The following is a 144,179-nucleotide window of genomic DNA, read 5'->3' on the forward strand; positions in this document are numbered from 1 at the left end:
TAATGATAAATCTGAAAATGTCAGAATTCTTTTTGATAATGGCTCAATGAGATCTTTCATAACTAAAGATGTATCTACTAAAATGGAACTTCCGATTATTAGAAAAGAATCACTTTCTGTTTATTCCTTTGGTGATAAAAGTGCGTTAGAAAAAACCTTTAATGTTGTTAGAGCAAAACTAGAAAATGTAAACGATCCTAATCTTAATATATATATTGAGCTTCTTGAAACTGAAAATATATCTAATACTCTTATCTCTCCTCCAGATTTGAACTTTCCTAAGAAAAATAAAATTTTACAAAATTTACAATTAGCAGATTGTTGTAGAAAAAGTGACAAAATTGATATTCTCATAGGGGTAGATTTCTACTATTCTATAATTACTGGTAAAATTAAAAGAATTTCAAGAAATGTAGTAGCCACTGAATCTTTATTTGGGTGGTGTTTGCAGGGTAAAGTAAATAATGATCATAGTGAATTATTAACTATGAAAGTAATTGTAAATGAAAACTTGATATCAGATCAGTTACAACAGTTTTGGAAGCTAGAAAACTTGGGTTTGGAAAGTGATACTCAAAACGACAAAACTGTTGATTTAGAAATTATGAAATTTTTCGAATCTGATATCAGGTATAAGAACTGCAGATACCAAGTAAAATTACCTTGGAAACCGAATTCAAAACATTTAATGGAAGATAATAGGGTTATAGCACTTGAAAGATTTAAGAAATTGAGTAACAAATTTAAAATTGATAACTCTTTGTTTGTTCAATACACAGAGGTTTTAAAGGATTATGAGTTAAAACATATTATTGAACCAGTTCAAGAAGACAATCAAAATGATAAAACCCTATTTTATTTACCTCATAGAGCAGTCATCAGAAATGATAGAGCAACAAGCAAACTAAGAATAGTTTATGATACTTCAGCCCATAAACCAAAAACACTCTCTCTAAATGACTGTTTATATACTGGTCCGAACCTATATCCTGATATTTTTGATTTATTGATAAAATTTAGACAAAATTCGATAGCCTTTACAGCGGACATTACACAAGCATTCTTACAGATAGAGTTAAATGAAGAAGACAGGGACGTTACACGATTCTTTTGGAAAGATGATCCTAATGATAACAATGAGAGTTTGAAAACCTTTTGATTTACAAGAGTTTTGTTTGGAGTAAAATCTAGTCCCTTTCTCCTAGCTGCTACTATTAAGCATCTCCTTAAAAAATATTCAGAAATATATCCTGAAACAAATAGAACTCCATAGCTTTTCTGATGCTAGTTTGAAAGCTTATGAATGCGTGGTATATCTGAGAATAGTTTTGAACAATGGAACTTTCAGTTTTTGTTGCTTCCAAGAGTAGAGTTGCACCTCTGAAATCCCTTACACTTCCTAGATTGGAGCTTTTGGGTGCGCTTTTATCCGCTAGATTGAGTGATAAAATAGCAAAATCTTTAAAATACGAAGTAATCCCCTTCCACTGGACTGATTCTCAAATAACGTATTTTTGGATTCAGGGATCTCCCGAAAGATTTAAATCTTTCATCAAAAACAGAGTTTATGAAATTCAGAAACTAACTGAAAGCAATAATTGGCATTATTGCCTTGGGAAAGATAACCCCTCCGACCTCATATCACGAGGAACTACTGTTGCTAATTTAAGAAATTGTTCACTTTGGTGGTTTGGACCAGAATGGTTACAAAACAAACGTATGGACTGGCCAGTCCAACCGAAGTTTGACGTGGGAAACGATAAAAAACTAGAACTCCGTAGTAAAATATCTGTTTATGACATTGTTGTGAAAAGAGATGATCAACTATTGGATATAACAAAATTCAGTAATGTGCTGAAATATCTCAGAATTATGGCATGGGTTAGACGTTTCGTTGCTAAGGCAAGAAAACTGCCTGCTAATAGTGGAACACTAAGAGCTTTTGAAATTAAGGACACTGAAATTTTTTGTGTTCGTAAATCCCAGATGGATTTCTTCACACCTGAAATTAAGGCTCTTCAATCTAACAAGTCAATTTCTCCAAGCTCTGATATATTCAGCTTGGCACCGTTTCTTGATGAAAATAAAATTCTTCGAATTAAGGGAAGATTAGAAGAAACCGAATATACAGTTGACGAGAAGCATCCAGTTATTCTTCCTAAAGATTCCAAATTTACTGAATTAATTGTAAAAAGGGAACATAATAACGTTCTGCATGCGGGAGTTGCAGCAACTTTAGCCAAACTAAGACAGAAATTTTGGATTCCTAAAGGCCGTCAGTTGGTAAAGAAAGTCTTAGGGAACTGTTTAATTTGTCGGAAATACGCAGTAAAACCAGCGAAACAAATGACAGCTCAGTTACCTAAAGATCGAATTGTTGAAACTCCACCTTTCTACGTTACAGGCGTGGATTTCACAGGTCCAGTTTACATCAGGTCTGGAAACGACATTCAGAAATCATACATCGTATTGTTTACGTGCGCTGTTACACGAGCGTTACATCTAGAACTCATTTCCAATATGTCTGCAAACAAATTTATTTTGGCTCTCAGACGTTTCATTTCGAGAAGAGGAAACTGTCGCACCTTTTATTCAGATAACGCGAAAACTTTCAAATATGCTGCCAAAGATTTACAGTATTTTTACAGCATAATTAAAGGTACAGACTTTCAAAATTTTCTAGCAAATGAAGGCTTGACTTGGAAATTTATCGTCGAGCTTGCTCCATGGTGGGGAGCTTTTTATGAACGCCTTATGAAAACCATAAAGGAACCGTTGAAAAAGATAATAGGCAGAGCTCAACTGAATTTTGAAGAATTTATGACTGTGTTGACAGAGGTCGAAAATATTGTGAATAGACGTCCTTTGACCTACGTTTACAATGATTTACATGAACCTGAACCGCTTGCACCGGCTGATTTTCTATTGATCGACATAAGGATGAATATCCATACAACTTTGCTGAGATCCTGAATAACTCTCCAACAAGAAAGAGTCTAATAAAACGAAAAGAATATCAGACAACACTTATAAAACTGTTCTGGAAAAAATGGAAAAATCAGTATCTTCTTGAGTTGAGAAATGCTCACTTCTTCGGTACGCCAGAAGCCAAGAAAAATCTTAAAATTGGTGATATAGTTTTACTTGAAGGAACAACTAAATCTAAGTTCCTCTGGGATTTAGGTCGAGTAATTCAAGTCTTCAAAGGACGTGATGGTCTTCTACGATCATGTGTGGTAAAAACTAAAAAGGGGAACCTTAAGAGACCTGTGCAATTGATATACCCCCTTGAACTATCAGACTGAAAATGAACTAAATTTGTAACCTTTCAATTTTACTTCTTATATTTCATATTCACTAACATTAATTTTAGATAATTAGTTTAGTTATTACTAATAATTTACTGTTTGTAATTTGAATTAATATTTACGTATTGAGTAACATTTGAGTTGATGCAGTTAACTATATTTGTTTATTTTATAGAATTTCCTTTTGCAGTTTATATTTACATCAGTTGAATGTATTTGATATGTAAGTTGCTTTCTTATATTTTATTATTTGTATGCTGAAATAGTGATAATTTTTGCAAAACTTATCAGGTGGGGAGTGTGGAAAAACCCTCCAAATGATTTATATATCGCCGTTAGAGGGCGCTTCGCTTCTGAAAAAGAATGTTAGTTTTTAGTTTGCGACGTAGTTAGTTAGCAGTGAACCTTCGATGCAATCCAGGTTGCTTTGTAAATAAAATGATTATTTTTGTAGATTGTTGAAGTATTTGACTTCATTTAGAATTAGATCAACCTTCCGCAATAGACCATCAATAAGTCTCAGGGCCAAACGCTTGAGCGTGTTGGCAATTTTTTTACCTGAGTCTGCATTTGGACACGGTAAACTTTATGTTGCCTGTTCAAGAGCTTGTGAAAGAACGGACGTAAAATTAAAAATAATTGATGGTCCTCTGCAAGACGAGTTTAAAAATGATGGAAAGATCTACACAAGAAATGTTGTGCACAAAGAGATCTTTGACATGTGAATTAACATTTTATTTTTAATCACCTTTATTTATTGAGCTAGCGGTGGCTCTTAAAAAATGTACAACCAGTGGTTTTCTTCATTGCACTCTCTACTTTAAGCAATTAAGCAAGTAGAAGGGGGAAACCCCGTGGGGCAGTAAGCAAAGGGGCGTCGTCGCGCCTGCCCTGGGTAATTCAGTTTGAATTAGATAATAGCACTAAACAACTTATTTTGCTAGAAACATTATGTTTAATGTGAATAAAAATAAACAACTCAGTACCTTCGGCTTCTTTTTATATTAAAATGTTCACGTACATGCCAGTTATTGCTTTGCTGACATATAAAAAAACGTTAAGTAAATGCGCTGTAATAGGATGTTGAAAACTTTGAATTTTTTATACTTATCAAAATCTTGCGTCTTATTCGATAAGATTTTATATGGTTTCAATTCAGACATCGAAATTTCTTTGGTTCATATTTTTTCTCAAACATGAAATTTTGAAATTCTGCATTTATTTAGGATCAACCTAAAATTTAAAAAATGTAAATTGCTTCCCTTTGATATCCTTCATTTCATAATCAAGTATAACTTGTATGGCTTCTCGAAAAATCGAATGTCTTATTTCTTGTATCTATACTAAGAACATCCGTTACAGGTAAATAATCTGGGTTTTAAGAAAAAACGGCACTTCGTACTTTTATGCTTTTGATAATATATCCATTTGATATATTATAATGTACATATTTGGATTTCTGGTAAATATGTATTCAGTTCTCTGCGCGTGATTTTCAATAGCAAGCATATTAAGTTTTTAAATCTCTTCCAATTTAATTATGCTGAAATAAAATATCCCAATTTAACATGAATATTCTGTTTTTTTTTTTTTTTTTTCTTTCAGTTAAACTTGTCTAATTTTCACGTACCTATGTATTTTTCATACTATAACGACTATCTTAATTCCTATAAAACATAACAAACAATTTAATCACATATAAACAATTTAATAAAATTAATTTGTTTTGAACCATTAAATATTCTTCCTCTTTGAATTGCAGTTTTCTGTTTTAATTTTTCTTATTCGCTTCTTCTTACGTCATCCATGCAATTTTTAGAGCATCATTTTAGCAATAAAGCCATTTACGACTTGATGACGTTGTTTTCTTTAACCAGGTATGGACTTCCCTTGATGACGCCATAAATTTCCGTAATGCCTCCACTTTAGCTTTATTATCTCATAATTCAAGCGGTGGTGTTGTCACTTGTTATTTTTATTTGCAGCAGAATTGTTGTTTAATTTCGGTATTCGCGTCCAATTCTTAACTTGGATACTTTTATAAATTACATTACTTTTACGCTTTAGAAACAAATCGGTATGCTTGGATTTGATTCTAAGAAAAAAATGCATGTTGTTAGTTTTCCTACTTTCTTTCTGTATATAAATTAAAATATAAATAAATTAATGTAAGAAAATTTCCTAAATTTTAACAAGAAAACAAATGAAAGGAAAGAAATCTTAGAACAAGGCTATTTCAACTCTATTTTAAAATGAAATAAGCCACTAAATGCGGGAAAGAAAGAAAACGAAAAACAGGTACTTTCACTTCTTATCCCAAAAGTAATAAGAAAAATCAAATTTGCCACAAACTGAGAAAAATTTGTTCATGGAAAAGGTTTACTTTGGCAATAAAAATAATAGAGATGAAAACAGAAAATATTGTTTGTTCCTAGAATATAATAGTGTTACGAAATGTACAGGAGCGGTAAGATGGCTTCCCCGCAAAGCAATTTTAGGGTTGCCATAAAATGGCACGGGAAGGCAGGGTTGCCACATTTGACGACAAATCGCCCATTTGGCGGTATTTGGCGGCAAAATTAGCGATATACCATGGACGAATGGAGAACTTTCTGGAACGAATTCTTACCGGTTTAGACCAGAATGTTTTGTTTTGTTAGGGCGTAGCCCGATCCACCTTGCAAAACAAAGTTTGCTTTATGACCCAGGCCAGAATGATCTCGAACACCAGTCAAAAGCTATATAAACCCTGCTGGTACGCGGAGAGTCAGTATCGAGTGTGCCTCGTCTAGCGAGTCGTGCGGAATCGATCAAGATCACAGCCGGGCAGTGAGTGCCGAGTGGGTCGTCGAATGCACCGAAGGAGTCTCTTAGTGTATCGCGATTAGTGCATTGTCGAGAGAGCATGTTGAACTCCGGGAACGACTGAACCGAAGAGTCGGGAGCTGTGCTCTGTGTATCGTCCAGTGCATCGCGAGTTGTAGCCTGGAGAGTCTCGAGAGTACGTGGAGTTCCAAGAACGACCGAACAGAGTCGGGAGCTGTACTCTGCCGCTTAGCCGTGAAGCTGTCTCCACCGTGATAGCTTGATAACCTGAAAGCTGTGTCGCTGATTGTGTTAGCGTGTTTATAGTAGATCCTTCGTCGACTGTAAAATGTGGCTTTGGAGCTGTCCTGATTAATATTGTCTAAATGAAGTGTGTTTCGATGTTTCATCAAGTATCGTTGTCATTCACTTCTAATCCACACAAACCCCGTACGAACGTGAAGGAAGAAAATAACGTAACAACTGGTGTCAGAAGAAAAACGCAACACTATCAATAGTTCATTCCTGACGATTTTCTGATCATTTTAAATAATGCTTTGAGCTTCGTTGCAAGTAAATATACGAGAAGCAATGTATATGAAATATATGAAAAATTATATAAGTAAATGTGTAAAGTAAATATATGAGATAACCCCACTTATGCATTTATTCATCATGAAACAGAGCTTGCTAATTTTCCGTAATCAATTGGTTTTATTTATTTTCAGTCTTACTCCGGTAATTAAGATACTTCACGAAATACGAAAATTTTAGAATATAATATTATTTTGCTAACAGACTGGACTTCTGTTTCATGAATTTATACTTCTCACCGGATGATTTTTCCCGCTATCCTATTTACATATCATTTCTTCCTTGAGTGCTTTAATTCAATCGCTAAAATTCAATCGCAGAGGTATGTATAGGCAATTCTGTTTTCGGAGCATAACGCATGCCCTCACCGAGATTCGAACTGTTTAATTTTCTATCTCTGCGAGCAACGAAACCACGAAATTTTACCATCACGAAATTTTTAACAATAGATATAGAAACTATGTCTTGCTGACTAGACGAGTTGATTACTTACTCTCCGACAGTAGGCACAGGAAAAAGCGACAACATTTTATACATAAAGATAGTTTGAAGGCAAACTTCTTTTCTTAGCCCTGTTAAAACTGAAAAAATTCCATTCAATCAGTCTGTTATTTCTCGATCCCAGAAGGAGATATGACTATTTCCCTAGACGAGAGATATAGAAACTTTCGCCTTTGAATCCATATTTCCCCAAAAACCTATTTAAGCCAACAGGAGTCTTTCAAAGCAACTAAATATATAACAGACATATTCTTGTAACTCTAGATTTAAACAACCTTTTTTTGCCAGATTACTATGAACCAAAATATCTCCATACGTTCAATGGCGAGGTATTGTAAAAATCATAATAAATAGAAAATAACTAAGACTATGGATAATACAGCGATTGAAGATTTCGTTAATTTGCGAAAAAGCAAATACACAACTTGTCTAAAACAGTTAAGAATTCGCAATTCTAATTTCTCAATCAATTCAGTACCTAGAAGCTTTCTATGTCTAAATGTAGTTATTCCTCTTATATGTCAACTGTGCCCTTAATGTTACTGTTAGTAGTGACTCAGCGCCCGAAAATAACAGGCCCTGCGTTATTATTAACAGACGTGTAGGACAATCCCAACAATGCTTAGAATTTTGTGAAAAGCGGGATAAACCATGTTAAGATACAGCACCATTTAAAATTAAGAAGTACATCATTTAATATTTTCTGAGGCTATTCAGATTTTCGTAAACGATTATGGAAAAATTACTGAGCTAGAAACAAAGAAGAAACAGGAAAGTATAAATACAATATTTGACAGTTAAGAAATTAATGAGATAAGTTAGATATTCTGTGCAAATGCTGGTCATACCTTAAATGTTTTTACCAGTCTAGTAATTGCATGAAATATTTTAATATCTCCTTTTTTCCCTTTCAGACCTAAATGATGTATTTGTGTAGTGCTCTTCAATCTGCTTTGCGAGGAGTTTCTGTTTTCGATATTTCCTACTATAAATAGTCGTTTTTCCCTATAGTCGATGATAAAAATGAAGCATTCAAATCACACCTGTCTTGTCTCACACTCTTAAGATCGTTCTTGTATGCAGCCGTCTAAATGGCAACTTTTTGCTTTATGACCAGCGTTATCTTAGCTACTGACTTAATTTGAATTGAAAAAAAAATATGTATTACTTTTCCCTCAACCGTATAAGCAGACACTGTCAAACAGCGGCTGGCGAGCGTATGCGACTCGCATGCAACAAACAGACTTTTTTTAATTGTGCACCGTGCTGTAATTTACACACTAAATAACAAAATGCCAAATAATTTGGTTTCTGTTAATTATTAACATGGCCATGTTATTTTTATAGAGTTAGGTATGTTTTCGCAGCATGAATTCACGAGCTCTAGAATTACCGTACAGAAATTACCCTCATATCTTTTACTGTAGGCAGACAAAGTCAAAAGAATTGTGTAAAAAGCGCTTTTATTTGATCACAAAATATTTAACAGTTGACCCCACTTACGTTTATATAAGCAGACACTTATGGTTTAACTTATGCAAGAAATGTTGAATGTCATTTCAACAAGTAATGTTGAATGTAAATAAAATGTAATTTAGACTAACCTAAAGACTCACAGGATAAAGTAAACGCGCAGGAAAGCTCTGGCTCGTAGAAGTCGGCGATTCAAGCCTAATGGCTAGAAGCACTCAACGCCATAAAATCAAATCGCTATTTAGTCGTGGCAACAACGTGGTCTCAAGCAGGGCCGGACCATAGTATAGAGAGACAATTAAGACAAATGTCTAGGGCACAGTCAAACCGGCCACTTTAAAAAATAACGTAAAAGTAAAATAAAATTTCCTTTCATTTCACAAAATAAATACTATTTTGTCCATATACTCATTTAGAATTTAATCTAACTATAGAAGTTTCTCTTTTATTAAGATGTGCTGATATAAATGGTCCACTGTACATGAACAACATTTCGTTGTCTAGCTGATGTGGTAGTTGCGGTGTGACACATGACATTGGGAGAGTGTTGCATAGTGCGCAGAAGTCTAGTAAAAACATTAAACATAGCAAGAGTAGAGACAAAGAATATGTAGATAATCTTTGGTAAATAGACGACTTTTGGCTCTTAATTTTAAATTTCTGGAAGTGGTTAGTTAATGGAAGTGTTGAAGTAGCTTTTTATATAACTTGCATAAATATTTTATATAAAATGAATTATTCGCCAAGCCTCCGGTGCCAAAAAAGAAACATAAGAAGAAAATGCAGAAATAAACAAATAAATAAAAACACGCTCTGTTTAATTATGTTGTTAATACAAAAACAGGTAATATTGATGAGAAAATTTAGTCTGTAGCAAAGATTATAGGAAAAGAAGTTGGGAATATTCTGGAAACTAGAAAATACATGCAGAAATGATGGAAAGCAATGAAACTGGAATCGAAGTAATATAAATTAAAAACATAGAAGGAATGCCAGATATTGTGGAGAAAAATCCAAATATAAGTGATGAAGTAGAAATTCAGAATATAGAATATGCAACTAACGCCGTTAATGATACTTTAGTTTTGGAAAATTTGGACATTTGTTTGTGGCCTTTAAATTTAACAACAGACATGCAATATTAATTTGCTTAAAAATAAACCATCAACAAATATTTCATTTATATATACCGCTAAGCATGTAGTAACAGAAGATGGAAAACGTTTATATTTTTTAGAAAAAGTATATCTATTCGCAATAAAGCAAATGGTTAAAACGCTGAACAAGAATGTTTAATGTACAGTCCAAAAATTAAAGCAATTTACTGCTATGTTTTCAAGATATTTTCGTGCAAACGAACATTTACAGAAGGATACTCGGACTGAAAAAATGCAAATGTAAGAGTGCAAGAAAATTCTAGAGATCATAGACTTTGTATTCAAATTTTAGTAACAAGAAATTTAGATGAGGAACGTATAGATATTATCGTTAAAAATAGTATTTAGAATAAAAAAAAATATTCGAGAAGAGTATTGCTACGGGTAGTAGCAACAATAAAGTTTTTGGCTAAAAATTATGTTGCATTTCGTGGTTGTAATGAACTCTTTGGTGTTTCCCGTAGTTAAAATTGCATAGGCGCTCTAGAATATTTAAGAGAATTTAATGAGTTTTTAGCTTCGCATGGTAAACAAATTCGGATCAGCCGGAAGAGGCAATGTGAGTAATCTTTCGTCAATTATTTGCGATGAATTTATTGAAATATTGAATAAAAAATTTTAGAAACATTCTTGTCAGATGTTAAAGCCGACACATATTTTTCAATTATAATTGTCTCTGATATGACACACGTAGACCAGTTCACTTTTATATTACGTTATCTTTCAGAATAGGGAATCCCAATAGCGGAATTGTTTTGGATTTTTACCAATTTATTCACACACAGGAGAATCATTAGAAAATAAAGTTTTAAAGAACTTTGAAATATTAGGTCCGACAATGCGATAAACATGTTTGGAAAATGCAGTGGTCTCCAAAACCGCATTAAAATGTATAGTCAAACATCCCATGTTCCTTGTGCTTCACATTCCTTAAATCTGATAGTAAGTAATGTTAGTGAATAATGTTTGCAAGCAATAACATACTTTAATTTACCGGAGAATGTTTATACGGGCTTCACATTCCTTAAATCGGATAGTAAGTCATGTTAGTGAATCATGCTTGCAAGCAGTAATATACTTTAATTTATCGGAGAACGTTTACACATTGTTTTCGGCGTCTACTCATTGGTAGAACACTTTAGAAAAAAGTTCTGCAGCAAATAATAAACGTTTTACAATATAGATCCTCTTGCAGAGCTAATGCAGTAAAAACAATTCGCTCTGGGTTCAACGAAATAAAATATGCTCTTCTTGATATATCTCTATATCAATCTCAGATATATTTTGTAAAGATGGAATCCCGAGAAACAGCAAACAAAATTAAGCAGCTATTTGGGATAAAATTCTTTCTAGAATGAATGCAAGCAGTGTATCCTTACAAGAACTTACTATGCCAGTCTAGTTTTCGGCAAGTAGTTTTGACAATTTATTTAATTATGTTAGCAGTTTAAGAAATTTATTTCCGGAAATAGAAGCGGTGGCATTCAACGATTCAGAAATAAAAGCTTATTCCGATACTAATAAATTGTCGCGAAAACAGAAATTTTTGACACAGTTCACCACGGTGAGAATGACAGAAGTTCATATAATCATGGCCAAGAAGCTTTTAAACGAATTTGCTTTTACTTAATGTGTGATAAAATATCCTTTAAACTAAAACTGTGTAATAAGGGTGTAGGGTTTATGTTTATTTTAACTAATATTTATTTTAAGTTTAAACTATCTTTCCTGTCAAGCCTTACTTTCCCCTGGAACTGCCAATGCCAGAGTATGTAAATTTTAGTAGAACGCGCAAGGATTCAAATTATCAGCGGAAGTATTCTGAGTTAAATAGAAAGGAAACGAGTTCGAAAGGGTGCTTTCTTGCTTCACGAGTGTGGAGGTGGCTAGTTAGAAATTGAAGACCTCGCGTTTCGGCCTGTGTGCTTGCCTCGGCAAATTGTTAATCTTTCAACGTAATATTCAGAGTTTGCTGAATTATCAGCGGTATTTTAGAACGCGGTGAGGTTAGTTACGTTTAGAGAGCCTCGTAGTTAGTCACTTGTTATTATCTCTTTTCAGTTTCTTATTTTTATTTTACCGCCGGGTCAGCGTAGTTTGTGAGCGTCAAGAGCACAAATTTGCAATTTCTAAAGTTGAATAAAAAGGGACTTAAACTCTTCTGAAGACTCTGTCTAATTTCCAGTTTTCAGCAGTCACCACTTTGTTGCGTGCAGGTTGGAAGCGCGCAACTTTACATTGGCGCCTGAACACTTGTCGAACTGAAATGGCCGAAAATTGGATGGAAGCTGCGGAACAACAACAAGAAATGGCAAGCCAATTGGAAGGATTTGGATACCTGGTCCAGACGAGGTTGAGAGCGTCAATCAAGCCAAACGTCAATTTCGACGGAAAACATTCGGTGGCGATATTTCTAGAATGCCTAGACAGTCACTTCCAGCTGTACCCTGTGCCTGAAAGATAAAAAGTTGCCATCGCCACATCTGCACTAAGAGGACAGGCCGCGCTATGGTGGAAGAATATAGGCAAATTTTTATTGGGGGAATTCGGAGGCCAGACATATACATTTGAAAATTTCAAAAAATCGTTATTAAAGGCCTTCTCCATAGTGAAAGATCGAGCAAGGCTAGAAGACGAACTATATAGTTTCTATCAACGGGATATAGAAGAGTTGACGGACTTTATTCTGCGAAAAATTAAGCTGACGGATATGCTGTATGGGAAGAAACCCGAAGCGGAGATTATTGAAATAATCTTACCAAGATTACTACCTGCTGTTCAAGATTACTTTGAAATTAGAAACCCAAGCACATTGCAGGAGCTCTTCGAATTGGCGGTCAAGTTTCAAAATCGCAGAATAGCGGAAAAAGCTAGAGGGGCATCGTATTCTCAAAGTTTCCGAAGGCAATCTTCAAATGAGCAGACCAGAAATGTAAACCGTTCTTATGGGGGAAAGAGCTATCAAGCTAACTCATCGAACCTCGAAGGTCTAGGCCCAAAAAGGAAATTTGAAAACAAACGTCCGCGTATCCAGAAAGCAGAAGTTGAAATGAAAGCTTTAAACCAGTAGAGGGGCTTGTGAAAGCGAGGGTCCAGACCGCGGAAGTTTTAAAAAAAACCCTCAAAAAGACACTTAAATACGGTCATCGTAAAGAACTCACATCTACCAATTATACAAGTCCTGGTTGGCGATGTACCAGTAGAAGCCCTCATCGATACAGGAGCAGAAGGTAATTTTATGAGTGATACATTTTTTAAGAAGAATTTTTATAGGTTACGATTATTTAAAAATAGAAACACAGAAATTATAGCGGCCAAGGAAAAACCTGTCAATGCATCGGTAAGTTATCATTAAACATACAGGTAAAAGATGAAAGCTTCAAAGTATTAATTTTTGTAGTAAAAAATTTGCAAAATTTTCTTATTTTAGGTATTTCTTATTTTCTTATTTTAGGTTTTTAAGGGCCGCGAGGGTCAAATTGAATTTTCAGGACTATTCTATTGTGCTGGAGATGGTCCAGAGAGTGGTGGAACCAGTGGAACAACCGCAAGTTAGCCTTAGCCATTTGAATGACCATGAAAGTCAAGCCATCCAGCAAGGGGTGAGTACTTTTTCAAACTTGTTTTCAGACCGGCCTGGTAGCTGTCAAATAGTTACGCATCAGATACAGTTAACTGCCGACAAACCCTGTAGGACTAAACCTTATCGCTATGATAAACAGAAAGACCTAATTATAAAAGAACATATTCAGGAAATGTTAAAGAACAAAATAATAACCCCCATAAATAGTGAGTACGCAAGTTCAGTCGTACTATGTAGGAAAGAGAACGAGTTTCCTCCTTCGGATAAAAGGGCTTGGAGGTTTTCTATCGATTACAGAAAACTGAATAGTATTACTAAATTCCCAGTTTACCCTTTGCCGGTTATAGAGGAAATCATTAGACAGATCAAATCGACAAGATACATGACTACTTTGGACTTAACGTCTAGCTACTATCAAATAGCTATGAGACCCGAAGACATACATAAAACCGCGTTTATAACAAAATCGGTCACTTATGCATTTTTACGCATGGCCTTTGGGTTGTGTGGGGCCCCATCAACATTCCAGAGAGCGATGGACATAGTTCTAAAGCCTGTCCTAGGAAAATCGACTTTAATCTATCTAGATGATATAATTATAACGAGTAGTACGTTGGAGCAACATATTAAAGATCTAGAAGAAGTTTTTAAATTATTAAAAGAGGCCGGTCTTACAATTAACGCCTCAAAATGCAAGTTCGCAACTAAAGAACTTAAATATCTGGGTTATAAATTTTCGCAAAAGGGTATAGAAACTCAAGGTTCAAAAATAAAAGCAATCAAGAATTTCCCACCTCCCAACACCGCCAAGAAACTTTCTTCTTTCCTTGGGTTATGTACTTACTATCGGTCATTCATAAAAGATTTCGCTAATATTGTTGAACCCTTGTTAGTAATTAAAAGAAAGAAAAGTAAATTCACGTGGACAGCGGAAGCAAAAACCGCATTTGAAAGATTAAAAGAAGCGCTCATCAATGCCCCTGTTTTGAAATTCCCGGAGGGGGACGAAAACGTGGAAATTGCAGCAGATGCGTCGGACTATGCTGTGGGTGGGGTTCTTATGCAAAATAGCCATCCTTTGGCATTTTAGTAAAACGTTGAATCATACACAAAGGAATTATTCAGCTACAGAGAGAGAAACATTAGCCGTATTAATGGCTGTACACAAATTTCGAGTTTATTTCGGCAAAGCGCCAGTAACAGTGTTTTCGGATCATGCGGCTGTTGGTAGACTTTACTCGGGGAAAAACCTAACGCCCAGGTTAATAAGATGGGCTTTAAAACTCCAAGAATATAATCTAATAATAAAATATAAACCGGGTAAAGAAAACAATGTAGCTGACGCACTTTCTCGTATAAAACTGGACGATGAAGGAAATGAACTTAAATGCGCTGTGTTGACTTCAAAAATTTTAGATTCTAGAGATACAATTATCGCTGAACTGAAAGCTGATCCTAAATTCTGAAATATCTATGCATATTTGAAAGACCCCGAAAGCTTTGAGCACACAGATATCGATGCGATAAGAAATAGAGCAGAAAACTATGAAATAATAGATAATTTATTATTTTATACGAAAACAACAAACGAAAATCTCGAGTACAAACCAGTCATCCCAACCTCGCTTCGATTAAGCATTTTGAAGGAATTACACGACGCGAAAACAGCGGGTCATTTAGGGGTCAGAAAAACTATAAAAAGGGTACGCGAGGCGGTATATTTCCCGCAATTATACAAAATAGTAACGGCGTATGTCAGGTCCTGCAATCAATGTCAGTTAATAAATGATATTAATTACAGCCCGGCCGGGTACTTAAATAGCATTCGCGCTACATTTCCGAATGAAATTTTAGGCATAGATCTCCTTGGTCCCTTCCCCCAGAGCGAGTTAAATAAAAATCGTTTTCTTTTAGTAATAGTAGATCATTTTTCAAAATGGATAGAAATTGTTCCACTTAAACGCGCGTCAGCCAAAACAGTCGCAGATGCATTCTTACACAGATACATTTTAAAATACGGTGCACCGATAAAAGTCATTAGCGATAACGGAAAACAATTTATTAGTCAAATATTTGAAAACATATGCAATGGACTTGGCATACGCCATATCAAAATGGTTCCGTATAGACCACAGGCTAACATAGCAGAAAGAGTTAATAAAAACATAGTAAAAATAATTCGCAGTTACGTGAGCACACATCACAAGCGCTGGGATGGCTACATAAATGAATTAGCTTATGCTTTAAGAACGGCAAAGCACGATACTACGGGAAAAACCCCAGCAGAATTATTTTTAGGCCGAAAGTTAATTACGCCTTTAGATAAATTCTTCTTTGTGCAACAAAGAGAGCAAGAATTTAAACAGAAAGACGTGCAAACGCTTATTGACCAGGCGATTAAAAGCTCGGATACGGCAAGAGATAGGCAAAAAGTATATTATGATAGAAAACGCCGTGAAGCAGATTTTAAAGTTGGAGATAAAGTGTTGAAGCGGAAATTTCCTTTATCAAGTGCCCCAGACAATTTTACGGCAAAGTTAGCTCCAAAATTTGAAGGCCCCTATGTAATTCAGGAAATCAAAGGAGTCGTATTGTACCTTAAAAACGAGAGAGGGGAGATCTGTGAAGCAAGTCCCGACCAGGTGAAAAAATACTATAATCAAAATGATTTTGAAATCCTTAAAAGTTTCTTGCAGGACTCAAGCGTAAATGAAGTAGAAGGTCCAGAAGTAACATCACCCGTTCCACCACCCAAGAAGCAGAGAACTGAAGAGAAACCTAGCCCTTCTACAACCCATGCGACGGTACCGAAAAGAAGAAACGAAAACTTTTAGACTCCAGCATTTAAGAAAAACAAGAAAGCAAAGCCGCCGGGTAAAGAAACCTTGGTAAAGAGGAAAACACCACTTACAACGTATCGCAGTGGAAATTCTACATCAAGGAGAACGCTCCTAGGGCCAGAGAGTCAGACGCTAACAAGGCCGCCGTTTCCGAAAATGAAAAGACAGCAGGAGGAACGAAAAGACCACCACCAACAGAAGAAATTCAAGAATGACTCCAGACCGGAGGACGCCAAGGCCAGCCGTCCAGGGGAAAAACGAAAAAGACAGCAACCCGACGACTGCCACTCCAAGAGGCCAGCATGCCGAGGACGAAAAAGAAAAATTAACGTGGACGACACTCGGAGGTCATTAAGGAGAAGACTGACGTCCATGAAATCTATAACGTGGGAGCAGTTCTGCCAGAAAAGAATGACGGAGTTCCAATCATCGAAAACTCAAAGATAAGTTAAAATCTTCTTTAAAATTTTTTTCTTTTGTTCCGAAATGTTATGCGTAAATACGAAGTTCTATGTTTTGACGGATGTCAATGTGTCTCGGTTGAGACTTAGTTTTGTTTTACTTTATTTAGCTAAGGCAAAAGTATTATTTTCTTTAAGTATAAAATCTAAGAACAAGCAGTTTCTGTTGGTCGAAAGACTAATTTTGTTATGTTAAAGCCAAAATTTGGCCGAAGATAAAAATAACTTCGTATTCTTGTATTAATAAGAATTTTAGTTTCAGTGCCGCCAGCTTGGCGAAGAATGAGTAAAGTAAAAATTTATTTTTCTCTTATTCATTTTATGGTAAATTGTAAAAATCATATGTATTATAATTTTGTAAATATACGTAAATACTTCAAAGTTATGTAAAAGTAGAATTTAGTCTAGAAGCATAAAATTTTAGATGCTAAAAGTAAATGCTCAAAAGCAATGAATTCAAATTTAAGTATTAAACTGTAGATAAAATCATGCTTTAGAGCGAAAGCCTGCATGTCTAAAGATGAATGAGGGAGAAGTTAGAATGAATGTGTTTTGTAGGGTTCTCCACCTACACTTGAATTTTAAGAATGTTAAAGTAGCTCATCGAGTTGTAGAATGTCGAGTAAGGTGTGTCTATTTGGTCGTTGAATTCTAACAAATCACTGTGGTTAGGGGAAGTGTTGCAATACTAAAACACGAATATTCCCGTTTGACACCACACATGGTGGAGAGCCAGGGTAAAGTTAAATTCATGTTTGAATACTTGAATGAATGTGAATTAAGCAGTAACTAAGGAAAACGAATCGTTTAAAAACAAAAACTTATTCAGTGTGAAGAAAGTGTAAATTATAATGTATTTAGTAAATTATAATGATACTTATTCCTTCCAGATGCTGGAAGGAAGAGAACAAGTTTGATTGCTGAAGTCCAGGAAAAATTGCTGTAAGAAGAGAGAATTAAATAAGTATACTCAGAAATTTATTATACCTTTTGTGACATAAGATTTTTTTGTGTAAACGAGGCTCTTAAAATTTAGTTCAGAATTGTAGAAACTTTTCAACAGGTCGTTTGTAGGACCTGCTTCCAAGTTTTCCAAATTCTGGCAGCGGCAAATGTAGGGTTTATGTTTATTTTAACTAACATTTATTTTAAGTTTAAATTATCTTTCCTGTCAAGCCTTACTTTCCCCTGCAATTGCCAATGCCAGAGTATGTAAATTTTAATAGAACGCGCAAGGATTCAAATTATCAGCGGAAGTATTCTGAGTTAAATAGAAAGGAAACGAGTTCGAAAGGGTGCTTTCTTGCTTCACGAGTGTGGAGGTGGCTAGTTAGAAATTGAAGAACCTCGCGTTTCGGCCTGTGTGCTTGCCTCGGCAAATTGTTAATCTTTCAACGTAATATTCAGAGTTTGCTGAATTATCAGCGGTATTTTAGAACGCGGTGAGGTTAGTTACGTTTAGAGAGCCTCGTAGTTAGTCACTTGTTATTATCTCTTTTCAGTTTCTTATTTTTATTTTACCGCCGGGTCGGCGTAGTTTGTGAGCGTCAAGAGCACGCATTTGTAATTTCTAAAGTTGAATAAAAAGGGACTTAAACCCTTCTGAAGACTCTGTCTAATTTCCAGTTTTCAGCAGTCACCACTTTGTTGCGTGCAGGTTGGAAGCGCGCAACTTTACAAGGGTTACAAAAACATTAATGGGATTTTTAAAATATTTCATACAAACTCAAATTACAATGTATCAACTAATCTGGAGATATCAGTGAAGACACTGATACAAAAGAATTGGATGAGGAATGGTTGAAATTTCATCTACTTTGTAAAAGCCAAAATTTAATTTTGCCTTTTGACATGCCACGATTTATAATGACTACTAAATTTAATTAAGTAAAGACATTTATTAAACTAAAAACATTTGGAAATATGGAAATCACATTACGTATATTTTTAACCCTGCTTGTATCGAATATATCTGATGAAAGATGGTTTCCAGTGTTAAAATGCGTAAAAAACCTATTTAAGACACTCACTAAGTCAAACCAAATGAACTTCTCTAGCTGTACTATACATAGAACGAAATGCACTAAACAATATTAATTACGCAGGAATAATTGATACATTTGGAGAACTGAAAGCCAGTTGAAAGAATTTTTAAATTAATTTCATTATCATTTTTTAAAAACTATGGTTTTGACTTTTAACAGAATACATTTCGTTTTCTTAATTTATGATATACACACATAAAGTTCGAATTCTATAGATTATATTGATATACAATCAAACGCATGCTTAAAACTATACTAGCAAAGGAAGCTGTATTAAAGATTTTTAAAAAGCTGACTATATTTGTTAATTATTATTATATACCTATCATTTATTGCTTGGTTAGAAATTTTTCGTAAACATTACATAATACCTCGGGCGTAGGAGCACTGCAGTAAAAAATATCGCGGTTATAGGTTATTAATTCGTAATTAATCTATTTTAGGTTAATTTTTCTCTGCTTCAATGTAATATATATTTTCATGAATGCTGAACTCGTGTAGATTTTATATTGATTGTAGTAAACCTTCCCTCGTGTAATTTATCAGCAGATCTGTCACAACTTTCTGACTTACGGATGTTCATTAGCATTCAAAATTAAGTGCCGATTTTTAAAGTAGTCAAGCCATTTTGTGCAGTTTGTTTTGCACAATTTTCGCAAACATTTACAGTAATATACTGCAGTTACATTTTTTTCGTATAGAATTATTTATTTTGTGATTAGTAATTGATAATCATAAGCCGAGATCATCATTTACTTCATCTAAAATTGTGCATTTAAGACTTCACCTAAGACTTTGAGGCTGCAAGGAGGATGCTCTTCATCAAATAAATGAATAATGAATTACAACTTGATTCAAAGTCTGTAATCTGCGACTTTAATGCTTCTTTAATCTAAAAGTTGATGAACAATTCAGGCACAAACAAACTTTTCTTTTCTATGAAGGTTCTGTGAAAATACGCAAGTAGATAAAATCGTTATACTTGTGGCATTTCCTAGTATGTTGATAGATGATGTTCTTCATTTATAGACAGCACCAAATGTTACCTTTCAATGTCTGTTGATGCTTTTTGTTTTCCTCTGCAACAGACATATTGAACATTTGTCGCGTCCATTATGAAAACTGATAGCCCCATTAAAATACTGTTTTGCAATCTAGCCTTTGATTACCACATACTTCATGAAATGTCCTGCATATTTCTGATGTACGTTTTGTCCAGTAAACGTCCATTTTTAAAGTAGGAAATTTGATTTTCTGCTGTTACAATGCACCAGATGTTTGTAAATACAATTTCAGACAATAGTCATCTCAAAATGCCTTGATCCAGAGAAATTAACAGAACACTTGCTTTTGTGTTAGAACTTCAGCGTTAAACAAGATGGAATGAGAGGAGAAAAGGATGAGGAAAACACTATTAGTTTTCATATTTGGAATTTGAAAACGTTTCTGAAAATATGCGGGATCTGAATATTCTGATGTCCCATCTTTAAAAAAAAACATAAAGTTTAAGCAATAACTGAGCTCATATCTAGTGAATTAATTCAATTATTTAGAGTAGATTTTATGTTAGAGTGTTGATCGTCTCTTAAATGTAGAGAACTCAGTTTTTATTCTTTATTCAAAATCCCATAAAATTTGACATGTTATTGAAAGCCATTAGTTCTTTTTAGGAGAAACAACAGTGGAAAACCAACTGTATTCTCGTCGCAATCCGAACCACAAATCTTCCAATTTATAACTAATTGTACTAACAGTTTATACACAAAACGATAAACAGAAAATTGTGAAAATATCTTACATTCTTCCCAATTTAAAAGAGAACTGGGAAAAGAGAAGTTTACAAAATCTACGGCATGTTCATGTAATGTTTATTTCACGTAAAGACATCGAGTCGCAGCCACAACTTTAAACCATGAAGATGGATTTCATAGAGAATCGAGCCACGTATCTTTTAGATGAAAGCTGCGTGTGTTATTCCTTTACACCATATTAACATAAACGTGATAACTCCTTACAAGATTATTTTTAAATAATTGCCTGTTATCGAGCTGCACATTTCGGCAACATGCGTTATTTTACGCTACTTATTTCATTCTTTTTAGAGGAACACGTATAAGTTAAAAGCAAAGAAAAATCACTAGCTATACTTTTTAAATTATTAGTTACTCCTCTCTTTTATTATAAAATGAAGAATATGAATGTGTGTAAGAGTATGGGAGTTTGTCGCATCGTTTTGATGAAACCCAGTGGGATCTAAGTGCCACCACATTTCGAAACATGTCATCCTGTTACTGAACATGTGCACATTGAAGCTTCAATTTAGAATTTAGAATTAGTTCTTTTAATTTATTTTATGTGTGAATTGTGGTAAATTTTCGGCATTTTTCTACACATATAGATAACTTTTTATCGAGGTGCACTGCAAATTTTCTATTATCTACGATTTCTAAGACAAAGGTCACAAAAGCAAAATGGTAAAGTAACTGTCAAAAATGATAAACTTGCAGCATCAATCAACATTGTAGAGCGCACCTGAAGTGTGCAGCTGGTAGAATATACAAGGTCAGGTGCAGTGAGCAACAAGCATTTACAACCGCGCTGATGGCATGGATACACGACATTTGAATAAAAGATGCCTTAAAGACTTCACTGCTTACAAAAAATTATCAGACTTTGAGAGATGTTGCATCATAGGGCCAAAGAGGCCTGTTGGTCAAGCAGCTGGATCAGCAGGCATATTGTTTTAAGCGATATGGTCGTTCGTTGTTGAACTCAATGGCTCAGCGAAGGTATACTCAGCCGTCGTAGTGGTTCACAACGCCTCCGCGCTTCTAATATGCGAGATGATCGCGTAATTAGAAGACAGTTGCGCCACGGCCGACTCTATCATGGCCTTGAAGCGAAATCAGTTTCGGAAGGTCACGTGATCAGAATACGTAGTCGATCTTTTTCTCTTCACTGTAATCGCGAAGTTTAGCTTGCCTAAAATAATAGTTTTATCTTAAAATAAATATAAGTAAAATTAATAAAACATGGATATCACAATTTTGTCAAAACAGGGAAATGAATTAAAAATTCCTTAAATGCTAGAAAATTTGTGTATGAAGATAAACTTACATGCATGTTGTGCTATAAATAAATCTTTCGAGAAAATTTCGAAAAATTAAATGCTAATTACATTCATAAAAAGGAGAGCCTTCTATTTGTACCAGCTCCAATTTATGTTGTATCACTTTTTTTTAAACCACCTAAGTGATTAGGCTCGTTTTTTTTTTAAGTGGTAATCCCAAATTACAGGCTTATTCCACTATCAAAAATAGATTCATAAAACTTGGAGCTGTAGCATATACACATATCCTACATATTATGCATAATTTATGCAGAAGCCTACATAAAAATAAATAGTTGTGACTTATTAACTGAAATTAATTGGTACATTTGTTTAACTTTTTTATATGAACATTTTATATTAATTTTGTCATTTTTATATTTTGTATAATTATTTAACAAGTTTTTACAATTTATCAAACAGATATTTTCTAACCGAGTTTGCAAAGTCATTCCACAAGTGCAAGAATCTGTTAATTCGACCTAACTGTATGCAAGATAACTTATATAAAATACCCAAGTGCCTTCCTGATGTAAGGAATGTATGTTCCATGGTTTTAAGAATTTCAACAAATAAGAAATGTACAATTGAAGATGTTAGTAAAGCAATTTCAGATGGTAAAGTTAATTTTCCCCTATCTAATTCTTTAAAAAAACTAAATATATCATCTGCTATATCTACCGAATGAACACTTTGCAACCAATCCTGGCAAATACTGCATTTTACCACCCTTAATTCTTTCATGGAAGCATAACCTGAAACATAAACTAGTATTGGTCAAATATCAGAATGAATATTTTCTGTAGAAAAATCATTAATTAGTAAATTTGAATAATCATCAATATTCATAACGTCAATAAGGTAAAGATTATATATTTTTTATTGTAATCTGGTAAAAGAGACGTTAAAGGGGCATTCGTATTTGATGATGAAATTATAATATTGCTTTTAAAAAAGCTTCTTCTCACTTTCTAACAATCATCTGTGATTCATCAAAATGATTTATACAAATTACGGGGTTTTTTTAATTTACTTAAATTTCGCGGAATTTTCCTTAACCATTCAGCTCTTCTTTTAGGTGATTTAGGTAAAGAATAAGTAGTGACATTCTCGTTTTGTCGTAATTGGATTTGCAACCAAATACACTGCAGTGTCGAGGCATTTTGTATTCAAATATGTTATTAGAAAGACGTAATCAAAGAATTCCTAACCTATACCAAACAATACTACGCAAAATGTTAAAACTAGAGTAAACGTATTCGATGCTAAAACGAAACACTTGGATAGGCTTGAGAACAGCTACAAATTTGCCCGGAAAATGTAAAAATTAAAAAAAATATAAACCATTGCATAAGGCTTAATTTATTAAAATCAATTAGAATAGCAAAATACACTTCACTTTTGGCATAATATATATCCAAAACTTTCACGCCCACGGGTTCGCAATCACACGCAACTACAAAAACACATCCACCATCTGGATCACGTGATTTTTGCGCTTCAAGGCCATTATAGAGTTGGCTGTGCAGTTACGCTATCATCAATTCAACGCCGTTTGCCAATTCGCACGCATCATGGGATATCCAGGAATATGATTCGCACTAGAAGCACATAGAACTAGGTGATGCAGAATTCAGATCTCGAAGTCCATGTAGACCTTGACATTGGCACTCAACTATAAGTCTCGTCATGCATGGTTCGCTCTCTCTCAAGCTGGACAGGGTCTGATTGAAGAAATGAGATCTTCAGCGATGAATCACACTTTTCTATCAATGCAGATGGCCGCTGATACGTGTCCTGGAGACGGAGAGGTAAGAGTTCTAATATACCATTTGTTACAGGGCGGTATACAGTAAGAACACAATGAGGCGTGCTCGCAGGTGCCTTAACGAAGTTTTGCAACCGATTCTACTGCCTATGCGTCTAAGTTCTGTTTTCCATCGGCCACATACAACACAACTTTCCCAACAATTTCTTCGACGTTGCCTATCAAACGCGTTTGAGACTTCAATACAGTAAGATATGTTTGAGATACATTTGAGACTTCGATACTTGGGCAGGTAGATTCAGCCATGTACATATACGTCCCAACACTCTCCCAGTTACTTCACTTGTGGCATAATCTAGAGCAGTGGGACGCTGGCTTAATAAAATGCATATCCACCAGACTATCGGCTTGCCAGTGGTGGCTATACCACCTACTGATTTTTACTTTTTTTTATTACTACTCATAAATAAAATGCTTTTTTCGCTCCAGTGTTTGAGCATTAGTTTATTATTCGAAAAACCATACTACTGCCGAATTTCGTAGTTGTGGCTCGATGCTTTCTAAGTGCAAAAATTTGTTTGTAGTAGACTATATATATATATATATGAATCAATACAAAGTAGTTCAAAATCTCAGTCAGTTGCGAGCTGAAAGTATCAGCAAGTGTAATGGTAATAACTCAGATTAAGTTAATGTAATATAATGCATTTAGAATTCTTTCCATTTTCAAGTCAGATTAAATCATAAGCTCAGTGGCAAACTGCAAGAAAAAGGATGAAAACAACTATTAAAACCAAAAAGAAAATAAGTTTACAATCTTTCATTGCATCGTCATCAAAGTACAGATGCATCGAAAGAAGTAAATAAATCAGTTGTACCAATAATGCCCGAAAACTGAAGTTTAAAATTTAAAATATTAATCTCAGAGAAACATTCAAAGTGATCTGTGTCTTTATTAGTCTAAATCTTGCAGTCCGAACTAAATAGATTGAAAATTAATTAAAGAGAGAAAAATTTAGCAAATAAATAGAGAACTAAATAGAGCAAAGTTTTAACATAACAAATTTACCATAATGAATTTTAATAAACATAAATATATTATTTTGAGCAGGTTGAGCCGAAAAACAAAACATGCAGTTGCATGTACAACCCAATTCATGAAAAATAAAAACATAAGTATATTTTGAGCCATTCAGACTGGGGTAATTTTTTTAAAATATAGCATCTAAATCAAAAACAAGCCAAAGCTTAAAAATAAAACAGTTTTTATTTTAACTGAACCGAGTCCAAAAAACAAGTAAAACACAAGCAATTCAACATATGCGAAGAAATATCTGAAAGGCCTCAGATTTTAACGGTCAACTAACAAGGAGGGTTTGTTAAAGTTTTTTTAGGTTGTCACTGAGCTCGTCGTCCATGCTGTTTCACTCACTCCTGCTAACCTTTATTTTTTTTTTACCTTTATTATTAAGCATCGTTTTCTTGCTATTTACACGACATACAACTCAATAGAAAAACCTCAACTTTAAAATCAACGTAGCAGCATATGATTAGATTTCTAAATGCACTGTTAAGTGTTGGCATACACTTTTCCTATTTATTTCAGTCTTTTGTCAGTCCATCATATCAATGCTTAGTTTCCTTAGTAAAACGACTTACAAAACGTTTTTTCTCCTTCTACTATTGACGTTTTGAATGTTAAAATTATTAAATTATTTTTCACACTTGTAAATCATAATTCATAAAATCGAATTCAATAGCAAAATCACAAAATATTTAAAACACAGTCTGTTTTTACAATGTACAGGCTTGTGAGCTGGAGATAAAAATGTTTTATTCCGTAAAGTGCTGGTAGTGTTCGCTTTCAGAATGTTGAGTTTGTTAACCAAAAAATCCTTACAGTTTTGGAAAATATGAAATAATTATTATAAAATATATAGCGTCCTCCTGAGAAAATACTTCATATTTTTTAATTAGGTAGAACATGAATATATTGTATTCTTATTATTTTAATGAACCGGAATCAAAGGTAAGACGCGAATATTCGTCAAAACCTGCATCAGTTGCTTTCAAATAGCTTAGTTTAATAATTCCTAACAGCCAAATTCAATTTGTAAGAGAAATATCTCACATTTTTCCGAATGGCAAAATACTCGAAGAAAAGTGAAACAACGCATTTATAGTGATTCGATGCAAATCCCATTTCGAGACTTTTCGGCTAATATTTGCGATTGATTTCGTGGAGAATTGCTATTTGATTCTAGTCATTTGATTCTGTGGCGTTGAGTGCTTATACCAATTAGGGTTGTTTCCGCCGGTGGCTACGAGCCAGAGCCTTTCTGCGCGTTAAGAATTCGGTGAACCGTTAGTCTAGTTTTACTGCATTTTATTTGAAGTTCAACATTACTTGTTTGAGTTAAGCCAGAAGTGAAAAACCGATGCAAATGCCGTTTAGAGACTAATCACCCATCTGGGTGTACTGGTTCTTTCGGTCTAATAAAAAATAAAAATAAAAAGAGTGGTTAGTTTTTAATATTTGTAACAGTACAGCAACAAAGGTTTTGAAATGAAAAATATAGATTCATCCTTTTTAGTAACTGAGAAACTTAAAATGTGCTAAGCTATGAATTAAGATAAAACAAGAATTTTAAAGTTATTGATATTAATAAAAAATAAGAATAAACTTTTATCGTAATACTAAATACTGTGTAATAAAAGTGAATAATTTGTAAAAGCAGAAAACATGGTTTTACTTGGGTTGTATATTATAAAAGAAATCCAAAATAACCGCCAAAAATTTTCATTTGGAATTTAATCAAATTCAAGCAATAAATGAATTGAAAATTCAATTAAAAAATAATGATTAAAATAATAAATTAATATAAAATAATAAATCAAATCAATAACTAATTCCAAAAATCTTCAAGTGAAAGGGTTAATTCTTTTCAGTTCAACGAATGGAATAAGTCGTATTAGTAAGTTCAAAGTTGTTGTGTCTAATAACAAAACGATTATTTTTTTTAAATCAGAAAGTTGAAGTGAAATTTTTTTTTTTGGAAAAGTAAAAACACTTTGAACAATAAATAAATAAATTTGAAAAAGCTAAATAATTGTGCTGAACTTAGGGCAGTGTCAAGTAAATTGAGAGCAAAGTTGAGAGCAGACTTAGAAGATGGCGATGCAGTGAAGGATAGAAATTTCCTTTTTTCATTTTGGGTTATGCATGTTCTCCCCTCCTTTTTTTCGCAATTTGCTACTGTTTGTGGTTTTTGCATTTGGTTTATTCGGAATTGAATATGGAATGAATTTAAAAGCATGATTAACTTTAATTTATTCCGCATTATATTTATCTATGTCTATATCTATCTGTCTGTCTCTCTCTATATATATATGACGCGTCAGGAAATGAAACACAGAATTGTGACCTAAAGTTTTGTCTAAGTTATTTTTTCAGTTAAATATTCAAAAAGTGTCGTGTGCAGTTTCAATTTTCTGTTTTGACGAAACGCGATATGGAATTACCTGGATTCGAAAATCATTATGTATTTCCCCTGAAGAGTCAATAATGAGATTCGAATTGGGCTAATTTACCATTTATCGCTTTTTTGTTTTTTTGCTCATGTCTTATATCACAACTGTATTTTTATTCAAATGTTTAAAGCTTGTCTTAACTTTAATCAACATATTACTTCCAATTAGATTTGAGTTTTAAATACGCTTTTTATTTGTAAGTATTCTAGTGATAATTTCGTTTATTTTGTATTTACACTTTCCATTGCACTTTATTTTACTTATGTTACTTTTTTTTTCAACGGAATTACAATATCACAGCCACGTTTAAGCGGAAGCATTAAGAATTTTCTTTTTACCTTTTTTCCTAATTTTTTCAGCTCAATGCGCAAAAATTCTTGACCACAAAGGTCTTTTTTAGTTTGTTCTCCTTTCTTTAATTATACATTTATATATATTATTTCTATCTCTGACAAACTTTGTTTTATCTTTGTAATTAAAAACTGAATATTTTATTGTTTCTTTTAACGAGTTAAGCATACCAGACCAAAGGCGGCCGAACAGACGACTACTTATTCACATGAAAATTTACTTATGTTATATCGTACAAGTAAAGATCATTCCGTTTTCTTATGATTTCACTTTTCTTGTGCTAAAATCTGTCAGCAGTTACAAACATGAAGAGAAGAGAAAAAATCACTCTGAAAAGAAAAGAATTTCTTGTGCAATGTGCATTACTTTCAGATTGGCATATCGTATGAACGTACGTTCCTGAATGTAGAACACAAGAGATATGAATTATGTATTTATGCTTACATGTAATATATGTAACCGTATTAACTATATCATATCTAATCATGCAAATTCTTCCTATTCAAAACTTATATAGCTATTTTTTAAATAATGTAAATGCGTATTTATAGTTCTTAAACTTTCTTAAATTTTAAATCGCAGCTCCTAGTGTAAACAAATTTGACTATCCACGGCTTATAGTAATTTGCATTTACTAGTGTATAAAAGCATTACATTTATTTCAGATGTGTAGTCGGATTTCTGACTGACACTGTGCACCGCAATAAGCGTACGTAAAGAAAATTATATTATCAGAAATTGCATTTAAAATAACAGTCAAAGAAATTGTATTTGAACTAAAATGGTGTAATTTCGTGCACATCAAAAATTCAAATGATTTTAGTGAAGACGTTTTTAAATCACAAAGTTCCACATCCTGTTGTAGTCAGTTATACTTTCAAAGAACTGAAAAAAAAAATCCTAGTTTAGAAAAAAATATATGTTACGTCAATATATTTCAGAGGGATTACATGATAAATAAAGATAACTTTTAAAGCTTTCTGTTCTCTATAAATGCCACCTGAGATCTTGTTTTATAAAAATAGCGATTGTACTTGTATAGCATTAGCTTTTGGAAGAATGCCGATGAATAATATTTTTATTTTTTTCAGGCGAAAACATGAGTGTGCTGAATTTTTTAATGTTAAATATAAAAGCTAAAAAGAACTGTATTTTCTATGAAACTGTACTTTTATACTTCTACTAAAATATTTTCTACCGTTTCTACCGTTCTAACTTCTATTAAATGCCATCTGAAATTCAAACAGCTGTACCTGAGTTGACCTTTATTGTACCTATTTATTTAATTTGCATCTAGAATTTCTGGAAACAATTTTTGTTCATTAATTTCTTTTCTCTTAACTTCCCTAATTTTTATAAATGCTTTCAATATTTTATTCCTAATTTTGATGTGTACATTTTACATTTCATGCATATTTTCATTTTTAAATGTGTGTTTTATATATCCATTAATTTGACCTAACTACCTTCTCAGTTTTTATGTTAGTAATCTTAATTGGAGATGAGTATCTAAATTTACGCAGTTTCTTAAAAAAAAAAAAAAAAAAAAAAAAAAAAAAAAAAAAAAGTTATTCGTTTTGAATTAGATACACGAACGATTTTTTTTTTGGGGGGGGGGATGAAGCATAAGTAGTCACAGACACATAATACAAAGAAAATAGGTTCAAATCCTGATATTTCTCGATGTGGGGATATTATTTTCGATAGTAATATTTAAAACCAATTATGCCCCTTCTCTACTCTCAAGCTCTTAATCACGACAAGAGAGATTTTTTTAAAATGGTACAGGTGACAGAGTACGAGGACCTGAGGACAAGAACGGTGATGGAGGACCTCGTGTCTAATAAAGGTAAGCAGGTATGTGTCCCACACCCTCCACTATCTTGAACCGGCAGCTGCCTCGAGTCCCAGGAGGCCTACCTCGGAAATGCATTTCTCTTCGAAGTTGCATGAACAAACAAAGACGTGGGTGATATTACATGAATGCGTTAGCTACATTAATACATAAGCATTAGCTGTTAAAATGCATTGGCGATACTCTTGGGTGTACGCTGCCATAATTTTTAAATACATAAAATACTACTAATAATAATACTGATAATTCTTAAATACATTAAATACTAATAATAATACTAATAATTCTTAAACACATCAAATACTACTACTAATAATAATAATTCTTAAATACTTGAAATACTGTATTAAATATGATCCGCCAATTAAATACATTAATACATTGGATGCATAATTGAGTTTTAGTACATGAATACATTAGTTATGTAGTGGAGAGCTTGAATACAGTAAGACACTTGAATATATTAAACCTGTTTACATTCATTATTTGGGAACTTGTGTTATTTGAGTACTTACATGTGTTGATATAATAGATACATGATTATGTTATATGAATACTGTTTATAAATTTGAATACTTGTCATATACTTGAATACTTGATTGCAATCTAACTTATATACATTAATAATATAAATATTTGAGTACGGTTGTTTACACTTATATATATATATATGCAATATATTCAGGAGCAGGAATTTTGATGGCGTAGAAGTGTTCATCCATATTGACTAGGAAATTGGAGGCGAATGCAGATTAAATCTTCAGTTTTATTTTCAGCAATATGTTGCGGCTACACACAAGTCGGCACATGAAATGTCGGCACTGTTCTTTCTATTTAGTTTTTGGTTTGACGAGAATCTCATAACTTTAAAACAGTATCACTTAAAGGTTGTCTACATTTGCTTTAAATTAAAATTATAGCCTGCTTTAGATTTTAATAACTGTCATAACTGAAATCAATAAATCAGTAAAATACAGAAGATAATGTTTTTTTAATGCTCCACTTCTTTATTTAAGATACAAGTTTCAGTTTTAATTTTGAAAGCTATATTTAACTTGAAAGCTAGTCCCAACCGCCAGGCATGAAATCTGCTGTATAAGTGCATTTAATGACCGCTCACCCTTGCCTTTCTAAATAAATATGATATGTGAATCCCCCTAATGAAACTTTGGGTCAAACATTTAGATTACCATTATGAAAACAGCACTCTGGATAATATTCCGTAGTTCGTATTCTGACACAAGCTTTGTCTAGATCGATTTACATTGCATCTCATATGCAGAGAGAAATCATAGTTCATCCATCAAGAAAATGTGACTCGCTTATAGATTCCCTGAGCATCTTTATTAAATGCATAAGCCTAGGTACGTACTTATCCACTATACTTAGTTAACATTACTCACAAAAAATCCTTATTAACAAAAAGAAATTTAAGATAAAATCGAACGATAAGAAATATCTGGTGTTTTCATGGCATGATAATTTATTGAGATGATATCTGACTAAAAATGTCCTCAATTTTGTGTCAAATACAAATTCTTTTTCGAATTTGAAATAACCGTTTTTAAATCGCCTTTAACACTGTTACGTACTACTTTAGTTTTAGTCGTGCCGACTCCTTTATCGTTGAAGTTTGGTTCCGAATTCCGAAGAAAGCATGAATGTTTCGGAACTGATGTGATATACATACTTGGATGGCGAAGAGTTCTCGCCAAAAATTTTTCGCGAGAAAACCGACTTTTCACAGAAGTGATAGCCTTAAAGTCCGAAATATAAAAAACAGAAAATGTAAATAATTAATATAACAATAATAAATTTTAAATAATTAAAAGATAAATAATTTAAATAATAAGAAAAAGAACAACAAATTAAAAAATGGTAAAATAATTAAAATAAGTACACTTACCTTTCAAAAAGTTTGTAAAATTTCAAAATATTCATTTTTGACAAAAAACACAGCAGAAATTAAAATAACTTAAAAAAAAGTAATACAATTTTATTCAACGTTCTTAATACAAATTTTAAACTCCTTCCAGTAAATTTTTCTGACTATTTACACAAATTTAAGTGGGTCTCCTGTTTCTGCACACTGATGGTAAAAAGTATATACTGCTAAATGAACTTGAAGCCAATTTGACGATTACACGAAAACAAAGGATTTTTCATATGTGTCTAAGTGTTTTCTATAGTAGTATCGCATCCAGAATCACTGTCAACAAAACTAATACTGTGATTTACATACAAATTTGCATACAATCCTTCTGTTCCTATGTTTTTGTATGATTTCCAGCCATCAGAATGTATTGTTGTTCCTAGCTCAATCCAATCTTTTATACAGTCCATAAGTATTTCTTTACTTCTACTTTCTACAGCCACTAAAAGCAATCTTCCAAAGCCTTGCAGCAGCAGCGCCAAACAGGCGATACGGACTTAAAAACTGTACAGAAAAGCGCCAATTGGCGAAACAGTAAACCCGTTTGGCAAACCTACAGGCTGACGGGGAGAGAAGAATTTTCCCCGGCAGTCAAGTGGAACTACTTCAACAAATGTGTGCGTCTCTGCTTCGCCGAGATATGTGAACTTGTGTACTCGCATCTGTACTGTGCTCTGAATTTCTTAAGCCGTTATAATGTACCCGGCAACTGTTACTTTTCCTTATTAAATTTGATTATTAATTGTAACATGTCTATCTTAACTAAGATTTCGGCTTTCCTAGTTAATGTTAGGGATATTTTCGTATGCACGTGTTACTCACACGTACATCATTGGTGACCCTGTCCCTCGCTCCTTCTGTTTCGATCCCTAATGACTATCTGTCTCAATCTTTGTTAAAAAACTAAAAATATGCCTTATTTTGATGCCAATGCTCTTCCTTATGACTGATAAAGGCTCCACCCTATTTATTTCCTCCTCATTTTATCGTACGGATTACACGTGGTTTATCACACTTAAGGAGGATTTACAGGTATGTGGTCAAATTTTTTTTAATTATCTGTGATTGGTCTTAATTATGTTTTTGTGATATGTTTTGCTCTAAAATTATAGTTTTAATTTAATTATTGATTGTTTAAAATTGATCTTTGGGTAATATTTGTGCTCACACTTTTATTGAGATATTGAATGTCTTCATTATTTTATTCTAAATTGATACTGTTTTGATAAGGTATAATGCAAAACATTAAGTTTACGATTTACGATATATTTATAACTGGCAACCATGCCAGGATCGGAAGGCCAAACCAACGAGGAATCGAATATGACGGTTCAGGAGCCACAAATCTCACACGTGGCAGTTAAAATTCCCCCTTTATGGAAAAAAAGTTTTAAACTTTGGTTTATTCAAGTTGAAAGTAACTTTGCTTTAGCGAAGATTAGTAGCAATAGTACAAAATACAACCACGTGGTTTCTTCGATAGACCCTGAAACTCTTTCCGCAGTATCAGATATTTTATTTAATCCCCCAGCGACGGCTAAATATGATGCCCTTAAAGCTAGGTTAATAGTAGAATTCTCAGATTCGGAAAGCGAGCAAATACGCAGACTTATTTCCGAATTGCATTTAGGGGACGACAAACCATCTCATTTATTGAGAAAAATGAGAGAATTAGGTTTAAACTGTATAACTGACGAATTTTTAAAATCATTATGGCTGCAAAGGTTACCTTCCGAGGTGCATGCCATTTTATCAATAAGTTCGGAATCCTTAGACAATTTAGCAAAAATGGCTGATAAGATAGCTGAAGTGCGCACGCCAACGAACAACAGCGTGTTCGCGGTCCAGGCAGCTTCGGCGAGTTCTCCCAGAAACCCTAACGATTCTGGTGCCCCTCTCGAGGAGCTTAAGGCCTTAAGGAGTGAAATCTCTGCCCTAAGTAAACAAGTCGAGCGACTTGTTTACTTAGGGCAGTTTACTTAGAGTAAACAAGTCGCGGAAAAATGAGGAATAATTTCCCCCGGGATCAACATAACACAGCACGTAGTTTTTCGCGTGGGCATTCCCGAGAGCGTGTGAACAATTATTGTTATTTTCATTCGCGATTCGTTAATAATGCACGAAAATGTCGAGCACCTTGTTCCTTTTCTCAGAACACTATGGCCCAGGAAAACTAGTAGTAGCGGTTGTCGATCGAAATTCATCGGCAGTCGCGCATTCATGTCGTTTACATGTTTACGATAACAGATTAAATTTAAACTTTTTGATTGATTCGGGCTCGGATGTTTCATGTGTGACACCGACTTCTAAGTTTAAGAAAATGCATCCTGATTCGCTTCAATTATTTGCCGCGAATAATTCCAGAATTTCTACGTATGGAACAAAATTGTTAATTGTGAATTTAGGACTTAGACGAAACTTTTCTTGGAAGTTTTTAATCGCCGATGTACCAGTGCCTATAATAGGAGCCGACTTTTTAAGGCATTTTGATCTTTTAATCGATTTAAAACGAGGTAGGCTTATCGATAATACTACGAAATTAACTCATATTGGTTCTCTTTCCGATTCTAAAAATTATTTTTCGGTAAAGTTAATATCTGGTGATTCACCATATCACAGAATCTTGAAAGACTTTCCGGAAGTACTGAAGTTAAAATACGATTCGGGTAGAGTAAAGCATAGTACGGTTCATTACATCGAAACAAACGGTCCTCCTGTGCACAGTAAACCGCGTAGGTTAAGCCCTAAGTTATACGAAGCAGTAAAAAAAGAATTTCAATTTATGATAGATCAAGGTATTTGTAGACCATCAAAATCAGCATGGTCATCACCTCTTCATGTAGTTTCTAAAAGTTCGGGCGACATGCGGCCAGTAGGAGACTACCGAAAACTAAACGCGTGCACCGAACCCGACAGATACCCTATCGCGCATTTACAAGACTTTAATAATACGCTTAGCGGAAAGACAATTTTTTCAAAAATTGATATCGTTCGGGCATATCATCATATACCAGTCCATCCAGATCATAATAATAATAATAACATTAAAACTGCAATAATAATAACATTAAAACTGCAGTTTGCACCCCATTTGGTCTTTTCGAATTCCCGTTTTTAAATTTCGGACTGTGCGGAGCAGCTCAAACCTTTCAAAGGTTTATGAACGAAATTCTTGGAGATCTAAAATTCGCTTACGTCTACTTAGATGATATTTTGATATTTAGTGATACGGAAGATGAGCATAAATCTCACCTACGTACTGTTTTTGAAAGATTAACTTCATATGGATTGACAATTAACGCTTCGAAATGTGTTTTCGGCGTTCCGGAAATATCTTTTTTAGGCCATATAATCAATAAAGATGGTACCAAGCCTCTGACGAACAAAGTGGAACCGATACTTAACTACCCACTTCCTAAAACGGTAAAAGATTTGCAGAGATTTTTAGGATTTTTAAATTTTTACCGTCGATTTTTACCCAACGTAGCCCAGAATCAAATACATTTAACTTCGTATTTAAAAGGAGCTAAGAAAAATGATAAGACAATCCTGAATTTGTCTGAGGAAGCGCGGAGTGAATTTCAAAAGTGCAAACAGCTAATCGCTAATGCTGTTCTTTTGGCACACCCGAAGAAAGATGCCCAGTTGGTTTTACAGGTTGATGCGTCAGACTTCGCGATCGGTGGAACGCTATCACAAATAGTTGATAGAAATTTACAGCCTCTCGCATTTTTCTCACGAAAGCTTTCGCAGGCGGAAAGGAACTATAGTGCGTATGATCGAGAGCTATTGACAGCTTATGCTGCTATTAGGCATTTTAAGCATATGTTGGAAGCACGGAACTTTTCTTTAATCACCGATCACAAACCGCTCACGTATGCATTCCGACAGCGTTTGGATAAGTGTTCACCTCGTCAGCCTAGGCAGTTAGACTTTATCTCACAATTCACCAATGAAATTCGCCATATAAAAGGTTCGGAGAATATCGCTGCCGACGTACTTTCGCGTATAGAAGCAATAAGCATGCCTAACCCTATCGACTATGAGGAAATCGCTAAAATGCAAGAAATCGACCCAGAATTACAAACATTGCTTAAAGAGTCAAAAGTTCTACATCTCAAAAAAGTTACCTTACCGAATTGTTGCTTACCGATATATTGCGATGTGTCAACAGGTAACGCCCGTCCTTACATTCCTCCGGCATTCCGTGAGAAAGTTTTTGCCACCTTGCACAATTTGTCTCACCCCGGCATTCGCGCATCAACAAAGTTAGTATGTTCACGGTTTGTTTGGTCTTCCATCGCAAAGATTGCGCGAAATGGGCACGGCAGTGCATTCCGTGCCAGAAAGCAAAAGTAAGCAGGCATACTAGAACCCCGTTAATGAAGTTTCCAGACCAATCACAGAGGTTTGATCACGTCCACCTTGACCTTGTTGGTCCCCTACCTCCTTCTCAAAATAATTATTACTGTCTAACTATGATAGATAGATTTACTAGATGGCCCGAAGCAGTACCCATACCAGACATAACAGCACGCACAGTAGCACAGGCTTTCTATGACCACTGGATTACTCGATTTGGTTGTCCGACTGTTATTACTACCGACCAAGGGCGACAGTTTGAAAGCGGCTTATTTCGAGCCCTTTCCCAATTATTGGGAATCAAGAGGATCAGGACGTCTCCGTACCACCCACAGGCGAATGGACTGATCGAGGAATTCCACCGTCCTTTGAAAGCTGCCTTAAAAGCGCACGATACCAGTGACTGGGTGGCTGCCCTTCCAACGCTGCTGATGGGTTTCCGCGCCGCTCTCAAAGAGGACATAGGAGCAACCACTTCTGAACTGGTGTATGGAAAGACTATCCGTCTCCCAGGAGAATTTTTCAATCCGACACCTCCGGATGCGTCCCCCAAACAGTTTGTGGAGGATTTAAAATCTCACTTTGCCAGTGTCCGCCCGACCACGACTTCTAGCCACGGCCAGCGAACATGTTTCATTCATCCACGCCTTCACAAGTCCACATATGTGTTTGTTCGACACGACGGAGTTAGAAAACCACTTCAAACTCCTTATGATGGACCATTTAAGGTGCTAGAAAGACGAGATAAAACGTTTGATCTCGAAATAAAAGGGACTAAGCAAACGATCTCCATAGATAGACTGAAACCCGCTTTTGTAACCATGGACTCTTCTCAAGTTGCTTCCAAGAGTGTGAAAAAAACTTCGGACATTTGTATCACCCGTTCTGGACGATTAATCCGACCCCCGCATCGGTATGTCACATTTCGTTGACACTGCAGAGGGAGTATGCAGCAGCAGCGCCAAACAGGCGATATGGACTTAAAAACTGTACAGAAAAGCGCCAATTGGCGAAACAGTAAACCCGTTTGGCAAACCTACAGGCTGACGGGGAGAGAAGAATTTTCCCCGGCAGTCAAGTGGAACTACTTCAACAAATGTGTGCGTCTCTGCTTCGCCGAGATATGTGAACTTGTGTACTCGCATCTGTACTGTGCTCTGAATTTCTTAAGCCGTTATAATGTACCCGGCAACTGTTACTTTTCCTTATTAAATTTGATTATTAATTGTAACATGTCTATCTTAACTAAGATTTCGGCTTTCCTAGTTAATGTTAGGGATATTTTCGTATGCACGTGTTACTCACACGTACATCAGCCTCTTTCCACACTTCTAAATATCTACTGTCCCTGAACACGATGGCCTAAGTTATACTCTCTCCTTTCGAACTTAAACATATCAATTCCCACCACTTTATACTTACCCTCTATTTTCTCAGAACCATCACACATGTAATCCAAAATAGTTCCTTTAATAAACTGATGAAAATCGCACAAAGTACTATGTGATCTAAACTGGCATGACTTTGCTATTTCGGACGTCTTTCTATGATTTAAGATTTTAAACGTCAGAATAAAAATCTCCTCTATAGTTAGCTTGCTAACAAGAAAACCAAGATCCAAACTTCAGACTACCACACTCATAATAATAACAGCCCACCAGCGGCCGAGCGGTAAAGTCGCTGAACACTGGTAGTTCGGTCCGAGGTTCGAATCCCGCGAACGGGCTGGCTGCATGGGCGTTTTCGTGGTTTTCCCCATGTGTAACGTGTATACGAGCCAGTTTCCCTTAGAAAGTCCTCCACGAAAGGCATTCCTCCCCTTAGGCAGATAGCCCTCGTGTGCTTTGCCATAATTAAATACACACACACACATAATAATAACATTCATAAATTTTCTTCATAGCCATCCGAAACATTATTTTTCTTCTTTAGCTTCATTTACTATTCGCATTTCTCGCATCTTAAGTTTGACTTCGAAAAATCCTCATGTACAAAACCATGCGCAAAATGCATCGTTCATAACTCTAACAGCATATCTGTCTTCACAAAATCGAGACTTAATATATTCCAAAATGCGTGGTTGATATCTTTCATTAACTTCCTTTACTGAAATTCCAGCCATGATAAATCACGCAACAAGCAACAAAATGTTTCAAATAAATTACAATAACATTCACGTACATTACAAGAAATTCGCGAATGGGTTGCCATACGAAACAAAATTCTCCACAAGATCTCATTCTTACTATGCAAGACAAAATATCGCTGAATTTGGCGGCCAAGTGCGTACATAACATAACCTCCAATATTTCTATTTGCATGGTATCTTTTATGATCGAGGAACTTAAAGTACTATCAAGCTGAGAACCACCTTGAGACATTAGTGGTACGGGAAGTCGAATAAAGGACCATTCCATCCCAGGGGTGTTTCTCTGGTACATTTCAGCATACACTGTACGTTCGGCTGGTAATAGGATGTTACTTTGTAAGGAGAGTAAAAAGAGGTATTACTCATTAAAATAGGGAAGGATCTACGTAAACATCCAATGACATCTTATAATGTATCTAAAACTTAACACAGTCAAGCACATCACCTTCTGTTTTAGTCGTATCGTCAACATGGTTTTGATCATGATCAGAATAATTAAACTCAACAGCAAATCACCTATTTAAAAAGCTAAAGATATGTCTTTTTCCTCTTTAAAAGGCAAACTTTAATCCACGATACTTGAACGGACTAACTACTGATTTTCAGAGACTAGCGGAAAACCATCTCATGAAATGAACAGGTTCGTTGCGTCTGAGATTCAAGTATGTATCTGATTAATTAATTGGCTGTAACGTGTAATTACATCCAAATACTTTTTATATCCATTTTTATTATTTTATCTTATTTATAATACGACGTATTTGCAACTCTCACTTTCCAAGATATGGACCAGCAATACCCATGTGGCTAAAGCAGAGAAATGGGTTTTTTCTGGTAACCAAAAGGTACTCAAAAGTAAGAAGAAGTGGTATTCAAACGCAGAGAAATAGTGGTCGTTTGCTCAAGGTTTTACTTCCAATCATTGAAGAGGCTGGCTGCATGAGGTTTTCATAATTTTCATATGCTTAACTAGAATATGCACTAGATTTCCATATAAAGCTTAGCATGAAGACACTGTTCTTGACGTAGACAACCATTTGCTGTTTAGCCATAATTAAACGCACGCAAGAATCCGAGCAGTCAGTTCTGAAAGCAATTTAGTTTAGTGGTGCTTAATATATATTGTTAATCTTTGCGTAATGATACCAAGTTATATCACCTTTTAAATACTTAGGTGTTTCGTGGACTGTTAAGAAATTACAATAGCTGCTAAAATTCATTTTACAATTATTGAATGTCTAAATATTTTCTTCAACGAAATAGATGATAAATCAGGACAACTTTTGCATTTGCACTGAAGTCAAAACTCAGAACTATTTGCTTGCTAATTTTTACTCATACCCATGACACAATATAGTGAATATTGATTCATATCCATAATAAAGCATAGAGAAAGCAGGTTCATGGTGTCTTCCAAGAAATCGAAGACGAAAATGTCCCGTAGAAAACAATGTAGGATAAAAACATCGTAATACGAAACATCGTTCGCGGACACTTAGCAGACAGCAGTTAGTTGACAGGACAATTAAACCACACGTACGTTTAGCCGCCACGAAACTTTGCCGACAAAGACTTTTAGCCGACAGAATACTTAGCCTACAGAGCATTCAACCGATACGAACATTTAGCTGATAAAACTCATAAGATGTTTAGCCGACATGACATTTAACCAAAAAGACATTTAGACGAGCTGACAACGGGAAGAAAAAGGGCTGCTTCTACGGTACCTATATTGAAAAGCTTTCTGAACAAGTCCCGTATTTTTGACCTAATTCAATATTAGAAAGTATGACAATGAGCTTTCGGTTATATGTCCCTGTTACCTAAGTGTCCTGTCAGTTAAATGCCCTGTCGGCTAATTGTCCTTGTCAGCTAAATGTCCGTGTTGGTCAAATGTCCTATCGACTGAGTGTCTCTGTCGGATAAGGCTGCTATCATACATCCGTGTGTTTCAAAAGAACAACTGTTTGGAACATTTTTTCTGCTTTGTCATATGAGCCAATCACCACAGATAACATTGAGGTTAATATGTAAAGGGGAAACTGGTTCTCCACTATAAACAAGCTGATAGCTCATTGGTTGAAAAAGAACAACTTCCAATTTTTTTCGAAAGGAAGAAAAAAATCGCACTTCTGCAGATTTCGAAAAATGAAAATGAGTAACTCGTGTTACCTATATTAAAATTATTTAACTAAGTGAAACAAAATAAGATTTAATTTTGGTAAAAGAGTATCAGAGTGAAATAAAATAATTTGGTAATTAATTAAACAACTGTAATACAGGTAACTTAATGCTTGGATACTTACGTGTTTTATACAGGCATTCTACTGCATTAGGCAGTACTTTCCTGTTCTATCAATTTTGTCCACAATGAGCCTTGTGATAAATATTCCTTAGTAAAGCGCTCGAAACGCGAACGGGCCCACCAGTGGCCGAGCGATAAAGTCGCTGAACATTGGTAGTTCGGTCTGAGGTTCGAATCCCGCGAACGGGCTGGCTGCATGGGTGTTTTCGTGGTTTTCCCCATGTGTAACGTGTATACGAGCCAGTTTCCCTTAGAAAGTCCTCCACGAAGGCATCCCTCCCCATAGGCAGATAGCCCTAGTGTGCTTTGCCGTAATTAAATACACCACCACACCGAAATGCGAACGTGTATGCGAAAAATTTGAGACACTTTGTCTCAGTAAGAATTCAATGTCCAGACCAATCATGAAGTAAACCGCAGGTGTGTCGCCATCTGCCGGTCAGGGTAACTTAATGCAGTTACTGATCTTCCCTTTTATAATCTTTTTTAGAGTGTATTTTGTGTGTAAAACTACCAGTATCCCTTTAAAGAAAAGGTTAACTAATAATAACTTTTAGTAGTTAAGTACATAAATTTAAAATTATGTTAACTGCCACGTGTAGCATTAAATTTCTACTCATTTTTAGTTTTTAATTGTTTATATTTCTTTTTTGCATTTTTATCAAAAAATATTAATCAATCCAAAAATATGAAATATAGAGTTAAAAACATTCCATTTCTTATTGCTCTCGGGGAACTACTGCTATTGAACATAACGCCAAAATGATCTTCATTACGTTGAAAAATTACAAAATGTCCCATACATTTTAAAATAAAATTCATAAAGATAGCAGTAATTAATATTTTCTTGAATCCAGACGCATAATTAATAAGGAGTTCTATATGTTACTCAATGCTTCTATTAGCTGCCAAAACAAGCAGCTTATGTTTTGTAGTTGCTTTTTTAATTTGGCTGATAATATTAAATTTTGATAATGCAAAATCATATAATTACTAAATTCTTTCTCGAAAATCTCTACGAATTTCTCTTATAAGGATATGCAATAAACTAATTGGCCTTTTTTCATCTATACTGACAATCTAGAAGGTTTTTATTGTTCCATAAAACTATTTTTATCGTATTTTAAATATTGGGGTATGTGATACTCCACGCGCCCACTCTAGTAACTTTTCTTAGTGCGACTTCCACCGGGTTAAATGTACGAAAGCCAAATGTTTTTAGCTAATAGCCTAATGAGTTTAAAAGAAAGCTGTTGAATGGCAACAGGGAATAAAACAGATAAGGTACGTATACATTTCTTCATTTACTTAGCTTAAAAACACAAGAAGTTTTCATATAGTTTTTCCCTGAATATTCATATAGTTTTCACAGAGTTATCTGTTCAGTTTTGAGACATTTTGTAATAAAAGTGAAGGAATAAATCAGAACTTTACTTTTTTATCCTTATCACGTTCTCAGTTCATCCGCTCAGTGTACATCCATTCTAGTTTTCTTAACAAGATGTAGCTCAAACTTTTTCTCCTTTAAGTTAATCTACTGAACAAAAAAATATAGCTACAAACACTCTTATAAAAAAACAAGTTATTTCGCTATATTGACTTTTCTCTCTCAGTAGTCCTTTCAGTTTCTGCTTCAAAAATCGTCCCCCTATCCCTATCTCTGCCAGTGATTACTTGTCTTCATGGGAAACTCGCTTCCTGACCTCTCTAGGTATTTGCTGTACCCTTTCCAAGGACAATATAAGGCGACTACAAATATAAAACTAAACAAAACCCATAGCCACCTTTTCAAATATGCTGTACATTTATGATCGAGATTTCAAATATTCAATTTCAAAATTGCATTTTATATCCTTAATTTGAGTTTAATTAATTAATTGGCATTATTAAAAGAGACAGATATTAATTAGATAATTAACAGCTTTAATATTAATACAATTCAATTTAATGATCTTTAACTGTTATTATTTAATTACTCTCATTTGTTTTACAAAGAATTTCTCCCGCCTTCGTGGTATAGTGGTCAGCACACTCAGCGCGTATCGAGAGGTCCGTAGTTCGTGTCCCGGCGAGGGCATTGCTCCTTTTTCATCTCTTCTGCTTTCAAAATAATCTAATAATTCTACAGTGGCGCCCGCACTGGAAAAGGTGGTGAATGATGATTCACCACCACCAGGATTTAGCCACTGTGTCTCCTAATACACAGTCGCTCTTTTAAAAGGGAGAGTATATATAAGGTATTTCTCCCGCCTTCTTAGCGTGGCTTCGTGGTGTAGTCACTCTGCGCATATTCAAGAGGTACGGGGTTCGAGTCCTGGCAAGGGCATTGTTTATTTTTCATCATTCCTGCTTTCGAAATAACCTAATGTCTCTACATACTGAGTTCTTTGCCAGCATTGTTTTCATTGTGATATATGAGCAATTTATGGACAACCACAATTTTATGTTTTACCTATTGTAATAGTTTTACATGTACTTGCATACACACGTTATATTAATAGGAGTTTTTCTAATTGATTCTGCAAATTCTTTCCAATGGGTGGACATAACAAGATCCACAAGAAAGACAGGTATTCACCTGGTGATGGAAAAGTAGATTTCCTCTTTCAATTTAAATTGAAATGTTTATATTTGACAAAAGCCGATCAACTGAAAATATTATTGCATGATGATACATAACTTATATATTCATTTTCATGAAAATTTCCTTTTAGATGTAATATTTTTATGATTTTCAGAATATTTTAACATTCTCAAAATTAAATAAAGAAGAGAAACTAAGAATTCAGTCCATAAATTACATTTCTTACTTTCTCTTACTTTTAATCTCACATTTCTTCCTCGAAATTTGAATTATGTCTTTAACTATCTGACTGAGAATAAATGAATACTTAAAAAGCTTCTCAGATATTTATTATGCTGTTATCTGCGTTTATGTTTGGATATCACTTTTATAACATTGTGTTGTTAAACGGTTTAGCAAAGCTAATAAATTATATCAGGCAACTTAACTGCACTTTTTTCTAGTAAGCTTTAAAAATCTTTTACCTCTTTTCTGACTTTTATTTTTTTACATCTTACTACTGGCCTTCTGGGAGAGATTTCAAGTGATTTACGAAGGAGTTTGAATTAACTTTTCAAGCAAATGAAGTCATTTTCAAAGAAACGAGTTTTGCATTCTGTTCTTCGTTAAATGAATACAGCGTCTAGGGTTACAAAATATCTGGAGTTTTATAAGATTTTACAGCTTTATTTCAGATAAATTTTCTTGTGTTTTTAAGCTACGTAAATGAAGAAATGTATACGTACCTTATCTGTTTTATTCCCTGTTACCATTCAACAGCTTACTTTTAAACTCATTAGGCTACTAGCTAAAAACATTTGGCTTTCGTACATTTAACCTGGCGGAAGTCGCACTAAGAAAAGTAACTAGAGTGGGCGCGTGGGGTATCACATACCCCAATATTTAAAATACGATAAAAATAGTTTTATTTAGTTTTAAAGCTGTGTTTCGTGTTCTCGTGTATTATAAATGCGTGAATAATAATTGGGTTTCAAAAATTTAATTTCCAAAATAATCTTAAAGTTAAAATTAAGATAAATGAAAATAATAAAAAAATAAACATCATGCCTCTAAGTTTCATTGCATCTTTAATACACAATGCTTATTTTATTTTTTTACACTTTGAACAAAATACATTCATGTGTTCTTGTCACAGAATGTTTTCACATTTTAAACATTGCATTCACATTCTTCTGTCCTTGGCGCGAGGGCAATTTATGACATCTTTCATACTTAGTTGTTTCGAATTTCATGTATTCGTTTTAATTCTTCGTCGAAACTTCTGATTTTGTTTTGCATGCCGTACGTCAGTTTCTTGGTAAAGTATTAATCTCTGATCTTTGTTCAATACTTTTTTTCATCAATTTTAATGCTAAGTCCTTCAAAAACAGACTTTTGTTTCTGGTTGGTGGATTAACAGTTGAATGTAATATAATTCAAGCATTCATTACAGCAACATCCAGTGCAGGAAAGAAAATTACCATTGGCAACCTCTTTGTTATTCTGGTAATTGAATAATTGGCTAACATTTCATCCCCCATATCCACTGCTCCTTTAGCCATATTATGAAAAGATATAATACCTGACGTTGTATTTTCTCCAATAGTATCATCTATAGTATGATCGTTATATAATGTTGAAAGCATAAGAACAGTTTTTCCTTTTTTAGGAACATCAGGAATTAATGTTTTATCTTTTTCGAAACCAAAACAGTGTAGAAAATATTCCTAGTTTCATCTTCAGTTTCCGAAATCCAATCTTCATCGCTTTCAAATAATTCTAATAAATCTCACAGGCGTTGCATCTCCAACTCATAGGGAGTTATTCTTTTTACCATAATGCGGTTAGAAATTTTTAAGAATTTAATGTCAAGTACTTTAAAATCACTTGCGAGTAGAAATATTTACTGTTACACTCTAGAAATAAATTTCTGAACTAAATATTCAGTCAGAAAAACACTTACGCGGACAGGCGCGTGGGGTGTGTCATACCCCAGTTCCAACGAAATACCGATAAATCTTTTTATGAAACACACAGGCAAAGAAAAAGCGGTTCTGAAAGTCAACCACAACTAGAAACTCAGCTAATGAATGCAGCACAGAATTTCAGTTTCACAAGTTAGGAATATTCCACTTTTATGTAGGGGTGGGGTATGATACACCCCACGTGCTTTCCCGCGGGTTAATTATTTTGTATTTGTAAAACAGCTTTATTTCAGTTTCTTCGCCAAATGTACTTTATCAATCATAGAGATGTTGTTAACAATATATTTAAAGTAAAGATGATCGCAGTACATCTTTGAATACATTTTCAGTATATAGTAACTGTTTCTTCTTTTATTAATATGGAAAATAAACGAAAGTCAATTCATAAACATAAATTCAATATCAAATGCAGTAGCACTTAAAACAAGAACTCTTCCTGGCGTCATCAAAATGTAATACAGCAACAAAAGAGTTTCAACTTACGTATTGGATAAATAAAGATCATTTTAGAGAAATTAGGATTTCAGGAGGCAGAAATTGTGAGAAAGAAACTGTGCACATATCCCCAGCACATCTGTGTCGGCATTTTTGGCACGCCAAACCAATATGCTAATCATTGCACCGCAAAATCACAATTATTGAATGCATAATTCCTGTTGGTCTCTTCTGAAGGTTTATACCCTATATTTTCCCGTGATAAATGAATAAAAACTATAAAGTCAGTGTGTAATGGGACAGATGCCCAACATAACTATTTCACCATCTTTATTATGATTAAAGAAAATATATAAAAATGGGGACATATCTATTAAGGTTAAATTTTTAACTTGAGTCAACATTTAACTTGAATAAATTTTAACTTGGCAATTACAGCCTGAACTTCATTACGGTGTGTGCACCTTGATTTGTCCGTTTATGTATCGGTTTAGATTCGTGATCTTTTTACTAGATGATTCTCGGCAAGATCATTGAACACTACAGTCTGTTACTTTGAAATGGAAACATTAAGTTTATTTTCTGCCTCTCTACTTGGATCGTAACTATGGGAATAACAGCTACGAAAAAAATCACTATACTACCCCCACACACGCTTCAATTCAAACAATTTAGTATGTTTCGAACTAAACAAAAATTATCCAGTAGAATGCTGAATTAATCGGGCAACTAAAACTAGTTAAAGATCAAATTAAAAATGAATTCAAGAAGAATTATTTAAATTTCAATTCAAGAAGAATAATTAAGCCTTGTTTTATACAAATCAGATTTCAGATGCACGCGGAAAATCCAACAATACGCATGATGAAAGCTAACTTGAACTATAACCTCAAATGACATGGAGAAACTAAATGCTGTATGCTGATGACGGCCGTAATTACGATCACAAACGTGGGGTTGACAACGACATTTAAGTGCTTATTTTGAAGCAAGAGACTATAGTAAGTTTGACGTGTTTTCAAACCGGTTTAGCCCAGAATGTTCTCGAACACAAGCCGAAAGCTATATAAACCCTGCTGGCCCGCAGTCAGTTAGTATGTGCCTCGTCTAGCGAGCTGATAGTCAGACATTGAGCGAGTGTCTCGAAGCCTAGCACCGAGTTGGTCGTCAAGTGCACCGGAGAGTCTCTTAGTGTATCGCGGTTAATGCATCGTCGAGAAAGTGTGTTAAGCTTCGGGTACGACTGAACCAAAGAGTCGAAAGCTGTGCTCTGTGTACTGTCTAGTGCATCGCGAGTTGTAGCGTGGAGAGTCTCGAGAGTACGTGGAGTTCGAGTGAATAATGGCAACACTACTTGACAGAATATCGAAACACACTTTATTTACCAATATTAATCAGGACAGCTCTAAAACACTTTTACAGTCGTCGAAGATCTACTATAAGAAGTAGATGTTTCGAAAGAAAACCGGGCTGAACCCAAGAACGAAGCTGAAGATTTCAAGGGTTCCCCAGTGTACTCTCATACGGTGATCGAGCCAAGCACATACGATAGAAAATCATCATGGAGTGTATATAAGACACAGTTTTCCATCGTGGGGAAAATAACAAGTGGGACTCCCACATGAGGGCTCCGCAGTTGGCTGCTTCACTCCAAGGAGATACTGCAGACAAATTAAGTTGGCTGTTTCAATTAAATTTTGCATATAAACATTTGTTACTTTTGTTGCCGCAAAATACTATTCAACTCGTTTTGATCTATGACTGCAATAATAATGTGGTGCTTGAGATTATGAAGGTTTGTCAGCTAAAGAGGTAAAAACACATCATTTTTTAAAATATATAAGAAAAAGGCTTCAGGTGCAGATATGTAGATCTAAACGTTTCGTTTGGAAATTGAACATAATCGCCTTTAATGTGATTGACTCATTGCTAGCAAAATCCTTTACCATCGATTCAATGACAAAAGAACCCTTTATCAAAGATATTTGACTTGAAGGTTTTGAGAAAGTAATAAAACTCAAGGATTTCATTTGTTCTTTAAAATAAACGAGCTTTATGTGAGGCTAATAGGCAAGAAATTACGTCTCTATGAAATGAAAGTTTTCATTTTGAATAGCCTCATATTGCGCTTACGTTCAACACCCAGGTATTTTAAAGTCTTTTGATTTTTCCAACGCTTATAAGCTTTTCTGGTAAAAATGACTTTGTGATTTTACTGAAGTTAGGTACGTAGATGAGTAATTCAAAGCGTAATGCTGACAAAAATTCGGAATTTAAAATAAAATAATGTTTTTAATAATGTTTTATTTCTGTTAAATCCTGCAACTCTAAAAAATAAGAGCATCCCTTTAGTTTTCTCTGTAAAGTATACCAGCTTTTATTCTTGCGAAAGATCACATATAAGTCTTTAAAAAAGCGCAAAGGGATCTACACCGCACTTCATATTATGGTTTAGCGTCTCTAGTAGTATATAGATCATTTATTCCTCTCACAGTTTACATTTTTATTTATTTTTTCATGCACCAGAAAACAGTGAAAAAGAAATGGAAAGGATTGTTTGGAAAAGAAAAAAAACTTAAGCATCGGATAAAGCGTTAGCCCAGTAAACCGAAGGGGACTTTGGCTAATCAGGCGCAAAAAACCGCTGAAACTGCGACCAAGTTCTAAGACTCGTGACGTATGCCGGCCTCATTCCCGACGAAAGAAACTAGTAATCGTAAAAAGAGAGAGGAGGAGAAAAAAGGCAAAAAATACCAGGAGATTGCTCACAGTTCAAGACAAAAGGCGACCAGCGGAATGCCTCGCCAACCGATATTCTTCGTTCTCTGCTTATCGCCGCTGGAGAAGAAAAGAGAAGAAAAAGGAAAGAAAAAAAGAAGAAGAAGAAGAAGAAGAAAGAGCATGATTTCTCTTCTGCTCGCCAGAGTTTTCGTAAGGTTTTTGATTCTGACTTTTTCTCGGCATTGTCTTCAGTTTTGCTGGCGGAAAGAAGATATTATGATTTATTGACGAATAAAAAATGCAAAAGTAAGCTCCTAAGAAAGACAATAAAAATCAAATAAAGCGTTTATTTATACCAAATGGAAATAGCATCAAAGATGCAACTTTTTGTGATATAAATTGCCATTAAATTACGTTACAAAATAAATAAAAATATTCCAAGAAATACTGAACAAATTATCTCGTTTTTCAACATTTCCGCTATAAGTATAAAGAGCTAGAAAGCATCTGATGTGTGATAATTATTCAGTGACACTAGATATTTTATCAACTCTGAAGTCTTTTTTTCCTTCTTTAATTGGGTTTGCCTATACAAGAAAAAAATTCTTTTTCAACCACGAGCAAAATGAAAATCCCGAAAATGGTTCAATAACTTTATAAAGATTAAACGAATTGGAAAAAGCACTCAGAAAGAACTACGGAAGGAGTTCAAATTATGCAATAGGTTTTGTCACTTTCAGCGCAGAGCGAACATTTTAGTTCTATCGCATGAATTGATATTATCAACTCTACTTATACTAGTGGGGATATCTTTTAATACATCCATACTTTTCAAATTCAACTCTTAACTCGAATGTTAGCTTTAACTACTTTTGTACGAACGAGATTGCAGCTTCTATTAACAAATGATTATACTTTCCAAATTTCTAGATGGAAAAACATTGGATCATCTTCCCCTTTACAACATTGTTTCCTTTTTGCCAGAGTTATTAACCGGTGAAATGAAATATCCGTAGAGATGTAATTCTAATCTAGAGATCTTCACATTGGTAGAACTCGGCCATCATTTTGCAACTCCCATATTGTGGCCATTGCCTAGTCGTTCATCGTTATGAGAATTGGGTTTTGAGTAAAACTTGAAATCAGACCTTGTATTTTAATTGGGCATGGTATTATTGTAAGGACTGGTAACCTGAAATCCTGAAATCCGCTGAGTTGGCTTCCGTCCCAGAGTATTACATAATACATACAGAATTGGTTACCAACTCAGCAGTTTAAGGTCCTTAAAGATATTAAAGCACTGTGTTTCTTATAATCCGAAATCCGAATCTCTGATGCATCGTACATAATGCATGCATAGTTACGAATACATAATACAAATATAAAATATAGATTCAAATATGTGGAGCAATTACATAATACAAATACACAGAACATTCTTGAATAAATGTTAATACATTCTTAAATAAGCACTAAAACATAACTGAGTTAAAAACATTATACAAAAATTTACTACATCTTATGATACTACTGTTATGCTTCCAGTACCTTTACACTTTATAATTGCACTTTATACCTATACACTATACATGTACTAATATTTGATTGACCAATATCTTGTACCATATTATTACAAAAATGCATTATACAGCACATAGAAGTACAATATATTATAAATCTACTTATTCACAAGTATTCTTACATTGAAATGCATTATACAGCAGGTAGAAGTACAGTGTTTTATCAATCTACTTCTTAACAAATATTTTTTTTTTGCATTCTTATTTAAATACTAAAACCTGTTTCAAGTACTGATACATTACGCATATGCAAATTTACCTTACAGTATGTAATACTTTATCCACTCTCCTATACTTTATAATATTACTGAGCATAATACAAAGCAAAAACAAAAACAAACTTTCAAGTATATCTATAATACAGTACATTATACAAATACGTTGTACCTGTACATTACATAATTACCAATATTTAATACAATTGCAAGTATATTACAACTGGTACATTTGCGGATAAATGACAGAAGTACATAATTACAAATACAGTTATGATATTTATTAATCACTTATTGATGAAATACTCATACATTACTAGATAAATGCATCTTACAATATATAGTATATATTATAATCGCTGTTACATTATACAATTACTATGCACACTATTTCATCAGCTTATAACTTAAATGGATACGATCTTGATTACATACTAATATTTTGTTCAGTTATCACTTTTTTTGGCATAAACTGAAACACAAATTCATATTCCATCTTACAAAATTCAGTACATTATACAATTATAACAAGTCCAGTACATTATGCAATTATACAATTGCTAATACTTAAACAAATATTGTACCTTATAACGCGACCTCGGACTAATGCAAAAAACTACTAAATAATTACTTATACAATAGATAAAATGTTAAAATAACCTTACAAATGCCAATACTAATGTGCAATTTCCAAAATAGTATAATTACCAATATATAATACAATTACTGATATATTATAAGGTACGTTCAATTGCAAATACATTATGCAGTGTATTGTACCAGAGCACAGTACACATCTACTGCCATAGACGTGGAGCATTCTAATTTTCTGTAATCTTCGTACAATTATAAATGGGCTATCCTTCATATTCATTTACAGTATTTCCTTAATGAACTGATTATGCTAAGATTGCTTGCCTATGTTAAAAGTATTTATCTGCAGACCAGTCAATAATGTTTTTGAGCCGGGTGGTTGCATACTTATTAAATTGGAGGCACTTGTATTATCTGTCGGCTGCGTGAGTTTCTGATCTCTAAGTAGATTGCAGCTGAATACAAAATGGTCCGGGCTGCCTTCGTCACCCACATTCACAAGATGCATTATCTCTAATCTTAAAGCGGTAGAGATAAGACGGAAAGGGGCCGTGGCCTGTCTAAAAGTGAGTGGTATAGTAAGGCGGAATATGTCTGTCCAGGGAGACCCTAGAGATGCACTTATATACTCTTCGTTCTGTGACGCTTCTATTCCATTCGTTTTGCATTTTAATCATAAGTTGAGACATAGTTTGTTGTTTGAGAAAAGAGACCGTTTTGAGAGTCGTATTTCTGGGAGTATGGTAGAACATGCCGCTTCTTTGGCAATTTGGTCAGCCATTTCATTGCCATATATGCCAACATGTGCAGATGAGGCCTATTGTCTGAATGGAAGATGTCTAATATTATTCACTAATGGACTGCGTGAAGCAGTCCTTGCTATTGCAGTTAAACTTGAAGCTGAGTCCGTACAGATGTGATTAGATGCCAGACGGGCTTCCGACAAATAATTATGGCTGCTTTAATCGCTAGCAACTCTGTTGCTCAACAAAAAATTATCTGTTGTACGAATAATTATACATATACGTATAATTATACATTCTTTAATTAAGAATTTATCATGAAAATCAGTATGCCTAATTACCAGCGAGTCATTTATTCCTTTTTCCTAATGTAAATTCCATGGCATTGGTCCATAGATTTAAAACACTGTCTCCTCTGTTAATTTTGTAATTACATAATATATTTGTAATTACATAATACAAATACACAGAACATTCTTGAATAAATGTTAATACATTCTTAAATAAGCACTAAAACATAACTGAGTTAAAAACATTGTACAAAAATTACTATATATCCCTGCAAACTGATTTTTTATGGTTTATCTGAATTGACGAATTCTTGTTCCCATAGATTAACTGTGATTCAAAGTCGGGAAACATTCACTATCGTAGCTTTTCGCTCTGTGACTAAGTCAAGAAAAGGCGTTCCCGATATTACTTGCAGTGCCGCCGTCGGAGATGTAGCATATGCCATGCAGACCATAAGGAGTTGCTGTCGCTGGATAAAATTAAGCATACGTCTCATGTGTGATGTGTACCCCAGATCGCCGCTCCATATAAGATGATCCTTTAGGCCACAGTCGTGTACCAGATTTTAAGAAACTTGCCTGGGATTCTCCATCGTAGTGAGGTTGTCATTTTCATGCTATTAGTCAATGCAGTAATTCGTTGTTTTACGCGTTTTAGATGCGGTAACCTACGACAGCTTGGAATCGATGATCACTCCTAGATATTTTAACTCTTTTACGCATTTGATAGACGACCCTTCAAGTCTAAGGCATGGGTTCCTTCGTAGCGATTTTTTTCTTCCAATAATTAAGGCATTTGTTTTATTTGCAGAAATTTGAAGCTTGTGCTTCTTTGCCCATTCTGCAAAGATGTTAATGTTCTCTTGGGTTCTCCGTTCCAAATCACTTCGTCCTGACACAATGAGGAGAAAGTCATCCGCATATGCCAGTAAGCAAACTCCTTCTTTGCCGTCATAGAGTTGGAATACAGAATTAGCAAAAAGATTCCATAATGTCGGGCCCAGACACGATCCCTGTGGGCAGCCTCTTTTAAGGGGTTTCATAGCCATTCATCCATCTAAGGTGTCTTGATCTGAGATAAAACCTAAATTCAGGATTCTATTTATTGATTGCCAGAATTATAAAGGGTGTTTTAATTGAAGCTAAAAATAGGAACATTGTTAAATGTTACTGCTAAGTAATTAATAATGGCGTAAATAAGGAGCAGCAGGTTTACATAATTTCGAAATAATATTCTAATGTAGTTAGCCTACATTCGCTGAAGATCATATAGCTCAGCCCTCTCATGTATCATCTTAATTAATCTAATAGCCTCTGTGCATTTACATTATTTAAACGACGAAAAATTAAACCTACATAATTAAATTTATAAAAAATTTAATTTTGCATGACCTATCATTTTATATCTAATTAGAGTTTCATATTCAACAATATCTAATACGACGATTATCAGTTAATACTACTCTTGACCAGTTTATACTCATCATTGATAATATCTATTTTGTATAAAAACTCTCTGGTATTTGCGTATTAGCGCAACCCCATGTTTTCAGTTTGGTGAATTTTCTGGAAGAAAAAGACTGATAACTTATAATTACAAAAAATTATTTGATGTACGAATAATTATACATATACGTATAATTATACATTCTGTAATTAAGAATTTATCAAGAAAATCAGTATGCCTAATTACCAGCGAGTCATTTATTCCTTTTTCCTAATGTAAATTCCATGGCATTGATCCATAGATTTAAAACACCGTCTCCTCTGTTAATTTTGTGGCAAATTACTATATATCCCTGCAAAAACTTTTTTATGGTTTATCCTGTTACAGAAATATTTTAAAAGTGAATTTTCTGGAAGAAAAAGACTGATAACTTATAATTACCAAAAATTATCTGTTGTACACATAACGTATAATTATACATTCTTTAATTAAGAATTTATCATGAAAATCAGTATGCCTAATTACCAGCGAGTCATTTATTCCTTTTTCCTAATGTAAATTCCATGGCATTGGTCCATAGATTTAAAACACCGTCTCCTCTGTTAATTTTGTGGCAAATTACTATATATCCCTGCAAACTGATTTTTTATGGTTTATCCTGTTACAGAAATATTTTACAAGCGCATATTTTAAAATTACATTCAAGACAAAAAATGTCGCGATCTTTCTAAAAGAATTCTTGGAACAACAAAACAGAGCGCTTACAAAAATGAGGGCGTTGTTTGTTAAAAAATAAAGAGTTTTTCATGGCTAGCAGAACTTAATGCTTTCTTAAAATTTGACGATTTTTTTATGATGATTGCAATAATAAGAAAGTAACGTCCCTTTTAATAAATTATTTAACATTTATATTCTGAATAATGAAAAATGTGTTCATAAACTGGCACTCAACGTTTTCAACTCGAGAAATCAAATATGTATTTCCTTGTTACCAAAGCTAACAGACTAAAAATACAAAAAAGTATTCTAGCAAATCAGTGTAACATTTTGCTGTTACCTCGGACTGGAAAAAAACCTTTATAAAATTATGTGGGTTGATAACGGTAGATGTTTTAGCTAACAGGTATCAGTTCCGTTTCATTGCTCCTATGTACTCTGTCTAGAAAATACAATATAGTAGAACATGCCAATAAAAAGTAGATCTAAAGTTATAATTACGCCCCCCTCCCAAATGCTTGCGGAAGCTCTTCAATAACATCGTGCCCAGTACGCTGAACAATCAAAGTTGAATGCTGTCTTTAGGCTGTTGATATTAAACTTAGATGAAGTTAAAATTTTTGCTGGTGAGTTTATAAATTAGGTCATTGAGAATTATTGGAAGGAAGCATGATTTGTGTTAATTATAAAATTTAAATCTTTTTTTTGTAATATTTTAGATAATTTTATTTAACTTTCATATCTCAGTACACCTTTCAATTTTGTCTTCTGATTAATTTATATTGATGATGTAGATGTAATTTAAACTGACTTCGCAGATGTTTTAAAACATTACGACTTCATTTTAAATCTGACTTCTTGTTTTTACCAGAAGTGAGAGATTCTCGGTGTAGGCCAATCTTCATCAATTAACTCGCTATTATATGGGTTGTATGTAAGCTGTTAGTATTCTCTAGTGATTAGCAAATACGATGTACCAAAACTGGTATTTATGTATTAAAATTATATGCATCTGATGTCAGCATAGAATGGAATAACAGGTAGAGTGAAATTGCAGCTGGTTGTTTCTAGAAATCTAAAATTTCTTCTTAAAGTTTGAACTCAAAGTTGAAATGGCAACTCGAATTACATGCAGTTTTCTGATTATATTACGTTTTTCAGACAAATGTTTTTGCTTTTAACGATTTAACAATTTTGCTCGTGAAAGGGGACTTTCTTGTGCACCGTTTGGTCAGTATATTTTCCTACATTCAGCTGATTTGCTCGGCGTTTTTCGCTTTTTTTTTTGCTTTGGACTGGTTTCCAATAAATGTCTGTAGTAGTGCATTGTAAAACCAGTTCAAGCACAGGTTTTTAGTGCTTTTCGTTTAGACTTTGTGTGTTGCTCCATAGAGAATGGTAGTAGAAAACGTGTCAGAAAAGATATTGTCTCGAGTGCTATATTGGACTCTGCTTTTCTCTATGTTTTAAAATATATTGTATACATATATATATATAATATGTAACCAAATATATAACCAAAGTTGAGTTTTAAAAAGAAATAAAAAGGTAAAGTATTTGAAAAATATATGATTTTTGCTAACATTTTTATGTAAAGTGTTCTTTCCTGTTCCACAAGTCGTCAGAAAAAAGCCAACTTTAAGTAAAAATGCCTTATTTTCGCCTTAATGAAAAATTAGCTTAAATTAATTAATACTTGAAAACGTTTTGACTGCTAATTTCAATTCATGTAATCGATTTGCACGAAATATTGGTTGTATAAAATATACTTATTTTTGGTCCCAATATGGCAGAAAAATGAAACTGGTAAATGGTTAATGTGCGATTGTCGCAATTCACGTTAATGTTGATTACGGTCCCTCTTTTAGAGTTCTTATATTCTACTGCTAAAAGATATTTTTAGTAATTAGTAGCAAAAGTTGCAGATAAAATATATGCCTATGTAGGTACATTTAATCACCGTAGTTGTTACATTTGAAGTTATTAATTTTTCAGGAGTATTGTACATGGTCTATAGTTATAATTTTATTTCATTTATATTGTTATTTACTGGTTACAAAACAAATTACTATTTTAAATGCTAACAAATTCATATAGCTTACAAAATCTTTCCGCAAGTGTATCGGGAGTAATCGCATCTCAGTCTGATTGTGATGAAGGGTTAAATGTAACATTTAGAACATCGGAATGTGAGCAGTTAGATATGTAACTCACATCCCTAATATTGCCTTAGGAATATTATAGTTATTCGGATAACAGGAATTTATATTAATAGAATATTATCGAAATCATTGCAATTATTTGATTGATTTATCTGGGAAATACTCTAAAATGTCATGAATTAATTCCACCTGAATATGGTAATGCTGAGAATGTGGAAATGCTCTGTAGAGGTGACAGCGTTGAAAGTGCTGATTATTGCACCTTCAAACAATTAATGGATGATTTTCTGTCCACAGGATAGCTCAAGTCTTTTTGGATAAATTCGTACACTGCTTTTCTCTATATACAGGCAAAACTTGCAGAGGTTAGTAACACATTTCTTTAAATTACATTTGAAAAAATAACATAAACTACTGTCGATAGCAGTGTTCTTAATTGATTGGTATGTGAAAAGAAGACATAAACTAATGTCAGTAACAAACTGCTTTAAATTACATTTAGAAAGAAGTTAAAATTCATCCTATATATCTGTTCTGGATAAAGGGCAATAAAACTTTCGAATAATACTGATGTTTGATTTCACATTCTTAATAAAGCTCATAAGGTATTTTCTGTGTTTTCCATATTACATTTTAGTGATGTTTGATTTCACATTTTTATTAAAGCTTATAAGGTATTTTCGCCTTCTTTTCCGCATGCCTTCATGGTGTAAATTGGAACCACACTCGACGCACATTAGGAAGGTCCAGAGTTCATATCCCGGGAACAGCACTGAACATTTTTCACCTCTCTTCCTTCAAAAAAAAACCCTAATGCCTCTACAAGCTCTAATTTTAATTCCCTGTATAAGAACTTTTATTAGCATATGATGACGTCTCCGTTTATACCAATTAAATTAATTGGTCATAGTCAAATTATATTAATTTTGTTATTAATGGGAAATTAATTTGAAATATAAAAATAAAGTTGGAAGAGAAACAAGATAATATAAAACTTAAAATTAGACAAAATAGCGACAAAATCTTTTCAATGATTTTCAATGAAACTCTATGGATTTTTAGGGCGATTAGAATTATATCCGTGTTTTCAGTTCCGAAAAGCATATTTTCTTCTGCAGAAGAAGGAATCTGTGTCTGCTCACCCTCAAATTCATCGTAATCGAATTTACGCTAAAATAAGTATGCTCTTTTACCTAATTTTAAAAGACAAAATTGTTTGAGTATTATCGTTAAGCAGAAATTGCAAATATCTGTTGTTACTGCAGCAATTTACCGTAAAGGCGAAATATATTTTGTCCTCGAAAGAGAATAGAAACCGTTTATTTATTTCTATAGACATAATGGCCCACCAGAGACCAAGCGGCTATGTCCTTGAACACTGATAGTTCCGACATGGTTTCGATTCCAGGCAAAGGGGCTGGCTACATGAACGTTTCGGTGGTTTTCCCCAAGTGCAACGTGTATACAAGCCAGTTTGGCTTAGAACGCCCTCCACGAAAGCATTCTTTCCCTTACGCAGATAGCCCTTGCTCGTTTTGCCACAATTAAATAAACCAAACCTATAGATGTAGGATAATTATACAACTGCAGATCAAAATTAGACTATTTCAGTAATTTATAATTGGGAACATTTTAAGCGCTTGAAACAATGGAGATAGATCTGCAGTAATTAATAATTTCCTCATTTATACATAAAAATGACAGTATTGAGGTTTTAAAAGTAGTTGGTGACAAATTACTTCCAAGAAATTTGTCTTCCGCATTGATGACAAATTATTTCTAAAATTATCTTTTAAGGCTTCTAAAAATTTTAGACATAGGGTTACTTAGAGAATTTCTGAATCTTTAAAATGCAGAAATTCGAATGTTGACAAGTTGCTCGAATAACGAAATAGTGAAACAGAATAATAAATAAAAAGATAAAAAGTGAACGAGGTACATATTTTAGCTATAAGTACTACATAGCATCTCAATTTCCATACAGAGTAAATGTATGGAAACTGTAATGTATAGAACTGATGGAACGGGTTCGAATTATCTTACAGTAAAAGACGTCTTATTATGTTATTACTTCAGTACTTTATATGTAGTACACATTTAGATAATAATAAATGTTGAGCGCGAATTGAATGTTCAGCACCGACGAGAAGCAGTAAATAATGTAGAGAAGTGAATCGAATTACAACTTATTTTCTGAGTGTTATTTTAATATCCGGTTGAATAAACTCGGTTAATTTCAAATATCTGTCAGCATAATTTTGAAATAACATTCAGACCGCATAGCGTGTATTTATATCTTCAAATAAAAGTACAGTTTAGAATTTAAAGTCCATTTAAAAGTTTCTTTAATTTTTAGACTTTATCAATCGTCTTGAATGCTAGTTAAAATGAAATCATCAGCAGCTTATGAAAATAGAATTATGTGCGATTTCGTAGTGATGAAATCCATGTGTGACATGGGTAAAAGCCCCTTTCCCTTAGAAAGCGCTCCAAGAATGTATCCCCTTAAGCAGCTCTTGTGCTTTGCTGTAAACAAATAAACGAAACGAAAGAAAAGAAATTTTAGGATGCACTGAGTTTTGATGAGTCTTGAGAGAAATTTTATCTTTAGTGACGAAAAACTATTTCATTTTAGCTATTAATTTTAGTTTAGCAGTTTTTTGAAACTGCACTATCTACAGCTTTTTCTACCAGTTTGTACTTCCAGTAAACAATACTGACAATTCTTTTTTTTTTTTTTTTTTTTTTTTGTACATTTGAATGAATGTTTTTAATAAAACATTGAAATTACCGGAAACAAAGCAGTACACAGAGCAAAAACATAAATACTTTTACCCATATTTTAAAGTGCTTAATGTAAAAAAAAATTAATTGATACATCAAAGTAAATACGAAATTGAAAAGATACAAATCGAAGTGCATTGAGAAGTGCAACATTATGCTGGAGATTTTATGAATTTAAAAATGATGCGAAATTTCCTCAGAAAATTAGGGACTGGTAATAAAAAGCCATATTTAATAAATATTTCGTTCCACCTGAAAGTATTAGCAGCTAATTCTAATCAATTTCTGCATGAATTGATTTATATACGTACATGCTAATAATTCAAGAATAAAAAAAGAATTTTACTTTTACTGCTACTTTATAAATTAAGAATTCAAGTTTAAGAGACCATTTTATTAGTAATGAAATTTCATCTCTTACGCTTCTCTAAAAATAGATATTGACATTATTGGAAAATAAAATCATTACGAATATTTTTCAGAATTTCAGAATACTTTCTCAGTCTATGATGCAGCAAAAAATTTAATTCCCTATACTTTTAAATTCCCGTCATTTGTGCTCAAGTTTATATTTTAAAAATAGAAAGAGAGATTTGAATATTATTTCTTGCAATTTTGTTGCAGATAAAGCTATCTAAAAGGTGAAAAGCTATTATAAGCTTATGAATAGCAGATAAAGCTATTCATAAGGTGAAGCTTCTGTAAAAACGTTGATATGACGCATTTTAGTGATTCATTTCACTTTGCATATGTTTTCGTCAATAAGTTATTTTTCCTTATATTTTAATAATAATGCCTCAATATAGAAAAACTACAACGGGCTGTGCAACATTGTTGTTAGATATTTCTTGCAGTTTCAAAAAATATTAAAATGCAGGAAGCTGTATAAGGATAAATTAAAATCTCAGCTATTTATAGCAAAATTCTCTCACTTTATCAACGAGACAACACTGCTATTTTATGAAACCTGTTATTATTGTTACGTTCGTACGGGTTTGTAATGGATTTAAGACACAAGTACCAATGAAAGCTTGTCGAAATTTTATTTTCAGAAACCACGTCACAGATCTGAAACGTTTCAAACAAATGTATTCGTACAGCTCCTCTCAGCATGCCAGAGCACAATCAGTTACCACCACTTCAGTCGACAAATACCGTTGAACATGAGGCAGTGCAAACCGCAACAGAAGCGAAACTCGTACGGTGTCATTTCAATAATCTGAACTCTCAATATTCTGAGCTAAATTGAAAAACGATGCTCTCTCCGATCTCATACAGAGTTCCCCCGCTGCCAGAGAAATCTCTTAGAATTATATGCGGCAGGATACAGTTACGGAGATCTGACCCAATAAATCGTCAAATAATCATGAAGCTTTGCCAATTTGTGTTATTTCTCGCCAAATTTGGCAAGACAGCCATTCACTTCAAAGTGAAAGGACTTAACCCTGTACTCCTATTTTTTAAGCGATGCTTCGCATTCTGATGCCTTACTTCTTATATTATGCAACATATATTACAATTCACATATAACGTTATTAAAACTATTTTACATGTACACAGAATTCGCAACATTAAGCTATGAAGATGCTGATTTCCAAAATGAGTATGTAAGTAACAGGGGTTGCATGTGCTGTGGCCATCTCGCAACGAGGAAGATTACCTGTTAGCATGAAAAATAATGATGTCAGTATATTAATTTTGTCAGTATATTAATTTGTCAGTATATTAATTTTGTCAGTATATTAATTTATCAGTATATTAATTTATCAGTATATTAATTGTCAGTACATTAATTTGTCAGTATATTAATTTTGCATTTAAATGAAAAAAAAAAAATATAAACTCACTAAGTAAACCACTAACCTAATAACAACACAAAAGTTTGAGAATCAGGAAGGACAGAAACAGCTTACATCCTTCGGAAAGTTATCAGCTTGGAGTTCTTAGTTGGGGATGAGGTATTAATTTTTTTAGAGAGAATCTCAAAATCCAGATATCAAACGAAAATAGTCTTGGCACTAAACTTAGCATGATAATATATCATGGAATGCTTCGTTTGTTTGGACGGAATCGAAAACATGTGGTGTGGTTGAAAGCATCTTTGATACCAAGGAACCAAGGAACACTATATTTCGTACAAATTTCTCTTCACCTTATCCCACCGTATCCTTCAGGTATAGAAGAGTATCTTCACACCTCTTATGAGGAGTAAAACAAAAGATTTTTTAACAGATTTTATTATGTAGGGACTAGGTAATTCTAATGACAATCAGTTATTTTAGGCATTTTCCTAAATTGGGAAGAAGACTAATATGTCTCAAAATATTTAAATGTGGAAAGCGAAGATTACCTTTCTTAGGGATTAAAACGACAGTAGCGAAGAAATGAACCATGCTTCAGACAAGTATTGACGATTGTAGAAACGATTTTAGAAAACACATTTGGAAATATTCTATGAACTCGCTTCAGAATTTCATTTAATATAGAATCAAGACCACGAACTTTATAGGATTTAATGTTTTCAATAACACTAGCGGAAGAAGGATCCTGATTGGTTACCTCATTGTAAAAACCACAATCCGAATTATACTATGAAGCGACTTGATCGTGCTGAAAGGGTTAGTGGAAAAATTTCTGTTAAGAAACTCGTTTACTGTTTGTTCTAGCAACTTTATCCTGTTACTAAATGGGAGACAAATTCCAATGATTTAAAATTTTATCATAAAATTTTGATTTATACTATTCGTATATATTTTGTTCCAAACATTCCTTTTACTAATATCCATTAGAAAACTTCTTCAAGGGTTAAGATTTGCATCCTAGAATTTAAGTCTTTGTCTCTTAAGCACTTGTCATAGTTTTCAAGATTGAACCGAATTAAAATGCATAAAATAATTTAATATACTATACTTTACATGTAAAATAAATTCTAAAGAAATTAAATATGTTAGGTATAGGTGCATGATCATAATTTGTTTACGTTATAATGCATGTTGTGAAAAATCCTTATGCGGCTTTTATTTTCCCATCAATTGGTCGTAGACATATATTTCGAAATACAAAAAAATGTTCATGTTTCGTCACTTTTAAATTTTAAAAAATAATTTTGTAAAATTCACAAAATTTAATATTTTATACGATTGAATGTTACCCATAGTTATATTTAACATAATATTTTATTTATTCTAAAAATAAAACGCAACATTTTTAATTCCCATATGGCGAAAAATTGACAGATATTTAATTTTAAATTTAGAGATCATGTTTATAGGCCACACACAGATTGAAGAGCAAAATGTTTGCATTTGGGTGCAAATAAAAATGGCATAACCATAAAAGGTTTCTGAATTTCCGAAAATTTATTCTGCATGTTAATAGATTAAAAGACACTCATCTATACAGACTGTCTTGAATAAATGGATGAATACCAGTTTCTCAAAAAGATGTTTTATTTATGTACTCTTAAAGAATTCGTGTTCCAAAAAATAGCAGCAGGCACCAATATTGATTCATAACCAAATCGTAATATTATTTGCATGAACTGAAAATAAAAAGTAATCCTAGTTTAATGATAATTTTGTTAGAATATTAGACTATGTTATATTAGACTATATTGCATGTTTAGCGTTTGAGAACATATAAATAGCTTATTAGAAATTTTTTGGCATACCTTATGTAACAATATTATAAACTAAAGAATAAAGAATATTACACGGTAGTAAATCACAAAAGAATATTGAACGACATTTAAAGAGAAAACTATCATCCTGGAAATAGCCTAATTTATTCTTTTAATGGACCACTCTCAACAGAAGCCAAAAGATTACATCCCAAATTTTGTAATTAAATACCGTCGTCAATTTTTTGTCATGCACATAGAAACGCTTTCGTGTTTTATCTTCTATGATATAAATAAACTCTTTCTAAATACAACTATAAGAAAAGAGCGATTGCGTAAAAATTAGGCTTGGAAATTTTCAAAAAATTTGCTTACAATTTAAAATATATAAACACGAATATTTGTATAATTTTAAACATTTTTATAAATAGAAATACACGTTTAAGGCAAATGGTTATGATAAAAATGCCAAGTAAGAAACTCAAAAGGTTTTGTAGAATAGTGTGTAATAAGAGCATCCATGAATATTTTTAATTACTATAAATAAATGAATGCTAAAAAATTTTGCGTTGAACTGCATTTTATTTTACAGTATTCTTTTTACATGTTTTAAATAAATGCAATGTGCTAGTGAGAAAAAATTTATTTTCTGATCTACGTATACACTGATACTCAATACCGTAGCTATAATATTACGGTTGGCATTTTATGCACGGCTTTACCTGATTTTATGAGACTTGATTATAAGCAAATTGGAGCTAAGTTTGATTAAGAGCTAAATTTTTCTAAACACAATTGCACTTCTATGAGCAATAGGAAACAATTAAAATGTTTTCGGTAACTAAATCTAACTTAACTGAGAACAAATATTTCTTTTTCTAAAGAGAAAATCAACTTCAGAAACGGGAAAACTTGCTCAATGCAGTTGATAACTACAAAATTTAGAATGCTATTTTTCATTTACAGTGAAAAGCAAACCCTTTCTTTCTTCATATTTCATATTTTATTAATTTCATTACTTCGTTTAGTTACTTCCTTTTCTTCACATTTCCTCAGTTATATTTTATTTATTTTATATTTCGCTTTCATAAGAATTTCATATAACACAGCTATTAAATTTCCTTTTCTTTTATTCCCTCATTTTAGAATTATGTAATGTATTTGCTCTGGAGCTTTTTACGGCTACACTTCTGATGTAAGAATAAAACTGTGGGAAAAATAAAAATTGTAACTCTTAGGTTCGCTTTCTTTTGAAAGAATACTAACTTCTGAAAAGAAATGTTGATTTATTGTGAGAAACTCTAAAGCTGCTTCAGAAGCAACAAGCTTGAAAATAGCTGTGGGGTAACTACCAAAAAATTCGCGTGTGATTTCTATCGTAAAATATAAATGCTCTTTGTGAACATTTCAGTCAAAAAGCTCGCCTATTCTTGGAACAAGCAAAAATAGTGGAGATAAAATTTATTGAACTAAAACCAAACAGGAGGCTTCAATAAGCGTAAATATAAAAGCCTAAATTTAAATCTTACAAAGCGCTTCAATCACGCAAACAATTTTCCAAAATTTCCACATGTACTTTATTTTTTCTGCGTTTTTAACCAATATATTTCAAACAAAACCTAGAAGAGTTGTTGTCTCATAAATGTAAAGAGAATTAGAAAAAAGGTTACTTGTCTCCAGTTGGAGTCTTTATAAGCTCTAAGCACACTAGTCTGTAAATATATTTCAAAATTGTATAAATAATTAAAACATACTTTTAGCATATTCTTCCGTTACCTTAACTTGGGAAATCAATTTGATAGCATTGATGTCTGTTTTGAAGATTTTTTGTCCTTTTTCTTCAAAACGTAAAACATTAAAAAGATTTCTCAGTTTATTTAAAAAAATATTAATTTGCTAGACGCTTAGTGTGATTAAGATAACGTATAAAATTGTATGCTGTTACGAAGTTAAATAAATACGACTTCGAAAGTTATTGCACGACTAAAATTACATGTGCCTACATTCCCTGTTAAGAATTTTTTCAGATGATTTGATAAGGAATTCTCGGTTGTATACATGTTACATTTGGGGAAAACATCGAAAAGCCCATGAAGCCAGTCCGTTCGCCGGGATTCGAACCTCAGATCGAACCACCAGTGTTCAGCGGCTTTACTGCTGATGACCTGAGTTATGAATGCAAGCTGCAGTTCGTGTGCATTTACTTATGTAAATCTGCGCTTGTTATAACCGTTCATTCTTCGACAGAGACTCCATGATGATATATATTTAATCAGTAAATTTGCGTGTGTGTGTGATTATGGCAAAGCCTCGAGGGCTATCTGCCTAAGGAGAGGGATGCCTTCGTGGAGGACTTTCTAAGGGAAACTGGCTCGTGTACACGTTACACATGGGGAAAACCACGAAAACGCCCATGCAACCAGCCCGTTCGCGGGATTCGAACCTCGGACCGAACTACCAGTGTTCAGCGACTTTACCGCTCGGCCGCTGGTGGGCCCTCAGTAAATTTGTATAAAATGATATGCATGTGAATGTTTTCACTACGAAAACATTTTAACTCATTAAAATTTACAAACGAAAAAATGGAATATTTTTACGATAAATTCAGTAGAAACTATTGACAAATTAAATTCCGATTCTTCTCTTGTCTCCACTAAATTTTTAATGTATTGGAAATATAATGATATTTTCCTTATAATGGTGTTCTTTTTACACATCCTGTAATATATATTTCAGAGCATTTTAATTCTTATCTATATGCATCTGCAATTTTAACGAATTTAAACTTATTAGAGATAAACTTGTTATGAGATTATAAATAAGTATTACATGGAGAATTTAAACAAAATATTAATAGGATTCGAGAAAACTGCAATATAAGTATTATATATACGCATATTGGACTAATATATGGCTTACTATAAAAATAATTTTATTACAATAATTCGGGGATGTACGTAAGAATGGTAAATGAAAACTCCATTTTCAAAACATCGAAGTACGAAATGCCGAATAAAGCTTAAGCTAGACATGATATGATGATCGGTATTCTGAATCAATCGGCAACTAGATAACAAAAATCTAAGTAGTTTTCCAGTGGTAAAATATCACAGTTCTAAAAAATATTTACATTCTCCTACTCATCATAGAGAAAACGGAGCTGCATGCTAAGGCAATTTAGGTTAAAGGAAAGTTCAATACACCATATAAATAATTATGAATAATTTTCATTATTAAATTTCCTAAAATGTAAAAATCATTGACCTCCAAATACGACTTCAAACTTGGCCTGGTGATCAACATTGTACACAGAATTTAAATATTGCATCCATTTCAGTTCTAAAGTACAGCATTCAGTATTAAAGGATTACCGGAAGGTAGTCCTGATGCCGTTTGGTCCATTTTTGCCACCGTTAACAATCATTCTATGCGTGTGTGGGTCTATAGTACAAATTTATGACTTCGTCTTTTGCATCTATTTCTGACGACTCTTGACATAATTTACGTAATTCAGAAATACAAAACCAACATAAAAGGACATTTTTCAATACAAAGAAATTTTCTTGTTTTCGTCGTAAAAAGAAAAATCTACATACAAACTTGCTGCCAAACATAACTCGTCCTTACAAGATTTTCTATTCTTATATGAACGTTATTATAATATATTAGAAGAAAAAGCAAAGACTGAAGTACAGACAGCTGTTATTTTACATTGAAATAACAACTCTCAGAGAGTTTATTGCTCTCAAGTTATGAAAATATGTTTCATAACGTGAAAGAAATAATTATGATGTAAATCAAGATATACAAAGAATGATGCACATGTTTTGAGCACAAGCTAAAAAACCAAAATTTGTTCTTGAAAAATGTGTTCTCTATAGATCTAGAAATTTCGATCTCTACTTCAAAGAATAATATTAATCCTTTTAAATACTTCGCTATACTGTCAAAGTGAAAGCAGCACCTGCTGCTGCATTATAAGCGCTGTTTTCGTAGACGTTGAAAAAAATTAACTCTTATTCAAATTTCAAATAGAACCCGTAATTCTGCAACATAATTGGATATCTATCTTTGAATATTCAGTTTTCGAACTAAAGCAAAGCCTTTTAAATCTTGTCTTTGGTTTTTATATTAACTCTTCTGCTTCACTGTACACGCTGATTAGGTGGAATTTGCCATTTGACTGGGATTCGGGCAGTTCAACTTGTGCACTCTAAAAAATCATGTTTGAAATTCTCAAGCATTTTAATGTCTGATTTATTCTTACTCTGGAAAGAATCTGCATCATTCATAAAAAAGAAATATATTATATTGGTAAGGAGATGAAATATACTTTTCTCAAAGTTGAATTGATGGGACACCTAACCTAACGAGGTATCTTTTGCTTAAAGTAGAATAATTTTACAGTACTTTATTTAGTGTGAGAGACATCCTCAGTGTTACTGCATGAAGAAAGTTTTGAAGAACGTCAAGATATTAAAGTCACCCGTACTACCGAATTAACCCATTAGATTTTGTAACATGGGACAAATTCCTTTCCGTTTTCAACCTCACAAAACCCACCCTTTGTATTGATAAATATTGGTAGTTCGATATGGATTCGAACGTGAAAAATGAGCTGGTTGCAAAAGTTTTTTTTTTTTTTTTTTCCTTTTTGTAACATGGAAATGATCCAGTTTTTAGCATACTTTGTTTTGTCTGTAAAACTTACGTGACTAGTTTCTCAATATTAAATATTTAAGTTTTATTTTAATTTGCCCTACAACCAATCTTCCTCTTAAACTAAGCAATGAGTTTTTTGTACTTTTTTTTAAATTAAAAATAAAGGTAGCAAAAATTCAACATTACGCTGATATTTGAAAAATATCCGTTAATTTATCAGAATGCTTATGAGAAGTACATTTACAAGATGCAGAGTATTTCGGCAAAGCTAAAGTAAATCTATCACTGAATTTTACTAATTTTTTAATTTTAGAAATATGCATATAGGATTAAGATGCGCATTATATGAGATATTTGGCGAAAAAATCGAACTCCTTTATACGTCGTAGCATTCGTCGTGAAACGAAAATCAAAATATAAGTTCTTATGTATTATACCAACACTTGCTATTCATTGCTTGTGCGAGGTAAATCCAAAAATGCCGAAACTTGAAATTTTTGGATAAATCATTATTTGATTTAATTATGACCTAGTTCCTTTGGGAAGAATGAAAGGCATTTTATGCCTTTGTGAATTAATAGTAGCTAAGCGTTTAGAAGTTCTAGGGTTTCATAACTATTTAGATTATGGTTGAGTTGTTTAAGATATATATTCTCATAAAACATTAATGGTGCCTGAAATAAAAGATAGAGGATGATATCAGTTCACTACCTTGATTTGGCCACTAGATCTCTTAGATATGAATTCGAAGGTTATTCTCTAGTTGTTGTGTAGCGAATTTAATTTAATTAAGTGATTCATAGAAATCAAAATTTTAATTTGTAATTATTCAAAATTTGAGCTACACAAGTTTGGTTATATTCTTTTTTGGCCTATTAATTCTAGTGTAATATATTTTGTCTTTCCGAGTTTACGCGAACTGCGTCGTCAATCTTGTACACGCAAACAATGGATAGGTGATTTTTTTCACGTAATAAACTCAGTTTTTCATGTCAAAAATTAATTTGATTTCTTAGTATTTAATATCATTAGTTGCAGAAAAATTGGCTCTTTAATTTGACATAACTTTCGTTTTTCTAACTTTAATTGCATTTCAGTTATGAGCTTTAATTAGTAAATTTTTCTTCGTTTGCTTGTGATTTAGTTAAAGGGGGATGAAATGCCCTCTTTCCGGTGGAAAAGTCACTTTTTGCGAGTTTCAGCGTTCTTTCGTTGGGACCCTTTGCAGGGTTGTTGAAATTCCTAATTTTTCCCTGCCACAGGTGGTGTTCATTTGGCGAGGGTCTGGCGACATAGAATTTCCGTTGAGGTTTCAAAGTAGTGGATTTGGCGAGTTTGGTAACATGAGGGTATGTTGTTGTTGCAACTATTTTAACTTTTGGCGAAGAGTGGGTTGTGCCAACTTGGCAGTCCGGCGTCCTCCCTTTTAAGGGGATGTTTTGAGGGACAAGGTCACTTTTTTTTGCACTTTTGACTTACCAACGGACGCTGTACTCGCCGGCAGATGAATTTTTTTCGGAAGATGCATTTTCCCACCTTTGGATCTACGGGCTTCTTGCCCTTGAGTTTTGAACGAGGGACTTAGTTTTATGCATCATATCCTAGACCAAATTATAGTCTCATCATTTTTTTTTGTGTTTAAATATTTAAGTTACTCAAAAGATAAATAATATAGAAAATGCAACGAAAGGTGATGCCTGGTATTTGTGCCGTTAAGAAGAAAATTTCAGTTTCTCCTCCACGAATAGAGTCTTCATCTGTCTCGATGTTTCTTCCACGCCTTTAAGAATTATTTTCCGCTATGCAAGAAATTCCTTCACTGCTAACTCCGGGGTCGCTACAACAGAATGCATCACTTGGCTTGAGTCTACTCCTCGTGGCGTCTACGACCTGTGATGATGTATTCGTCGATTCCACTAACCGATTTCCTGATGTAACTTCAGAATTCTTCTCGTTGCTGAACGACTCGTCACTTCAATATTGGATTGTAAATCAACTATCATAAGGACTTGGAACCTCTATAGTGCATCCTAAATCAACTAGAAACTTCTCGGCTCCATTGAAAATTCATCTACATATGAACTCTTCTCCCTTTCCACCACGCTTGGCAGCCGTCCTCCTTGGCATCAATGATAATTTTTTTAAATATGAGGGTTTTCTCCTCCTCCTATTCACTTGCCTCCTGTGATTACTCAGATAAGTTTTTTTTTTTTTTCTTTTTTTTTTTCTTTTATTTGTTAGTCTGATGTTAAAAAAAATTCTGCAATTAATAGTGATTGAAATAACTTAATTAGTTGAATTAAAATATTGTAGTTGAGTAAATTAACTTAATTCTAATGAAATCATTTTGTTTGTCCATGAAGTAAATTATTAGATTGGCTAAGGAAATATATCCTTATTTAAATTATTTAATTGAAACAGTGAAGGTAACTTAGTTAGATTTGTTAAGGAAATATATTCTTCATTAAATTACTTAATTGAACTTGTGAATTTCTTTCATGGTGAGGATTGATTGGTAAAGGTGTCATTATTTGAGCTTCTTTGCTCCTCTTAGGGACTAAATTGCTTGTAGGATGTAATAGCCTGATTTTAATTAACATTTTACCCGGTTAAATCATTCTTTTTGAAAATAGAAAGTTACTATGTGCAATAACCTGAATTACATTGGTATTGATTATTCTGTGTGAAAAGCTTCTTTTTTTTTTTTGGAAAGTGTAACTTGTTAATTATTCTTTTTTTTTCTCCCCGGGGAGGGTATTGTTAATTTATCCAAAGTTTTATCTGATTATGTTTACCTGAATGTAATAGAAATAATAGTTTGATATTATTGAGTCTAAGATAAAAGTAATATTACTCTGTAGGGGTATGCATTTGTAGAAAGCAATATTTTACTGTTCAGCTTGAATATAATTTGCTTACTAAGTTAATTATGCATTGTGTAATCATCAATATGTTACAGTTCTGATTGAATATAAATTGCTTTCAAATTAATGGATTAAGTAATTCTTGAAGAATTTAATAAATAGGCTCACTTTCTAGATCAGTCAATGTTTATTTATTTATTTATTTATTTATTTTTATTATTATTATTTTTTTTGTGTGTGTGTGCTCATGATTTTCACAGTCTCTTTCTCAAATTGATTTCAGGGTTAATCCGAAAACACAACGCAAATGTACAGGTCTTATTGATATTAGTATATTACTGTTGTTAGAAAATTTTAAGTGTTTTGTCAACTGAGTAGGAAACCTTTCAGGTCACCTACCTTACCTTTTAAATCCTTAACAACAATTTTTGGTGCCGTGACTAAACTCCATAACATAGTTTGCCTATGTTGGCATTTTCTATATTAACTAAATTTATGCCTCAGTAGGCTGGCCTGACGTTGTAAAGTTCCAAGATGTGAGTCCGATAAACGGGGAAGAACTGGCAGCTGGTAAATATGAGAAGGCATCTTTCCTATGCACATATAAAATGGCGGCCGGATAACAGTTCAAAAAGCAACGTCTGATACACAAAGAACTAAATAGTTCCTAAATTTCATAAAACATTGCGGAATATAGCACATGTTGCTAGCTGTATACTATATGTCACTAAATACAAATGCTTTAAAAACGCGAAGAAATTTGATAAGATATATTTACATAAGAAACATTGCTTAATGAAATATAAGAAACTTAAGAGAAAAGTTTCATTGAACTTAGCTTAATAATATGCAGTAAGAAAAGAAGATGCTTATCTCGAATGGAGTTGAGAAGAAAATTAATTGTTTAAGTTCTCACATATGGAGTGTTCTCTACAATTATATTGTCTAAAATGTTTGTAAATTTGAGCAGGTTACTTAAACATGCTTTACTGTATAATGTTTCATTTTCTTTTCTGATAAATTCATAAATAGTTGGCAGTTTTGGATCTTTGTGTATACGTCCATATCACTACCTCTGTGGAAGGACCGTAACTTAAAAAGTGACATACTGTTCAGGCAGGGAGAAACATCATAGCAAATGCAGCGCAATGCAAAAAGTATTGCCGTTTGGATCTTTATGCTTATACATGTTTTATAATTATACATGCTTATACATGTATTATAATTTGTAATAATTTTGCTTTTTTTGCAACCTTTTGTAATAGGGGTTTGAAAATCTTTATTGCATACGAACATAAACTCAAATTCCATCTCCTTATCTTTATACTGGTTCTCTATCTATCGCTCATTAATGGTTTAATCATACAGCTTTTTACTGAACATGGAATGAGTTACTGCCGGCAAAACATTAAAATGCGCTCTATATTCCCAGGACTTTTCGTGACAGAAGATATTGAAAACTTCGAAAATATTCTTTTTAGAAATACGATTATCTTCTCAAAACTCACTGTTTTATATAAACATTTAATAATTTATTCTATTATTTATAAAAGATATATAAATATTAGATTATATATATTTTATTCTTTTGTTAAGTTTAATAGTATCCTGTCTATCATATTATGTCTGTGAAATCAGAGCAAAGAATTTATTGAATATATTATTAGATTATATATATATATATGTGTGTGTGTGTGTGTATTTTTAATACTTAATATATTTATGATTTGAGTATTATGTGCTTTAAAATACGAAATACTGACACTGATCGAAAAAGAAAATAATATTATTTATTCTTTTAAATTTTACGAAATTCCTTAGAGAAGGAAATTTATGATTCTACGTAATACAAGGGTCACTCTGAAATTTTTTAGATGCAATTAAATGGCGCAAGTTAAAATTTACCAAATCCTAGGAGTGTTTAAAAGATTTGGTTTGGATTTACGAATATTATAAATTCAACTTTCTAACCGAAATCAACTTGTGTATACGAAATCCAATTCCATGATTACAAAGAATATGTTTCTATATTTTAATTACTAATACTAAACAAACCCATATTTGAGCAAAGGATTATTTTGTTAGTTGATAATTTAAATAGTATGATATAAAGAAAGAAAGCATAAAGTTTTGCCTAAAACTGCTTTTTTTCCTGTAAATAACGTATTTAGTACCTTCATCATTTTCAATACCTTATGGCTTTACCTCGAAATTAAATACGTTTGCTTTCAGTCTGCTTCAGTATTTCGTCACTAGCGGTATAATTATTTACTGATTTTTTTTCATCTGTGTCTCTGAGTTGAATATAGTAAAATATCTGGTGTTAAATGAATCTAAAAAAGTCTGAGATTAAAATTTTAAACGTCTAATGTCATACGCCATTTTATAGTCGTTAAATTGTTTTCTTTTGCATTTAAATGAAAATATACTGAAGGCAGTTCTGTTTGTAAGCATGGAAGCAAAATTTATTTACTTATTTAATTGGAATACTTTTACAACTTAAGGAGGAAAAAATCAGGCTTTTACTTTTAATTTTATTTACTACGCTCTTGATTACAGGCTTCTATCATTTTTATTACTTCAGACAGTTCTTTCTTAGCTTCTTATTGTTATAGGTAATTACAACTCTTCTTCTCTCGAAAATCAATTGTCGCTTAATTGTGGCGGCTCTTCATTCTTTAAATTTCCTTTTTTTTCCTTGAAAAGCATTTGGTACTTATTATCTCGCTTTATAGTTCTCAGAAATTGTTTCCTCCTGAGTAAATGCCCGATCCGCAACCATGATTGCCACTTTTTCACATCAGTTTGGAATATTTCCTCTCAAAGAACTGAGTCATAAAGTTGAATTCAAAAAGTAAGGAAGTAATTTCCGCATTTGTTGTTGCTAAAGCAGCAAATACTTGGGCATTTTATAATTTCAAGCTCTTATTTTCATTTCTTATATATATATCTGACAGAATAGCAATAAGTACAAAAAATAAAATGCTCTTTATTTAGATAATATTTTCGAGGGTTGTAGCAAAACATGATTTGTTTAAAAGATTGTATTATGTCATTAGCAAAACATGTTTAGAAAATATAGCTTATCGCGAACTACAGTTTGTAGCTGCCTCTTTACATAATCTCTCCCGATAAGCAGAAATAACTTGCTAGTTAATAATATAAATAATAAAGGTACAAGACGAAATAAGTAGCTGTAAATAGAGAATTTGGATGCTAAATCAGTTCCTCCTTTAGTGCACAAGAAATATAGTAATTTCCCAAACTCATTCACACTGTAAATTTCAAAACTCACTTCAGATAAATCTGCCTTACTTCAACTGTCCAAATACTCAGAACTGATTAAAAACTGGATCGTCTTCGATATCGGAGTAATGCTGCTTATATGGTGTTGCATGAAATTTCGGAAGCTTCGAATAAAATTGAACATATTGCTTTAAAACTGTGTTTGTGTTTCAGTCGCCAAGATGTAAAGAATGTGTCTGTGATGCTTTTTCTTGTTTGGGCATTATCTGCAGTCGGTGATAATCCTTGAGAAACCTTTCCCGAAACCGCAGTTCGAAAGCTTTAAGTATGTGTTAGAATGCGTCTGTGAAATATCAGCTGTCTCGGCTTACAAATAAGCAGCCAAATTTAAGGCTTTACTAATGAAGTATTTATGGAGCTGCGAAATCCTTTCGAATTTGTTTACTGTACATTCCAGGATGAATTTCTGTCCATATGGTAAGACCGTAATTACGGGACGAGATATCTGAGCCGGTGTGTTGCTTATAGCAGGATAGGTTACAGAAGGCGGAACTGGGACTTGCAAATTGAACCAATTTCGGATTTTCTTCCTACTCTCTATAGTTCTTTCTCGAGTCTCTCGTTAACGGCAGAATTTTTTTCAATGACTTTGGCGGTTACTCGATTTACAACCCACACCATTTTTTATTATGTAAAGCTTAAATCGTTTTAAAGTTTTTCTTATCTAGTGACTACTTTCTCATTAGAGCACTCACAATTTTTCATCACTCACAATTCAAACAGATGCAATGCTTCTTTTACTCAGTATTTGCTACTTTTGCTATGCTAATTTTTTTTTTCATTTGTGTCCTCATCTCAACGGCGGTGTTCAAGTTTTAACAAGTGTCTTCGGTGTTCACTTGTGGTTTCACTGATTTCAAATACTAATTATTAAACTTTCTTGAGCTCTTTATTAGAAACAACAACGTACTCTCAAACTATAACTTCATTTAGGGATGTAAAACTGAAGAAGGTGCTACTTTGGTAGACGGTTGCACGGATTTTTGGCGATTTACGTTGGCGCGTAATTGTTGGCGCGATTTTTACAATCATCAGCCATCTTGAAAAACGCTGTTTCTACGCATAGTAAAGTATTCGAAACTTAAAAAAAATAATAAATAAATAAATATTGTTAAAAGTAATGGATTAATTTTTTGTTGAAAATGTTGTTTTTTAAGATGGCAGGCAAGTGTAAATAAATACATTTACTATGAGTATAAAATACTAAAGTAAGGCTATTATTACTTTCATATAGCGAAAAAAAGAATAAAAACACCGCTTAAAAATATTGTGCCAACGTTTAATTACATTAAAATATTACTGAAATTGAATATAGCATACCTACCAACATTTAAAAGAATTAGAATATTATTAAATTCAAATACTTTAAAATACATTATATAAAATATAATTAACATTAAAACATATGTGACAATAATTATCTCAGCAATTTTTGAAAATAGTGTATTAATTTTTTTAACAAAAATTGAAGTATACAATTATAAAATAAAAGAAAAATATGTACTTACATTTTTTGAGTAATTTAACCTCTTGTTTATTGATAAGAACCACAAAAAAAAATCGAAATCATAATTGAATTGGCTCTTTTAACCATCTTCATCTGTTATCCACATATCTCGCACTTCATTGAAGAAACAATTAGCGCGATTTCCTCAAAAAATTTAAAATAAATTTCCTCTGACGCTATTAACAATTTCTAAATAAATCTTTGATTAGGAAAGACAGGTTGGCCAAAATAAGGTCTCAAAGGACAATTTTTTTATTCCAATACCAATAATTCTTGGTGACTACCAATAATAACATTCATCTTCGAAACGAAGATATTCATTCCATTTGAAATCTGACGAATTCGAAGAGATGAATAATAAAATTTTAAAATGGCGCGGTAATGCACAAATATTCAGTAACCAATCAGGGAGCTGATTACATCACGCATAAAATTAAAATTATTTAAATAATCATTCATAATAAAATCATTTTTAAAACAAATGCAAAATTAAATTGTATTTTAATATTTAACAGCCATAAATAATGTTTAAAACATTAGATTAAATTTATAGATATTAATAAAACCAATTACTTTTTAAGTAAGGTGACGTCATTGATTACATCATCAACAACATAAAATTATATAAAATATTATAAACAACAAAATTTTTATTTCAAATAAAAATGTAAAATTAAATTTATTTTTAATATTTAGAAGCCATACATAATATTTAAAACACGGAAGTTATGCATAATAAAACGCATTATTTTTTTAATAAAATGACAACAAAGTATCGGTTACCATAAATAACTTATCCAGCAATCCATTAACTTATCCAGTTTACCATAAGTAACTTATCCAGTTTACCATAAGTTGTATTACTCGCCAAAAGAAAACTCGCCAAACAATCGCCAAAATCGGTGCAACCGTCTACCAAAGTAGCACCCTGAAGAATAATTAAGGTTGTTTACAAAACTCTAGGAACTTTCAGACACATATATATTAAAATAGTGAAACAGAACAAGGGGGTCAGTGCATAATACATTCACCAATCCCGTATGTTGCAGTACAGTCCAGTTGCAGTGTGTTCGCCTTCTAATTTTATATTTAACAATTTCTACTATGTTACTTAAATGTATCTAAGACAGATAAAATTAAAATACCAGAAACAGCTATCATTTCTTGAACTAAAAGGAGAGGGCTACATAATCATAACTTTCAAAGCTAATGTTTCAGAATTTAATGGAGACCCGATAAGAAAATAAAATAACAAATTTTAATACATAAAATTTCAAATAATTAGCAATTAAAACTAAATAATATGTAAGGAACAAATAAAACGTAATTAATATACAATGATAAATAGCGTAAAATAGTAATTATTAAACAGGTATGCAAATTAAATAAAAGCAATTGATAAGCGAAGCATTAAAACTGAATAAATCTAAAACAAGTAGGATTTGTTTAAATATAATATCATTATTAAGATCCCAGGCAAAAGAAAAATTCATAATTTGAATTGAATTTAGATTCACTCATGGCAAAAAGTGCCATAAATGACGAAATTTCTCGTGATAGCTTTTAGCATTAAAACCTAAATAAGTTAGCATTAAATTAGAAAAGTTCAATTATGCAGATTTTTTTTACGTACTTGGCATCATTTATACATGAAACTGTAAATCTGATTCAACAGTATATCCTAAATCTGTATCCTTCACTGGTGAGTGCTATGAAATATTTTTAAAATGCAGTGTTATTAAAATTTCCGACTACACTGCAAAGTAAATATGCTCGAAACTGAGATTTCGCACTTGTTTCATTTAATTGTGTAGACAGTAAAATAGTAAATATGCGTAAAAAATTGGGTACTTGTCCGTTTCGCCGGCATAAATCTCACCAAGAAAACTTTATTGGCGACAACATACAGTATACACATAAAATGTTTTAACAAATGTTAGTTCTAAGATGTTTTTATTTTTTGAAGGCCTAAACATTTTAATATCGTTTAAAATTTTATAAATAGTCAACAAATAAAGGGAATAAATTTGTAAAAAACATTAATTTAAGATTTTCCTATGCTTTAATAGTTCAACACCCTGATTCGCTGGTTCATATCACGTGATCCCAAGTGATTTAATCTCACGCAAACTACGCTACAAAACTCTAATTCTCTCAGTAATTATCTAAATTAATTTCAAGTTAAATCTTGATTTGAAATGCAAGTTTAAATGCAAGAAATTTTTCAATTCGTACGAACAGCTTACTCAGAAATTACGTAAAACCGCAGTGCTTTACTTCGCTAGTGCATTCTCATTAGAATTGATAATTCAACCCATGACTTTGCCTTTTCTATATTTTCGCCTTCGGGTGAGCGGTGTGATTACATCCTAATTGACTTAATTACCTCGAATGGCCTAAGGGCATAAAACTGAATTACCTGGTAAAAATTCTGTCTCATTGTATACAAGTATTGAAAGAAACAATCAATCCGATAAGAAATGGCTGCGACTTGTTTTGAAAATGAGGCGTAAAAGGTTACCAGGGAGGATATTCCGTTTGGTATCAGTTGTACCATTATTGGCGACTTTATCGCCAGCACCGGCAAAATGGAAAAGTACCAAAAATTGTTTAGTTTGGAATATTGCTCCAGGACTTAAAATATTCTTCACTAAGACATATTGGAACATTCAGCAAAAGAATGTTTCAACAAATCTCATTAAAAGTATTCACTCTAAAGGTGTGTCCTCAGTTATGCATTTATATTGATCAGAACTATGTCTATGTAAGTTATTAACGCATTTTAATAAATAGATCATTTCTAGACAGATAAATTCGTAGAGGTTAATTTGTTTAAATTTAATATTAAAATAATTAACATAATTTTATTAAAATGTATTTCATTTACGAATAATATATTTCATATGCCAATAATCTTTACTAACATATTCGGAAATCATTAATTCGTAAAATTCTGAACCATTTAACAGACGCGTTATAGGATTTTGAGGTTAAGAATTTTAAAGAAACAAGACAGCATAGTGCTTTTCAAATGTGTTTGATTATGGTTATATAATAATCTCCTAATTGCATTTAAAAATCCTCCTAATTGCATTTAAACGCATTAAATCTTTGCAATATTCCTTAAATTTTTCAGTTTAACATTTTTTTTATTTAAAATATCTTTCAAAAAAGCAGCATAATTGTATTACGTGGCTAAATTTGTCGTTACAATTTGGAACTAATACTTTTCATTCCTTCACTTCGTGTAGCAGAAAACAATTCAGTACAATGCAAGAATTACTTCATAATATTCTTGTAAATATTTGTATTTAGTGACCTAAAAGGACTATTAATCTTAAAATATGATTTTGGGTTGATTCACTTTAAATATCGTTCTCTCTAAATGCGTTGTTTCACTTCTGATTCGGGTCTGTTGCCATTCGGCAAAATATTTTAGAGTCTCGTATTTTTTGGAAATATAAACCCACGAGCTCTAGAAAGACTGTAGAGGACTCCCCGTCGGATCTTTAACAGTAAGCAGACAAAGTCAGAAGAAGGATGTAAATAGCCCTTTTATACAATCAAAAAGAATTGACAGCCAACTCTACTTGGATTTACATAAGCCAACACTTCTGGCTCAACCTAAACAAATAATGCTGACCTTAAAATAAAATGTAATTAGACTAGCCTAACGGCTCACAGGATAAAATGAACGCGCAGGAAGTTTTCAACTCGTAGAGGCCGGCGGGACAAGCCTAATGGCTAGAAACATTAACGCCACAGAATCAAATCGCTAATACATCACAGTAACAACGGGGCCTCATTCAGGCTGTAGTGAATATTCCCTGCAATAAATGCAACCGGATGAAATAGTAGTTGCTTGGACATCATGGAGGTTCCTCCGTAGAAGCAAAAGTTCAGTTTTGTTAAACTCTGAAGTTAATTCACGTTTTTTATTGTATTCAATGTTCATATCTTCCGGCAATTTTTGCAAAGAGCGTAATATATTTCTATGTGGATCTGCGGTGACGTTAAGAGTTTCCAAGCTTCTTAATTTTACTTAGCACTCGTCGTGCAACTTTCTTAATGCCTTTACATTAGTGGGATTTCTCACTTGATCGATAACTAACAGCTTATTTATATGAGAACTTATGATAAGATCCATTCGACCAAACCGCTCTTTAAGGAATGCTATGGAAGTTTCTTAGTTCTCACTACTTAAAAAAAATCCTGAAAACTCAGTAAGAGACAAATAAGATTTTAAGTAGTTGAATTTTTCGACCTTTCTCAATGTTTCATTATTATGTATTGCTACTTCCAAACCATTTCAAAAATCTAGCTAATTACTATGGTTCCCATAAAATTTGGATATTTCTAACTTGGGCAATTTCACCGTACATCTAGCAAATCTTTCAGAAGTTACATTCTGTGAAGTATTAACATTCCGATCATTACTCGAATACAACTTTATATTTTTATCTATTCTCCCAAGCCATTTGGTGAATTCTTCTTGATAATATTGGCTACGTATAACTTCCTTTTCGTATTCATTTAAATCAATATTATTTTCAATTTCATTGTCTAAAACTTTTAGTGAATTAATCTTTTCTTTTAATTCGTTAGAGAAATCACACAATTCTTCAATCTTAGCACTACTAGTAAGTGTATGTGTTAACGGCTCATTTAAATTCATTTCTATTTTTGAAATTAACTTGGTTGTTAACTGTCTAACACCTGCCCATTTCTGTTTTATCCGTTCTGTAGCAAAAGGTTTTTCATTCGAATCTACAATTTTGTTTCAATAATTTTGTCAGCCTAAGCAAGCGACATTCAAAATTATATTTTAAATTACAACTAATTTCAATACAATGCCTTACTACTTATAAAAAATTAAAAAGTTAGCTACTCCCCCACTTTTCAACTTTTATTGCTTCGTAGCTTCCCACGTCAATCATCACGTTCTTCTGGTCACCACTCTTCTGTAGTGAAAGTTGCCTGGCTGTCCGACTCCAAATAACGACACATGGGTAAGCCGCAGAGCATTCTTTATCCAGGATAAGCAGCTCTCTTTATACAGATGCATCGCCCACTTGGTGATAGAAAATAAAGGCAAATGGATGAAACAATAGTTACTTGGACAGCATGGAGGTTCCTCCGCGACGCAACACAGAAGAAGAACACTTGGTATAAAATACTGACCCGTTAAAAATCTATATGATACGTGCTACGTATGCTCGCGCTGTACCAAGTACTAGCATAATTTTCGCGACACAGGCAGAAGTACCCTCTCAAATCAACTCCGTTCCGTTCCGTTTGCCATTGCCACTGCTTTCCGTCTAGCTTGCAGCGCGTCCTGAAGGCAAGATATAATGCAAAAAATACAAATTTTTCTCATAAACTAGAATATTATATACACAATATTTACAATCCTTTGCCTTGCATAAATGAGGAAGAAGTCAAAATCATATTTTAAATACATATTCAGCTGAGATTTTGGACAGAGCAAATGCGAAAGCCCATTTAAGCTTTATGCAGCAAAATTTTGGGTATCGCTAAGCATGAAAGCCGCAAAAGGGCGAAGATAACGGTCCTCATGAAGAATATTGTAGCTGAAAAGTTCAAAGTGGTTCATTATACTACATTCTTGTGCTTTCTGATAGAAGCATTCATTGAGTTTTCTGCGAAACTTCGTCAACGGTTCCATCTTAAGGTCGTCGTGAAGACATTTGTTACGAATATAGAAGTGGGCCATTTGTAATAATGCGAAGATATCTGTTTTGCACCACTTGAAGCTTCTAAAGTTCCTTATCGGAAATAGTTGTCTCTGCTGGCGAAGCGTAAGTCATGACTGATAACGGAGAGGTAAATAAGTATCTTCTTATTCAGGTCCAGTGAAGAGTATTTCCCGATAACTGAGTATAAGCATTTGATGATTTTAAGTGCCCTGTCACGCACATTATTAACATGATGTGTCCAACTAAGGCGGTCATTAAATAAAACACCAAGATATTTGGAATGGGAAACCATCGGAACAATTTCGTTGAATAAAGAAAGTTGTTTTTTGATCGGAGCGTTCTTTTTGCGTTTCCGAATGATCAAGAGCTGTGACTTTGAGGCATTAATTTGGATTTTCCATTGTGCACACCACTGCTCAATCCAAGGAATAAGATTTTAAAGTTTTTTTACTGCGTGATTTACATTTGCAGATTTTACAGCTAACGCGGTGTCATCTGCATAGCAAGCCAAAATAGACTTATTCTGTGGTATTTCTGGAAAATTTGCAACATAAATTAAATAAAAAACTGATCCTAGGACAGAATCTTGGGGAATACCACTGCGAATATTCTTTTTGCAGCACTCAACGCCATTTACACAAACATAAAAAGTCCTATTCCTGATGAAAGAATGTATCGTAATTAGTACCGTCTATCAAAGTGACAGGAAATCAATTTTGAGAGAAGTCCCTTATTCCAGACGCAGTCGAAAGCTTTTGCTGCTTCTAGCATGAGGAGACAGTAGCACACTGTTTATTATGGAGCTCTGAGCCAGCAAACTCCGTAATCCGTACTAGTTGCTTGGTCGTCGAAAGCTTGGCTCGAAAACCAAGTTACTCAGGCGGTAGTGAATTACGATAAGGTTGCATGTATGATAAAATAATCCGTTCGTGATTTTTCTTAGCACTGGTAGCAATCTGATCGGCCAATAACCGTCAGGTTTATTGTGATCCTTACCAGGATTCGGAATCAAAATAACTTTTGCACATTTCGATAAGCTAGGATAATAGTTGGGGTACAAGCATGCATTAAAAATGCTGGTCAGTTTACAAATAATGTTGTGCGGCGGGTTTTTGATAGCGATGCCGTTATTACCGGGCGCTTTTCGCGATTTACGTTTTTAATAATATTCACAAATTCCACATGAGTGGCAAATTTCGGGATACTTTTGACAGATGTGCACAGATCCAGTCACGTACTTAAAATAAAGTGGATGAGTAGAAATTTTTATCACTAGGCCATTCATTTGGCGTGAATTGCGTTTCCAAATGCATAGCAAAAAAATCCGCTTTCGCATTATTAGAGATAGCCACTTTTCCATTGTAGTAAAGAGGACGATATAGACCCTAGGATTAAATTCGTATAGGTTGGTTTCCTTACACAACTTTCACATTTTCAAACTCTGGTGGAAGTGACATCGAAATATAAACTATTGTATCCATCCCGCACCAGACAGTCCTAAATCAAGTACTAATTAATTACTTTCCTCTAGATGCAGTCTCATCGGAGCCTTAAGACTCTTATAAGACTTTTATTGGTATTTGATTCACTGTTCCTTTAGACTCGTAAACAGCAGAATAACTCAGCTTTTCCCACAGCTTTGCAGAATTTTCCCTGTGACGGAACTTGGTGATTTTCACAAAGACATCAGAAGCGCAAGAGCTTCCTTGAATTTAATTACTTCAGAACATTTCCTTGCATCCTGTTGTTTCGTCACGAACAGTGCTTTAGCACGCTGATTCTACCTAGTATTATTTGTATAATCGAAGGGAATCACAGCGTACTGTTTAGCACTTGTCATGGCTAATATGAAACAGCTTCTGAGCAATACAGCTATATACGTATAGAGCTAAAGGTTGTACTTCTTGGAAGTATAGTTATGCTCTACTTTCCGTAATTTAAATGTGCTTAAGAAAATATACAAAACAGCAAGGAAAACTTTGTTCAATAAAACAGCCAACACCTACTGCTACGTATTCTGCTTTGTTCACTTTACTGTATAGATTTAGAGAAACTCCGACATTATTTATGTATGCGTAGCTCTCCGTATCCACCAGTAAGTCTTGATAAAATTTCACAGGCTTGGAGAGGAACTATACCTGTGTGAAATACCACTATTAACGCGAAAATACTGAGTGTGCGAGCCCACCAGCGGCCGAGCGGTAAGGACGCTGAACACTGGTAGTTCGGTCTGAGGTTCGAATCACGCGAAGGGGCTGGCTGCATGGGCGTTTTCGTTGATTTCCGCATGTGTAACGTGTATACGAGCCAGTTTTCCTTAGAAAGTCCTCCGCGAAGGCATCCCTCCCTTTAGGCAGATAGCCTTCGTGTGCTTTGCCGTAATTAAATAATCCAATCCACTGAGTGTGCGAATATATCCACAGTACTAACTAAGCCATTTAAAAGCAATAGCTTCGGTCCTTAATATTTTTTTTTTTAATTTTTAATCTGATTGTTGAATCTTATTGATTCATGATATATCTAACTAAAAACATTATATATTTTTGCAGAATTACATTATATAATTTTTCACTCTTGAAAAAATCTGAGCCCTTTCAGACATTTTTATTTATAGTTTGATTTTTATGTGTTTCGTAGTGTTGGATATTATTTACATTTATTTAACAAATTTTGCCTAGAAATATAATTATTATTTCTGTACATTTTACTTTATTTTGATAAAAATTTATGATCGAATCTTGATTTTGAATATGTTTACTTCCTTTAATGTTAATTCAGAAGTCAAACAACAAAAATCAGAGTTATATTTTCAAAATTTTCACAGGACTAGTTTCGATGGTTTTACCGAACCACCATCCTCAGCTGCAAAACCGCAAATGAACAAGATAGGAAATAATGATAGATAAGATAAGAAAGCCTGGATAAGAATAAGCAAGTGGTGCCATCTGTTGGTGAAACCAAAACTAAAACATAATTTCTTTAAAGGCCGAAGGTAAAGATGGATTGGAAATAGGATCGTTAACTAGAACAGAAAGATTTTTTTTAATGTTAAATGCCTCTAGAAAATCCAGTTCTCCAATGGAAGATGTTTTTTGAATAATTTTGGCAGAAGAAAAATTGAAAGTGTGATTTTCGGACCAACAATGTTGAGCAACAGAAGACTTCTGTGTTTCCTTTTTTCTAACATATGCCTCATGTTCCTTGACGCGAAATTTTAAGGCTCTCCTAATTTGGCCAATGTAAATCAAACCACACTGGCAAGGAATCCTATAAATACCCCAAGAATTCATATCCGGAATGGGGTCCTTGAGTATGGAACTCGAAATTTTATTGAAGGGAGAATAAACAAACCGAAAGTTAAATTTCTGCAAAATATGTGCAACTTTATAGCTAATTGATGGAAAGAAGGGAATGACAACAGAATTTTTATAATCTCCTAAAACAAGAGTGTGCCTTTTAGTCTGATGAGATGAGAATTTTTTAACTGCTTGATTAACAATGTTGGGTGAAAAAGGCACACTCTTGTTTTAGGAGATTATAAAAATTCTGTTGCCATTACCTTCTTTACATCAATTAGCTATAAAGTTGCACATATTTTGCAGAAATTTAACTTTCGGGTTGTTTATTCTCCCATCAATAAAATTCCGAGTTCCATACTCAAGGACCCCATTCCGGATATGAATTCTTAGGGTATTTATAGGATCCCTTGCCAGTGTGGTTTGATTTACATTGGCCAAACTAGGAGAGCCTTAAAATTTCGCGTCAAGGAACACGAGGCATATGTTAGAAAAAAGGAAATACAGAAGTCTTCTGTTGCTCAACATTGTTGGTCCGAAAATCACACTTTCAATTTTTCTGCTGCCAAAATTATTCATTAAACATCTTCCGTTGGAGAACTGGATTTTCTAGAGGCATTTAACATTAAAAAAAAATCTTTCTGTTCTAGTTAACGATCCTATTTCCAATCCATCTTTGCCTTCGGCCTTTAAAGAAATTATGTTTTAGTTCTGGTTTCACCAACAGATGGCGCCACTTGCTTATTCTTGTCCAGGCTTTCTTATCTTATCTAATCATTACTTCCTATCTTGTTCATTTGCGGTTTTGCAGCTGAGGATGGTGGTTCGGTAAAACCATCGAAACTAGTCCTGTGAAAATTTTGAAAATATAACGCTGATTTTTGTTGTTTGACTTCTGAATTAGTATTTATTCGGCGTGTTATTGTGTCTTAATTAATTCCTTTAATGTGTTGCACATTTTTTAATTCTACGGCAAGAAAATTTTTAAAGTATAAAGCTAGCTCAATTGACAAAACGGAGATATGGTGGAATCATAATGATAGCTCATTCGGATGTTGGCTACCGTAGGCGATTTATTGCCAAATTGGAAGCATTCCGAAAACTTTTGCAAAATGCATTTTCGAAGTTCTAAGAGTGATCGTAATTTCCAGAAGTGCTTATGCTTCTCCTCGAGCAATTCAATAAACTGGAGACCGAGCATCCGTCAATCGGTGCGCTCAGTTCAGAATTTATACTGTTAATTTTCTATTCCGTGATTACTGTTTTGGATTTTGAGCTGAAAGCACGTGATAAGAAAAACCTGTTCTGTCTCCTTATTTCTTAGAGAAAGGGGCTATTTATGAAAGGGGCTATTTTTCAGTATCATCTGTTATTTATATCAATAAAGATTTAAGTCTTTCATCTAGGTTAATTATTTAAAAAGTGAAAATCGCGAAACTACAAGTGAATATATCTTAATTCCTTACAGTACAATGTTATCTAATACATAGAAACATAAATAAGTATTTTTGAGTAATGGTAATGGCCTGATTCCATTTCACGTTACTGATAGCGCCTAAAATTATGCCTGGCTCAAGGACATATCATGAAATTTGCTGTAATCTAAAATATTATCAAAGCCGAATAACAATGACAAAATTATAAATGGCCTATTAAAATGCTCAATCATTTCCATCAAAACTTTTCCTGAGCACAGTCTGCCCTCCGACTTTCAGTATGACAGTCAATTATATGCATTCGTTACTGTTATTATTATGAAGCCTTTCGATATGAAACTTAACAAGACCTAGTCTTATTAAGTGTCATATTGAAAGATTTAATGCTAGATTTAATCGTGTTCGAAAGGCTTTAGACAATAAGTTACAGCAGGAAATTTGGTCAACTCCGTCCGAATTTTGATGTATAATTTCCTAAATGACACCGTAAAGGTTTCTTACGCTTCTTCTCCTTCCGCTAACCTTTCGTGACGACTTTTGACTCGACAGTATTTAACTGTCCCCATACGGTAAAGACTAATTTATATTTACAGATATTCATACTTTCTCTCTTAAATGGTCTTCTCTCTTGGCTCTTAAGATATGGTACCGAAAACTATCATACCGATTAAGTTAACAAAATATACTGTCAAGTATACCCATCAAGTTGGCATAAATTGCTAGGTTTTGTTACGTTGCATTGCGTGATGGGCACATTTTAGTAAATAATAAATTTCTTAGGAATATTTTATGCCAAAAATTAATTTACCTAACAATTACTCTTAATTAATGAATAAACTAATATCACCCAAATTATGCTTTTTAAAGAACAAAAAAAATGTAACCAAAAGGCATGTTTAACTCAAGCAACAAAATGATAATTTGCTAAAACTTAATTGGATTGCTTTATACTGTTGTCTTTTCTTTTGATTTTTTTTTTATTCAAACGCCTTCCTTTTGATCACAGGTCCCTCAGAGTTTTTATCCATTTACCATCTTTATTTTAACTGTAGATAATTGCGCTTTTTTAATCATATATAATTGCTTTTCTTCCTTTTTTAGTCTTCTTAACACCAATCGTTCCTTAATTGTACAAAACATGTTTATTTATTTATTTACTTTTATTTCTTCTAATTCAAATATTTGTGCTAGATTTGATTTTTATCATTTTTGCTTACAATTCCCAAACATTTCTTAAGGCTTATTCCCAATCTGCTATTCTTTTTCGTGTTGTTAAAACTTCGCCTCTTCTGACTTTTTTCATGCCATTAGCATAAAACTTTCATTATTTAAGGGTATTTTTAAGCTTCTCCTGACAACATCCTTTTTATGCTATGGACTGGATTTGCATTTCAGTTCATTTAATTATCAACTTTCATTTAGATTTTCAATTTCCTTTTTAATCTTTTTTAAAACCTTTGGTTTAAACAACTGCAAAAGAGATATACTATTACTGATAAGCTAATTGAAAATTAAATGAAAACCGTGAAATGTGTCATTATTCACCCAAAACTGAAGTGTTTTAAATTCTCTTTAAGTTTAGCATACCTGTTTAAAATAAGAGTAAATTTTAATACAATCCAGCTATGAATCTAGGAAAGAACATTTATTTCCATTAGGCCTTATGAGTTTTACCACGTTCAATTTAACCCTTGTTGTTGCCGACAAATAGTGCTTGCACTGAAAATTACAACTTAGGAATTACCTAATTTCTCTGCGACTGTTATCAAGTTGAAAGTGCCAGCACACGATCTAGCGATGAGATTACTGAAACAAAATTCATCCCGAGTTCAAAAGGCTGGTTGAATGAATCCGAGTGAGAATGCATGTGATATTTAATGAATTTCTTGCTATGTACCGTGAGTACGAATAGTTCCTCTTAAAATGTCATCTACGAAGGCTTTCTTCTCTTTGTCAAAAACCATTCGTGCTAAAAAAAAAAATAGGCACAAAACGCTAAAAGAAACGATACGAATGTAAAGAGGGGAAATAAAACATACAATTTACATATGAGGTAAAGGTTGCATCGCCAAATGCAAATAGGCAATCAAAATTAGCATAAAACGCAATCCCGCTTCAAGAGTTGTTGTCACTTAGTCATAAAATTCATGACGATTCTCAGCATATTGCATTTTGTCATGCATAAGGTTTTTAATTGATGTTAAGAACTTTAATTGGCAAAATGGGCTAGTTAAAAGCAGTAAACGCTCTCCTTAGTAATTTTTATTGTTTAAAAATGAATCTGAGATGAATAAATCAAAATACATTTGATTTTTATATATCCTATTAATAAATTTTATGACTATTTGCATCCTTCCTTTAAATAATGGAAGAAGTTTTTAATGTAGTATACCGTGTAACTAGAACCGAATTAAACTTTTATAATTTTATTATACTTCAGATGCTTTTTAACTCGTTTAAGTTAAAACATTTTAATTGTAACTCTTGTTTGAGATTTTAGAATGTAATCTAAAGCCTTTAGAAATTAATGTTGAAATAAAATGTTTAAACCAAAAAAAAATCAGTTTCTGTTTTGTTAAAATAAGTAATGTATTGCTCATAAATGAGTTATTTAACACAGCACACTTAATCGAAAAAAAAATATAACCGAATTCATTCAGCTCCACTCAGTTCAAATAGTCTAAATTGTACTCCAAGTTTCTTGCAATATTTCGATGTTGAAAGACACAGTCTTTTAAAGTGTTATAATTATTCGATAAATCATGCCTCATATGCTTTCGTAAACGAAACTGTCTCATCGGCTTTAGAACTTCGAGTATGTTTCCTTCTTGTCAAAAGCGGATGCTACATGATGTATGAGCTACAAACGATGAGACATCATGACGAAATAAAAGTAGCTCGTACTGCCCGCGATGACAAATTGAAATACGATTAGTAAAGGCAGGTGGTCATCGAGTCTTCCTTCTTCATTCTTCATCATCTGACACCTAACGTAATCTCATGTCTGGATTTAAGTGCATTTATGCCGCGAATTGGAAATTTGGTTGCCGCCGTTCGTTTCACAGTACTTGATAAGGCATGGTGTTTGGATCTGAGACTACATACTGCAATGTTATTGCAATTAGCTAACTGTAATTAAGTATGCAGTCATAAATTACTGTTTGATACATTAAATTCCAGATTGGTTTCTAATACTTAAACTTTGGTTCTGTATATTAAACAATTATTCATTTCATTTTATTTCAGCTAACTAAAACTACTATATACTAATAATAATAAATAAAAGTACTATTCAACAATAATAATAAATGAAATTACTATATAACAATATAAATAAATGAAAATATATTACTATATCTTCATTTATTTTTTTTTCTCAGCCTTCAGTTTACACTGCAACATTTTAGCTTTCTGAGCAGTTAGTTTTACTTTTCTATCTTTTGCTTCCGTTTCAACTTAATCCGATTCAGGACATAAATATCATCAAGTGCTTAGGAAATACATCTAGCCTAGCATCTATCCATAATTAAAGAAATTAGTTGTTTGGATACAGACAAGAGAGAGAGAGAGCTGTGATTTTGTAAACCATAGTTTTTATTTTTCTAGTTCAATAACTTTTAATTTTATCTATGAGAAAAGCTGGTAAGCGATTTTTTCGCGCTGTATGGTTTAGATTGGTTTACTTAGATTATGGCAAAGCATGCTATAACTACCTAAGAATAGATATGCCTTTATGAAAGACTTATTAAAGATATTCTGCAGTATTGGAAATATTAACGGAAAATGATTTCTGTTCCGTTTACACATAAAAGAAAATCACGAACGCTTCGAAGCAGCCAGCTCGTTCTTTGGGGTTTGAACTCGGTCGGTCTGTCAGTGTTATTCGGTCTTACTACTGCCACTGATGGGCTAACATTATAGATGTTTTGCCTCGGCTATTTGAGTAGTTGTGTTTTTAATTGGGATAAAATTAAAATTATTTATAATTAATCTGCAGCCTCAAATTGTCTTTATCCGCAAGCGTCTATTAATAAAGCAAGTTTTGCAAATTGGGTGGATGATCGATAGCATTAGACATCTTTACATGAAATCTATATTAACAGAAATGAATGGAATACAGAAGCTCTAAAGTAACTGAAATAACATAGCATGTATGTAATATTTACTTGTACTAATAAAGATTTCCTTAATCCCCTTTTTCCTTCCACGTCGTTCAGAACCTGATTAAAAGTATCTGTCGTCTATACAAATTATATTCACAATACTGAAAAAAAAATCTATTGTCACGGAGCTTCTTTCAGTTGTAACGATTTTCAAACTCAACTGTCCTGTAATATTTTACTCAGAAGAATAAAATCAGAATAGTGAAATGGACCATAAGGACTATAGCACTATGAAATGAAACTTTATAAAAATATAAAAACTTAATAAAAACGAAATCTACTCTAAAAATTTTAACTCGTTTTAATAGTTCATGTGCGAACAGATTTTTATTGATTTATCTGCGAGACAGTTTACAAACATATCACCTATGATCAAGAGTACCTCTATAGAATCTCAGAAAATCTTGATCTTGAGCATAGAAACAAATTCCGAAATAAATTTCACAACTCGAAATCGAACAAATGTAAGTTCTCTATTCAAAATCAAAACTGAATATTATTCTAGCTCCTTTGCATAAGCTTCCTATTTGTCCTTCCTATTCCTATAATAATTATTGGTGAGATTGATAAGATTTATGGATTGTATAAGAAAGAAGGTGATAAATGCATTACATCTTAACTTCTAGAGAGGAAATAAATTCTGCTAATTAATGGCTAATATGTATTATGTTTTCCTTGTGTATTGTTATTACCATTCATCCGACCGTTTCACAGGAATAAAAATGCTACGCAAAGTCACTCTTACGTAATTACGATCACAAATATGTTAATTTGTTTTATACTTAATTTTTATGCTTACTTTAGGCTTTGATTTAGCCGAGTCCCTGAGTATTTTATGTATATCTGGAAAAACCACGATATTACCTATTGGTTTTATTCGTGTTAGATTTATTTCATTAGGTCAGCTTCGGATTCACCAGTTTGATGTTTTGTCGGAAGAGGCAATACATTACATTGTTGCCGTGACCATTTCGATGTTTCATCCGGCACTCTTATAGGTTGAGAATTTTTATTTTTTTCTGTCAGGATTAACCAGTGTGGCTCAAAAACCACAACATTACAATGGTACCGTGACCATGAGTTTGGAAATATGGTCGGTTTCGCCAGTTATTTTGGTCGGTTTCACCAGTTAATACTGTAGCCCCCAAACCACAACATTACATTGATTGTCTGCAGTTATTTCATTCTCAATGGGTGCTGTATAAAGAATGTGTATGAAAAATCTAATAATTATCCGGACTTTTTATATCAGGATTTTTCAGTTATCCAGACATTCTTTATAATCTAGTATGAATAAATCTGCTTCCAACACGTGTAAACTTTTCGTTGATTTAAAAAACTTAAAAAAAAAAAAAAAAAAACCATAACATTTGGAATTGTGTGTTATATGATTTTTTTGCATTTCACGGCGGGGAAGTTTACTATCCTGTTTTAATTATAGTTGAAGAGAAATAATTATGTGAATTTGTTCTGTCATATGCAAATGAAAAAGTTCTTTGTTTACATTTATTATACAAAAATTAAACAGAATTATTTGTTTACCAATATAGTAAGTTTAATTTAGTAATTCAGAGAGTTAAGTAATTAAGAGCAAGTCATAATTTAGTAATTCAGAAATCGTCATGGATCAAACTGAGTTGTTATAATAACAACCATTATTTTATTTCTCTTTAAATACAAAATGTTTTCTTTTCATGTTCATTATTCCGACTCGCCACAAGTTATGTCAATGAGAATTTTGTATTAATGGCAACTGTCAAATTATGTCAATGACGACGACCAGGCATCGCTAATGCATTTTATTAGTAAATGTAGGAAAAGAAAGCAATACATAACAAAAGAGTAAATTTTAAAAATTGCACATTCTAATGTGCTGAATATAGTTAAAATATATCTGATTATCACCTTGGTAAACCTTTCATATTTTATAATATTTTACTATTGAGGAAAAATCCAAATAAAAGGGTTCTGGGGTCCATTTTTTATTATCGAAGTGGTAATTATAGCTAATAGTTACACAAACTGCCTGTATAGAGAATAGATTTTGTAATTTTGATAATCCTGTTGTTATTCAAAGACAAGACCCTTCAGTTAACAAAGCAATCTTTGTAACATTCTTCCATCTTTCATCGAAATCCTTTCTCGTTACCTTGCTGCAAAGCAGTGCATACCTCCGAACCATCAAATAACTGTCTTTCTCAAAATGAACTGACGAAGATGATTGCTGCCGACTTGCAGTCCGCCACATCCTTCTAAAAAGTTTTGAAAAGTTTGCTACAGCGGACAAGAGAATCTCCTTTACTTTCGCCATCTGTCATCAGTTTTTGTTTCTTTTTATTCTTTGCCGAGGCACGCTTCTTACATCTCCCACAGATGGGAGGGATGAACGAATCAATCACAAAGATGTAAGTGTTCAATTTTGAAAAATGCTTTTAAAGAAGTATGCTTCCTTCCTACATTGAAGTTTTTAGATAGGTTAAAATACTAAAAATGCACAAACTACTCTCTTCTAACAGCATTCCAAATTTGCCCAAATGCACTCTTTTTGTTTCATTGGTATTTTAAGAGTTATTTTTTCTTCTTATATTACGATATTCGAAACTCTAGGATATGATTAATGTTACACTCTAGTAATAGTTTTCAGATGATGTTGTATACTGGAAATCGAAGAAATTCCAAGGGATGAGCTTCTTCCTATAAAAACAAGGAATGTAATTTTATTTTGAAAGGAAATATGTTGAAGCACAATATGCGAATAACTACCTTTTATTCTAATTCACAAACAGCTTTTATAAATCTTAAGATAATATTTTCTGAATATCAGTAAATTGTTCTTTGCGTTTTACAGTTTATGAATCAGAAATCTGATAAGTTTTGTGTTTGGTGCATATTTAATAATATTTCCCGTTTTTCATTCCATTTCATGATCTTTTTTTCTTACTTTTAGTCTCAAACACGTAACGTTTGGTAACATTCTTCATCGCCTTATTTCAGTTGTCAACATTTGGCAACGAATAATTCAGCTATCTGGTTTCTGATATGTCGTTAATACATGTTTATTACATGTTTTTTGAATAATGGCATTCTTTGTTTCCCTTTACAGCGTGTATGTACTTTCTAACAGCGTGTTAGTAACTTAGAGTAAACACCGGCTGAACAAGTATCTTTGAAATTATAATTAAAAAAAAAATCTGATGTGTACACCACATGACTTCCTTGTACGGAATATTAACTTATACGCATTTTTTCTTGCATTTCATTTAATTTTATTGGATTGAATTAAATCTACTTTGTCGATAGCGCATAAACCACAATAGAATAAATACACTCTTTAAAATTCACTATATTTGTTTACCATACCGACACTCTGGCGCTAGGTTCACTTAACAGTGTTACATTTCGTTCATATTATAACTCAGAATGCTCAAAATTTATATCATTTGAAGAATTATCTAATCCTTGCCACATGTTCTATTCAAATACTGTATATTTAGAACGATATATAAAAGAAATTAAAGAAACAAAACAAACAAGAAACAGTTTTTCACAGATGATTTAGTATTTCTCATTCAAGTAATTCAGTTCTCACTTCGCGACAAGGCAAAAATACATAAAAGCTCAAAATATCTGTATTAAAAATTGCGAAGCAAATTTCAAAGACTTATTTCCTCAAAAAAATGCCATAAAGGATTAAGCATGATTTCATTCGCAATAATAAATAAAGGCTTTATCATTGTTGTTGCGAAGCTTAGTCTCTCTAGATTGGCAACAAATCTACTATTCTGCTGTTTCAAATGTAAACAAATATGTCCGCAATGTTATTTAAAACTTAAGGCTTAACGGCACTTAAATAGCTTTTAAATTGTTGATTAATTGTACAAATATTACTTGCAGATTTACTAAAGTCATAAAAACCTTAACCGGAAGATGAGAACAGTATAATTCAATCAATTTTAAAGCAAAAAATGCACAATTTACAAACATAGAAGAGTAAAGAAACTGAGATCACTGAGCCGGGTAACAGAGTGGATATAGTATATATTAATATATTTATATACGTTTGGTGCGGCCAATTGCAACCGAAATACGAGGTGCATATCTACATGTTATAACAGTCCTATATACAAAATTTCAAAGTTCTGAGGCTACACCACGAATAATTCTTTTCAGAATTCATTTTAAAGCCGTTTTATAATTATTTTGGAGGGAAAAAAGTTTTTTATTCTGTCCTTACGTACAGATGTCACGCAAAAACATCGTTACATTGCATTCGATAGCAGTCGAAATGGATATTTTTGTTGAAATATTCTGCCTGAAACTTTTCGCGATTAAAATACTTCCTTTTTACTTCTAACAAGGAAATAAAAATCTGCTTTTATTTCTATATTTTGACCTCTTCATACATTTTTCTTTCCGTTTTTTAAAATTCGTTCTTTGTAACGGTTCTTTGTAATTCGTTCTGGCTTTAATTTTTCTAACCACAATTAAAGCAGTAATTCCTAATAGCGTGGGTATATATTGTTAAAGTTATCAGTGTATTAATATTTCCGAAAATGTGAATTCTTAAAAAAATTACTTTCACTGAGTTTAAATAAAATTTAATAGGATTAAGTTTTAAAAGTGGTTTATATGATAATTCAAACACAATTTCTATTCTCTTCTAACTTGATATGCGCTGCATAAGGTATTATTATTTCTTTTACTAATTGAGATGGAGAAACAACAAAAATTCTGATACTCGAAATGTTTGGTGAAAGCACAAATAAATGACCTCAGAGAATTCTAAATATTATCAACAGAACATTAGTGAACATTAACCAATTTATCTAACTTTCCGTTTAACTTTTAATTCAGACTTCTAAGATATTCGTTCAGGTAATTAATATAAACAATTAGAATTTTCATTACAGAAGATTATTTTTGGCATAAGTTAGGAAGAAATCAAAGAATTTATTTTTACGAGACCACAGATCTATTTCTCAGTACAATTATGATAGTACTGAGATACAATTTTATTCATTATTCATAGATAGTATTTTATTCATTATTCATAGATTGTATTTTATTCATTATTCATGCGAAAAAGGTAATGCGTAAGTGTGGAATGTATTTCTTGTTGATTATAGACCTGTGGTTGAGTTACTGATTATTTACTTTAATACGGTGCACATTCTGATCAAAATCAGCTGCGAAAATGGAAGAGAACAACCGAACGAGTTGAATTTTATTTATTAAAGGAATATTATTTATTAAAATTAGCAAATCAACATCTTTGTGTCTGGCATAGATTTAGTCAAGGGTTATTACTTTGCTAATTTAAGTTTCACTTCTGTTTTGATAATTGATTATTTCAGCAAGATTATGTACCTAAAACTGAGGAAAACTTCGATTAGTTTCCACTCTAAGAAACGTCTCTTCAACCTAAAAAAACGATTTATGAATGTTTCAAATGAAAAAACACTGAACTCTGTCTGCTTATTCACCAAGAAGTCTTTAATGTATTAGAATATCCAACTTTCTTTATCCGATTTCTTTAAGCCAATATCATTTGAAACAAAGGGGGAAAAACCTATTCTTTTTCTACCTCACATAATGTAAAAACTGAACGAGCAAATTTCAGCAAATGGACTTTTCCATGAAAGACGCTACTTTTTCTCCCAAACATATATCTGAGTTTATTTCAAAGTACATCTCTTCAGAGAGTATCACGAGGTATCCATCCTCAGCTGGATTTCTTGCAATAAAACCATTAGTATGTGCTCCGAACCTACATGCAAGCAATTAATCATCGTGTTTCAGATTCCGATTTACAAAGGAGAACCATAAAAACTCAATTACGCTCTACCTCCCATTTCTCGAAAAAATAAAAAGGGCAATTCCAATAATCCAAATAACGTCCCATGCAAATACTTTAGGAGGCAGTTTTATTTCAGAAATTACTTCGCCGGATGTGTTCCTTGGATACACTGATGGTTGTGGTGCGTGTGTGTTATTCAGCAGCAGCCATTCTCTTTCCTGCGATTACACTTAGTGATACCTTGGTGGTGCATCTTTTATGAATATTCTGGGATTTCTACCTATGGGAAGTCATCAAGAACTCATTATTAGGGGAGAAGAAATAATCTAGAATAGAATATCGCTTTTTGGAACAAGTAATTATAGCAGGGTGCATACACTTTGTTTTGTTCATATAGAACTTTTTCGCATTCGTACAAATATAAACTTTAAAGGAAATTATATCTGGAAATGCGTGATAAGCAAAGTAACGGAAAATTTTAAGTTGAATGAGGTAAAATTCAGAAAATGCAGGATAAGAAACTAAAAATATGAAGCACAGTTTTTCTGCACTTTCTCAAACTGTGATTTATTACTACTTTAGACTGCATTATTTATTGAAAATTATCTAGTAACGACAGCTGGTGGTTAGTATTAATAACAGAAAAATATTTGGTGCTAATGGTTAATAACGCAGATGAGGGTATTTTCTTTAAAATGGTCTGTTTAAAACATAAAGTGGCATTTTTATTTGATAGCACCTAGCTGACATTTGCTATGACGCATTTTCACACAATGACGAAGTTTTTTAAGCGTTGATCGTATTCTACAGATTCATCATATTCAGTGTACTTTATAAATGTATTTCCTAGATCTCTTCAAAAAAAAGCACCATCCTTGAACGGCTCCAAAATACTGTTTTAAATGGTTTGTGTCATAAACAATGGCTTACAATGAAATCTTTGAAAAGACATTTCTTCACTAATCCTTTTTGATTTGAAATAACACAGGGTGGCTTTTAGCAGTTTGGTTATAAAGCCTGAATGAGGTGGTATTGCTAATGAGCATGTACACTGCACAAAAAAAGGAGTGGGAGACACAGTTCTATATCTCCCGTTCTACTGGGCCGATTGACGAAATTCAAATTGCGTTTTTCCTGTCTCGAAAGCGCGACTTAGGATATGTATTAGATTTATATATAGCGTTATGTTAATACAGGTATTTCGATACAAAATCGGACTTTTCATGAAATGATACGCCAATTCGTTTCCATATTTCGATTCTACGATTCAAATTATGCAGAACTACCACGTTTTGTAAAAACCACACGAGTAGTTTTTAAAATATTAGCTATCAAACTTTTAGCTCCTCAATGTTAATTAAATTTGATGTACATTTATTAATATTTCTTTTTTATTCAACTTACATTATTCCTTTTTCCAGAATTCGAAATTTAGGCTTAATTCCAATATAATTCGCACATATTTTAGGACTTATTTTTAAAGATTTTTATAAATATTTCTAAAAACATTTTTATTATAACCTATAACGTTTTTAACATCATCTCAAACAACATCATCTCAGTAGATGTATTTCTAGGCAGATCTGCAAAAAAATAGAGTTTTTGTATTCAAATTTTCTAAGATATACATGAATTTACGTATTGGAACGTTTTGACATTTGGCATCTTTTTCTTGAGCGATAATAACGCCATATGATAATACACACACTTGGTTAAAATTATTTGAAAGTATAAACGGTAACTTATAGTCCCGCTCGTCTACAATAAGAAAAAGGATAGGAAAATAGGTTGCTATAAATGAAGAAGTTCGCCAAGTAAATTATTCTTGGCGAAAAATGAAAACATTTTTGAATTTCTCCGCAAATTTCGCCCTACGTTTTACAAAACTTAATATTTAGGCATAATTTGAGTCGTGGGATCGAAATATGAAAAAAATATTCGCATGTCATTTCGGAAAAAGCCCGCGTCAAAATGCTTATGTTAGAATGATGCTATATATAAATCTAATACATATCCTAAGCCGCGCTTTCAAGACATGAAAATTGCAATTTGAATTTCGTCAATCGGCCCAGTAGAACGGGAGACAATGAACTGTCCTTTCGTTTTCAGAGCATTTCATAAATTAAAAAACTAAATAACTCTCACTCAAGTATTTTACTGCTAGAACAGCATTCAGAAGATTTACGAGTTTGCTAGCGTATGCATAGCTATAAAGCAACAGAAAATATGCATTTAGATAGCTGAAGAATTATAGGATCCTTCTCTTCAATTTTACATTTTTTATGAATTCAATCAAAATATTTTGTGGAAGCACTATAAACGTACTGTTCCAAACAAATATGTGTAACAAAGAACGTAATCAAAGAAATTAAAGCATATGTTATGCGCTATAAGCAGAAGTATAGACATAATCTTAGATTTATATAAAAAGATTCATAAGAATATATAAATAAAAACACTGAGATTTTAGTGTTGGTGGCAAGTCGACATTATACTAATCATCCGCTAATGACCGAAGTGAAATATATATATATATATATATATTTAAACTCAGAAAAAAAATAATATGTAACGGATGAAAAATCTTTCGATAATAGTATGTGTCTGTTATGCGTTCTTTCGTCGAAAGAGAATCTGTAACGCATGACATAAAATCAGCCATACCCATGTTTCTAAGTTCATAGCTTGGAGCTTTTGTAATTTAGGATATTTAAACAAAGCAATCAATGTCAAAATAAGGGAAAATTCTATACACCCTATTCAACAGAACTAATAAAAGAGTGGGAAAATGAAATGCAAAATATAAATTTACGATGAAAGTATCGAGAAAAATTAAATATGATTTCATACCTTTAAAAGTAAATAAGATGGATGATTAACTAAGAAAAGAGCCAAAATTTGAATATAAATTTGAACAACTAAGCATAGAAACAGTTTGGCTATGGTGACAAAAGATTCTTTTTAATATAATAATAAATTTTGCAAAAATACTGATAATAAAATTACTTCATTTATAACTGTCGAGAGAACATGCCCATGAGACAAGGTAACAGTCCTGTTATAATACGAGTATTATAAATCCAGTACTATAGCTTCGTATGTTCTTTCTAAACACGAATTTAGTACAATATCTTATATATGTTCTTTCTAAACAAAACGGAAAATAAGTATAAAGAGGGTTTAAAGAGTATAAAAATCTAAACAAATTTTAATTTGTCAAGCAAGAACAAGAACGCCAACTATCTAGGATAAATTCCCTTTTTCTGAACGTTTGATGTACGTACAAATATTAATATGTGCGTCATAAGCTTTGTGCAAGATTCATTTGGTATGGATTAACTTTGAAATGATTCGGTTTATAGATCTATTATAAGCATTTATTGTTTTCTGGATTTAAAGTGCAAACCTTTTATACCAGTTACATAACGTACTATCTACATACAAGGAATGTCCGCCAATAAGATGTCCTGGATTTAATCTGTAACTGGGATATCCGAACCAATTTCGGCGGCCAACTAAACAGTTGGAGATACCTTAATTTGGGCCCACCAGCGGCCAAGCGGTAAAGTCGCTGAACACTGGTAGTTCGGTCCGAGGTTCGAATCCCACGAACGGGCTGGCTGCATGGGCGTTTTCGTGGTTTTCCCCATGTGTAACGTGTATACGAGCCAGTTTCCCTTAGAAAGTCCTCCACGAAGGCATCCCTCCCCTTAGGCAGATAGCCCTAGTGCGCTTTGCCATAATTAAATACACACACACATACCTTAATTTGGTTCGGACATTTTGAGATTCAAAAAATAGGTAAGAATATAAAGGGCATACGCAATCATATTACAATCAGATGTATTGTACAAGACCGAATAATTGAATCCCGTGCTTAAAAAAATTATTCCATCTTAATTAACTAATACTGTGCATAACTCAGTTTACAGTTTTTGGAGGGAAGATCATGCTTAGAATCTCCAATTATAACTGAAGTTGTTGCAGTTGAACTAATACTCTAATTGTTTGGGGAATTACTCCAAAGCTACGAGATTGCTAATCTCTTTGCTAGCTGCTAATAATAGTTAATAAAAGAAGTCTTCCGTTCTACCATTAATACTGTTCTACCATTAACCTGTTCTAGGTTAGCTGCAAATTTCTACTCTAAAACTGGATAGGGAAAATTAAAGTTTTAATTAAACAAATATTAGCTTTTTCTTAATTAAAAAAAAAAACCTTTAAAACCTAAACCTAATATATGCTTACTTTCTATGCGTCATTTTTTTGGTGTAGCAGGTTTTTTTTTTTTTTTTTTTTTTTTTTTTTTCAGAATAGTTTACATAATACTTGCCACGAAGCTCGATTAATAGTTAGAAGTTTAGAAGTGTTATGAAGGTCTTTTTAGCTTTTATTTAATATTATTTAATTTGAAATATTTTATTAAAGAATTCTTATCATTATACGTGCAAGGAAATCTTGATGCGTTTGAATTACAAAGTCATTTTCATTTGCATACATAAATAACTATGTATTAATGTTTTTTAAACTTAGTTAAAACATATTTTTTTATTCCAAGCCGTCAGTTACTTTTAGATCGGGCACCTGGCTCGCCTGCAGTTTGAATCTGTGATCTCTGCAATAAGTAACTATGATTTAGAGTTGACGCGCCCTCTATTTCGAATTTTGTATGGATTCAGTTTTGTCGTTTACAATATTAATGCTTCTTAATGACAATTCGGAGTATTTGCTAATATAATATACACACAATATGCACTGAATATGTGATGTAATATACGTAATAAAGATCATGTTTAGACTACGCCTGTCTCTTAATCGAGAATATGATTGGAAAAATTACAAGAGCTTACTTGCGCTTAATGCTTTTAATTGAACTTAGATAGACTCGCAAATATCGAATTCGAAAAGATCGATGGCAATGCTAGAACTGAGGTCATAATTAAAAGATAAGCCATCAGCATTAATTTTCCATGGGATAGCATAGTGGGGATTTGTACGTATGAGATTGTGCCGCAGACGAACTACCAACTATTTACTGCAGTATATGGTCCACTGATTAATATGTTAGTTTTGAACCGAGATCATGACAATTGGTCAACTATAAATTAGATTATTTCTCTTGGTATGATAATTGATGACAGACATTTCTGGTGTTTTGAGATGAAATTTATATAGAAAAAGCAATAGATCTTGTGCTTACGACAATGTCTAATCTGCTAATGGCAGTGGTATAATTTGGACAGTAGTTGTGTAATGACAACTTATTCTGTTAAGTTCTGTAGACTTACATGTTTACAATTGTGTGTCGTAATATGGTGAAAACCATGCATAGCCCCTCCTCAATGAGTAACACTTCTACCCAGACTAGAATAGAAGAGAAACACGCTAAAGTGACAATCAAAATCGTAAAAACAATCTTGTATTTAGCGTAAGTATAATGAAACACTCAATCGATTTCGAGGGCAGCTAAAGGTCCCTCCTCATCAGGAGAAAGAAATACCAAGAAAGAAGAAAATAAAGGAGGAGGAGTCTCAGGAACACGTGGTCCTTATCAGCACTGGCCGCCTACTTTTACTGAGCCAGGCTATCTGATCAAGCATAAAGGACAAGAAAAATTAGCGAAGTTAAAAATAGGGAGCGAGGAGCAAATGCACCTTCATGCTCAAAATCTGAACTTCAAATATCCTTTATGCTTTATTTAAAGGACAAGAAAAATTAGCGAAGTTAAAAATAGGGAGCGAGGGGCAAATGCACCTTCACGCTCAAAATCTGAACTTCAAATATCCTTTATGCTTGATCAGATAGCCTGGCTCAGTAAAAGTAGGCGGCCAGTGTAACTCTGATTGAAAAATCCAGTTATGACCACGTGCAGTGCTGATAAGGACCACGTGTTCCTGAGACTCCTTCTCCTTTATTTTCTTCTTTCTTGGTATTTCTTTCTCGTGATGAGGAGGGACCTCTAGCTGCCCTCGAAATCGATTGTTTCATTGTACTTACGTTAAATACAAAGTTGTTTTTACGATTTTGATTGACTTCTACCCAGGTTAGAACGTTTTAATACATAATTAAAAGCACCTAGGCTAATGTTACAATGATTGCAGCAACATCACAGAAGCATCAGATAAAGAGAATAGCTCCAAAACTCCTTTAATCTTAGTCCAATCAATTTTAATAGATATACTTTGGATCACCATCAGCGAGAAAAGGAAGTTGCATGTGTTGGTTCGTTGAGATTTTTCGTGCACAACTCATGTTCACGTATCTCTCTTGTTAACTTTCAGCACCTACTCAGCCAGCTGCAAATTTTGGTTCAAGTCTGAAGCTCTGTATGATCAGTCAGTAATCACAAATCAAGATGCAGCTACCAAACATTAAGTAGATGGTTGCTACCCCATTAATGCTTAATGCATACTTTAGACGAATCGACTAAGCGCAAACAGGTTATGTATATCCAAGGTAATAATTAATTCTTTAGGGTATTTTAAGACCAATTTTACTCAAACAAGACACTTTAACAAAATTTCAGGGGAAAAGTTAGTAAATGAAAATGAAAAATTTTAACGGTCCAATACCTAAGATATGAAGGTCCTAGATAGAAGTTAAAATGTTATATTTATTATATTTGTCAGATTTCTGAAATTAAAAACGTCAGAGATCGCAGTCTGAAGTAAAATTCATAATGAATCTTATAAATTAATCAATGAAAGGCTGACTAATTTTGTGAATAATATTAAACAAAACATAATACTAAATATAATTCAATCCGTGCTTAATAATATGTCACTTTGTGGTTAACTGAGAGAATAAGCTGGATACTCATTTTAACTGGAGACTACTGAACGGCAAACTTTAATTGCACATTAATAGATTGATTGAGAATTCTAATCCGTGTGCTATCATAAATGTGTCCAGAATTTTATTCAAGTGAGTAATAAAATCCCAAATGTATGGGATCAAAAAGCTGTTAATGGATGGTCAATAATTCAAGCAATGCGAATCCCTGCTATCATCTGAACGACCGGCCCTTAAAGGGGGAAATGACTCGAACCATTATGGTACTCATTTTTTTCTCGTTTCCCGCGTGATTGACGTCGTTAGCGGAAACAATCCAAAATCTCTTTCAAGAACCGAGTCATTTAAAGCAGTAATTCGTAGCAGGTAATCATAAAATATTTAAAAATTGAACGATTTTGTGCGAGTGATTTCGTTTGAAATTTTTATCTTGCAATCATTTGATAATTTTGCAATGAGAATAAATAATGTTGTTTCTTAATACTAACGAATTCATGAGAAATAAAGTGAAAGATTTTCGTTTCGTAACATATAATTGTTTATTTGAAAGTATGTCTGAAACAAAATTAGTAATAGGCGTAGATTACGTATTTCTGTATATGTTAATCATAGAGTTTCAATATCAAGTAAATTAAATTTATCACAAAAGTACTCTTCCCTTCGTTTAAATTAATATAAAATTGATTTTAATATTTATTATAAATATTAGCAGTACCTCCTGTTTATATTTAACATCTAGGTAGTTTGACTTAATGTGTCTAGAAATTCATTAAAATGAATAACTGATTAAATAAAGAACGTTTTAGATTCGCATTTTCTGTTGCTATGTTCTTGATGTGAAACCAGTACATTTGTAGTTTCACTGTTAGTCATATTCTACATACTTTCAAAATTGGAATGCTTTGAAATTCACATTCGTTTGTATTTTGTAGGGTATTGAAATCGAAAGTAGTTTTTTATATTACGACTGATCCACCCTGTGAGATACTTTTGTTCTTTTTATATGACCGATTATGCTGTTCACGCTTATTCCTCAATTTTGATGAAATTGATAGAACATTTTTTGAACATATTATTTCAGTAACAGCCTCTGACTTACAATGAAATACGAAACTTTAACCTACTTTCTATTTTTTTTTATTTTTAAACAAATACAGAAGCAGTTTCTCATCAATTAATAAACGCAGTTGCCTTATATAGATAAGAGAAATTGGTGCAAAACGCAGGTGCCTATAGGAAAATTTTACTTTCCTTATAATGTTAGACATTTGTAATGGATATAAAGCATGATAAATATTTCTAACAGAGAGCATTTCCTTTAAAGGTAAGTAAAGAATTTTAAATATGCCATTAGTACACTATCTTCAACCTTTGAAGAATTTAAATGTGCCACTAGGAATCCTAAATCTAGTCTAACCCCAAATCTTAAACCTTATGCCAAAGATTAAGTAGCGAATTCTCGCTGTGTCTTAAATAATAAATACTGCAGATGAAAGGTTTAAAAACAACCCTTTTACTTAAATCTTAAATTAAAACAGATGCATGCACTTCGTGCTCACAAATCACATCACTTGTGGCTAGGTTACAGAAAATAAGAATGTAACAGTTTAATAGTAAATTAAGATAATCTAATGCTTGGTTCCTTAGCGTAACTAACGCTCACAGTAAAACCGAGCCGTGAAATATCAGTTTAAACTGAAAGGTGTCGAACACCGTCTAGAAAGCTAATTTTAAACTGGCAGCATAAACATCGGAACTAAGTCCGCTACTACTCTATTGAACCTTTTAAACGCAGCTTAAATACTGCTTCTAAAACACGTTCAAATTTACATCTACGTCGGACAAAATTTGCATTCCGGCAGGAAACTGAAATCAGGAGAAACAAGCTAGTTAGAACAAAGTAAAACCTTACAATTGCTAAAAACACTATACTTAAATATATCGCTTCGGTTCGAAATACAAAGGCACGGGCAAGTCACTAGAGTTTGGACACCTACGTCCAATTTGTTGTAAAAAGAGACTCGTTGAATTGTTCCGATCACCGTAGAATCGTTTGTTAAATACAAGTTGTAAATTGTTATCCTATTTACTTTATATCGGTTATCTTCTGTTATATTTGACTTAGTCTGATAACATCAGCTTCGATTTTGGAAATAAAAATCTAAAGCATGGATTCAAGCATAATGGATTACAATATAGAGTTTTATTAGAAGATCAAGTACAGCATATTTCATTATAGAGACCATTACATTCTAACGGAGCCTAAAGCTGGCGTTGTCGCATAGCCAAAAGTACATGCATTCACGCATAATAATAACGTTCCGCCAAGACGCGCAGAAGGAAAGAAAAATAACATTATCCAACGCATTTCAATTTCATGAAATAAGAGATTAAACATGAAAGTAGTAATAAAACCCCTCCTAACTGATTAATACTTAATAAAATAAAATGACTTGAGATGCATACATTCAATGAATTAATACAAGGTGAAGTTATACTTTTATCATAATCCAAGATTATGCCTTAATTTTTTGTTTGTTCTTAATCTCTTATCCATATTTCGACTCATATCCTTGAGCAATCAATCTAGTTTATAATAGGAGTTATTTATTTCATTATCTCTTTTTGGTTACGATCTGTATACAATCATTTACAGGCTATAATGGTTTTACCTTTAGCGTAATTTGTCAATATCCTTGCGCAGTTGATCTTTAGAACCTACGATCTTAGAACTACGATTTAAATCTCTTTTTGCCCGGCTTATCTCCATTGTTTCGTGCTGACACCTAAATATGTTTCATAGTATGACGCAGAATTCCCTGAGCCCCTCAGCCGGTGTATTATGAGTTAACGAAGCTCACTGCCGTACTGATGGGCCAAGGTTCAAAACCATGGACGTTTGTGAGAGTATAGTGTCTTTACCGCAAAGGGGCCCTCAAAATGCCCGATGAGTCGAAGGAGAAGACTGAAAAACCCTCAGGCAACCCCTTGCAGTGTTCTTTCTCAAAATTGTTGCGGTAAGATTGGCTGTAGTATCTCCTCAGGCCTGAGAGGGCAACATGTCTCTTCTCTCAGGCTTTACTGCGCCAGAGCTGCTGAGATCCTGCGTTGCGCTTAGTATGTCCCTCTTGGATTCGTCGATTCCATGTTCGCCTGAAAGTCATGGAATCCTGACCACCATGAGCAGCAGTGTCACGAAACGATAAATCACAGTCCCGATATGCTACGATCCTCACCTATTGAATTACGACACGTGCTGATAGAAGTTTCTCTCTCTTACACGAGGCATAACACAACCCTTAATATAGAACAGGCTGGAATGCTAATTATTTGCGTATTCCAGCATCTAGCACTTCGTAATGAAATCTGTGGTTTATTGCACACCGTCTTCATGGTGTACAAATGATAATGGTTAACAGTATTACAGGATTATACGTAACTAATACCAATGGCAGCAAAAATGATTTAAATCAGTGTTCGTCTATGAACTGCTCCCTTGTAGAGACAACAAAGTTCAGAAGTGTTCATATAATTAGCTTACAAAATTTAATTTAATTTAAATTAAATTGATTTTATTTCGATTGTTTCATTACTTTTAACTAACGCTTTCAGTAAAGCTATTCTTTTATGTATGTTTATTAGTACCTCTCTGAATGTGCGTTTATTGATCTTATTTAGAATGTGTACTGGCAATGTGTTAAGCATATATGAAAGATTTTATATTAGGAACGCTTTACAAAACACAATAAAAATGTTTAAATAATTAAATATCAAAATAACTCCTTTAATAAAAGAACGAAGTAGCCATAATATCGACGAGAATTAGAAACAATCTATCGAGAAGTAGTAGATTATCTGGCAAATACGTTGCCTATTGATTGTGGTAATCGTGACGTCCAGTAAGCATGGAGTCGAGAATCGTTGCTGATAATGGTTGAACAAGTGACTGTTAAACAATCCAACCGTGCTCTTTTGTATTGATTTAAATTATTATCTTTAGAAATTACTGTCTTGCATTTAAGTAAACTGAAATTGATTGTATTTCAGTTATTCAATTCAAAAGGGCTATGTAAGCCATTACATTAATGCTTTGGGTAATGAAGAAACATAAATGTCCAGCAACCCAAAAGTCCATAAAGCCGATGCTTATTGAAATTGTTTTCACAAACCTAAACTTATCAGGTCAGTGTTATTAATCCGATTTGACACAGAAGAAGAAAGTTTCTTAAATTCTGAAGCAGTTCATTCAGGATATTCTAAATTTCACTAGGCTTTAAGCTACTCACTATAAATGCATTGGAAATTATTTTAATTCTTAGCTAAAATAATGACTTTATTAAAATGTCAGCAATTTATTTCTTTACATTTGAATTTGCATTTATTTTATAGCCATTTTATAGCTATCCGCCACTAATTGTTCATTTGAAAATTTTCAGTGATTTGTCTAATTTGCAATGCGTTTATTCTCTGTTTTGAGAATCCGTATAATTCTGCTGTGAATAAAAGCATTTGATTTGTTCCACATGAGTCAGATACATAATGCACCAAAATTCTTCGTTAATCCCTGCTTACCAGTAATTTGTACCGTTAATATAAAAAGAGCATATTTTCAAATAAAAGTTAGCAACGCTCTCCGAAATAATGCTTCATACTGTGATGATACAGCTATCGTCGGGCAAAATTTCATTTAGGAGTGCAACCATTGCAAAGCGATGACCATATCTATTTTATTAACATCTTCAGATCGTTATTATTCATCACACATACCTAAGGATCATTTACGCATAAGAGGGCAAATACTTTTACGTGACTCTCTTAATGATTTTCTGGACATCAGATTTAATAGAAAACATACGTAAAAGATTTTATTTATTGCATTTAGATGTGACAAATCGTTGCAGTGTATAGGAGGATAAGTGGTAAATAATATTTGTTTTGTGGTATTTGGAGAATGCCTAATGATTATGACAGCATCATCAACAAATTCAATAGGATTCTTCATTTTGAAAAATTATTTTTCACTTGTAACTTCCAGCAGATATTCTTGACCAAACTGCAAGGAGAAAAGCTCTTTTAAAGAATATGACTACATGTAATGCATTATTAAAACGCAAATGACAAAATGTAAGAAATGTATCAACAAAGCATATAATGAAGGAATTCAACTGTAAGATTTTTTTATTTTAATCAACCTAGTATTTTATTGTTTGGGATTGCTGAAACTTTTATGAATGACTCATTCAATGGTCTTCAAATTTATGAATATGTTATTCATATTGAATTTATGAACGCATCATTCAATACAGTGATTGTTAGAAGTGTAAAACGTTTCTCTTTTGTTCATACTTTTTTTTTAATTTAAAAGTATTTTTAATCTTTATCACTTACTCCATTCCTTGAGATCTAGTATGTTTTGAGATTATAAAATGGTAAATAGACCTACTTAAGGTTTGTACTTTGGGAATTCTCTCACAGGCGTGAAGATGAACACAACAGGGAAAGAGTATAAAAGACACTTTTATGCATCACAAACTTTTTAACAGAACTTTAACACGAACTTACTAGCGTACAAAACACCACCAATCACTTGCGGTGAGAACTTAAACGAAAATGTTTTAACAATATTAAAAGGCAAATATGTAGAACAGTCTAAATACTGTCGTTCATCTCCCTCATTTGCATCCTGCCTAGGAAATGCCAGGGTAAATAAAAGAATTCAGGAAAGGCTTACAAATTAAAATAGTTATTAACAGAATTAAATAGGACACTACAACACCAGTATGAAGTAGACGAAAGCATGCTCATCTTATCTTCACACTAGTTTGAAATACACTGAAACATTCTCAAAATTATCTGTCAGAGCTTCGAGTGATTTTTTTGTTCTCTTGAAGGGTAGCAACGCCTTGAAAAGCTCAGCACTAATGTTAATTTATAATTTAAGAAATACTGGATCGCTTTCAGAGCTAGCTTTCTACTGGAATTTAATCATGAGAGATTTTGTGTGCATTAACAGGTAAATCTTTCTCCATTCTTTAGAAAAATACTGGATGGATCTAATAATATAGTGCTAAGTTTGGCCTAACTACATCTTACATAGTGCCTAGTTAGGTTTGATATAAGTTTGATTAGGTCTAATATAGTAATACGATGAAAAGCAAAATTATGGCATACTTTCAAATAAAACATTAAACATAAACTTCTTTAGAAAAATACTGGATGGCTCTAATACAGTGCCAAGTTAGGTCTAACTGCGTCTTACATAGTACCTAGTTAGGTCTAATTAGGTCTGATATAAGTTTGGCTAGGTCTAATTAGGTCTGATATAAGTTTGGCTAGGTCTAATTAGGTCTGATATAAGTTTGGCTAAGTCTAATATATTAATATGATGAAAAGCAGAATTATGGCATGTTTTTCAAATGAAACATTAAACATATATTATAACTAGAGGGAAAAAACCTAAAAATGTAGACTGCTAATAACAATGAAAATAATTTAATTTTAATGCGTGATTATCTACGTAAAATTTGAGAGTAAATATTTTTTCGTTTATATTTTGAAAAGAAGTTAACTAATCACAAGTAGTATATTGAGGCTGTTGAAACAAAAACATTTTTACTTTTCCATGCACATAGAAAATTTAGTAATAACACTGATGTATTAATTAAAAAGGGAAAATAACGTACCGTTATCATGACAGCATTTAAAAATTCACAAAATGTATATAATTTGATTAAGAAATAGAACAGACTTGAAATCAGCAACTGTAGAATAGAATAATTAATGTTGAATACAAAATGTTATCTTCATACTCCGTGTAGCAAAAATAAATCTTACCTTGAAATGAAACAAAGAATTATCCGGTTTAAAGAATCCATATTTATTACATATTTAACAAACGCAAATGATGTATTTTTTACATCATTTCGTATTAATTTATGCTGTCTATTTAATCATCTTTATCATTCCAGAGTAATACTATATGTTGTTTGCTTTATCTGCCAGTAATTTTTTTCTCTTAATTAATGTAGAAGCCTGCAATGATTTTTTTAGAGATAGATATTGCTTTTAATTAAAAATATCCATTTTCGGTTTTTTTTTTTTTTTTTTTTTTTTTTTTTTTTTATTTAGAATTTATCTTTCTCGCGTTATTGCATTTTCATAAAATACAGAATAAATAATGAGACAGTTATAGATTCATAAATATTTTACATCTTCGTAAAACTGCTGAATAAAACTGATCAGAATTTTCTGGTTTCAAATAAATAAAAGTACTGTACAGTATATCTACTAAGGAGTTTCTTGTTTAAAAAAGAAAGGACAGAATATCAGTGAGCATTTAACAATCTATGAACTAATTTAAGGAGAGAAATGTTCCTGCATTTAATTTAAAGCTTAAATTGACTGGCTTTTCCTCTTATTTAGTTTTTGTAAGCAGGAGACATGAGAAATGTGCAGTTCCCTCGCCAGGATCCAAACACTGGACTTCCTGATTACTAGCCGGATGCGCTATCCAATTACATCACGAAGACAAGCAGAAAGGAGGGAAAAAATAGCTTACATACTCTTCCTTTCAAAGGACGACTCAGAATTAGGGAACCGAAACTCCAAATCTTGGTGGCAACGAATTATCATCCACACCTGTTAGTGCGGAAGCCTTTTGTTAGTACGGAATCAGTTTGTTTTATAACTTGTCGGAGTTATCAACGAGATGCGAACCCCGGCCCTCTCGACTGACAGCTGGACATGGTATCCAATTATACTACGAAGGCATTTCGAAAGGGGAGAGAAAATGCCTTGCAGTGTTTAAAATAACTTCAAGAATTTATATTTTATCCAAATACAAAGTAGTACTGAAACATTACTAAAACGAGAAACAGAAACAGGAGATGAAATGATGTGAATTTCTAGTTTTTAATATGTAAAAGAAATTAATTATAACGAAGCATCTTTTTAAAATAACCAAAGCATATATACATACCATTTCTCCATCGTTTTAAATAATTTTATATTTAAGATGTCTTTATTATTTTTTAATTAATAATTTTTAAGATAATATTAATTTTATTATACATCTAAGAATACAAAGATTCAAGCATTCATACTGGGCTCAGCTATAGAGTCTGATATTAAAGGCGTGAGAAAAAATTTTATCATTTAATGTCAGAGAATGTTCTGTTTCGCTCAATGTAGAACCCACAAAGTATAAAACTGGAACGAGAAAAATCATAGTTTTGTTTTATTCTTCTTAATAATTTCAGTAAAGCTTATTTCGTCTAGGGCACGAACTAAAACATTGCAGATAATCTCACAGTTTCATCTCTCGATTAAATGCTCTCATCTCATGTTTCTTATATCGCATTTAGATTTGAAGGATGAAAAGAAATTAAATAACTTTTCCGTGCTCTTGTTTAAATGAAACGTGTAGAGGCTACTATTCGAACGTTGCAAACAAGCTGCTTATTTTTAATTATTTCTTTCTCTGAAACATCTCTGTTATTCGCTAATTCTCTCTTCCGTTCAATTATAGCTGCCAATTCTGACTTTCAGTTCAATAAAGACAGGCACAAAATTTCAGAATTCGCTTCTTCTAGATATAACACTTGCATACTAACAGCTTTAAAAATAGCCTAAATCTAGTAGATCAAGGGCGTAAATAAAATTTATTACTTACAGCCCTTCAAAATGTTATAAGGAATGTGTCAGGGCTTGGAAAAAATACATACCATGTAGCTGTTAAGCAGGATACTCTCGATTTCATTCTCTTGCGATAATGTACTAAGCGATGCAATGAACAATAGATTTAATCCGAATTTTGTAAATGTATATATATACATATGTTTTCTTAAACGACAATTTAATACTGAAATATAGAATTATTTTTGTATTTAATATATTCACAGAAAGGAAACGAAAATATAAAAAAGTGGATGGAAGACAGTCACAGACTATTCTTCTGTATTCGAGTGTGTAACGTATAGGTTTAGAAACATGTCTTCTTTTAATCATATTGATAATGTAAATACCCCTAAACTTAATTTTGTATGTACTATGTAAGTGAAAGTCCCTGAAATGCATAGATGTCCAAATTTATCTTCACATAACCAAAATTAAGGATAGTTCATGAAATATCGAATGGATGTAATACATTTTTGCCTGTTGTGTGTGAAAGACAAGCCTAATTCATATTTGTCAATCGAAAGTTATCACACGGTTTTTGATATTCTATTCAAGAGGTTACATCATCTGACGGTGAATCAAAAGCATTGCGAAAACTGAATATCTTGAGTGAATTTCAGAATATAGGATTTCATTTCAGTATAAAAGGACTCTAAACGGTTTGTTATAATTACGAAATATTATTTGGAAGAATCTGTAAAGTAGCGAACCATCTGCAGCTTAAACATAGGGATAAAAATCGTTTGTGAATATTTAGTCTTTACGGTATTGAAATAATCTCATAACTTTGGAACTATTATATTATATTGAAACCAGGGAAAGTTTGTAATCGAATAATAATTGCGTTTCGAGGTCGACCGATATCTGACAATAATTGCTCCTCGTAACAAGAAACCTACTACCTGCATTTTCTTCTGTTTAAGAAGGTATTGTCATTTCCAAGCAATTAAGTTCAGAGCTATCAGATGTTACTGGAGCTGTTGTATAATGGCAATCTGTATGTTGATGGCTTAGTGAAAAAGACCTTTGTGCTAGGAAGCCAAGGGTTTATGTTTCGTTACCTTACAACAAAAAAGTTCTTTGCACAAACGTTACTTTGTGCAAAGAACATCAGAACTAGAGTGAATGTCTATGGTAACTTTTTTCTTTACTGATACGTATAGGTTTAGTTTATCAACTGATTCTAAACATGTTTGCATCTGGAGAGAGTCAGGAATGGTTAATCTTTAAATCCAATTACAGAACGTGATTTTTTCCATAATGCAGGTTTGTTGGTATGAGAAGGAATATGGTATGGGTATGGATCGACGGACATACACTCTGACATGTTTTCAACGGCACACTTGTGACTGGCCCAGAGATATCAGGATGGTGTCTTAAAATGTCAATGTAAGACTTTTGAGAGATGCATATAGATTTGAACTTATGAACCATAATATTTATCCATATTGAGCAACCTTCTTGGTAATGAAAACGTTAAGCAACTACTGTTGATTGTTAAAATGTTCTGCAGAATGTAACCCGATAGAGCATTTAAGGGAAAGCAGTTGCCCGGAGGCCTAGAGATATAAATGCCCAGATTCCTTGTCCTAGAGATATAAATGTTCAGAAGATCTCATTGCCAGAGCAGTGGAACTTAATTCCACAACCTGTGGTTAATAGAGTTATTGCAAACATGAAAGCAAGCACGCCTGATATGTGTATACAAGTTCATCTTAAATTCATAAGTCTGAATTTTTTTCTCAGTTATTCTTTCATATGCAATGCTCTTATATTTTTTCATTTCATTTATGTATAATAATGTTATATATAATTCGGCGTAAATTTATAAAATTACAGTTTCTGAGAAATTTATGATTTCATGCACGTAAAGATAATTTTGGACGTGAGTGTATATCCGCTCAGTCATGATAAAGCTCATGCCGAGACGTAAAACGGCTCTTCTTTATTCATTTATTTATAAGTTTGGTTGTTTGGTTGCCAAATGATTGCTAGAGTTGCCATGGTTTACTAATCAGCAATATTGATAGCAAGGAGATGACAAAGAACAATAGGACGTTCAATAGATGTGAGCAGTCTGTTCTCAGCTGGGAATGTGCAAAAAAACACATCCATCTTAAAACTGCGCCTTTCTCCCAGAATATCGTAAAGTAGCACTTGTTTTCAACAATGTGTAAGAGGTATGCAAAGTTTCGACTAAATAGAGTCTCATCTATCTAGACATAGAAATTTGCCTTGTGAGGGCTTTGTACATGATTCTACCTTTATGTATCTTTTCCCTGTTAATCTCAGACGTCATCATCATTTACCAAAGCACGACCGACGTTATAGCTTTGGTAAATCAGAGATGGCAAGTATACCGCTAGATTGATTAGCATGCATCAGGAAACATGGACATATACGGCATATGTGATGCATTTAAATATATTAAGAAGTATATTTCATAACAATAAAATCTAATAAAAACAGCGCAGTTTGCTTGTCTTGAATTTCTAAAATGCTTCAAGGATTAATGAATATATCTGTATTTATAAAATATGAAATAAAAATAAAAATTATAAAAACCTATATCATTTTTTTAAATTCTGAGTCACATGGTATATAACGTGTTATACGAAATATGATGTGTATATGATATATGATGTGTATGCTGTTATGCGAAAGATGAATTATTTTTTTACACAAGTTTGGAAATATGAGTATTATCAAGATTAACAATCTGACAAGGCTTTTTAAAACTGTTGTCGAAACATTAGGCTATTTCGAAACAAAAGCGATGAAAAATGAGCAATCATTTCGCCGGAACTCGAACCACGGACCTCTCGAATACGCGTCGAGCGTGCTGACCACTACACCACGAAGGCATGCTAAAAAGGTTGGAGAAATACCTTGTACGGTGTTTGAGCAACGTATAAGGTATTCGAACACGGGCCCTTCGGTATCGCAGTAGGCTCCCCTAACCACTATACTGTCTGGGCGTCATTTAAGTATTTAATTTTTTTTTACTGTTTAACGATAAACAAATGTTAATACTGTTTATTAGATTTATAAATTTCTGGGGAACTAAATTAAAATTATAAGTATATTTTTTTAACATTCAAGTAACATTTATATAACGTTAAACATTTTACTAGATTTAAAAGATAAAAACAAACTAAGAAAATGAGACGTTGAGTGGAAGCAGTTGCCTCTTTTTTTAGTATTAAGAAATGATTGAGTATTTCTTATTACTAAAGATTGCTATAGAAACTGTATTAAATACCATATAATAATTGTAACATATTTTGAGGCGTAAAAGAGATCTACCTTTTATTCATAACCTTCGCTTTCCTAGCACGTTAAATCGACACTATTTCTTGTACATATTTTGCAGTAATATTGTTAAAAGCAACTGCGCAATTCGTTAATTACAAAATTATAACTAAACCTTGATGTTTTGCAAGCGAAAAGATGATGAGGAAATAAAAGCAATCGCAGAACATCACTAAAATAAATACCTGTTCGAGCTCACGTGGCCGTTTAGAAAAATATTTTTGTACTGAATACCTGAAATAACAGTTGAACAGCTAAGTCGCAACTACAGAAATACAAAGCAGATTTTCTGCAAGAACTTTCCAAGATTTTATTTCGTTTTAGCTTTATGAAATTTAGTTTAAACATTTTCAGTGTTAAGTATGCCTTAGTACATGTAAAACAATTTTGTGAGCTAAAACACTGCATTACATTATTACATTACATTATACTATATAACTTATCAAGCAATCTATGCCATAGAAACGCTAAATATTTTTAGTTCCTTAGACAGGTGTTACGATCTCGCTTTATGGCTTTTGTTCGTTACAAATGAAGATTAGACATTGTTGCTAATATAGGATGGTTGATGATCTTTTTTATACCTCATAGTATAGAAGGATGCTGCTCATAAACGTAAAAATATGATCAATTTAAACATAACGTTTCGTCTCTTTTTCCTCTGAAAAATACCTATTTTGTAAAAAGTGTCATTTTATTTCACTAATATAAAGATACATTTCTAATAATATGCCAGCTGTTAAATTTGTAATTCTAGTTCCTCTGTACACTAGCCAATAAATCAAGAAATAAAGATCTAATGATTATTTTATGACATATTTAGCATCCACAACATCGGACAACCTCCAAGGACATTTCTTGCCAAAATTGGGGCGAAAGATTTTCCACCAAATATTATCGCTCGTACTATATTTAATTATTTAAAGAAATTAAATAATAAAGAAGCTGCATTAATGTATGTATGTTTCTCGCATCGTGAAAACACAACGGTACTTAGAGCCATCAAATTTTGAATAACATAGTCCTTCACTCTAACATGGGCACCTGGAAGCCCGAATTCGGAATTTTGAATTTATTTTATTGTCTATTTCAGATTCTGTAAAACTTTAACGAATTTTTTAAGTATTAGACATTTTATATGTGAAAAAATCAAAGACTTAAAAATAAATTTATATCATCACCATGTTTATAACTTTCATTTATTTATTAGTAAATATCTTTTCAGAAGTTCAAAATGCAATCTGAAGATATTGGAATGCAAGTTTCCTTTATTATTTCGTTTCTTTTCTAATGAATTCTAGAAAAGGAAATATGTGACTTCGGATTAAAATTTAAAAGTACTTTTTATAAAATTATATAATAATAAATATAATAAATATAATATAATATAATATAATATATATATATATATAGAGAGAGAGAGAGAGAGATACAGATATATTTCTGGCAAGGAGTAATTATGACTACCTGTATTTCAGATATTGTATTTCAGATTCATTTAATTAGGCTTATGTACCTGTAATCTCCATCCATAATAAAAAAATTTTGAAATGTCTATGAGTTTGAATAGTCTATGTGTCTGTTCATTTCAAGTGCTATATTGTTGTATTTACATTATATTGTTTTATTTCAGTGTAATATATTTCTTCATTTCATGTTAAAACTTTATTTTAGATTTTAATAGTTTATTCGTTATCGCTTTCTCCCCCCCCCAAAAAAATATTACAATCTTATTTTGACGTTCTTCTTTGCTGATCTTTGTGTTACATTACTTTAATGCGGAGATATATAAATTTATTTTAAATATTCCTCTACAGAAATGACTGAATTAGATTTCTCGATCTTTTGAAACGCATTTCTTCAAATATCAAACTTTTATATCTTTATTTTCTTTTTATTCAGGAAAAAAAATAATAATAGCCGAATTCAATGCAGGTAAAAGATTTCCTATTCTACCCGTTACGGTTACGGTAAAAAGTAAATCATTTGATTATCCAAAATTACGTCTCAGCCGAACATCAAATGGAATCGAACATTTCCAGGAAAACCCTCTTGTCTGATATATTTCAATAAAGGAAGCCGCAGGACACCATTTTGCGAAAGCTAGGCATCCGTGCAATATCTATTGCCCGGATAAAATCTCGTTTCTGATTCCGGATCCGGATAAATGGTGCGGAAACCATTTCGAATCTTCTCTTTGTGGATCGCTTCCATTAGGTAGCACTATTTCGCATTTTCGGGACAATGTCTATTACCGGTAATCATGTGAGCGACGCTGACACATGCTGGCATTTATGCTCTACTCATGCGCAAGATGAGATAATGGAGCTGCTTATCTGCAGCTGAAGCGTTGGTCTGAGGAATTGATATTTCGTTGACGGCTATCATTAGCTTGCCAACTTTGGTTTAGGAGGATATTTACCCAAGATGAGGTAAACCTCTGTAATAAAACTGCACTATACATTTGATTTTACGCATATTTCGTTTTGCTTACGCAGTATCGGCTTAAAAAGTGGTATGAGTTGTGCTAGATATTTATTTTCTCTGCCAATAGAAATGATTCATTTTAAATTTTATTTATTATTAATATTATAAAATAAAATTACAAATAAATTTATTATGGTATATATAAATTTATTAGAATTATAAATTTATTTCATTTTATTATTATTTTTAGTCCAAAGGGGCTTTGTCCCTGAAGGACTATTGTTTTCGTTTTGCGATTTTGCGTCGGACTCATAAACGTCGGTTCACTTTTCAAACTGTTGCCACAAAATGTCCTGTATTATATTTGAAGAAATTAAATAATGAAAAATCTGCATAAATGATTGTCTATTTCTCGCATTGTGATAAAACAATGGTACATAAAGCCATCGAATTTTGAATGACGAAATCCTACTGCGAATATGGGCATCTGAAATCCCAAATTTGGAATTTGTTTTATTATAGATTTTATATTTTGTAAAACTTTAACGAATTTTTGATTTACAAACTCAATGCTTTAAAAGCGAGAAATGGCAACGTTATATAGAAAAAAAATACTTTTATCTCCAGCTCGCGAGACTGTGTATATCGGAAATTCTAAAGATATGCTTAATTTGACATTATTTTGCGATATTGCTCTTGAACTGAATTTTATGGTTTAAGTGCAAAGAACATGATATTTAATAAATAAAGGTAACACTCAAAACGTTAAAAAAACGCCCCTTTGGACGTAATTTAAAATCTGAAACATTTCAAATTGTTTTTTTTTTTTTTTTTTTTTTTTTTTTTTTTTTTTTTTTTTTAATTTTTGTTATCTTATTTTCTTATTTATTTAACTGCTAAAATTTAAGCTCATCCTTGGAAAGCATTATCCTTTCTTATGGAAAATTTCTCGAGAAGAAAGCTTACGTAAACAGGAATGCTTCATTACAGGGGGAAAATATACATAGTCGGCTTTCAATAGGAATCATGATATAATGACTTAATCCGATATAACGATTTTAAATTAGTTCCCAATGTGTCTTCAATAAGCTTAACTTATGCATGATACTAAAGCATTTTAATATATGCTCTTTTACTGGCGCTCTGCAGAGATCATTTTAAGGCGAGTTGTATTTCCATCATACTTATGCAAGTGTTATAAACTTATTAACAACAGATTTTCTAATATGTTCGATGTATAACATTTAATACTATGTGTGCATAAGTTGTTTTGCTACATACATACATTTTGTGGACGTTGAGTTAGAAAACTAATATTTGTCATAAAGAAAGAAACGAAACAACGGCTTCAAAAAAATATTGCTGTTACAATATTGCAAAGAAATTAAGGTGAACGAAAGCGTATTAAATATATTTTTAGGACCATAAAAACACTTTGTTTCTTCCTATACTTCTTCAGTGCAGGAATTACAAGATATCATGCCTACTGTAATAGATTCCATACCCCAAACTGAGACACTTTGGCTTCCAAATGAACCAGTTACTCATACCCATGTTCAAGTGTTCTTTTTTTTTTTTAATTTTATTTCAAACGCCATCTTGTGATGGTCGATGTATTGCAATAACAGATACCATTGTAAGTCCAGTAACTTATACGTCAAAATGTACTTTCCATGAAACATACAACCAGTATAATAAAACCCTTACGACCGATACGATTACGACCCTTACGATGAACCCGAAACCCTTACGACCCGAAACCTTTACGACAATTATGATGCACTTATGCATACACAATACACCTACTCTTGTACAAAGCATTAGGCGTTTTCTACAAGAAAACATGGAAAAGCTACTGTGCTTTCGTTGAAATTCGGCCCATGTATCTTCCAGATGCCAACTTCACATGCTTACACCACGAAACTTATTCAACCAAGTCTAGGTGGCCAGGAGTTTTATTTCGACATCTTGTAACTTGTTCGTCACTGTACAACTGTTGAATTTGAAGTCCGAAAACTGAAAAAACTAGTTGTACACTGTACAAGACTTCAGTATGGCCAGCCAAACTCCAATCATCGCTTTCTCTTTGCCAGCTAGATGTGCTAACCATGCATACAGCAACAATACGCTCGGAGGAATACGATAATTCTTTATTGTTCTTGCTCAGTTTCTTGCCGCATTATATACTCCGTTTTGCAAGGTGCAGGATATATTTTTTTTTCTTTTCAATTGCTTATAGCCTCTTGAATTCTTTGCAACTATGGACCAACGCTAGCTAGCAGACAATGTGAGCAATTATCAAGTAAGGCAAACTCCTGAGAAAGGTGTAAAGAACCCTTTATTAACTGAATATAAATTTCGCAGATGGCACCGACTCGTGCTTACAGAAACTAACTCTCTCGTAAAAGTCGTCGTAAATAAGCTTAATGGCTAGAAGTGCTCATTGCCACAAAAATCCGATTCCTAATAAATCAAAGATAACAACGTGGACTTCAAGCAGACATCAGACACTCTAAAATCACCTTCTAAGACCTTCCATTAAATACCAATTTTTATTTTACCTCATTCGAATACAGGCGCGCTAGCTTATTGTATCATTGTGGCAAGAAAGCGTGGGTTGAAAACGAGAATGAAAGGAAAGCTGCTTAAGAATAAAATTAACTGTTATATAAACTAAATGAATTCCCATAAGCTATTTGATAAGAAAAATTAGCACTACAACAACGAATATCTACGATTATACCTACAACAGAATCCATAGCTAAATGCATTGATATTGTTGCGTGCGTACGGTGTTGTAATAAATTGGATGCAAGCAGAACTGATGATACTTTAATAAAACATTTTTTCACAAAAGAAACACTTTAAAGTATAAGGTATTTCTGCCACCTTCTTGGCGTGCCTTCATGCGTCCTTTGTGTCATAACTATTCGGTTATTGCACTGAAATGCTTATAAAGCGCCTGCGAACAATTTTACTTCTTTGCCTGTATTCCTTATATATCACTCTCTTACACTCTCGTCATGGTGACGTACCATCGGTGTCATCTGGTTACTTCCTGAAATTTTCATATGATTCTTGAAGATGTGTGTAGTGATTTTACAAGTGATATATTTATTTTAGAGTTCGATTTTCGTGTGACTCCGAATTATCCTTAATTTATGGATATGAGTGTACTATTTGATTACGGCAATGTATTTTCTCTTTGTATAAATTGAAGATGAGAATTAATGTAAATACTTCGAAGTGTCCAAAATAAGCAGAAAACAAACAGAGTATCAGGTAGTGTTTATTTCACGCTGAAAATATGCATCAAAATTAAGTCGAACAATAAGGCTATTGTCAGATTTAAAAAAAAGCGAAAATAATATTGTGTCGTTTTGAACCTAAACAACAAAGGAAAATCGAGCTACATGAAATTGCTCCTAATGAATCTGGAAACAAAGCTTGTTTATGTAATGCAAATGATGACTACGCAACAAATTAGAGAAAACTTAGCCCAGGCATTTTAAATCCTAGTTCCTGACCTCTTTTTAAAAAGCGTAAAATTGCTCCTTTAAGTATTTGCTTTCGTTAATGCCGATTTATAAATTCTGACCGAAGTGATGGCGGCATCAAATTAGTAAAAGCTGTCAAAGAGATCTTTCTAATTAGAAGGAACTATGTTATTTCTAATTAACATCCACATCTCTTATTCACATTCAAAGAGCACGAGGTGGAGAGATTTTTATTTCATCCTGTTCGACAAATTAGGTTTGCCAGATTCGACGGTAGTATAATTTGAAAAGCAGCATCAATCTAATTACAGTCTTCATCGGAAAGGAAGGGTGGCAGAACTCTTATTGGATTGGTTGATAAGAATAGAAAATTAGAGAGAAGTTGGAAAAGTTGTTAATCTCATGAATATTTGAGCAAAATGTTTGTGGCTGGGAAATTTAAAAAAAGTGTCTGTCACTGCTTTAAATCGAATTTGATAGGACCACAAAGTGCTTTCGTTTCTAAAATAACAAAATTTTTCTTTCATTCTTTCATACATTTTTTTTTTTTTTTTTAAATTTCAGGAAGGTTTTTTTTTAATATGTTAGCAAAATTCATTTACTAGTTTACTGACATAATTTTCGATGCCTTCTTAGTTGTTATAGGTCTGAACAATATTGCGACTTCAAATGAAAAGATTCTTGAAAAAGAAAAAATTCTCTAGCTTCAGAATTTCGTAAAAAAAAAAAAAAAAAAAAAAAAAAAAAAAAAAAAAAAAAATTAGAATTTTTTTAAATAAGGCATGAATTATGTCATCTGTCCTCAAGCTGAGATTAAAGATTAAACGCAAATTTGAAACGCATATAGAAGGCTTGGAATATTGTCCTTCTTGAACGAAAAACAGTGGTCTCCAATATAATAGCGAGTTATCAAAAGCCTTTATAACTACGGAAACAGAAATAAAGGGTACACGCATTTTCTACTCTGTTCGGCAGCTTGTTTCCATAGCGTTCGGCTTGGGTCCGAATTCCAGAAAAATATGACTTGTGTAATTCTGTTCCCTTCTATGTGCAGGTGTAAAATCGTCGTTCCCTCTGGAACACTTTTGACAATGTTTTCGGTGATAAGAGAGCTAAATGACCGATAGATTTTTCCATTCCTCGCTTATCTAACCAACGAGAATCCGACCAATTAGAGGGGAATAGAAAACGTTGTATTAATCGTATTTTTAGTACAGGCTTGGATGGCACGGAATGCTGGATTATTGAATGAGTTGATCTCTGCGGGCACGAATAAACAACTTGTAAATGTTTTGAAAGTACTACTCTGCACTTTTTTACCGTATAAAAGTTATTGAAGAGAACTAAGTCGTCAACACCTAATCTACAAAATTACCGTATCTCCTCGAGTATTTTGCAACCTTTTTTCATTAATTTTATCTTCCGAAAAGCCAAGAAGAGAAAACTACGTGAATAATTTAATTTCCGAAGGACACGGTTACAGTAAAAGAATAAAAAATAAAAAGCCGTCATAGATAATTTACAGATAACTAACACAATACTATTTCATTAAAAGGTATCTTCATTCTAATATTAATGCATAATAATATTAACATTACAATATCTAACGAGATATCTTCATTTCAAATTCCTTGTAAATGTACTCTCGCCCGACGTTACTGTTGTCTGCGATGCTCCTTAGATCTCAACATTATCCGTAAATAATCAGAGAAGGTTGAATGTGCAGCTGACTTGGGGAAACTGTAGATTCGATTTCAGTTCATGTTTGCTTAGCTATGATGTTACGGTTCTAGTTTTAGGGTAGCATAGAGTTCAACAGTTCCAAATGAAAGGCTCGGCGTGGCCTTCACACGTAGTTTGAGAGAGTTTATCTTCGTTAGCAAGACGAAAATTATCCGTACAGGGACGAATCTGTTTTAAAATTTATGGAAGCTACTTCTCTGAATGCATTGAGTAAGTGAACATTACACAAATATTTTTAAATTATTCAGAATCTAGTGCTAAGAAACTAGCGAGAAAAGTGCTGAAGCAAATACAGTATTAATAAGTTTTGATACCTTAACTCTTTATACTAGTCCTTTAGGTTTCATCAGAAATAAATCTAAGTGGCCTATTTATTTACTGAAACACAATCTGGCAATTTAATTTTCACGCTGATATGTGTTTAGATCCAATGCATTTACAGCTGTATGTTTAATCTAACGCGGCAACACTCTTTTTCTCTTGCAGTATTATGTTCAACAAACTGTATGTTTTCTTCAATATTTTATTATAAAATACTCTTTTTTAAATCAGTTTGTCTCCAGTAGCATAAATGTTTATAACGCATTTAAAGGGATCTAAGTGATTAGCTTACTGAAACATTATTGTTTTACTTTTATTTTTAGAGAGATCAGGGAATACGAAAATGTCAACTATGCTCTCATCGGGATTTGAACCACTCATCTTTCCGTGCTAGCTAGACGTGCTTCCATTCACACCACGACTGCACGCAGGTGGGAATACTGTAATCTTCTCGACTGCTACCTTCTTAGAAAGTGAAGAAGATTAAAATGAAGAAGACAAACTGGGTGCAGAGAAGTGGAAAAAACAGATGAGTCAAGCCTAGCTTCCCAAATTCAGGTGATAACGAGTTACGATCCACAACAGTCGGATACTACTACAGAGATAACTGCACATTTATTAAGCAAGGAAACCTACGCCCCGACATCATGCATGGAAGAATGCTGTAATCCCGTATAATGTATAAATATAACTTTGTCTTACGACATGTGGTTAATATATCAAAGCATAATGTCTCTGCTTATCCAGAAACTCCTGTTTTATATTCCATCTCTTTTTTGATATCTTTAAGGTTATTAGACTCGAAAGTGACTTTGTGTAAGACAGAAAGTGTGTACTTTCTGTACACACTTCTTTACAGAAAATGATTCTGTATGGAATGTTATTCTTTACAGAAAGTGATTGTTTACATAACGTCTTTCTGATTTCTGTACAGAAAGTGATTCTGTGTAGGACGTCTTCAATAATTATGCAACTATAAATACTTAAAATTAAAGCTTCCAAAATAAGTAAAAAAGAAAATATTTTCCGCCATATATATTTCGTATCATGTTAATAACATTTATAATAATTAGTTTTTTGTTGATCAATATTTTTAAGATTAATTTGAAGGTAAAACTTAAATATTGAGATAACTGGAAACTGAAAAACAACATGAAATATATAAGCTACTAAAAAAAGAATGAAAGAAGTTTTATTAAACACTCCTTCGGTCGAATTTGGGATCATCCCCTGAATACTAATACAAGACACGGAATATTATTTTACGAACCATATATTCAAATCAGGAAGAGTGCCTAGAGTTAGATTTCCTTCCTGAAGTTTCTAGTCGTTAATGTTTTAATTTCAAACTGAAATACCAAGATCGATATTCTGCAAAACACGAATAATTTGTAACATTATTTCTATCAACACGTTTTCCAATTAGTTTAATTTGAAATGCTGTTTTTCCTTTTCAAAGAAGCACACTGTGTTAAATTTGAGAATTAAAAGAAATGCGAAACATTTTGTTACAATAAAAATATTTTAGTACTGAAACATAACATTAGTAGTTAATAATATTTATTATTGTAAAGATTCCCGTAAATATTTTGAAAGGGATGTCTGTTCACAATTGATGCAGGACCTGATGCTTAAAGTAAGAGATTAACAAGAAAAACTGTTCAAGAGAACATGGAGAATTAATCTGTATATTTGTTACACATCCATTATTTAAATATATGTCGATAATAGAAGGTGAATAACTTGTGAAACAAAAAGATATAGTGCATAAAGTAATATTAGAATTAAAAAAGGAGAAGACTAACAACAGGAGTCTGTGAGGTGAGTTTACAATTACCCTTCTAGACTTCTGCATTTTAAAAAAAATATATTCTATACATTTCGGTAAACGACCCTGGATGTGAAGTGATTAAAAATTAAGTTAATGAATATGAGGAGTTTATTGGACTATGTGACGGACGTTTAGGATTGCAAAAACAATCTATGCATTAACATTCTATGCCTATTATATACATTGCTCTAAATTCCTCCTTTAAATGCCTTTGATACTAAATAACAGCGAAGAAAATATATAATCTAACATAAATTATTACTGTGTTACAAAAGAAAGCTATAAAAATTATACTTCTGCAAAACCAATAGCTATCATGGAGATGAATGTGATGAATCTTTTCTTTCTTCCATGCCTTTTTCGTTTATTTCTAGCTCTGCTTCGTCAGAAACAGAGCAATAAATGCCCATTACAGAATCATTGAATTTCATTAAAACTGCAATGGATTCTCTTCTTTTCTTTCATAACCTTCATTCCTTTTCTGCGAGTCATCTTAAATTTTTCATTGTTTCCACTTCCTTATTCTCTCGTTTATTTAACAGTTTTTCAACCAGTATTTACACTCATGTCCATAATTTAAGGATAATTCGGAGTCATGTGGAAATCGAACCCTAAAATAAGTATATCACCAGTAAAATCACTACACGCATCTTCAAGAATCATATGCAAATTTCAGGAAGTAACCAGATGACACCGATGGTACGTCACCATGACGAGAGTGTAAGAGAGTGATATATAAGGAATACAGGCAAAGAAGTAAAATTGTTCGCAGGCGCCTTTATAAGCATTTCAGTGCAATAACCGAATAGTTATGACACAAAGGACGCATGTGGATGATTTTTACGTTGTAGAATTACCGGCTGTCTGGAATGTGGGCATACCGAACTGAAAGTATCAGACGAACTTTGAATTGCCCAGAGTGTCATCTCCAGGCTTTGGCAACGATTCCAAGATGATGGTAATGTGAGTAGACGTTACAGCACAGGTCGCCCCAGAGTTGTGTTATATTGCTTTAGTTCATGCCGGGAAATAATGTTATGTTGCTTACTTCACGGCACCATTGTTAAATAAGAAACTACTTGCCGTGAAAGGTTTCTACTTCCTCTTAGGGAGGAAACTAAACTCTTACGAATTTTTGCTAATTACCAAACTTTTAGTGATCGTATAGTGAAACGGTAAAGCATTTTGCGTTGTGAAAAAATGCATCCCGGGACCGCGCCGTGAGAGGATTGAAAACATAAGAAAAACATATACAAGATATATAGGAAAAACATATTAAATATATAAAGAAAACGTACTGTAATAGGTTTCCAGATTAAATATCAGGTTATTCGATTTCATCACAATAAAATAAAATCTTATCCTCATCAGAGAGTCTAAGGAGAATTCTTCAATTTGTCATTTACTTTTTTTTCATTTAAATTCATATAAAAAACTTTAAGGTTTGTCTTGGTAAATTAAAAGGGGAAAGGGAAACAATTGAACACCTGAGAATTAATTTAAGATTCGACGTTGTTTTTACATTCTAAGGAAGTTTTTGAAAAACTTACTTAAAGTTCAAACACAAAAAAAAAAAAATAAAATAAAATAAAACTTATCTTGGGTGGACATCTTGAAGTGGAGGACTCGTATCCTAATAAGCGTTGACGTCGGCGGGGCTCATCTTTACGGTCACAAAATGGAAGTTTCAGAAGACATCGTCCTGTCCTAGCACTATTTGCGAAAACACACACGCAGGTAACTGGTTTTCATAATGACGAAGCTATTTTTAAGTCTGTAAAACAGAAACAGGAGCACTGCTGCCCAGCACGGCTATCCGCTTGGTCTTAAGTCAACACGCAGGTAACTGGTTTTCATAATGACGACGTTATTTTACCTCTGTAAAACAGAAACAGAAGCACTCCTGCCCAGCACTGCTATCCGCCTGGTCTTGAAAGTCTTAAGTCAACACCCCCGGTTCAATTTCGCCTTTTTACCAGAACGCGGCAAGGGAGCATGTTTGCAGCTCCCGGCCAGAAACGTTTTTCTAGGCAATTACGGCTCGCCTGTTCTTGCTCATCCCAAGAGCACGAGTAACGTCCAAAGTAAGTTCCACAAGCCAGTCAGTAAGTATCTCCAAGTCTCGCACGAAAAAGGTGTCACACCAAAAAGTCTTTCCAAGAGTAAGTGAGTAAAGTCCCTAAGTCTTTCAGCAAATATTCAAACCTCTTCAATCTCGCCTCTTAACCCAAAACGGGGCCGGGGAGCATATTTGCCGTTCCCCGCCGGGAAACCTCTCTCGTCGTGAATTACATCTTGTCTCTCGCTTTCAAACCTGTTTTCAAGAGTAACGTCCAAAAGTCCAGCAAGCCCGTGAGTGAGTCCAACTCGAATTTCCTTCGTCTCCTTCACAAACGCGGGCTCCCACTATGGCTTCACTTATCGCTCCCTTAATTTTTGCAAAATTTGCGTTTTCAACCCCTCAATGCGGAAATAAGGGTGATCGCGCATGCGCGCCCTTCTTCACTTAGCCAACAACCGGACCCTCAATCGCCAAAAACCTGAATGACTTACATCGAAAGTCAAGTAGCAACCTTTGACCTTTCTGTCACGTACTTCCTCTCTTAAGGTCAACTAACAATGAAATTCCTTCTAGAACATTCTAAAGGACAAAGCGCGCGAAATCATGACTTAGCAAAAAATTGCTTCCCTTTCCCTGCTTCTTTTCACAATGGATCAAAGCTTGTACAAAATTTGCAAATAAAAGAAAATAAATAATATTCTTTTAAACTAAATAATATTCCCAGAAGCATCTGTTTTTGCCCAAAATTAAAGCATTAAAGTAAATAATTCAGAATCAAATAAAATTAAAATTTCCATAAATCAGAAAATCATTCACCTAGTTTTTATAACGCTATCAGACAAATTCTCTACACAACAGTTACAACGCCGAATGAGGACCGGTATTTGGCAGTTACTGCCAAAAGAAACAGGCGGAGCACAGCCTCAGACCTGTCTCGTCAGCTCTCTGCAACCACGGGTACGATAATGTCAAGGCAGACCGTGTACAGACGCTTAGGGCAGATTGGTCTATATGCTCGTAGACCTGTCACATGCGTTCCACTTACTGCAACTCACTGTCGCCTGCCTGGAGTAGACAGCATGCATTGTGGACACCGCAACAGTGGGTTTGTGTGATGTTTTCGACGAGTCCAGGTTTAGCTTGCAGTCTGATTCTCGTCGGACTTTCATATGGAGAGCTCCAGGTACCCGTTACCACCAAGAGAACATCATTGAACGACACCGTTACGGTGGTGCAGGAGTGCTCGTTTGAGGTGGAATTATTCTGGGTTCCAGAACTGACCTGCATGTTCAAATTGGAACCGTGACAAGCCAGATCTATCGGGATGTCATTCTGGAACAACATGTACGTTTGTTTCGGGGCGCCATAGGTGCACAATTTGTGTTTATGGATGACAACGCTCGTCCTCACCGTGCAAACATCGTAAACGAATGCCTTCAATCGGAGGATATCACCCGTATGGACTGGCCAGCATTCTCACCGGACTTGAATCCAGTAGAGCACGTGTGGACATGCTTGGCCGACGAGTTGCAGCCCGTCAACCTCCTCCTACATGTCTACCGGAACTTCGGACAGCATTGCTTTTGGAGTGGTGTAATATTCCCCCAATATCAGATAGATAATTTGATACTCAGCATGCCTTGGCGTTGTACGGACTGTATTGCATCGTCTGGGAGACATACAATGTATTAACAATCATACCAACCATGTAATATTGGTTTTTTGTAAATAGGTGTTTTTTTTTTTTTTTTTTTTTTTTTTTTTTTGTAATTTGCTCCAGGGAAAAAAATCGCTAATTTTTTTTAATAATATCAAACATATAGCATCTTTTTTTGCTCTTTACCTTTTGTTTAATAAATAAGTTTTACAAATAAGTCAAATTTGTTTTGCTTCTAACTCTTTGCCTGATTTTGCATTATCCTTAATTTATGGGCATGAGTGTAATTTTAATATCTCCTAGGGAGTGGTCATTTACATTCTGCCTTATCCACGCGAGGCGGCTTCGATCTAATAGTAAAAAGGGCATTCCTCCAAATGTGCTTGCGCTATTTTTTAGAAATATTAGTTTGAGTATCAAGCCAAAGTGCAGGTTCTGGCCTTACCTGAATACAGCAGCAATCGGTGTCAACGTTTCACTAATTTCATCTGTCAGCGGATAGTGCCATTAGCAACTTCGAATTGCGTAGACAAACAACAAATAGCTCTTAACGCCATGAAAAAGGCAAGGTCCAACTTTAACCACTGAACGATAGCTTATTCCACCGTAACCTCACTATCAGTAGTTTATTCGTTTTCAATTTTTAGTATGAATTTCTTTATAATAAACCTTCTAGCGTAAAACTTTGTATCTCTGTTCGATTCAATAAGAAATCATTTTTCGAAATCGCTAAGTTACTTTCTTCGGAAACGAATTAGCTTTTGCCGGGAAACTCTTCAGAAGAATTTATGTTTATTCCACTAAGTCCAATAAATCAATATTGTTTTCGTTTAAAGTACAAAAATGCCTTCTAGATTAGCGACGAAATCAATTTATACTCTGATTTTTGAAAATGTCCTCATACAAAGACAGGTATAATGAAATTACATTTGAAGGGAGCAAAATGGCGGCAATAGCTCCATCTCGCAGCTGTTTTGTACACTCATTCTCAAACAATAAACAACAAACAAAAAGTACGAATTTAAAAATGGGTATTGAAACATAAAATTTGCGTGGGAGGTAGGGGCTGCACTGCCGAATGTAAATAGATAACGAAAGTTAACGTAAAATGCAAACTCGCAGTTACACCACAACGCCATGTAAAGGGGCAGGTCGGGCCTATGCGTCGGCTCACAACCAGCAATAACTTCGTATAATTCAAGCTAGCCAAAGCAGAAAGCATGAGCTCTCCGAAGACACCATCCACACTACGAAAATTCTTTGGAGGACTTTCGGAATGCTGCAAGCAGATGAAAGGTAATCCTTTGTTGCGAGAGAGCTGAATGTGCATCGTCATGCCATCAGGAGGCTCTGTAATCGTTACTAAAGGGATCACAACCCCTATAAAAGGCGTGGGTCTGGAAGCCGGAGGATTACCAAAATGACAGACTGTCCTTTCCTGTGTTTGGGCCCGTGAACATCGCAAATGGACATTAAAGCAATAGGGCTACGTATTCTTAACGAAAGAGTCTCTATTGAACATACAGAACGATTCCCGAAGGGCAATGATATGGCGAGAGCCAGGGGCATGCTATCGGGCGCCAAACATCGTCGAAAGAGACCATTAGAGATTAGGAGGCTTACTTGTATGGACCTTGAGAGCAACGAAGGACTGCACCGACCTCTGCGTGACTGCTGATGATTCTGTCACAGCCGTCCGATATCGTCACGAAATTCTACCCCCTCTTTCAGGTTCGTTTATGGCTGCATGGGTAACGACGGGACATTTATGAATGATAACGCCCTTCCTCAGAGAACTCGAGTGGTACGGAGGTATCTGGAAAGTTAAACCATTCTTTATCTGCCACGGCCTGCTAGATCACAGGACTTGAATTTCATAGAGCATGTGTGGGGCATTTTGAGATGACCGATAATAGTTTTCAGTATGCTTCCAGGCACCCTCCACGAACTCCGACATACATTACTAGAGGAATGGGAACTATTATTACAATGAGCGATCAACGACACTATTGCCAGCTTGTCTCGCTGTTGTCAGGTCTGCATTTCAGCTAGAGGGTATCATACACGTTGTAAGCGTGATGTTTCCATTGCACATTTTCCAAATTATTTGGACTTTGGCTAAGTGATGGTCGCAATAGATGTCTTTTTGTATGTATTTGCTTTATTGTTTGTTTGGGGTCTATTAATGCCTCACCCTCTTGGATCAATTTCACATGTATCCATTAAATAGTTTTTGTTTTATTCCATGCTCTTCCTTTGTAGCTTGTTTTTCGAGTAGGTGTGTATTAGGATATAATGAGACATTATCTGAGATGAAAACTGCCTTTTGAAGTTGATTTTGGGATTCTTTAATATTTTCTACCAAAGTAGGAAACTATTGGTAGAACCAATCCTTAACATTCGACAGGGTTCTATATCAAATTTGCAGAGACCTGTAAGTGTGATTTTTATTTATATACTTTAATTATATAAACTGAAATGCATAAGGATTACTTGCCCTTTATATGAAGTCTCTTTTCCCCTGCTGCGTTGCTGTGTGCCAGAAGCTTTGTTCTTTCTTTGCTTCTTTTACAGAGAGCATCAGATTTATCCTCCATAGATGCAGAAGGTTTTGTTGGAAATATTAAAACATTAGTGTTAGGCTCATCATAGTTGTAAACTTGGTCCCTTAGGAAAAACCCTCTGATTTTTAAGTGAATTTATTAAACTTAATCTTTAAATTTACAATAATCCATCATATTAACGAAACACATGTTTAGCTTTCTCATTACCTACGGTTACACACACACATGTCGACCTGACCAATGTATAATATAAATTCCATCTCGTCTTATCAAAACTGCTAATGTAAAAGAGCCTAAAATAAATGAGGTTATTTTGCAGAGTTTTCTCAGCATCACCTGTGCATTGAGAATTATTTTAAAACATTTGTTGCAACTTCTCAAGCTACGCAGTATCGTCTTCCAATAATCTTTAAGCAAATAAATTGTACTTGTTATAATTGACTGTTATCTCATGCTCACGAACTTTATGATGTCTTAACTGAGACTTCTGATGATGACTCTGGCGGTGGTACCTTATTTTGATGAATTCAATATGTTTGCAGAAGAATTGCATCACTTTAAGTAATTCGGTGATCCAAAGACACGTTAACCGCATCAAGGACAAGTTGACAAACCCGAAATTGACCACAGTTTAAACTTAAAGCAGACGAAGATTCACACATGCATATTTTGTCCTTTACCGTGTAAAAATAAGCCATATATGACATAATTTATTACGAAATTTTAATAAAATCAAAGGAAACTCATATTATTTACTAATTAGAAGTCTACTACGACCAGGTGACCATTTAAAAATGCTAGAAGAATCTAAAACAAAGTAAACAACGTTTTCAGCTGTGAAAGAGCTCTCTCATTCTAATCATAAATTGGATCACTTGTCAAGACACGATACTAAACGTTACCCTTCAGCTCAGCGATTTAAGATTTATATTCTCTTTGATTATATGTCACTATATTTAAATTATCATTCCTCTTCGATAAGGAGATTACCTAATTTTGTTTTTAGCATGAGTAACGCTTTGAACGATCCTGATGAGATAATGAGTTAGTATTCAGCCACTTCAAAAATATGATTTTTACCGCCTAATTGTTTCCCGTATGACGTTTGGTTAACATTGACGCTGTGAGATTAATACGGTTGTTGTTTTTATCTTTCGTTATTGCATGGAACAGTGGCTGCCAACCGAAGAGGGGGTGTAATTTTATTTTCCACCCACACTTTTGAGGAAGAGCACCCCGGAGGGATCTCCAACACTTTCTCCTTCTACAAATCTATACGAGAGGACTTTCGGCTCGCCGCATATTTGGAGTGCTGCCAATGACACTAAACATTTACAAACATCCGTGTCTTCTCCGAAATTCGAACTCGGGCCCTTCGGTGCCGTAGTAGGCTCCCCTAACCACTATATCGTCTGGAAGATGATTAATAAGATGAATATTAAATTAGAGATTCCTCTAATATTTTATTTTTTCAAACACGTCAAGAAGTACAGGCCATATTTATGAAGAAACTCCTAAATTATTATAAGAATTATTAAGAAGTAACTAAACCGAATAAAAACGTATATAAAATAAATACTCGTAACGTACACAGTAGTGATTGTGAGCAAGATGCAGGATTTTTGCTTGAGAAATGATACTGCTGCTAAACCGTGTAAAAGTAGTAAAAATTAATTTGCAGAAACTTTGTTATTGAAAAATATATTAATAATTGTTTTCTAATAGTATGTTAAATTTTTAATTGAATGAATACTTTTTCGCTGAAACAGGTAATGAAACTATTACCTGAAAATTTAATATTATTGCTCTAAATTTTTAAAAGAGAAGCAATTTTTCAAGTATTCGCTGCTTTTTTAAAAGTCGAAAAAGCATTTGGTGTATGCAAGAAATGCATGTGCGCATTTAATCCATTAAACACATATGGCAATGCGAATGCAAATGAATATCTGAATAAATATTAAAGAGCATTTTTCATTGAATGACCACCTCCAGCTACTTATCGATTGCAGATCACGAAATATAGGTCACCACTAAAGAAACTTAAGAAAGACTCTATCATACAGTCAGAGTCTGAATGAATTTCCAATATTCAAGCAGTTTATCTATTCTTCCCTGGCACCAGTTAAAAAGAAAGAAGTTTAATGAAGAATAAATTTCCTGGAAAAGCTTAGGTATACGTAAAATAATGAAAATATAAATAAATGTTATTTGCTTTTGGAACTTCCTATTTTTCAAAGACTCATCGATGTTAACTATACCGATAAAACGGTCATTATATAATAATTGTCAACTTTGCGATAAAATAACAGATTCAATAAATTCATTTTAGAATCATTCATATTATCATCATATATAAGATAATTTATCTATCCTCATTCGCCTCATCGTAATTCGCTCAAACCAATAATTGTCGCTGCAGATGTTTAATCAGCGAATGTACAATTAACTTCAAGAACATACAAATATAAAGCTTAAGAAATTTTGCTTATTTACTACTGTTTGCAGACAACGACTAGGCAAGATACTAATACAATTATCTTTCGATATCTGCCGCGTTCAAATTAATGCAAACTATTAAAATTAAATATTTAAATTAAAATATTTAAATTACACATAACCTTTGCATAACATTAACTTCTGAATAGATAAATCTAACCAATCACCAACTTTCAGTCTGATTGTGTGTACTAAACCCGGGACTGTGGCTATTTTGACAGTGCTTAAAAATTATTTCATGTTATGATTTTAGCATTAATCAAAAAAGCTCTTTGTTATGAATCGTTTCAAAGAATACTAAAATATATACAGGTGAATCTGCGTTATAAATTACTGTTATAATATTAACATTTTTAAAAATATAAATTTTGTATAGATGCATATAAACGTATTTTTAGGTATATAAAGAAAGATCATAAACTGGACATTAATATGCATTTCAATGTATAATTAATTTCTTAAAAGTTTTATTAAAACATTAAAATAAGATGTAAAAAAAAGATGCCAAAACTCAGTAATATATTTAGAAACAGAGCACTGTCTTTTATTGTAGTTTCTCGCTAATTGTAGTTCTCGCAATAACTGCCTTCAGAGCGAAGAGTGTAATTATATATGTTACAAGTTTTCTGTAATATGTTTCAAAATATTTTTCTTCTTACGTCACGCATTTTAGCACTAAATCAGTAGCATCAGAACACCTTTTCGTTTCAAAACTATCATCTTAAAATCTTTAAAGTAAATGGCAAGAAGTAAAATTAGTATGTTTTAAGAATTCTAAATGGAAAATGTCTTATGATGCAAAAAGAATTTCAACTGCCTAAACAAGTTAAATGTAACTTAATTTGACGTACAAGATAACCCAGTTCAAGATTTTCAAATTTAACCATAAATACCGCATATTTTGTTTTTATACTGTTGCTTAGAACATTAACGATGTTTGCAACTACGGTATAAAGCCACTGAGCTTTTTTTAGAAACATAATACGCTGTCTTTGTTTTCTCAAAAAGTTTTTTGTGAACTTTTTTCACGATCCTTTGTATCAAGTTCCTAATTCAAACTTGTATAATTTTGCTATAAACCAACCCTAATTTCTTGGAGCCGAATCAAAATCTACTGGAACATATTTTAAACCAGTTAAATTCGGGAAGAAACTTGCGCTTAGTATGTTTTGGTATTTGGTTTAAACAATTCATTAAGTTTCGTACATTATAAAAGTTGCTGTTTCTGTAACTTACTTCGCAATCTCCTTTTCTTCTGCATCTGACAGTAAAATGCTAAGATTTAAAAAAAGTCCTACATATAATTCCAAAATTCTCTCATCGTGTTTCATAATTCTCATTGTATGAAATCCAGCTTACAATGAAATTTTTAAATATATTTTGCAGATTATTGTATATGAAAATTGAAACCTTAACGTACGTTCCTTTTATAAGAAAAGTTATATTTACTGCTTCTTAATTCATGAACTAAAAAGTAATCAAAATCAGAAAAGGTAATTCAAAGTTGAATCAATAATCTCGTATTTCTATTGCAATAATGGTTTCCTGAAGTACAGTTTCCTTAACTGAAGTGTTATCGAAAATTGTTTATATACAATTAAATGCTGACAATCATACTCAATGAATCATTTTTGGTACTAAAAAATTCTTAGGCTAACTATCTCTTTGTTTATATTTTATTAATGTTTTATAAATGTCAAACACATGTACAAAAGGTTTGATTATGTTTATGTGTGTATGTGTGTGTGTATTTAATTACGGCAAAGCGCACTAGGGCTATCTGCCTAAGGGGAGGGATGCCTTTCGTGGAGGACTTTCTAAGGGAAACTGGCTCGTATACACGTTACACATGGGGAAAACCACGAAAACACCCATGCAGCCAGCCCGTTCGCGGGATTCGAACCTCGGACCGAACTACCAGTGTTCAGCGACTTTACCGCTCGGCCGCTGGTGGGCCCTGATTATGTTTATGAAGTCCTTGTACTGTTATGGGAAAAAATTATAAATATGTATATTTTTAATGACGTTTTGATGCATAAATACACTTTAGCTAGGAAATTTATATTTTCTTACTGTAAAGATTATCAGAGATGAACAGATTTCCTGATAACGTATTTTATTGACTAGGTCTGTTTAACTACACCCGCGGCTGCAGGAAGAGCTATATATAAATGTGAGCTATATATAAAAGTTTGCCATTCTAAACTAATATGTTAGGACAGGTACAAGGAAGTGAAGTTTCAAAACGATACATTTGATTGCTGAATAGGTTCTAATGCTAATACAATCAAAATTTGCGCACAACTTTCCGAATTTAAAGTTGGGAGTGGGATTCTAAAAAAGAGAATCAATTCAGAATAATTCAAAAGAAAAGTTTCATGTTATTGCACAACAAAAGAGTATTCTCGAAAAACAATAAATGAATAAGAATAATTTAAAATAAAATGTTAAAGAGCAAGCCTCCAGCATTTCTTGTTTAGTGTCCTTGTAATTAAGTGAAGTTTAAGGCACTTGAAGTCACAAATGAAGTTAGCGCAACACTATCCAATTATGATTAGCCACAATTTCTTGTAAACATGATTGTCTTTACACTTACCGTGTATGCAAGAATAGAACCTCATGTATCGCAGCTATGAACGTTCTAAGTAGAGTGACAAAAGGCATTTTACCATAGAACTTTAAGAATTTCCCAAAAGACTGCACAGCACTTGCTTAAGGGGAGTCATCACCTTTACACATTCAAAAATCGAATTTTACTTTTTTGCATATTTAGAAACTGCAAACATTTCTGAATCTGTTAAAACAAACGGCGTTACGATATTCAAATTAGAATCTTAAAAATTATGAAATAAAGGAATCGATTCTGAGATAAATATTGCCAGATTGGGCATTTAAATCATCACCTGATATTTGTTTACAATTGTACGCGCAGCTGCTTACGAATGTTCACTCGTAGATTGCTTTAATTTTTACTGTTAACATCATGTATTTTGGTAAAATTGAATGTGTGGGACACATTCAGAAAAGAACGGCCACTAAATTAGGAAAGAGAAAGTAGGAAATGAAGGGGAAGAAACTTAATGACAGTAAAACTCTTAGTGGAAAAGGCCGCCTTACAGATGATATTATAAATGAATTGACAATTTATTATGGAAATGCTACTAGAAAACATTGCAGTTCTGTAAAAGATATGCAGAAAGCAGTATGGGCAATATTTTACCACAAATGTTCAACCAACGGGGAACCTACTCACAATTTTTGCCCAACAGGGAAGGATTCGTGGTGTACATACCAAACAGCGAGTGCGAGTGGAAATCTGAAATCGTACAAACATAAAAATTCAATTCCACCATCTGTAATGGATGCTATCAAAATATATTTAAAGATATTAGCATGCCATTATTACTAAAAAAGTGTTTAGGGGACATACACAGAACTCAAATGAATCGTTGAATGCTTTGATTTGGAAATTGTTTCCTAAAAATTCCGGGTTTGATTATAGTATTGCTAAGACAGCAGTGAATGAGGCAATTATTATATATAAAGATGGTCAAGCTGGACGATTACATACTATGAATGAACTTGAATACCGAATTGATGATAATGTAATCAAGTTTGCAACAGACACTGATCAACGTCGTATTCAGTCAGCCGAAATAAGGCAGAAATGTCTGACAATAGATGCTCGCAGAGCAAGAAAAAGAGCCAAACTTTTTGCAATAACAGCTATTGAAGAACAGGAGGGTATAGTATATGAAGCTGGGCAGTTTTAAACTGTTTTAGTGTTATTTGAGAGAAAATACGAGTATATTGAAAATTTTGAACCTTTTAACTTTAAAACCATTTTTCTCAAAATGGTGATTTTCATACTTGCGCGCACTCTTTAAAAAATTTATCATAGCTATTGATTTAAAAATTTCAGGGTACTTACATGATAATATTGCTGAAAAAATGCACCTACCTTTTTCTTCGAAAAATTATTTTTTAAGTATTTATATAATTTTACTTAAAAATTTTTAATGCTTTTTCTGCTTTCTAAGATCTTATTCTAATGGTGTTAATATTCTTTGATATTTTAAAACTTAAATAGGTGAAGAATCATACCTAATGATGTTCCATCACAAAAGTGTAAAAATTATTACTGTAACTAAATTTGTATTACTGTCAGTTTGCGAGCAGTGCTTCAGTACAAATTTTAAATTTTCGAAAAATACAGTTCGTTTTTTCTTTATAAAACAAATTCTTATACACTATTAGTAAAATAAATCAAGGACGATAATCATGTATGTATAGAGATAACACACTGAAAATTTCATATATCTGTGACTATAACAATTTGACTTGTTAAAACTCGAAATCAGCCAAAATTTTCACTTTTTGTGTTGCTCAAAAGTGATGACTCCCCTTAAATACTTGAATTCTTTTTTGACACCTTACAAGTTTTGCAACCCTCTTGGCATACCCCAGATCGAAGGACGTATTGCTTAAAGTAAAATACTTATGCGCGATTCACAGAGTCTTTAGAAAAAGTTTTTTCTCCTTTAAACGACACACGTGAAACTCAACAATCGATTCTGCATAAAGCAGTTATTTTTTCTACAACTTTCATGTGTGGTAGGTTGGTAGTTAATAATTCATTCTTCTGACATACTTTCCCAGCCATGTAAATTTTAGTTGTGAGTGTATATGAAAAGCAGTAATTTCTTTCCGTATTTTAGCAAATAAGTGTATGTGTATTTATTCAGAAATTGGAAGAAAATTCGAGATCAGGTGTCGGCAAGGGGAGTAATTTTTTCTAATTAAAACACCTATCGGATCCAGATCTAGGAACCCATCTAGGAAGTACGACTGACATTTATTCATCATCAAATGTGGATTAATCGACTAGAGTTGCTTCTGTCTGCTTTCGCCAAACCCTGTGTGTAGAACAAGAAGAGAAATTTAAACAAAGTTACCTCATATGTTTAGTATTATAGTTGTCAGTTTGAAACTCTGCTAAGGAAAATGAGATAATACTCCAAGCAAAAGTGTGTTCCGTTTCTAAGCGCATTCGTGTTTCCAAATTTCTCTCATCTACATACAGTCAGCTAAGAAAATATGATGCCTGAAAGACACGTTACAATCTTCATAGATTTCAGAATGGTTTCTGTTATGAGTAGTTCACAAATATTAGTCAGCCACTAAAATCCATATTTTTTTTTCAGTTTTTATATATATATCAGAATTTTACCACATGATTTCTTTTAAGTTTTCCTAGAAGCTCTCTATTGAGTTTAGATCAGAAGATTAGGATGGCTAGTTTATTTTTTTCAATGCCTTTCGTATAGATAAATTCCTTCAATGAATATGTGCATTTATTATCAATCACGAAAATCATATCCACATGCATTACGTAGAGTTGTAAGACTTAATCTTGAGTCTTATACACAGACAAACACATAAAAGAAAATACATCCCCTGATCATTGCTTTCCTTCCCATATATGCCTAAAGGTAGCATTCCTTACCGTTGACGGAAATATCTGCTGTTCTCAGCTTTCTCCAGAAGCAAGCGCATCTAGAATCATTAATTCATCTGATTCTCGTATCACTATTGAGGAGAAAATTGGGTGCTATCTGTCAAAAATCTTTATTCAATTAATCTCTTTTATAAAGACATTTAGTAGATTTTCATGAAAAACGTAAGCGTTCAAAAAATTAGGAGGAATAAGTTACATAATATTCTGTTAACTACTATACATGGCATTAATTTTTACTCATTTCCAGATTTTTTATATTTAAGTTTCTTTCTTGCCTTTCCAGCAGAAATTTATTAACTTATTCAAAAAAATCGAAACATAGACACTTACTATTCCTAAGACTATTACTTATTTCTTGTTGTGCTCACAAATCATTAACTGAAAATTCATTTCATTTTTTAGTCAGAAAACTCAAGTCTACGATGTTATCACTATACGATGCTTTATTTTACCGCGTTGTTTTGTACTATGATGTTTCATTTTCTAACACGATGTTTGATATCACGATACTTTAGAACTGCTATGTTTCCTCCTTGCTCTCTTTTCTCTCACGAAGTTCTTTACGATAAAGTTCTCTTCTTGTCTTACTCTTACAGATTCTACTAACTCATGTTTTTGGGCCATAAATATCTTTTCTGACTACGATTTCGGACGACTTCATGCTAAACTGCCATTTCAGAATCATAGTGATCATATTTGATTGGATAATGATAATAAATTTTGAGCATTCTATGTGATAAATCTGATTCATTAGATATTTTATGAAAAACTAACGACTATTTCAAATGGCCACAAATTAATTCTTTTTATCTTTCCATCTTGAAAGGAAAATTAAACTCGGCAGCTCCCGCAATCAATATCTTTCTTAATGAAATAGGATTTATAATAAAAGAATACCCTTTAGTGTCAACAAATTTCTCGCTTTTAATATGAAGCGTCGTTGAGCATAAATTAATAAGTTTACTCCCAAGTGTCCGCTGTTTGTTAGTAACTCAGTGCTGCAACTTTATCATGAAAGTGAATATATCAATGCCCATTATTCGTTCTTTTTCTCTAAAATTAATTATTATATAATCTTCAAAATAAGTGGAACTAGATTTGTAGATCAAACCTCTATTTTAATGCCTCGGAGAGCTAATGTACTTGTAGAAAATAAATGTCTTCAGCATCCAATAGCTATTTCAATCAAATGACCTACGGACAAGGCTCTGTGGAAGACACTAAAACTTATTATTCTCTATATCGATGACGATAGTTTAGAAATAGTGTCAATGTACTAATATGAGGGGCATCAAAATAAAAAGGCTGATTATTTGTTTTTCAAATTTTATTGTTGTAATAAGAGTCCGTTTTGCAATTATTTAAATATATTGCGCAAATTCATTTGCGGTTTTGCAGCTGAAGATAGTGGTTCGGTGAAACCATCGAAACTAGTCCTGTGAAAATTTGGTAAATATAGCGCTGATTTTTGTTGTTTGACTTCTGAATTAGTATTTATTCGGCGTATTATTGTGTCTTCATTATGGTTATTTAAATTTCATCAACATACCTCTGTGTAGTAAAGGTAACAAGAATGCTTCTCAAAGGGTTCAGATTATCAAAGGAAATGGCCCTCCAGGCCATTACCATTTGCTGTCGCTCTACATATCTGCTGAAATAAATACACATCAAGGTCAAAAGTGACTAATAAAAGGTGGTTCAAAGAATAATACTCGAAATTATATTGTAGGAAAAGTTTAACTGAATCTCGAAACTGATTCCAACTAAATCATCTAAAAAATAAAAAATACGCTGCATTCGTTGTCATTTTATGAGACGCTAAACATTAATTAAAAATTTCCCCATAATACCACATATCGTTCAATGTATTCGAAATGTTCTTCTTAGTTGAAGTCATACTTCAACCTGCAAATTTTCAGCTAGTATGTGCACAGCTGTAATCGGATGTGTAATGTAAAACAAATTCATTTTACTGAACTGTTATCCTGAGTTATGCTAATCAAATTTATTTTAGTGAATTTCTAAGTATGCTAGCATTTCAGGTTTACAATTGCGCTAATCTTTTGGTTCTTCTTTCAGTCCTTAATTTGCAACTTTATTCTAATTTTGATTATAGTCACTACACTTTGAGTAAATTTAAAGGCAATTTTTACTACTTCAAGAATAAACTCTGTCCATGTTGCATCAATCTCAAAGCATATAGGCATATGTGAAAAACATTTCTCATACGAGTATACAAATAAATATAAAATATAAATTAATATAAGAACATCTTTCAGACAAATATCTTCATATTGCTTTGATTGTCACTCATAACTGACGGTTGTAGTGAGTGCTAGATCTTGCCTCTCTAGATCTCTGTTGACTGTAAAACAACATACTCCACGGAGATCATGTCTAAACATTTATGTTGTCAAATCATGTACTGGGATAGTCGAGGGTGCGATAGCTATGGGATATGTCAATTTATAAGGGCTACAAATAGTTACCTAACAACTGAATGTACATGACGTTTCTTAATGAATATCGGGGTTTTAGCGCTTTGTATTATTTATTACGTAACATTTAAAACTATAATTAATACATGAAATGAAAGAGCAACTCAAAAGGTTATATCTACAAGCTTGCAAGTGTTCAATGTGACCACATTTCGTCACATGGCATACATCAAGTCGATAGCTCAGTTCTTCCAAAACGTTGATTAGTGTTTGTGATATAATTACTCCAACAGCTGCTTCGATCCTGTTTCTGAGGTCGGGTCGGTCAGCTGGTAATGGAGGCGCATACACACGATCCTTTATGAACTAACTCACACGATCCTTTTTGAACTCAACACTCTTTTCGCTAAGCTTTGGTCGTCTCGTACTCTTCTTTTTGCAAAGGCAGCCGATATTTTCAAGCTGATGATACCAATTACGGATATTATTATCACTTGGGGGGTCACATCTAAACTTAATACGTGACGTAAGTTGCACAGTAACTACAGATTCGGTCTCTGCAAACTGCAGAACATAAAAAGGTTTCTGTTCACTAGTCGCCATTTATGCTACTATTGTACGCACATGCGCCATTTCTGGCGCATGCGAATAGCAATACACAGAACAGTTTTAGTTGTTCTTTCATTTCATGTATTAATCACTATTTTAAGTTTTATGTTCTAAATGCTGCAAAGCGTTAAATCCCCGATATTCATTTAGAAATACCCTGTACAATTTAGACAGAGACAAACCAAACCAAGCGGATAAGTTCCGCTATATTGCACAATACCTCTTCTGAACCATCACTATATTGCACAATGATTGCGGTCAAGCTATATATTCCAAAACCTCAGGGAATTTGTGCCCCACTTGTCCAGCTATAACCTTTTACCAGCTTACGTGACAAAGTCACCTTTTTAAAATCATCTACATACAATGCATATGTTCACGAACTCAGGTTGAAGTCAATAGCTTGTTGTGAGCAATACCATTCGATTCAGTGCCCCCTCGTACCTGCACTATTAACGCCTAATTTTGTTGAATGTTTATCAAAGATACGTTTCTAGTGCATCCAATCATTGGCTACGGAAATTACTTCATGCAGCGTCTCGCTGGTCTGGCAACAAGATCATTTCTGGTCAGACGTTGCTGATTTCGATTGGTCATCCGAAGTGACAGGACACTTCGTTATCCTTCATGACGGGAATGCATTCCGTAAAGTACGCTCAGGGCTGCCTTTGATGATTAGAGAGAGAATAATAATATATCAGCTTTTAATTAAAAAGTAAATTTTAATTTCCTTCGCAAACGAGCAAATTAATATTAGCCATTAATTTTAATTCTTAACTTTCTTTTAAAATTGATCTAAATATTTTACGCTTGGTTTCAATCGTGATAAAAAGTAAAGTAAGCATCTTAAAACTGTAGAAAGGTAAGCAGATAAATAACATAGCATATAAATCTCAAATATTCATTTTTAAATGAGGATCGAATTTACTACTTAATTTCATAATACACATAGAAAAAAACTTGGTCTTGTGAGGATTAAATGCTTGTTTGTCTTCAAAGTTATAAAATCATTACTACACTCTAAGAGGAGATAAGGTGTACTTACGTGTGCTAATATCAAACCTTTCGGCAGAGTTACGTCATAAATTGGTTATAAAAGTCCACAGTTTCTTTCAAAAATCTTCATGCACTGGAGCATATGAATACCTCACATTAATATGTGGGTTTTGTAACTGAACGGACAATAAACATCATAGGTCCTGAGAGATGTTGAAAAAGTCAAACAACAGAATCCGATTCATCGAAATTACTAAGGAGTCCTCAGGATTAAAATCAAATAAGACACTCAGAAAGTACTCTCTGTTCAAGTTGCTCATAACTCACATCACCAATAGAAACCCTGCATCTTCTCAAGTTGGAATCAAAGAAGACACTTCGAAAAAAGTCACTCCTTAAATATTAGTAGACAGGAACAACATTTCCCTTAACATAACTCTTATAAATTTGTCGCCTCTTAAATAACTGTATCAAAACTACATGTCGAAATCTTTCATCCCTCAAACTAAACTCACATAACAAAAGTCTATATCTCTTTTCCATACATCGCAATAAAGCTCCGTTAGATCATCAATTTTCACTCACCTAATTTTTTCCTTCTTGTTTTATTCTACTGTCTTATCCCTCTTCTTTTCTATTTACCCCTTGACCTAATTATTAATTACAACTGACTGCAAACACACCTGACATCATCTTGCATTGATGAGAAAGTATTCATACCACATTTTTCTAAAACCAGTTCGACGCATGTAAGAATTTAAATTATACAACACACTTTTCCTTAATCCTCTCGACAGAGAGAGAGAGATAACCTTACTTTTCTGACTTCCTCACACAGCGTGAGATAGAGGGCATTAGATGACTGACTTTGAAGGTGTAATAGGCCTTGTAGACAATCTATCTATACTTTATTTCCTTATCAAGTCTAAAGATGCCTTTTTAATAAAATCAAACTGGTTTACAAAGTTACCAATTATATTTCACCACCCATAACGAGATGTTTTCTTTATATTTCAGAATTTCGCAATGTCAGTTCTTCTAGCGTTTTGACCATCATGCACAAGGAAACATTTTATATCAAAAAAACTTCCTTATTTGCCCTGAGTTACCACGGGCTATGGATCGATTTGACTCATTAGAATGACAATTACGTTGTTGGAAACATAAAAGACAAAATATCCTAATTCCGACACTTTTATCTCTCTATTTTTACAAACGGCTGTTACAACAAAAATACTCATATTTCCTTTTTCGGGATCTAAACCAACAATTAGCATTATTTAACCATCCTGGCTGTCAAGCTAAAAGTTAATTCCTCTATGTCAGACTAATTAATTCCTTGATTTCAGGCTAATGGTTAATTCCTTAATGTCTTGCAAGATGTTGCATAGCACTTTGACACTGTAAAGCGTCAGATCTTAAAAATCTTAACAGCTTCGAAATAACTCCCGTTGTCATTTCGGTTTCCTACTTATCTGATTTCCGTCAGATAACCAATATCACACTATTAAAAGCTTCACATGACATTTCGAATTCAACAAACAGCACTAATAGCAATCTGATTGTTGTTGTTTTCTTTTTTCACGTCTGTTTGGCATATCACTTTAAGTACAGTGGTATTCAGAAAGAAAAGCTCTATTCACTTTAAAATTATTTATAACCTTTTTAGTTTTTTTCCTATGTTAAGAGGAAAGTACTCTGAGGTTTTCGCATGCCGTTAATAAAAAAGGATGTGCGGCACCTATGCAAATTTTTTCCGTAGTTGTTATTGGCTGGGATAAGGACGACCAATTAATTCGAAATGAGGCGTGGTTGCGTCGGTCATTGTTGTATAATTAATAATTAGGCGAGAAGTTTAAAGAGGGAGATTTGGATAAAAGCAGGAGTTTTTTTTCTGCAGCTAGTTTTTTGAGTTGGACTGTGAGAGTTTTCGAGTTACTAGTTTTGCTGGCAAAAATGAAGGAGAGGGAAGAAGAGGTAGAATTTTGTCAAAGATGGGCGGCTGAGTCTTCTCTTCAGCTATCGGTTTTCTAGATTTTGAGATATGATTCCTACAAGTTATGAACAGCAAGAGAGCACTGGTTGAAAGATGTGTTCAGGATGTGAAGGAGAATGAACTTATTTTAGCGAACATGTCTTTGAAAGATGAGAGAACTTTTCCAGTTTCCAGATTTTAGAAATGATTTCTTCAAGCTACGAATAGCAAGAGTTCAATGAGTTATGAACGAGTGGATGGAGGAAGAAAATTTTATTGGAGATATCTAGAAATAATAAACAGTGTGACAATGAAGAAGAGAAAGCAGTGTAGGGCGGTGAGAAAATCCAGCGTATGTTAGATTGAAGTAAACTTGAGTAGCAGCCTCGACCTGAAAGAAGATGACCAGCAGTATGGAATAAATAAGTGTGTAATGCAAGTCAAACACAGGAACTCATAAAACACCTGAAACGATCGGTGTGATGTTCTCGGTGAGTATTCCAGTTGCCGAAGCCTAAAGGGACGGTTACGG

This window comes from Stegodyphus dumicola, chromosome 2 (assembly GCF_044657685.1).
Source record: "Stegodyphus dumicola isolate Sdum_Otavi_A_Nest chromosome 2, ASM4465768v1".
In the NCBI taxonomy this organism is placed as follows: domain Eukaryota; kingdom Metazoa; phylum Arthropoda; class Arachnida; order Araneae; family Eresidae; genus Stegodyphus; species Stegodyphus dumicola.